Source organism: Cupressus sempervirens, chromosome 9 (genome assembly GCF_028749045.1).
Source record: "Cupressus sempervirens isolate cs-2001-9-10 chromosome 9, ASM2874904v1, whole genome shotgun sequence".
NCBI classification, from domain to species: Eukaryota; Viridiplantae; Streptophyta; class Pinopsida; order Cupressales; family Cupressaceae; genus Cupressus; species Cupressus sempervirens.
The window spans coordinates 330,907,490-331,051,668 of NC_143126.1; the positions used below are offsets into that span (position 1 = coordinate 330,907,490).

At 35.9% G+C, this 144,179-nt stretch overlaps 1 protein-coding gene across 1 annotated transcript; it reads right to left on the reverse strand.

The window, feature by feature from the left end:
- Nucleotides 1–4,287: 4,287 nt before the first annotated feature.
- On the reverse strand, nucleotides 4,288–115,741 carry ERH3 (P-loop containing nucleoside triphosphate hydrolases superfamily protein). The gene is made up of 7 exons (XM_089800027.1): nucleotides 115,471–115,741; nucleotides 99,048–99,570; nucleotides 66,423–66,620; nucleotides 42,218–42,462; nucleotides 41,452–41,610; nucleotides 41,097–41,184; nucleotides 4,288–5,073 (listed from the first exon to the last, which is right to left on the reverse strand). The coding sequence occupies exons 1-7, from the start codon at nucleotides 115,608–115,610 to the stop codon at nucleotides 4,792–4,794; spliced, it is 1,635 nt and encodes a 544-aa protein (XP_089656153.1). The 5' UTR covers nucleotides 115,611–115,741; the 3' UTR covers nucleotides 4,288–4,791.
- Between the last annotated feature and the right edge of the window lie 28,438 nt (nucleotides 115,742–144,179).

Consider the following 144,179-nt stretch of genomic DNA (forward strand, 5'->3'; position numbering starts at 1 on the left):
ACTTATTTACAAAATATGGCCTAAATGGCTCATAAGAGGGGTTTAAAGGTTTGTAGCCTTTGAAAGGTTAAAGGGTGATAATGTTATAATATGTCATTTAAAGTCCATTTTGATATGTTAGTAAGATTTTTAAAAAGTTTGAGGGTCATGTAGAAAAATGGAAAAGTTGTCAATATGTAATAAAATATTGTCCTAAAAAGTTGTCAATATGAAAAGTTAATCTAACAGGGAAGGTGAACGGAGATGGAAGTAGTTAGTAAGTTAGAGAAATTGAAAAGGCTCTAAACTATTATGTATTGGTCATGATTAATAGGGAGGTAAATTTGGAGAAGAATTGAAATTTAAAAACTTGTTTTTGTTGTTTTGTTTTAATTTTTCTGAGTAATTTTTTTTATAAATCTATCAGATGTTTGTATTGGTACAGCATCATACAGAGTGATAAAGATCTGAGACATATATTTCTAGAAGGGTTAATAAATTATATTCTTTTCGTTTGGGTTCAACCAAATTTCATTAAGTTTCGCAAAAGTTATGGTTGCTTTAGTGAAGGCGGATCTAAATCTATTTTGGGGTTAGTCATTTTGGAAAAAAATTGAATAAATTTTGTTTCACTAATTGGATTTGGCTATAAATTTGGAATACTAACTATAATTGATTATTCTTCAATCTCACCAAAGGGATTTGATTTATATAGCATGGATGAAATAAGTGGAATTGAGAAGCCTAAAGAGGGCACTTAAAGAAAATGAAGGAAAGCTAAGGAGACTAAAGGAGAAAATAGAGAGAGAATGAGAAGGGATAATGAACTTTGGGAAGCCCAAAGAGAAGCAAGGATGGAGAGGTTAAGGAGAAGAGTCATAGGATGACATTTGGAGTTAAGTAAGAAGGTGGTATGGCCTATCAAAAGGCTAATAGTAGCAACAAGGTAGAAGGCTTGTGATCAAGCCAAGAGCATAGGGGAGTTGCTGGTGTGCCAAGGACAATGGCAAGGTTGAGGAGTAGTAGTAGATACATATGAAGGACCTAACTTGTCAAATGAGTTTTTAGCAATCATGGGAGAATGGCAAAGGTATGGTTGTAGTGTGGAGGGTCAAGGTGTAGCAGCCTTCAAGGAAGAGAATGAGATTGCAGAGGTAGGCCAAGAGGGGGCTCAATTAGTGATGAATTTTCTCAAAGTATGGAGATAGTACAACATGTAGACATTGAACAGGAGGAAGCAAGGGTTCCTATGGTGAACCAAATTGATGAATTGATCTATGATGAGGTCACATTTATTTTTCCTAGTCCATTTGGTGTAGGTTTGCAAGGGTTCTACTAGGATGCTTATGTGGAAGAGGTTTATGAGGACATGAAAATTGATTACTTGAGTACTTTACAAGGGTGTCACTTGATTGGAACGTGCAAGGATTCACCAAGGCAAGAAAAAATTTTGCTTGCTGGGTACAATCAACAGATACCAAAGAACTCAAAGAGAAGAAAGAGGAAGGACAATCCAGGGGACTTGGATTCTTTTTGCCCCATGAATATGGTGCAAGAGCACAATGGCATGGAGGATTATAAATATACCTAAAAGAGCTTGAAGTTAAATAAAGGTCATGTATGATCATTTGCAATGTAATAAAGTCATTTAAGTAACGGTTGAGTCATTCAATGTAATAGAATGCAAAATTGATGCAAGGTTATAAAAATTGCAATATTTGTAAAATATGGCCTAAATGGTTCATAAGAGGGGTACAAGGGTTTGTAGTCTTTGAAAGGTTAAAGGGTAATAATGTTATAAAATGTCATTTAAAGTCAATTTGGACATGTTAGTAAGGGGTTTAAAATCTTTAAGGATAATTTGTAGAAAAATGCAAAAGTTGTCAATATGTAATAAAATAGTCATAAAAAGTTGTCGGTATGCAAGGTGCATGTAAAAGGGAAGGTGATCGGTCGTGGGGGTAGTTAATAAGTTAGATAATTTGGAAAGGCTTTAAAATGTCTTATATTGGTCATGATTAAGAGGGAGGACAAGTTGGAGAAGTTTGGAGAAGAATTGAAATAAAATAAAATAAAAATATGTTTTGGTAGTTTTGTTTTAATTTTTCCAACTTACATTTCCAAAAATTCACTTTATGCTTGTATTGGTACGACTTCATACAAAATGATAAAGATTTGAAACTTATTTTCTAGAAAGGTTATTGAATAAGATTTTATTTCCTCGTGGTTTGATCCAATTTCATTATTTTTTGCAAAAGTTGTGGTTGTTTTAGTGAAGGCAAGTCTAAATATGTTTTTGGGTTAGCAATTTTGCGAAAATTTTAATAACATTTGTTTCACTGATCGGATTGGTTATAAATTTGGGATAATGACTATAATTAATTATTCCTCAATCTCACCAAAGGGATTTGATTCATGTTTTTATTTCTGAAAATTATGAATGATTGTTTGGAAGCTCTAGTTTCGCTCCAATTATTAATTTGATTTAAGTTTGCCAAAATGTGCAAAATTTCTTTGGAAAGTTTTCAAATATTGTTTATTTGATTTTGTGAATCCCTGTGCCTCTGCATCACTTCAATAATGGAGATTTAAGATTTAGACATGTTTGGGCACTTCATCATTTAGTGACCATATGTCACATCTAAAACATTGTACTTCATATTTTTCCCTCTAGATTAGTGTTTTCCATTTGAGTATGTCTTTCTTCCTTTTGAAATTTCATTATTTACCCTTCTTTTGAGAGTGAGAATTAAGTACTTGAATATCTTCATTAATGGAATTTTGATTAATCCCTCCTATGATCAACCTTGACTCTTCTTGAATACAATCAATTTTTAAATGATCAAACTTAAGAAGTTTGGATCACGCACTTATCTATTGAAAAGTGACTTCCAAGATGTTGGGAGTCCATTCAAAACCAACATGGTTAACTCCTTGTCATCAATTATATGGCCAATGGTGTATAGTTGGTCTCTTAATTATGTTATCCTTATGAAGGATAATGTGATGGATTCACCCTTGTTCATTTTTACATGGTGGAAGAATTGTTTTAAAGAAAGATCCTTGTGTCTTCTTGGTTGTAAGCTCCCAATCCCATAGACTCGTGTTGTGGTCTATTGTTTCTCACTGTCTTTGCTCAATATAGATGTTTCTTCTTCCACAAATTATTATAACTCTTGTTCTTTAGGGAAAGCATTATTCCAAATTTCCAAGATACAAAGTTTGATGCTCCAAGTCAATCTTCAAATCTAACATTGTTCACCATTTTGCAGAGTATATAAAGAAATCTAAAGATAGTTAATGGTAGTTTGGATGATCTCTTATAAATCTAATTTGGATCTTCTATATGCTAGCTCTCATACCATGTAAATGTTTTATCAGATTTATATGTAATGGATTCGAACTGTTATTCTATGATTTATAGGTGCGTGTGTATATTTGAACAATGCTTGTTTACTTTTGTTGATCGCAATATTATAACAATGAGTGATATATCAATATCAGGTCAATTCGATATGTTGCAATGATATCGAACTATTGCTATCTTACCATCAATGTCAAACTTTGAAATATGAAATGGCAATGGTAATTACTTATTAATCATTTTGTGTCTTGATCATACACTTATTGGTTTATGTATATTTCTCAGATATCAATATAAGTTTGGTATTTATAAACATTAGGAGACATCTCTACATGAGTCATGTTTACTAATCTGCCTGATAATGACAACATAGTCAACTTAATAGGATCGATATGAATGCTTTAATTATTATCGATAGCATGATTTATAATTATTTTAATGAACTTGAATTCGCATGGATGCGTGGTTATCAATAAACTAATTATCGATCACACATAAATAAACAGACCAGCAAATAGAAGGATACAGATTAAATGCTCAAGGCCAATAGGCCACTTATGCATTTGATTTCACCAATTAGAATAATCTGACTGAAGCTTCAATTCTTTAATAGTTTCGATAATTGATGTACGATGTCAATATATTCCTCAGTAGGTCTAATGGCAGAGAACTTGTACTCTTGAATGAGAGGTCATGACCTCAAATCCTAAAAGGATCCATTTCCATTACAGTTTTTATTTTAAGAAAACGAGCCATCAGATGCTGACAGTATTGTACTGCTGCAACCTTATACCCTTAAATATAACTAAATACAGCTAAAGTCTAGTACTATGATACAGGTCATGGCTTTTGACTACAAGAATTGCAGATAGATGTTAGTGTAGCTTGTTCGGCCCAAAATATATGGACTACAAGCACATCAAACAATATAAGATAGATGACACTTATAGAACATAATTATGAACCAGCTTCTAAATTTATTTATTTTTAAATCATATTAAAAAGAAAAAGGCATTTTTCTAGGGAATTTCGTATCCAATCAGAAGGCACCCTACTACTCCCATAAATTGTCATTAATTACAATTATACATGTGCCCTGGGTGATCTCCTGTGGAAACGGTCCTTCAATAGCTACACTTCTTCATGGTCCTCCAAAACTCTCACTTAAAAACTTTCAGTCATCACTCTGTGTTAGCCATATTCTGTGTAATCAGATATCAGAAAACTATATGCATGTTTGCAGGGTCACCATTGAGGATTTGATGCTACTATTTCTTCTCTGAAGTTTTTCACCTATTTCTGAGTTGTACCTCAAGCAGAAAAGAAGCATCAAAATCTTCTGCTTCTGACAATGGCTTTGAGCATTTTTAAAAATCAATGGTCGTGACACATTAAGCAAATATATAGTAGATTACAAAAATTTAAAAAACATCACTCTATGCCATGTTCTAGAAGGAACCAAACTCTTGAAACCATTTCTCGTGGCGCTCTATATCAGAAGGAGAAACACTGCGTTGAACTTTGTTGAGTGCTTCTTCAAAATCAGACATGGTGATGGGATCTTTTGCGATGTCCTCCTTTGACATATTTTTTATTTCATCACGAGTCTTTCCTGCAAGCTTCCGCCTCATCCCATTCATGGATGCATCTCGACAAACATTGGTCAAATCATCTCCACTGTAACCATCTGTACGTCGTGCAACTTCATCAATGTTGACATCTTTCGACACCTATACATAAAAAAATCACATCCAATTTTTCAGACCCCATTCAAACTTAGCAAATATGCTGGAAATATCTACCTCAATTCCAAGTTCAAATCTAAGGATATCATCAACTAGACAAAAGCAACTCTCACATTTACAGAAGCTTAAACAATGTCCTCAATAGTAACCAAGTTTCCAGGCATGTTTTAATTTCAGAGAAGCAAATGCACAGACCACATTACTCTCATCAATAAATATATCTCAAAATCAGTAAAACATTTTAAAGGGAAAAAAGACGGATAATATGATTATTGAATTTCTAATGCAGTAAATTTGCATTCATGACCATGGTCATGGAGAAATGGATCTAACACATGGAATATTGATGTGATATATACAGCATCACAAATTACTAAATTTCAAATGTTCTTACCTGTTGGTGTAAGGTCTGTTAAATTTATCTTTGTATTCTACAAGCTAGCCTTTTATTACTTTAATATTATGCTAAGTTACCAAATTCACCCCTCAGCATGCAGATTCGACATTTGATTCGTAGCTAATTCAAAGTCAGTTCCGGCTCTTGTCAAATTTGTCATTTGTCTAATGAATTCCCTACGGATCCTTTTTCGGACCCTGGACGAATTTGGGTGAATGTCAAGCAAAATTTGTAGTTGGCAGAAGAACCCCAGAGGAATTTGGAGTGAATTTGGGCGTGCAACCACAAAAGTTGTACTATTTAATGTTTTTATTGTTTTGATAAGGTGTTTTTTCGGTTTAAATATAATCTGATTTATTATCCAACTGCCCCAACCCTAAAACATGCCTGCACTTCATATAGTGGTGTATGAACTTATTTGCTGCAGCATAATTTTACATACATATAAAAAAAATTAAAATATTAAAAAATCTTGTACGGACGAACCCGAACCCACATCCGAACCAAAATCCGAACCGAAATCCGAACCGGCAACTTAGATGTTATGTATAGTAGATGGCATTGGGCTTTTCAGTCCTGGCTGCATTTTCATGGTCAGGGATATCACAAGTACCTATCTCGTACCAGGGTGCTAATAATTTCAATTATACAAATCTGAACTGCAAAAACATGGGTCTATTTTGACTTATTTCTGGTGATTCACTAACTAAGTTTCAGGGATGAGGATCGGCAGGTCCATGAGGATGTCAGGGCATGGATGGCAAAAAAGTTCCTTAGTATTGGGGATGGCAGAGGTTGGCTATTAAATCCACTTAACCAAATTAAACACAGCTGAAATTTTATAAAAATGAATACACTGATGAATTTGCAATGAGAATTGTCCCCTCCGTAGCCTTTTAAGGTTGGTTAATATTTTTTCTCTCAAAATATAACCCTTTTTATTTTATGCACCACATGGAACAGCTGTCCAGCACTAAGGAAAGTGGACACAGTGACACACCCTAAAGTGTCCAAGGCCCAGGAACATGTCCCAAGTAGATTTTTTAAGAAATTGTTGACTAATAACCACTTATATGCTTATAGATAAGTTCTTCACTATTATTGATACATATTGACTTGCACGTAATAACAATTTTTGGCTTTTCATACGTCATTATAAATGTCTGTTTTCCAAAGCAAAAAGCAACAATTAAATAACTACTAATTGTCAGTGAAGTTTTGCAATACACTTTTGGAATGTAGTCTTTGGAACTTGGATAAAAGGAAAAATGAAAGGCATGAATATGTGCCTGGATTGCCATTCCATTGAGTTATGTGTGTGTGGTCACAGAACGTGTTATAATGTAGCCTTTCCTAATTTAACATTATAAAGAGGTGCATAAATACAGAGGGCATAGGTTTGAGGGCTTAACGGCCATTCCATATACTTGGGTGTAAGATCAGGAAAGCTTAAACTAAATAGTTAAAAACTGTCTTCTTTCTCAGGGCAGAAGGCTGATACACACTTCTATTCAAGGAAAGAGGTTTTTTAACTCTAAGTACTTAGTAAACCATCCAATACATTTGTTTAGCTGAAGTGATAACCAAGCAGTGTAAATACACACAAGTTCAAGATTGTTTTAAACAATTCAAAAGAGTAGGTAAATCAAGAGAGGAATGCCACATCCTCCTACAGGACATAAATCAAGAGAGGAATGCCACATCCTCCTACGGGATGTAAATCAACAGAGGAATGCCACATCCTCCTACAGGACCATCATATGCATGTATACGATCAAAGCAACAATATTGATATCAACATTATAAAACAGAAGCATTTTCAAGTCATAGCATTTATTAATGATTAGACCAAATGATACCACAAAATATTAACAAGGAATGACACAAGCATGGGGAAATGGTCAAAAGGCATGGCATCCATGTCTGTCGAAAACAAAAAGTCTGCAACTTGCATAGAAAAGGGAGAAGAGGGCATAGGAAGGCATGATTGCTGTTGTCCAAGCGTTGAACCTGACTGTTGAACATGGCTTCAATAAATGCAAACGATTGCAAGATATGCACAAAATGAATTTGTTCCAAAGGTTTTAGAAACCTTTGAGCAGGTAGACTTTGTTTGAGAGCGCAAAGAAAGGAAATTGTGGGGAGGAAAACAGAGAGGGTGAGAGAATTGTGTCCTACAAGTCTGATTGAAAGGTATTGATTGTAGAAACAGCATGAAAAAGAAGGATATGGAGTTTGAAAAGGGCATGGAAAGCCATAAGTGCATAGAGGATAAACGAGTTTTGCCAGATATTGTAATTTCCACTGCCGTGGTTGACATTTGTGCACCTGTGGAAGCATAGACAGGGCTGGTGAACTGTTTGACAAAATGTCTAAATGAAATGAGGTCTCATCAAAATCTGTGATGTAGGGCATGACAACATGGATTTGTTGAAAGGCTTTAGAGAGTTTCAAACAAATGCAATTTCCAATTATCAAGCTGTTAGAAAAATAAAGAGGGATCCAAAACATGTGTAGGAAGAGGTACTCAAGTAATGATTGAGACAAAGATGCAAACTGGAAAGTGAAGAAATCAGCAAGCCCTAAAGATGTTTTATATGCCTCTATCTTTTCCTTTTGCACTCCTGTATCCTTTTATAGGTTATTGTAGATTTAAATCTCTTCCATTTGAATGCAATTGGTCAAGAACAACTCTTTCTTCATCATCATTGAATGTCATTGTCATCTCACAAAATCATTTCAGAAACTAGAATTGCACATAAACATTTCCAAATATAGTTGTGTAGCATTAGGGAATTGCATCTCGCAATAACAAATGAATGGGACATTGTATATTTGAGTCAGTAGCCTGCATCGTCTCAGTATTTTAGAACACTTTCACTACTAATACAATCCTCCTCTGAAACCTCACTCCCTAAATGGAATGGACCAAATTATTGTTATGGTAAATCGATGTTGTATTAAACTAAGGAGATGTAAGCTCCTTATATAGATTTGGAAAGATGGTGTTTCTATTATGAAGCAATCGTAAACTAAAGACCAAAATAGAAATTATCACAGTTGCACGGGGACAGGTACTTGGGTACTTTGAGTACGGGTACAGGTATTTTTCAAAATAGGGGACAGAGTTACTTGTGTATATTAATAAATTTTTATAACTTAATATTTTATAAAAAATCTAAAAATGAGTCATGACAATGAGTTTTCAAAACAAGAACAGAGATAACGCTTGCAGATGTACTGTTTATTGTTTTCAGTTTCAGATTTACAATATGTTTGTAATAATAAGATATGCTAAAGTTTTAGATGCCTAGCAGAGAAGGCAAATGTTAGACAAGGACGAGAAGCTCATAAATTATATAACAACGACATATTGCAAATGATAAACTGTTGACTTGAACAGCGGAACAGTTTACTGTTAATAAATATTGTATCAGAGTTTCAAACCGATTACATATTGAATTGTTTGACAAACAGCAAGTTGATATGCAAACGAAAAATTGGAACAAAAACCAGAAATCTTAATCAAGGTCCTTAGCTATGATGCTCTCCACTGAGTATCGGGTACTTGGGTATGCGTATCTAGTACTTGGATACGTGTACCAGTACCTGATAAGCATCTCAAAGGTATGGGTGCGAGTACTTGTGCAACTATGAACATTACATAATAAACTAAAAACTAACTAAGATGACACCTAAAGAAACATTTCAATATTTTAATACTCTTCCTTAATGGTCATCGATTAACTACCCTGCAGAAGACTGTACATGTCTTGTGGTCATTAATTCTTCAGAAAATTTTATTGCTGCTGAGACCCTCAATGGATCTGTAGAATGTCAATGACCAAGAGTAGCCAAAATCCATCCAGAAAAATAGAGAAGGCTGCCCCCTTCTTTAGAATGCTCTACAAGAAGAGACAAGAGCATGCCACTAACTCTACCACTGAGATGAGTCTGCACTAACTCTCCCAGAATCTGCAGAACTTTTAACTAGAAGTCAACACAAAACATCCAATCTAATAATAAAGTTGTCCCTCCCTGTAGCCAAAGAGGCGCCAAAAACAGCTTCCACGATTTTGAGGAAAAATCGGCAAGAACTCCAAAATATATTCCAGTTTTTAGGTACGATGGTGTGATAATTTTTTTACGTAATCAAACCCAAAAAATAGAGTATACATCAATATGGATTGTGGAAACCTGATTGCATTGACACCCTCCAAACTTTTACAATTAAGCACGATGCCCCAAAACAGATTGTAAAAAAATCCCTTTTTTGAGAAAACTTTTGGAAAACCAAATATATAGCTAGCACAAAATCCAAGACACAAATTAGCATACAAAACATCAATTTAAAAATAATCCCAAAATAAATAAAAAATCATGGGGCATAATTACTAAAACCCACTAGAATTTCTTTTTAAGGGAAAAAAAATATGAAAATCCTTCAAAAAAAATTGTGCGGGATAAAAATTATGGAAACCCATCAAAAGTATTTTTAGGGAAAGATTTATGAAAACCTATCCAAAAAAATTGAAGGGAAAAACTTATGAAAACCCATTAGAGAAACCTTCATGTGGTAAAACAAAAGAGTTCATGTGGTAAACAACATACGCAAGCAACCTACAACTCGCAAAAAAGCACATGTAAATACATGCAACAAACATGCAAGTACATGCAACCTTCAAAAATCAAATACTTTTGCTCAAATCAAGAAATAGCATGATCAAAACCCTCGCACAAGTTCACAATTTTTGGCACAAATCTTAGAAAACAAACCGAAAAAAATTCATAAATTACCTCCAACAATTTTAATTTTAAAAAATCAAAAAACAAATTTTTGTAAAAGCTTCCACATTATAAGAGGCAATTAAAGGGAAAAACTTATGAAAACCCGTCAAAGAAACCTTCATGCGGCAAAACACAAGAGTTCATGCGGTAAACAACATATGCAAGCAACATGCAACTCGCAAAAAAGCACATGTAAGTACATGCAACCTTCAAAAATCAAATACTTTTGCTCAAACCAGGAAATTGCGTGATCAAAACCCTTGCACAGGCTCACAATTTTCAACAAAAATCTTGAAAGACAAACCAAAAAAAATTCATAAATTACCTCCAACATTTTTATTTTAAAAAATAAAAAAACAATTGTTTGAAACAACTTCCAAATGATAAGAGGCTTGATTTTTCTTTAAAAATTGTCAAACTCTATGAAATCCTATCGACCCATTCTAATACCAAGTTATGTTAAATCGATGTTGTATTGAGGAGATGAAAGCTGCTTATGTAGATTTACAAAGACGATGTTTCAATTATGAAACAATCATGAACTAAAGACGGAAATCGAAATTACTTAATAGATAGGCTTGCAATTTGAATACCCAGCTTTTTATTGCTTCTCAAAATGCTGATATAAATGTGCTTTATGTGTTGTTTGTTGTTGATGCTAAATAATTCAAATAGGAAACAACACATAACAAATACTAGCATAATAATATAGAGATGATACTCATGCAACATGATGGAAGCAAAATCTGATAACAATACACACCTTCAGATTTTATTCTCAAGTGTTGGGAGATCCTCTAGTTATACTTCAGTTATTCTCCACTTCCACTTGGGAGAATTTAGGTCAATGCAGTCACTTCATAACGTTTGTACACCGGCTTCAAGATGATGTTTGGTTGAGTATAGTGAGTTTGGTTTATAACTTTATTGGTATACTCAAGCTTTTCCTTTTGACTCTTGGAGATTAAGTATTGGCGACATGATTTCGGTTGGCAATAATAGAGATGTTCTATCAAAACCCTGATGGTTCTACCTATGTTTCAACTATCTCTGAAAGATGTTGCTTTTGCAAATTATAGTTCTTTTGTGCTTTTCGAAAGCTTATGCTTTTTTGGGAGGATTTTTTGGACAGTATTCAAATACAATATTACAATGCTTGAATTAACAAACTAGCTAAGCAAAGATACAGCAAACAACCTTTAACTATTAATCATTAAATGGGAGTATTACAATGAACAGTAAATGCATCTAGAATCAACTAAAGCCAGATGCTGTAACCTAGCATCTGAATGCAGGTAATTATGAACAACAAAACTGAATCGCAGCTCACTGGAAAACATTTAAAACTTAACGCCAAGGCTTGAAACGTGTTGCTAAGGCACCCAACATGCAAAACATGACTTCTAGAACGGCAAACATCGCTCCGGCCCTCACATGAACCCTATGAAACCAATCACTGCCTCTATTGCCAAATGCAGGTCTCTAACTAGCTGCATTTTGCAGTTAATTAAAACTCTTTGACATCTGCAAGCAATTCTGAAATAATGTCTAGCTTCTAAACATCAAATTATGTAATCAATTGATTCAATCTTAGCCTTTGACTAAGACCAATGCCTATGCACAATCTCACCGGGTATTTCACCAACTCAAGTGCTGAAAAATCCTGTAGAATTCCCAATTCACAAGCCAAATCTGAAACCCTTGGAAGATCCTTAGAGTCTTCACCAAATACAAACAAAATCAGCAATTCACAATGCGGTTTCATTTCTCTCAAATGCCTTTCTATAATTCCTCACAAAGGTTCAACCAAGTAGCTTTTCCCACAAGACACATTATTGAATTATTATTTTCTTTTCTTGTCATCTCTTTTCACTTAGTCACTTCCTAGGTCTTGGGGCCATAATTTAAAATAAGCATTTAAAGACATTGATGAAGTCTTTGGCCTTGCTTTTAAAATAAACTTCATAATAGCCATTTTATAATTAATTATTAATAAAGTATACTTTATTAATGAGTGGATACTTTATTGATAATTAACACCTTAATCTCGAGCCAATCGGTTTATTCCAATCGGATGTCATGTCCCCTCTTTAGTCTAACTAGCAGAGTTATGTGAATTAGCCTATCATGGGGGTCTCGTAGGCTAGCAGTTGTTGATAGAGACCCATGTAAGATATTCAGTGACTAGGCTTGACTTTACAGGCAATTGGGAGTCAGTTGGGTGCAGTTCCTTGATTTTAGGGGGTATCCCTATATTTTAGGAGGATGTGGCGGTTTCCAAATGTGAGGTTCCACGAGACCATTCCATGGTTTCAGTTTCAAGATGATAGGGCGTGTCCCTAGTTTCTAGGAGTATCCCTAGATTATAGGGAAGGGACTGTCAATTGACCCATCTCGTCTGGTATCAGTCATAGACAAGTGACATGGTCAGTTTCATGTTTATTTGGTTGGCTTTGGCTTTCAGAGGCAAAATGGGGATTATTTTAATATATTTACGTATTTACTAAGTTTGCATTTAAATAATTTATAAGGCTATTTATATAGCCATTTCGGAGCAATAAGAGGAATATGGCTTCGTTTGGACAAATGCGCCCTTGCGTTATAGCTCGTTGAAAAGGTCCTGAATTATATAAATTATTTTCACTATTTGGAGACTTTTTGGCACTTTCAGTTATGACATTTTAATAAAGTAATGTTTTACCTATAGATTGGATAACTTTATTTGGCAAAATGTTATTTTATTATGAAGTGCAAAGTGTAATTCTCATTTAGGGTTTGATTTACACTTGGGAGGAGTTATAAGGAGATGAAGACCTAATTGTGGAGTATCTTTTGACATTTGAAACTTGTGAGATTGGATATTTCTCTAGTGGAGTGATTCAAAGGCTTGGGACGAAAACGCTAAGTCAGGAGTGTTGGGACACAAACCTGAACAAGGATTTGGTGATTCAGTATTGGACTTGGAAGGTACTATTCTCTGTAGCAAGGATCAACATTCTTCATAGCACCATTTATCAAAAGGAAACATCACATTCAGCTAGGCAGCCAGCCTACTCCAACTTGGGCGTTTCTTCCAAAGGTAGCTTGAACTTGTATTGTGGGCACCATTTCTTATTAGCAGCCACGTTTTGTTGTTTGGAGATCATACAGGGGTTTGTGACAGCAACCTCTCCATCTTTTGTGATTGTAAAACCCTCCTACAGCTGGCATCAAGTTCATTATAGACAGCAGCAAATCCATTTGATATATTTATTTCTTTGACTGCAAAAATCTGAATATTATGCTTGATACGATTTGAATCATTTTCAGATTGTTAAGTGTTCTCAATATTTGAATGTTGCTCGTCATTCTTAGTTTGAAGTTGTTTGTTATTTTTCATTTACTTGAATATATCTTCAAAAACACCTAAAAACTTGAAAACAAGAAAAAACCAAAAAGAAATCAGAATTCTATAAAGTCTATTCAGAGGTAAAAAATTATGGCCAAAGTCTCAAATTGTAAAACAAGCATCAATTTCCAAGGTCATCGGGATTGGTGATCTTTCCGTGGTATCAAAGCTTTGATCTTGCCAGCCTATGAATTTTATTGACACTTCTATGCATCCGAGTAGAGCTGAGATAAAGAAATTTCACACACGCAAGAGAGCTCAATTCGAGCAAGGGTTTGGAATTGAACAAGAAACTATTATGGTAGATGAATAGAGAGGTTTTTGACAGAACCAAATGGAGGAAGAAGAGAGGGAGATGATGCGAACTCTCATCACTACACAGCCCAGGATAGTTCAGACCTTGGCAAGGTTACAGGGTACTTTGGAATGGATGGAGTTGGATAGACATGGCGGCAGGCATGGGAGACAGGGGCAAAGCAGATCAATTTCAGTCACAGGAAGTCAGCAGTCATAGATCCCACACATCAGTTGGGAGCTCCCTTCACTCCAACAAACAAGCATGCCCTTATACACCAACTAGGGATAGACCCTTACTTCCACGGTTTGTACCAGGTGAGCAGCCGGCACAGGTAGAGCCACCCGAGGTGAGATCCCAAGATTCAATTATGGCTGCCACGGATGAGTGGAGAACCCTACCTCCGAAGGTTAGGGATGCTTTTTCTCTTCCCCAGTATTGTGCACAACGGAGAGATGCTGTCAAGTTTAGAGGAGAGAGGGGCCATAGGCCACAGCAAAACAATGAGCTTAGTAGAGCTACTGGGAAGATTATATTGGCTACATATGATGGTACTAGCGGTACGGTGCACGAGCTTGGGTGCACAAGTTGGGCATATATCTATCTTTGAGGCCCATGTTTGAACGTGATGCTATTCAATTTGTGGTCTTGCATTTAGACAGGGTTGCCTATGACTGGTGGCACCATAAATTGGTCACCCAAGATCACGCCATATCACTGAGCGTCTCATTACCTGATTTGACTGTAAGGACACAGAACTCTACTATAGGGAGTTGGCACATCTAGATAGATTGGACATTCGGAGGCGTATGTTAATGAGTTCCAGCGTATTGCAATTATGGTACCTAATATGCCTCAGAAGCGTAGCGTGATGTTATTTATTGAGGGACTGCAGGATAGGTTTAAGGGATTGGTACGTGCTTTCAAGTGAGCCACTCTTAAGGATGCCATTGATGCGACATTGAGACTACACACTAACCCTACTTCTTATCAAACAGATAAGAAGCCATTCAGGGATTCTCGGCCTCCACAAAAGGCCAACACATCACCTTGACCTCCCAGGATGGACTAGGAGACAAGGAATGATTTGAGAAGGGGAAAGCTATGCTTCTCCTGTAAGGAGCCATGGGAGCCCAGACACCGTTGCCTTGGTAAAGACAAACTTCATTTGATTGAGGTAACATCCGAGATGAGAGATGAAGAGATTCCTAACACTGATACTGAGGATAGTCCAGAGGAGATTGAGCAGGAGCATCCGCAGTTGGAGTTAGACACTTTCGAACCCTTAGCATCAGTTAAAGTGACTATGGCTACTCTATATAGTTATGCCAGATTTTACACCTTTCATTTGAAAGGAACACTTCAAGGCCAGCAGGTTATGAGCTTGGTAGACATAGGCACCACGCACAATTTTATTGATCAAAAATTAGTGGATAGGCATGGCTTGCAGTATGAGGTGTTTGTTGGTTTTGGGGTGAAGGTTGCAGATGGCACAATTTTGGGTTATACTAGGAGGATTCCTCAACTTAGCATTCAGATGGGGATTATACCTTGAGAGATGATTTCTATGTACTCCTACTAGAGGAATATGATGTGGTTTAGGGCATGCAGTGGTTACAAGGTATTAAACAGTATATTACTGACCATCACCGTATGTAGTTAGAGTTCCTTTCTGGAGGGAAGAAGACTATCTTGAGGGCAGCATCAAATGGTGGACCTAGGTAGGTGTCTTCTCGCAAGATAGAGACTATCATTAGACATGATGACGTGATTTCGGCTACATAATGTTATGTGAAGACCAACGCACCTACACCTCAGGATGGTAGGGCATTTAATGTTGATCTACAGTCAATGATGGATCGGCATGGTCGAGTGTTTGGTGATAAACCCTTGGGTGTACCTCTTGATAGAGGATTTGAGCATGGGATAGAGATGGAGGATGGAGCTAAGTCTGTAATCACCACTCCATATCGTCATCCTAGAGCATAGAAGGATGAGATTGAGAAGACCATTCATGAGTTGTCAGACATGGGGTTCATTCGCCCTAGCTCTTATCCTTTTGCTTCTTCTATGGTATTGGTTAAGAAGAAGGATGGGACTCTGCAGATGTGCATAGATTATAGGGCCTTGAACAAGAAGATGATCAAAAATAGGTATCTTATTCCACGCATTGATGAGGTGTTGGATGAGCTTCATGGAGCTATCTACTTCTCTAAGATTGATCTTCGTTCAAGCTATCATCAGATACATGTGTAGGATGAGGACATACATAAGACTACATTCTGTTGTCACTATGGGCATTATGAGTTCTTGGTGATGCCTTTTGGTCTCACAAATGTACCAGTCACTTTCCAGTCCTGTATGAACCATATCTTCAACAAGCAGTTGAGGAAATCAGTGCTAGTGTTTTTCGATGATATCTTGATTTATAGTTGTACTTGGGAGGATCATCTCAGACACCTAGAGGAGGTACTTAGCATCATGGAGAGTCAGTCTCTATTTACTAAGTTGTCCAAATATGAGTTTCGACTCAATGAGATTTTATATTTGGGCCATGTGATCAGTACTGATGGAGTGAAGGTGCATGAGGAGAAAATCCAGGCAATTTGGGATTGGCCCTATCCCAGGAACATTATTGAGTTACGTGGGTTCCTTGGTTTATGCACATATTCTCGGAGGTTTATGAGGGGATTCTCTCAGTTAGCAACACCCTTGACAAATCTCACAAAGAAGGGAGCCTTCAGATGGACAGAGCAGGAACAAGGAGTCTTTGACAGACTCAAGGAGGTTATGAGCACATGTCTAGTTTTAGCAGTCCCTGATTTCTCGCAGTCTTTTGTACTTGAGTGTGATGCTTCAGGTGAGGGTATAGGGGTTGGCTTGATACAGAACAGACATCCCATTGCCTACGAGAGTGGGAAGCTGATTGATGATGAGAGGTTACATTCTACTTATAATAAGGAAATGTTGGCTATTATGAATGCATTAGTCAAATTCAGATAGTATCTTATTGGCAACCAATTCGTGCTAAGAATTGACTACAATAGTCTGAAATATTTCCTTGATCAAAAAGAGCTCAATGATCGTCAACAAAAGTGGGTACCCGAGATTCAAGCTTGTGACTTTGACATAGAATTTATTAAGGGAAAGAAGAATATTGTTGCTAATGTACTTTCTAGGAAACCATCACTTGCTGCCCTATGTTCACTGAGTGAGATTTCAGCAGATTGGAAGGCTCAATTTTTAGTTGAGTATTCCAAAAATCAGCATGTTTGTGAGATCCTGGATGGATTTGTACAGAATAATAAATATGGGGTGATTGATGATGTCATCTACTACAAAAAAAGAATCTACCTTGTTCTTGAATCACAGTTAAAGAAGCAGATTTTGCATGCCCTCCATGATACTCCTATAGCAAGGCACCTCAGTTATGGTAAGACATATAGAGCGGTACATGAAAGATTCTCTTGGAAGGGTCTCCAAGATGATATCTTACGCCATGTTCATGGATGCATGACTTGCCAGCATAACAAGACAGAGCATACTTTCCCCGTTGGTTCGCTGCAACCATTTCCTATACCAGAACAGAAGTGGACAAGATTCTCTATGGACTTCATTACAGGTCTCCCTCGAGTGTAGTGAAAGGATTGTATTTACGTTATGGTGGACAGGTTGACTAAATATGCCCACTTCTTTCCAATTGCAGTTGATTTCACAGCATCCAAGTAGCTGAGCTATTCTTCAAGGAGGTGTTTAGACTCCATGGTCTCCCTAAGACCATAGTGAGTGACAAGGACAGCAGATTCTTCAGTTCCTTTTGGCAAGAATTTTTCAGCCTCACAGGCACAGAGTTGACACCTAGTACCAACTACCACCCTCAGACAGATGGGCAGACGGAGATAGTTAATAAGTGGATTAATGGGTATCTACGTAACTATGAGTCGGGGTGGCAGAAGGCATGTGTGCATTGATTGTATCTAGGTGAGTATTGTTATAATACTACGCACCACATGTCCATTGATATGTCTCCATTCAGACCTCTTTATGGCTACAATGCATTATCTTTTGTTGCTTTGGCTTTGAGTGACAAAAGAGTTCCTTTGGCATAGGATTGGTTACAAGAGAACCAAGATATGATGAGTTCTCTCAGGGAGAACTTACAACATGCACAGAATTAGCAGAAGATGCACGCTAATCGGCATAGGACCGAGAGGGTATTTTAAGTAGATGACGTGGTTTTCCTATGCTTACAACCTTGCCGACAAAGCACCCTTAAAGGGGGAGAGCTGAGAGAATCAAACCTCGTTTTTACAAACCTTACAGAATTCTCAGGCAAGTTGGAAAGGTTGCTTATGAGGTTGAGTTACCCCCTGATAGTAGGATTCATAATGTGTTCCACTTATCATGCCTGAAGAAGGCACTAGGGCAACATATTATAGCATCACCTGATTTACCTCCATTGGATGAACAAGGTAAGTTGACTTTGGTTCCTGAGGAGATTCTTGAGGTGAAGGAACGACAGTTGAGAAGAAAGGTGATTCGAGAGTATTTGCTACGTTGGAGACGTCTACCCATAGTATATACCACTTGAGAGGGTGAATCCATTTTGCAGCACCCAGCATTGCAGTTGCTTGTGGGCAAGCATCTTCGAGAAGAGAGGACTGTCATGTCCCCTCTTTACTCTGACTAGCAAAGTTATGTGAGTTAGCCTATCATTGGGGTCTTGTAGCCTAGCTGATGCAGGAGCATCTTGCATGAAAAAAAAAATTTAATTTAAAAAAAAAAAAAAAAAAAAAAAAAATTTGGAGGAGAGAGAAAGTGACGAAAATTAGAGGAGAAATAATAAATAAATAAAAAGGGGAAAAGGAGAAAAAGAAAAAAAGAGGAATTTCTATTTTCGAGGTGCATAGGTGGCATAAAATAGAAAAATAGGAAAAATAGTTGTCATTCCATTAATCGAGGTGTATAAGTGGCAATTTAGAAGTTTGTGGAAAGTTCCTTGAATCATGTATTTAATATTTGTTGGGTGCTTAGTTGTATTTGGGGTGGGAATTTAATATTTATTTAAAGATAGTTGTATTTACCTTTTATCCCACATTGGTTGTGTTTGTAATGTCTTGGGTTAGAAGTGCCTATTTAAGCAAGGCTTATTATCATTTGTAATCAAGCTCGAGGAGTAGAAGCTCAAGGAGGAGCTCAAGAAGGAGAAGCTCGAGAAGGAGAAGTTTGAGAAGTAGAAGCTAGAAGGCCTGAAGACTTCAAGGTGTGAAAGCTCTAAAGGTGTAGCTCTTAAAGTAGAAATTCTTGGTGAAGCTCTTGGTGTGAAGACTCTTATTTAGGATTTCTCTTATGTTGAAGAAGTCATATCATCTTGTGGGTGTTGTAAGGATTTTTCAAGTATAATAAAATTATTTGTGAAGCATTTTTTTTGGTCTCTATATTGTTGTATTCTTGTTTGTGAGTTGTTAGAGTGGTGTGGCCCTCTATCACTAGCAATAGTGGATAAAGACTCATACAGGATATTCAATGACCAGGCTTGACTTTATGGGCAATTGGGAGCCGATTGGGTGCAGTTCCTTGATTTTAGGGGGGTATCCCTACATTTTAGGAGGATGTGGCAGTTTCCAAATGTGAGGTTCCACGAGACCATTCCATAGTTTCAATTTTAAGATGATAAGGTGTGTTCCCAAGTTTCTAGGAGCGTCCCTAGATTATAGGGAAGGGATTGCCAGTTGACCCATCTCGTCCAGTATCAATCAAAGACAAGTGACATGTTCAATTTCATGTTTATTTGGTTGGTTTGGGCTTTCAGAGGCAAAATGGGGAATATTTTAATATATTTAAATGTTTCCCAAGTTAGCATTTAAATAATTTATAATAAGGCTATTTATATAGCCATTTCACAGTAACAAGGGGAATATGGCTTCGTTTGGACAAATGTGCCCTTGTGTTATAAACTATTTTCACTATCCGGAGACTTTTTGGTGCTTTGAGTTATGACATTTTAATAAAGTAATGATTTTCCTATAGCCTCGACGCCTTTATTTGGGAAAATGTTATTTTATTATAAAGTGGAAAGTTTAATTCTCATTTAGGGTTCAATTTGCACTTGGGAGGAGTTATAAGGAAATGAAGATCTAATTGTGGAGTAAATTTTGACATTTGAAACTTGTGAGATTGGAAATTCCTCTAGTAGAGTGATTCAGAGGCTTGGGACGAAAACCCTAAGTCTGGAGTGTTGGGACGCAAACCTGAACAAGGATTTGGTGATTCGGTGTTGGAGTTGGAAGGTATCCTCTGTGGCAAGGATCGACATTCTTCATAACACCATTTATCAGAAGGAAACATCACATTCAGCTAGGCGGCCAGCCTATTCCAGCTTGGGTGTTTCTTCCAAAGGCAGCATGGACTTGTATTGTGGGTGCCATTCCTTGTTAGCAGCCATGTCTTGCAGTTTGGAGATCATGCAAGGGTTTGTGACAGCAAACTCTCCATCTTTTGTGATTCTAAAACCCTCCTAAAGCTGGTGTCAGGTTCATTGTAGACAGCAGCAAATCCAATTGACATATTTATTTCTTTGACTGCAAATATCTGAATATTATGCCTAGTACGATTTGAATCATTTTCAGATTGTTAAGTGTTTTCAATATTTAAATGCTGCTCATCATTCTTAGTTCGAAGTTATTTGTTATTTCAATTTGTCATTTACTTGCATATATCTTCTAAAAACCTAAAAACGAGAAAACGAGAAAAAACCAAAAAGAAATCAGAATTTTGTAAAGTCTATTTAGAGGTACAATATTCTGGCCCAATTCTCGAATTTTGAAACAAGCATCAATTTCCAAGGTCACCGAGATTGGGGATCTTTCATCCAACAACCAAAGAACTCTGCTAACACCAAAGCTAGGTGCACTGCCAAACATAGCAACTGGCACAACTAACTTACTATAAATAATAAGTCTCAAAATGAAAGCGCTATCAACATCACTACAACTCCATACTGCAACTGCCTATTTGGGTGCCCTGCTAAAGATAGTAGCCCTGACTTTCTCGAAAAAGACACCATAAATAACAAGTGTACCAATCAGACCCAAACAAAGAGAAAACCCAAAAATCCCTGATTTCTGGAGTGGGAATTGACCTATGCTTCTGCCAACAAAGACCCTCTAACCATTTGATTTAGCCTACAAGGGGAATAGATAGGCTAATCCAATCCACCAACAACGGTGAGCAAAAAGGGGATATTACACAGTTCTTTGGTTGGCAGTTTCAGAGTTGTGACAATGATTGACCTTCCTCATTTTTGGGATGTCATGAGGAGTGATGCTTGGGTTTATCCTTTATGGTGGGTGAGCAAGGTGTTTGTTCTATCACCCCGAATCATGATTCTCATTGGGTTGTTGATGTGATCTTTTCTAAGCTTCCTCGGCTGGTTATATTTCATGGGAATCATTTCAGCTCTCTCAAGAATATCAGTTTTGGTTTTGATGGTGTTCTATCAATGGAGTTACAGGAAAAGAGAGTGCAGCTTGAATATGATGGATTATTAGTTATGATCAGAGTAGCACAGTGTAAGTGTGGCAATTATGTTTCGAGTTTAATTTGGAAACGTGTGATCACTTTAATTAGCCGTTTGACAATTGATAGGGAAGCGATAGCCTATGTTTACATTTTAGAATTCACTCCTATGGGTTTTCAATTTGGTCTTTTTGAAGAGCATTTTCTTAAGGAGATGACTGATTTTATGCAATGTTTGATTGCTCTTCTTGTTGGAGAATGACTAGATGTCTTTGGTTTAGGCACCTTGCAAGATAGTGTTGCAATTTCCCTGGGTTGATTTGGGACCCTAGGATCATTTTTGGCTTCAGTATGGATCTGTCAGATGATTCTGGATTACAATGGCATTTTTTGAGGACGAGCAATCTTTGGAAAGGATAGAGTATAATGTCCCCATTCTAGCACAGGTTGTATGAGTTACAGTTTGCTCACAATTTAAATACCTAACTTTTTATTGGTTCTTAATGAAGGGTGATCCCCTTAATACCACAAACACATAACAGAAATACAGAAACAATAACAATTATTTATGAAGGGTGCTCCCCTTGATACCACACACATAATAGAAATACAAAAACAATAGCAATTTGCGAGAACAAAATCTGGGCTTCTTATTATCTTTGCAAGCATGGAATTACAAAATCCCGAAATACAATATGCAACCCATATGGGTGCCTTCCTTACAATATTCTACAATATATAGCTACTAACCACCCCCATAACTCCCTAGATAACACAACAAGCCTTCCTTATATAGGCATTTTTCCACCGCTCAGGAAAGATCTAGACATTTATCCCTAACCTTTGAGGTAGACTCACCCCCAAATAATTATATTTTCATATTTATTACATAAGGTTGGCTCATAACAAATAAAAATTATACTTTTAGGTAGCCCAACTTCTTGAGGCCATAACTTTCAAATTGTAGCTTCGATTGGCAACTATAAGTACTTTTCATAAATGGCCCTTCTAAGTGCGGAGACGGAATTAGTTGAGGTTTTACCTCGTTTCGAAGCCATTTGAGCCTTCAAATTTGAGCTCAAAGATTTTGTATCCAAAAACCTCAATAACTTCTACAATACATATGGTATGACAACGAAGCTTCACTAGCAAGATGATATAACTAAGATGAACCTACACTTGTGAATTCAAAACATTTTGAGCTCGTATGACAAACTTACGAAAAATAGTAAGTTTCCAGAAATAGTAACTATGCACTGAAATATTACTTATTGAAAAGACAAAAAAACAGAATTATTTTCGGGTGATGCAAGATTGCCCTTACACCCAAGATGCTCTTGCATTAGACGTCTGGATAATTTGAGAAGTGACCTTGTCACGTCTCAAGTGTTCAAAGGAAAACCAAGACAATTAACCTCCTCCTTTGTCAGTCGTGATGAACCTTCTACAAGTCTATCTTTCCATTTGATTAAATATTCTTCATATGTCTTGGGCCTTGTGCTTCTGCCAACACGATTGTCTAGTATATCCTCAATCTCGTTTGTAGCTGAAGTTGTTGCCAAAATACTCCTCTTCACTTCTATGACCTCGTCTTCAACACCTCCTCCATGATACTCTATCAAATCTGAAATGTTAAATACTAGTGAAACATTCAGTTCAGTGGGCAACTCAACATCATAGGCATTTCCTGAATCATGCTTCTTAAGTATCTTGCATGGTCCAAAATTCTTCATTTTCAACTTGTTATATGTACCTACTGGAAATCGCTCCTTCCTCAAATGAATCATGACATCTCCAACCTAAAATTCGTTATGCCTCCCTTTTTCATCTGCCTTAACCTTGTACTGTGCATTCATCTTTGTAATATACATCCTCACCTCCTCATGGACATTATTCAAATGTTCTACAAAATCCTCAGCTTCAGCACTATCTCTCCTTTATCCAACTTCCTCAATTCATAAGCATTTCTAGGACTACTCCCATATATAATCTGGAATGGTGATATATTAGTACTCATGTTGACAAAATTATTGTATGTGAATTTTACCTGTGGTAAAATCGTGTCCCATCATGTTGGCTTATCTCCAACCAAACATCTTAACAAATTCCCAAAACTCCTATTCACTGCCTCTATTTGTCCATCAGTCTATGGATGATGTGATGAGTTGAACTTCAAGTTTGTCTTCAACTTCTCCCACAGTGTGCATCGGAAATACCCAACAAACTTGGTATCTCAATCTAAAACTATGCTGTTTGGTAGACTATGTAGTCTCACCACTTCTCGAAAAAGCAATTTTGCCACATAAACAGCATCACTAGTTTTCTTGGAAGGAATAAAATGTGTTATCTTAGAAAACCTATCAACCACCAAAAAAATCAAATCATGCCCTCGCTGAGTCCTTGGTATCCCAAGAATAAAGTCCATGCCGACATCCTCTAATGACTTCTCTGGTATAGCTAATGGCTGATACAACCCTGTATCTTGCTTCATCCTTTTTGTCATCCGACATACTCTGCAACTATGTACAAACTTCTTAATATCATGTTGCAACTGCAACCAATAATAATTCTCGCTAACCAAAAGTATGTAACAAGTATTGTACAAGCTTTCTAAGCTTCACCAAAATCAAGATCCTCTAGACACAAACTCTTGAGTTCCTTGAACTCAACCACCTAAATCTGCATCTCTGTCAACAAAAGTTGTCTCCTACTAAGAGCATCTGCAAACCCTGTTGGACTTCTCAATCCTGCATTTCATAAAGAATGTGTAACTCTGCAAAAACTCAACCCACTTCAAAAGCCTCTAATTCAACTTTCCTTGAATATTCAAATACTGCAAAGCTTGATGATCAGTAAATAAAACAAATTCCTTCAAAAGAAAATAGTGTCTCCACCTTTTCAATGCATGAACTATAGCATAAAATTCCTGACCATAAACAAATTATTTTCTTTTGGCATAATTCAACTTCTCAATAAAAAAACAAGTCCTCTACTTTCTTGGCTCAAAAAAACTCCTATTGCAGTACCACTAGCATCATAGTCTACTTAAAACGCCTTATTAAAATCTAGAACAGCTAAAACAGGTTGGGTTGTAACATTTTGTTTCAACAAATTAAAACTCTCATGTGCTCTTGTAGTCCATTTAAACTCTTTCCTATCCCCTGTCATTCTTCAATCAAGAGTCCACGAACACTGTTAAAACCTCTAATAAAATTTTTGCAGAAGCTAGCCAAACCATGAAAAGATCTTACGTCAATAGCACTCCTTGGAGTAGGCCATTTAAGGGTAGCTTTCACATTCTCAAGGTCCATTTTTAGACCTTCCGCTAAGACTACAAATCCCAAATACACTAGCTCCTTCACAAAGCTACACTTCTTCTGTAACAACCCCTTTTCCTGCGCCTTAGCTAACAACTAGCGTATCATCAAAAAACAGTTACTACTTCATTTTCATGATAAGGCAATTATAACATTTATTTACATGTTCATATGAAAGAGATTAATGGTTATAACCAATATAACTGAAATATTATAACTATCAACTGAGGGAGTATTCAATCAAAACTAAATTGAGGATGTTAAGTTTGCAATACCCTAAATTCTAAAACCAGAACCCACCTAAGGCAACATCTGCAAAACCATGTTTAGTCCATATATACCACTTAGGGTACAAAAAGTTATACTACTGTATCGTAATAACCAATATCAATTAGGCAACAAAACCACTATAACATCCCCCTTTTTTTCCCATTTCTAATTATGACAATTACTTGTAAATAAAGATATGTTCATATTTATATTCAGATGAAGGAAGGACAGTTATAACTACATCAAGTAAGCCTATCTCATGCATGCAGTTACATTTCATGTTCAATTAAAAAATTAACTAATTTCATTGATTTCCTAATGCATTGAAAAAGAAAATGTATTTCTAAGCATTGAGGGGAATAACCGATTAAACAATATTAACCATCTATTATATTTTCAACTTGAAATTGCAAATTCATAAAGTAAAATACCTGTTACCAGAAGATATTTCAATACAGATCATACCTTTGTCTTGTGCAAACCTTGGCATTTGGTGGAGAGGAGAAGCATTGTCAAGGGCTTAACCTCCCAACCGTAGACCCCTAAGTATCCCCACACAATCTCAACCGAAAAAGGCCCTCCCTACCTAAGCATAGACATGAGACACCCTATCCAGCCACTGAGCATCCTAGTATTAAAGTATCAACCCATCGCTCAACTAGGCAACAAGATCTAATCATTGGGCTACCATGAGCTGATTTAGTTAGATCGATATGGTTATTTTACTAATCTAAATTTACTTTTTTTTTGCAGGGATATTCCCATCATCACCCTTCATCTCGACCCTGCTGGTCCTCATGGATGAATTTCTGGGTGAATCCTTAAGTGAATTTCTGGTTTATAAATATAGACATTGCCATCTCATTATACCCAAATTGGCCTATGACATTACAAAATAAGAAATATAATTCTTTGCAGATTATTTCGACATCGTACCGGTGTCGTACTCATCCCAGAGGGTATATTGACAATACCCCTATAGGAACGAGCAATCTTTGACATTGATTCAAAAAGAATGAACAATCATACTTGATGTGCTTTCATGAACATATTCTTTCAAATTGCATGATGACTCCTTACATCAATATAGGAGAACAAAAGAATTAAATACATAGATTGTGAATCATTCCAAACTCTGAATTACAAAAAGATGTTTATGCCTTCTTTGATAGGCAATCAGATGATTCTAATGTTCGATTTCTAGAAGAAAAACATAAAGAAAAATCAGAGTGGAAATCAGGACTTGTAGAGGTTATAGCTCGACTTGAGCACTATATGCAAACAATCGATACTGAAAATGTCAGCACTCGCATACAAGAATGATTTGTAAGTATTTGTCTTGAATGTGGACGTTGGATGTCTCAGTCAAAGACCAACTCTCTTAGTCGTTGTGATTGCATACACGCTTGGGAAAGAACAGAGCTATGGGTGAAAAAATGAATTATAACAATTCACTGCTATTCTCTTGACATGGGGTTTAGACTTCATTTTCTAATATCCATTAAATGGTTACTCATCCCTCTTATTTTATGTTTTCTTACAACATTATGTTAATGTTGTAGCTTCAATCGGGGATTGAATTGACCTAGAGATAATCATTGTATGGTTATTGGTTTATCATCAACAAACTCTCATATATATATACAAGACTCGAACTCACCTCTGACTCGAAAAGTCAAAATCCGACTCAGTATCGGAATCGGCAAGGACTCGAAAAATTGAAAAACCCATGATATTCAAAGATTTTTAAGGCTTTAAAGATTTTTTCATGCATCATTTAGTCAATTAACATCAAATACACAATAATTGAGATAAATAGAAGCTACTTAACACTCGTACACAATTTTACATAGATCACATAAGTATAACAGCGAATTTCTAAAGGAAAAAAACTGAATAACATAATATAAAGTTAAACATAGTATCACTGTCAAATGTCTACAATATATGAAATCCATGGAATCAAAGGTTGAAAACATATATCAAAATATCAGCTAGAGTGTAGAAGACTAAGGTTCGTAGTAGCCTATGCCCTCCTACGAATATGCCTAAGATAAGTCATGGAAGACTCAGATATAGAGAAATATGTTTGTTACAGCTTATGTGCACATTGTAGACAACAAGGCTCTCAAGTATGTCTATCAATTTCCTTGGTGAAACACAACCTTTAACAGTAAAAGTCTTTTAATAACAATTTTAATAACACTGAAAAAAAACACCTTCCAGAAATCTCTATCTTTAAAAAAATATTTAAAAAATAAAAAATAAAAATTAGGGAGTCTTGGGCTCGGGACTGAGCGAGTCCACGTGAACTCTACCAGGACTCGGCCAAGTCCGAGTCCAAAGGCCATTTGCCTCGAAAAGGCCACCCCTGCCTTGGACTTGCAGAGTCCCGGAACACTAATATATATTGGTATGTTAGAATGGTATCGTTGGTAGAATCCTAATCAAGGTGACATATATTCACTCATCAAGAAAATGCAAGGGCTGCTAAAAGAGAATCTATACTTTATCACAATCCATAATTTCATTGATTAAGGAAGACGCAATGTTGTAAATGAAGCAGCATATAATTGATGGTCTCTATGAAGTGGCATGAATAACCAAGAAAGAAGTAAAATGAAAGGTAAAATGCCAGTCCATTGGGGAAAAGAATGACATTGGTAGTGCTAAGTTCAAGGATATTGCAGAATCTATTATTACATACTATTAAACACTTTAAGATTATAATGGAATGAGTGGGAATTTGACATTATGGGGGGGAATAATAATAACCAATGTTTCATTTCCACTTGCACCATCTTTAGAGGGGAGATGTCAGAGAAGGGACATCATCAGAGTTTCAAATGGAATCATCCTTTGATTTAATGTCTATGGACCCTCATGTGTAGATAAGTATTCTTATCCCCGAGTATTACATTTATCTACTCATTGTAGTCTCTCTCTTATTTGTCAATCTATAAAAACTATGTGTTTGTTTTTTCTTCATAGAAGGCACGAAGACCTATACTTTATTGATTTTGAAGAAAAATTACATCAAAGATTACAAAATACTGCGGCCAAATATGAGGGCAAAAATGGCAAAACTGATTACCCAACCCTCAAACCAAAAATCTGGAGGAGAAACCCATGAGAGCCACGAGTCAAACCAAAAACCAACATCGAGCTCCGCAAGACCAGCACCAGGCACAAAAAACACCAAGCAGCAAGCTAAAAAACCAGCACCGTGCATAAAACCACCAAACACCAAGCCAAAAAGACCAATACTAAGCACACCATCAAATCAATTCAATTGCCTTTAGTGGGAGCATTGCCCCACAAAGAACACTGACATCTTGATCAAACCCTTAAAGGAGTGAGTAGAGCTAAGGTACATTCAATATCATCAACTCCGCTTGGATATAAATCATATCCACAAAAGTGTAAGATCAATGCTCAGGATGCGCATCTAAAAAACCATGTGAACAAGCCAAAAACAATAGATTCATAAAAAGAAACAACTTGGCCATCAAGAATGATGAATGCACCCATACTATAAGAGTTATTTGTCTTGATCTTTTCGTGTATGTTTGAGGATGTTCTTGAAAGAAAAGAAGGTTTGTACTTTACACATGCTACCAAATATTGTGCTGACTCGATCTTATGACAATAGCTCCAAACAAGCTATGCTTTAGAATCCACTAGTCATCTGATGATCAAGCTAGATAAAGTGAGACTCTTGAAGCAAATATCCTTGATAACTGAGATTATGAGTATCCTTCCATATTAAGGAGTCTAACACTTTATCAAAGGCAACCTTGTACGAAGAGGTCAAAAGGTTGATATCAGAAGCAACCTTGGAGGAAAAAGTCAACAAATTGAGAGGGAGAAGTTCGAGGTGAAATTTCTTATAATGCATTCTTCTCTATGAGAGAGAAGTTTGAGGTGAAAGCCCTTGTTCCATCCTCTAAGAGCAGCTATGGTAGATTCATCCTCTAACATGGTTCATAGTGTATATCATGTGAGTTACTACATGATTCTATTGGAAAACATCATTAGAGGTGACAGCTTTCATCAATGTTTGGTTATGGTCGCTATTGTGAGGTGACGATCTTAACAATGGCTTGACCTGTTCTCATGATAGACTACATTAAATTGTTGTCCTAAAGGTCATGACAGCCTCTTAGCTAATCATGATGGACTACATTAAGTTGTTGTCCCGGAGATCATGATAGCTTACTTGTTATTCTGATGGACTACATTCAGTTGTTGTCTCGGAGATCAAATAACACATTCCACCGGGATATGACATGGTGTTCACACCATATGCAGAAAATGCTCTTGATAAGTATCATGGACTTGATGCCAATGCACATACCAGGAAAATATAAGTATGACAAATATCATATGGTTGATATTCCTTGTTGAATCATACTTTTGATGATATCGAAAGATAACATCTGATTTGGTGGGTATGAGTTGATATCCTTAAATATGTCATTCCAAGAATATCATATTGAAATGATATCCCTCTATATGCTTGAGAGCATAATGTGTTCTATAACAATACTCCCCAACAAAGAGGGGGCGTTAATGGTGTAGCTTCAATTGGATTGAAGTGACCAAGAGATAATCATTCTATGGTTATTGGTTAATCATCAACTAGACAAACTCTCATTTATCAACTTTTATATATATATATATGTGTGTGTGTGTAATTGTTTAAATGGTCGTTAACTTACCATAGAGACATGTCTCTTCATGAGACATCTCCTATACTCGTTTTTATACGCATCAGTTGTTTATTAACTTACCACAGAGACATGTCTCACCATATTCTCATATTTATACAATGGCCTAGAAAAGCTTGAAGGCTACTTCCAAAAGTTCCAAGAAGACATGCAGAAAAGAAGAATACCAGTAAATCTAGTAAATGACTATAGAAGCATTTGCTTCTTAGCAAACATAGACAACTACATGGTGCAAGAAATCGAACCAACAACTCATTTGTTAACAGAATTTCCTTATGAGATTGAGGAAGGACCAACCAGAAGCCTCATCTAGGAACTAATTGAGAAACTTGTTGAGAAGGGACAACAAAGGTTTGGAATAGTTGAAGAAACAAGAAAAAAGCTCACTGAACAAGAAGTTGAAGCTTCAAAGTAGATGAAGCCAAAGAAGAAGAAAGGAACAAAGAAAGACATAAAGCACCTTGAGGCAGAAGAAACTCAAGTAAGTGAAGAGAGTCCACAAACCGACTCAGAGAAAAGTTCCACTCCAGAACCAGAGTCAGAAGAGGATGAACCAAGGAGCAAGAGGAAACAGGCAACCTCTAAGCCTCCAACAGTTGAGACTTGCAAAAGGAAAGGTACAACAAAAGGAAAGAAGAAACCTCCTACTTAGCAGGAGGAAGAGGAACAAGAAGAATCAAATCTTGAAAGCTTGAAGTCCACGAAAAAAGAAAAGAAGCTTTCATTGCAAAATGTTATTGAGGATATTGAAAATAATGGTAGCTATAATACCATTATAGATAGACTCTTAAAATTCAATAAATTAAATAGGAATAAGATAGTACATTCGATACTAGTGAATTTGAGAGCATTTAGAGAACACCACAAGATGTATAGTCCTAATTGCCAGAAGAGTTATCTGAAATAATCAAAGTGAAATGGTCTAAGGCCATAGTCGATTGGAAGAATATGTTGGATGAAGCAGTCACTAATATAAGAACCAACCTAAGCAAACAAGATATCATGGATATTGTAGATTCATGTAGACCAAACACCAACCCACTAGAGAATGTGGCATTAATCACCACAGGGTTGAGGAAAGATGCATTTGCAAATGCAAGAAAGTTCTAGTCAGAACTCTATGAACAAGAGAGAGAAACTCTTGAGAAAGGAGGAAATCAAAGCAAGATAGCCAAAGATGCCCACAAAGAACAAAAGCGACCTAATACAAGAGGTCCTAGGAGCACCAAGAAGAAATCAGCAGAAAAGCCTACTGCATTGGGAGAACAGAGAACTCAAATCAGCTAAGATCCAAATCAAGAACTAAAGGAAACCGGAGAAACACAACAAGCCTCTACGACACCTTCAGCTACACAAGAGCAACCCAAAGCTGACACTTAGACAACTAGAGAATGGGAAAACATCACAGATGCGACTAAAGAAGGAAAGAATGAAGAACAAGAAATAACCGGTCACAATGAAACAATTGGACAAGAAAAGAGGACAAAAGAAGCATAGAAGCGGAAATAGGAAATGAAGCAAGTGACACATAGCTACCTGCAATGGAGGTCCAAACCGATGCAGGAGAGCAATAGGAAAGAGGAACAAATACAATGAACAAGCAAGAAGCCTTACAACCCACTCAGTCTCGGGAGACACCAACAGTCAATCTATCCTCGACACTATCCAAAGGACAAAGGAGTGTCAAGAAGCCAGACAAAGGGAAGAGCGACATAGAGGATTTAGGAAGCAAGAAAAGGAGCAAAGGGAAAAAAGAATTCTAGAAATGGGCAGAGTCTGACACATCAAAGGAAGAGGGAGCACTATATGACTCCGATGTAGCCAAAGCTGCAAAAATGCTAGAACTTGGAAAATGAGTAAATGAGTTGAGCAAGAGAACCGATGAAATGAAATCAAAGGAGTTGGGAAAAAATACTAAGCTCGCTGAGAATTACAAGAAGATGAAGCAAAACAGAAAAAGGTACGAGCGTTCAAGCACACTGGCTGACACTCGTAATATTCTGAAGGAACTTGCAGCAAATGCAACATATGATGAGAATTATGATTTGATTACTCAAATCAGAGATGTAACAAGACATCTTCATGGGAAGGCGGTCTAGCTTCCAAGTGTACTAGAAAAGCACATTCCAGTGAGACTACTCGAAGCGGAGAGGAAACTTATCATAGAGAAGAAAGGGGAACTTATGACACTCAGGGATGAGATGTCCAAAGCTTTGAAAGAAATTACCCTAGCATTCCAAAAACAAAGCATGTCACACACCCTAGCAGGTGACCTTGAGCAGTCAGAGGCAAAGGCTCAACAAAAACTTAATGCTACTACCCAAGCATTTGATCCACTATCACGATCAGCAGCAGAGCATATAAACAAGTTGCAGGACACCATGTACCCGTTGCACCAGCTGCGAGTTGAAGAAGAAAAAAGGACTATCAAACTCATGGAGCTTCAATGCTTCTTGACTCCAATGATCGGGTCCATCAGTGCATCAGTGAAAGAAGAAAATGAGCTACTTGGCATGCCACCATCAGAGATCAACGAAGCATTTACAAGGAATACGGAGTGCGGCAATTGTACTCAAAGATATAAAGTAGTCATGTGAGATCCTTCTTAACTCAGCCAAAGACAAGTACAAGGACATCTTTGAAAAGCTATGACGAACATGGCATAAAAGAATCACCATCACAAGGGGAGCATATATCCAGTCTATCTCCACTCTTCCCATTGTCATTGATGACAAAAAGGGGAAGTTATGTAAAGGGAGAAAAGACAAAGGGGGAGGAAAGATATACAAGGGAAGAAGACAAGATAGAAGAGATGCAAAGTATATATATACCTTAGGGGGAGAAAAACAAATGTAACATGAAGAGAGACAATAGAGGAGAACGAGGCAGCAAAACAAACCAAGCATTGAGACAGGTCAAGTGTCAATTCAAGTATCTTGTTAACCTACAATGTAGTATAGAAGATTTTTCCATCAATGCCAAAGGGAGAGATTGTTGGACTAAGCTACTTCAACTTAGCAAACAAAGAGCAACAAACTCAAGAACTGAAGTAGAAGTTTGTGTTGTCATTGATTGGCAACTGGTTAACAAGAAGTCTCAAAGCCACCGGGAAACTGGAGGACTGGTCAAGACAGTAGAATGAAGAGAGAAGCACGAATGCTAAGCGGCCACAGCCCAGTCACCACTAATGTGACAACACGAGAGGAAGGACTGAACACGACAAAGAAATGTAGCAAAGTAGTGCACCGGAATATCGTAAAAGCATGCAAGGTCACAAATCTAAATATAGACATGCAGACAACCAAGTTGGCCTATAAGCATAGGATACCGATAGGCACTCATGGATATCTTATGACTATGCTCACCATGGAGTTCAAAATTTAAATTGTAGTTTGAGTGGAATAACTTTAGGGTTTGCATTCGTGGTCCAATGGATTGATTTAAAAAATAACTTAACACTCGTTGAAAAGAAAGATACATGAAGAAGCTGTTGGCGAGAGCGTGTAAAAGTGAAGAAGTTCATTATGCAAAAGAAATGAGACAAGAATGTAACAAGTCAAATGTGAACAAGAAGCTATAGTAAGTGCTAAGTGCACGAGGAGAACAAGGGAAGAGAGTAGAAGAACACTTACCCAAGCCAAAGCAGAAGAAGAAGATCATAGCATCTTCGAGGTAATTTAACAAAAGATCTATCAAGCAAGGTGTGCCACATATTTAGATCACTACATTAGTTTGCTTTCTAGCCAGAGCATCTACTGTAAGCCTTTAAGAGGGAAGACTTGTAAGAAGTCTTTGAAATCCTCTAACTAGGTATCCCTCAGAAAGAGATCTAAATCCTTTGGCAGGTTGTTGTAATCCTAACAAGTTATTGGCATTCCTAACAAGAAGAGTTCTCAGAGGGAACAGTTGTAAGCCTTTAACAGGGCACCCTTTTTCTTTAAAGGAAAGGCTAGTGGGTACGTTACTCCCACTGTGGTTTTCACCCTCACCCTGGGGGTTTCCACACAAAAATACTTGTATCATTGATGTATTCCTCTGTATGGAATATAATATGGTTTTACTGCATAGCATTTATTATTTCCCTAATAGTTAAAGTAGTAGTGATACAATGTGTAGAAAAGATCAGTAGACAAACTGGGAAATTTTATAGAAGTGTGCATACTGATTCACCCTCTCTCTCACTACCATTTGGGACCAACAAATCATGGCTAGGAGAAATACTTGTACAGTGAAAAGAAAATTCCATATGAACGACTTATGGTACCAATTAATTTCTTCGCTTCTGTTGGGGCCTCTTAACCCTCCAAGTTGAAACAATGTTAATACCTCGTGACCATGGTTTCCCTAGACACGTCGCCTGTTGCCTAGACCAACAGCTTTCTCACCATGGCCACTCCTAGGTAAAACGATATCCTGGTCTACAAAGACGGTGCCAAAAACTACTTGTTTTCCGTTGGGTCAAAGAATTTTGCCTTAGCAGACTGCGACTACTTCCCATCGCAGCCACCAACAACATAGAGCTTGTCAACGATGACCTCACTACGAAAATGAGCCCACGGCAAAAGCATGGGCGGCTGGAATACGAGGACTACGAAACCGGGTCAAAGATGTTGACAGAATCCAACGGGTTGTCTCTCCACCCTCCGCATAAAATTATTTTCCCGCTCGTAACCACAATTTCTTGCCCAGCGGCAGTGGCATTTATCCAACATATAGCAAGCGATATTTTTTCCTGGGCCAGACATCATGTTTTTCGGTCAGAATGTCTCCACATAGCCTATTGGCTAATTAAATGGACGATGCTTGGTTGATTAAGTTAGTGGACATTATTATGAGGACAAAAGTTATATTGTCCAAGAGGCAAATTTTGCAAAAAATGGTATAGAAAGTTACAAACCACTTCATATTGATTTGCAATGCAAAGTCTACAATTAATAGTATATCGAAAAACAACTTTTAAACTTAGACTCGGAGAATACTCAGAAAAAACCAAAAAGAAAATTGACTCGAAGAGTATTTGGCAAAGTTCGGCTACTTAAAAAATACTAAATTTAAAAAATATATATATTTATATAGTTCAACATATTGCAGTGTCTCACCCACATTGTTTCCCCAATTTTCACATATTGCTTGTGACATGATTTGAATGGAAAAAACTAACTAATTTTATGGCAACTCTTAGCAAGTTTTCAGAAACTTTGCACAAGAAACTCGGTGAGTAAACCTTGTCAAAACTTGCAAAGCAAATGATGAGGCAAGTTCTTAGCAAATCAGCAAGCATGTACTCCAGAGTCATTACCATGAAAATAGAGTTCTACAATGTTACAAATGAACAAATAGAACAAACAAATTCAAACGGTTGCCCATATGTTAGAAAATTTGGATAACTAAATTGTGGAGCATGAGCTTTGTGATTTTCAACAATTATATTAAAAAAAATTCAAGACTACTAGATATAGATGATCCATCACAAAAACAAAATTTCCCAACTAAGTTATCTTGTACCCGGATAAGGCATCCTGCACTCGTACTAGGCATGTGCAAGTATAGGTTTGCCTAAGGGTACACCCTCAGTCAAACATGGGAGCTTGGATACACCCAAATATGTACTTGGGCATACCCAAAAGTTTTGAGCACCAAAAGTAACAAAAAAGGGCCTTTTCTTAACTCTTTCTTTCGTGTGTCCAAAAACCCTAAAATGCCCATAAAAATGCCATTTGTTGAATACAAAGATCATTGTTGTTTTCCCACAACCCTTCTATTGTTAGGTTTTACTCACATCTAACACCTTGTGCAGCTTCTCATGGTTGCCCCTCAAACCCATTAGCATCTCCACTCTCGAACTTTCACTAGTTAGTTGGATCACTTGTTTTATTAGAAATTTGACTACAATGAGAGGGTTTGAGAAGAAGACTAGAATCAAGAACTTAGACGACTAAATTTCCTACAATTAAATATTGATTGATAACAAAAACTATTAAATAAATACTAAAGGCATTTAAATTTTTATCTTTATTGCTACCAATTTCACCTTTGGCATTGATCAATAATGAAGCATTATACTATCAAACATATTTAGCTTTACAATTTTGTATATATCTTTAGATTTTTGTAGTCTGTGTGTATCTTCTCATACCCATGCCCATGCATGTGCCCATAATAGCAACTTAGATTTCCAATGTTTGTTGAGGATATATCCCTAAAGCTTTGTCACCCACCGTCTGATATGTTCAAGAAACAACAAAAAAGTACACCAATTTCATCATTTGTTAATTAAAAGGAGGCATTTGTAAGAAGGGAATTGTCCTAGCACTTCCCTCAAATAAGGCTTTTAAACAGATAAAGAAAATCTAAAAGGCTTCCCATGTTTTTGTTGTGACTAAGATCAAGCTTACTCAAGCAAAATAGAGAGGAGACTAAGGAATTCAAGAAGCTTTTAAGATTTAGTGAAGATGAATTGGTAATGCCCACATGCTGAAATGTCTCAAAAATCACATATAAATCTAATCCATTTTTAGTAGAACTGGAAAGAACTAATCCCTTGATAAATTTAGTTCAATTCTAATGGAGGAACTTCACCATAATGAACTAGAAAGAACTAATCCTAGTGCACGAACTTCACCATAATCTGTCTAGATGCATTGAATGTTAGCATGAGAAAATTCAAAAAATGGATAAAAAGAAGAATATTCTCAAGGGTGACTTGGTGTAAATACAAGCAGGATCATCTTATTGGTTCATTAATTGGTGCCTTCTTCAACAACCTTCTACCTAATCTCTCTTCGACCCACAAAATATTGTAATTATTTCATCATAGTCTCCCCCCCCCCCCCCCTTTTTGCCCTCAGTCCTGGAGATAGGAAATGCACCGGGGACATGGGGGCTTCGTTCCCCCATCCCCGTGGCGCCACTAGATCCGCCATCTCTGCCAAGGATGGGGGGACATCCTCATGTTGACTATTTTCTAGTTCAACTATTTATGTTCAATGTTCAATTTTCCAATTCAATGCAATGTTCAAGTATCTACTCTTTTGCATCTTTATATCTTATATTGTAATACATCTTTTCATAAGTAGCATTTTAAGTATCATATGTATAGCATATACCACCCTTGTAGTCCCCCACCACTGTCCCCCCGTCGTCCCCAAATTAAGGCCTCTCTGTGCCCCCGTCCCAGAAACTTGTCCCTCCATTCCGTCATCCCCTCATCTCAGCAGTGTAATTATGTATTTCATTGGCCAATTTATTGAGGCATCTTCTCTAATGCTTCTACCTAACGTAATTTTCTAATTGGCCCCTGAAGTCAGTGTAATTTTCTAGCAAGCCCACATGGTGGTGCTTATTGTAATTGGGTGAGCATTTAGTAATTGTTCGTACAGGCTATAAATCCCTAATTAGAGTTTGTAATGGATTAATCATGTCCCTTGATTTCAAAACTATTTTGGCCCTTCATTGTATTTGAATAATTATAAAAGGCCAAAGCCTCCTCATTTGTGGCATATAAGATTAGTTGATTAGAGTAGAGTCCAAGATTTGTTGAAATTGTTGTCATAATACTATCAAAATAATTATCGATTCATTGTCAATCTTCATAATGGATTACATGTGTTCCTTTGCAATATTGCATGGTTTTTTCAATCCATCACTTGGATTAAATTTCATCTCATGTTAAAAATAAGCAGGTGGATGGAAGATATTGTTGAATAGTGACTAGTTGTAGTCAATGTCCATACCTTTTGCTACTGGTTGATTGTAAGGAAATTGTATGGTCTATGTGGGCCTAAATTGCAAGTGTTTAACTTCTATTGGAAATATTCATATAGAATTTAAATGAGAATAACAATGTGAAAACCATTCCTGCATCCGTAGAAGACAGCACTATCCTATGCCTAGTTGACATGGCAAAGCAACGACTGGTTCTCACCCCGTCATCAACATTATCTTACATTCTTAGACATGGATAAAATTTCTAAACCCTTGTCTCCTTGCAATTGTTTGGTTGGAAGTGTTTGGAGAAGTTAGAGTCAAGTTGGCATCCTTTGCATGAACAACATAAGCCCCTTTGTGATAACCAGCGTATCACATCATTACAACTAAGTGAAAGTCCACAATAAGAAGGAACCTTGTGGCTGTTTCATTTGCTCACACAAACTGTATATATTAGTTAGCATATGAGCATCCTTATTCCAGAGAAAGTTGAAGATTTGGTGCTTTGTTTGGAATACTAATTATTTGATCCTGCATATTGTAGTGGAACAAAACTTGCATTGATAGGACACATCGCCAAAACAGTGTTTTTATATGCTATTCTCTCACTCGTATGGTACAAACTTTTAAACGGAAAGGTTCTCAACTAGACTTCCGATATTACCATTTATTCTTGCTAAGATTTCTTTGTAGTACCGATGGAAGTTGCCATATTTCCTAGATTTCTCTATATTTCTCCTACTCTCTGCTAGTAGTCTTCTTAGATCTTGGCTTAATTGGCCATCTAAGCAAAGATTAACATATCAAGGCCAACCTTTTCATTCATTGTTGTGCAAGCTCTCAAAGAATGCAACTACAAGTTTTGCATCAAACAACATTAAACAAGGTACATAAGCTCCATCCCTTGTTGTGAATACTGTACATTCTTTGTAATAAAGTGTAGTTAGATCCATTTTGAGGATTCGTAGATCTAACTTTATACAACTACCAGAATTTTCAGCCTGACAACTGCTAGAAATAAGATAAATACCTAGATAATCAGCAGTGCAGATTAACATAATGCTTATGATAGATCTAGATAAAATCATAGGGAAGAATATCAAGAGAATAAGCCATGTCATCAATAACAAGAGACGCGATGCATCATAGTTCCTGCCTAACACATAATGATTGTAGAGGTGTAGATGAGTGAGAATAAGGTTGAATAGTTCTAAATTAACATTGTGAATGCATTAATTTTTGCCTAGAAATGCACTTGTGATCTGATAGGATGGCTCATATTTTGTTGTTAAATTCTCGTCCTAGAAATGCACTTGTGATTTGATAGGATGGCTCATATTTTGTTGTTAAGTTCTCGTGTTATATTATTATATCTTTGGGCATTTAAGCCAAAGAATAAGAGGCCAAAGTCCCCAATATAGCACTAAGTACTTAATATCATACTACGATCAATACATATGCTTTAGACAAATTTGCACCTTCTACGTTGACAACTTAAAATATGTGCAATGAGGAAAGATATCCATACCGATATTTGAATTATAGAAATTGAAGAAGTAATGAAGCATTTGGAGTATCACATTATATGTTTACGCATGTTATGCATGCTACTAGAGAACCATAAGTAGTTGGAAAAACTCCCCCAACTATGTGTTATTCTCATCTTGATTATCAAATGGAAATCACACTATTTTTAATCATTAGATAGAGATAAATAGCAGTATAGAACAATAACAACATAAACATATATACAGGGAAAAAAATGATAGCTAATATAGAGGAGGAAGAGGAAGAGAGATAAAATAGTAAGATAGAGTGATACCAACATAAGTTGTGTGTGTGGGAGAGAGAGAGAATTAAATATAATTATTTTTCTTAATAAAACAAATAGTCAAAATGAAATCATGGTTATAATAAAAAATTAAAATATATTATATTTTAATTAATGAAACTAAGAATTTAATTTTTATATTAAAACTCATATTTGTATAAGAAAAAATTAAATGTATTGAAATATAAAAATATTTTATAAGTAAAACTAATTGTTTAATTTTACCCAATTAGAGAAGGTTTACTATTTAATGTTTTGTATTTCTAAATTTTTCATAAAATTAAGTAATTTTTAATTATGAAATAATATCTATATAATTTAATATGTACATTTTCAAATAACAAATAGATATAATACATATAAATTCGATGTTGATGAAAAAAATGATGTAATAAATAAGAAATAGAATATAACTATTTAATTTTAATACATAGGTTATAAAAAACTTAATAATAATTTATATATCTTTTAGAATTGAATTATTTCCTTTTGGTGGTTATTTCATTTAGTATGGTTTTTGATGCAAAATATAATTATTAATTTAATATTAAAATATATATTTTAAGTTCTAAATATATTTAAACTAAATGATAAATTGTTTAAATAAAAACTATTATTAATAATAAATGATATAATTTATAAATTGTAAGACTTATTATTTATACATATTATAAACACTATTATAAAATATAATTAAAAAATAATATTGTTTAATTTATTTTTATAAAAGTAAAATAATAGTAATAATTTAACTATTTTTATTAAAAAATCAAAGTTTTAGAAAAATTAGAAATTCAAATACAAAGATATAACATATTGAAATTATATTGCTATTGAGAATTAATATTGATTAGACATGTTGTGTGAGGTGGAAGATAAAATGATTGAAAAAAAAAAATCTTATCAAGTTGTCACAAATGTGGAAAAGATAAAGTTGTAATTAATGCATTCATTAATGCATTGTTAAAAAATATTTGTATTTTTTGTTGAAGAAAAATAATTTTCTCCCCCACAAAAAATAGTATGAACCAATAGAATGAATGAAAAATGTGATTTATAAAATAATGAAAAATGTGAAAAAAATATAAACATTTAAAGTTTCATATAATCTTTTAAATTCTTTGATTTGATTGGCCAGTGTTAATGTCATATTACCACTTGAATGAATGCATAAGTATTCCTGCCATAGGCAGGAACTAATAAAAACTGTCTAATGAAAAAAACTTGCATCAAAAGTCAAATAAACAAAAGGAAGTAACAGATAATTGGAAAGAACATTTGAGAGAGGATGTACCAAGCACATAACAGGATTCAACTATCATGGCTTATCGACAAAATCCAGCTATGTCAATGAACTTAATTGACTTTACTTGTAAGACGTTTCTCAGGATATCCAGCATAAAGGCAGCATGGTATTCCAATATTAGATGGCAATCCACATCTTGGCTCGATATTTTGTTGATGCTTGAGGTGCCTGTATCATAATGTTCTCAATCTACGTTTTGGCAATCAAGCACAAAGCTTTTATGTTGTTTTCAGCTGCTCAAATCGTCATCATGATGACAATTACAGCAGCTTCCAATGTAAAATGCGCAATAGAGCATCTATCATAATAGAAAAACACAAAAGTGGAAAACCCACAAGTGAATGTTGAACAAACAATTCATGAAGAGAAATTGTGTCAACGAGTAAATGAAGTGCCGTACAGATTTATGGACAGCAGAAAGACTGACTTCTAATGGATTTTCACAACTTTTGGCATCATACCTCAACACTCCTCAAGTTAATTTTGATAAGCTCCTTGCGTGAATCAAAATCCGGAAGAGGTATATAAATCCTTTTCTCTAGCCTCCTCCTGCATAGCAACAAATGCTTGACTTCAATCTCATTAAAAAATAATAATTCGAAGATTTTTTTCAAAACTAAACTCATTATCCAATCCGTGTTTAGCTTCCAACCATGAAATTGTTAGATATAATTCTTTCATAGATAGATAAGATCCTAAACAACATAAACAAGCTAATTCATAATAAAAAACTTCTTAAGCATTGAATTTAAGCATTTCTGGACAACAATAGAATATGTATCCTACTGTGATAGATAAACAAACACACAACCATACCTCAGAGCCTCATCAATATCCCATGGAAAGTTTGTTGCTGCCAGCACCATTACCATTTTTTTCTGACTATCTTCACTGGTAGCACTATTACTCACTCCATCTACTTGGACAAGAAGTTCTGATTTTACTCGCCTTGATGACTCATGCTCTCCCGATGCCCTGGAAATAATAAAAGTCAGAGAATAAAAATTAGCACTAATAAAGAACTTGGTTTAAAATCAAATAACAACATAAACCACATTTTTTCTCATTTCAGTTTAGGTGTTAGTATAAATCACATTTAAGGAAATTTTCTTGAAAAATGTAGCTTCTCGCAGCCATCTGGTTAGACTGATTTTCTGCTTCCTTCAATCATTGTATCCTAGCTATCACTATTTGTTTCCATTCTAGAGAGAAAAGCTAAAACTAAATTATATCATTCATTATGTAGGCCTTCTTGCATGGCTTAGAGCTACATGCTAGCTTGTCTTCAACCGGGGAATGGTCAGGACATTATACTGATCATAATTACAGAATGAAATTTTCTGTTATTTACTGAAACCAGTAAATCATACTATATTTGCTAAATGCAAATTGAAAGAGGGCATAAATTTTTTAGATGGTCAATGAATTGATGCTCACGAGTCAAAGCAAACCAAAGATTCTAAGCGTAATGATTAACAAAGGGAAGAAAAACTATTATTTATAAGTAAAATATCCACTTAAGCAACAAAATGTTCTAGTTGTCTCATAAATATAAAATTCTAACTTAAATCAATTTACGCACCCACGTGAATTGCAAAGTGAATCAATTTCATCAATAAAAATGGTACTCGGAGCATGAGCCCTTGCAAGCTCAAACAAGCAGCGAACCATGCGCTCACTCTCACCCCTCCATTTTGAAGCTAATGTTGCAGATGAAACATTAAAAAAGGTTGTCCCGCATTCTGTGGCTACTGCTTTAGCCAAAAGTGTCTTCCCAGTCCCTGGTGGGCCAAACATGAGAACTCCTTTCCATGGTCGACGAAGTCCCTGCACTCAAACAAAGGCCATTTTAAGATCATAATGTACATTCTACAAGGAAAAGGAAACACCAGAAATACATTCTAATAACAATTGCTCCATAAGCATGCAAATATTATTTGCCACTTCAGATTGGACACCAAATCATTATATCTGTTATATAATCAACTTTTGCCAAGCAAACACAATAAAACATTGTACAGTATGTTGAACAATGATCTGCACTGCACAACCCGGGATTCTGGCACAGATTATAACACAATTAACTAGTATTATATATGTTATAATGAACATGCAACAAAATATAATGCACAAACCATAACATATACATGAAGACAATAGTATAGAGGAATAATGCTAATCATCCGATATGAAGAAGGATAATACATGTACCAATAAAGAACCAAACAAGGAACTATAATTCCTGCTTAAGATCAGATGGCTAAAGTGTTGGATTTTCATTCCAAAAACCAAAATTCAAATCCCCAAAGTGACATGTAAGATAGAATTGTAAATGAGGAATCTAGGTCTTCTACTGTTTGGTGTAATGGCCCCTTTGGTATTGCCCTAGATTTTTCCCTAGAATGAGTTCAATTAAACAAGAAGTGTAATGTAGTCAGAATTATAACTTTACCTATAAACCTTGGATAAGGTCTTGCAACCATGTGAATAACATCTATAACATAATTCTACCATATATTTCTGTAAGGGTTAGAGTGACATATAGACTACATTCCAAGGCATTTCTGGGTGGGGACAGGGTGGCAGAATACAAATAGAGAGAGGGAGAGAGGGGTCCAAGACTGATAACAACGATAGCAATATGTAAAGAAATCATGAGAACAATTGCATAACAGCATAATAAATTTCAATAAAGCATTATAACAGCAGTGTCAAACATCAGAAACCATGGTCTATCAATATCCAAAAGCCTCAAACATGTATCTAGATGTCTCAAACATCAAAATATAACACTCTATGAAATCCAAGCCTCATTTGGCCTATCACATCAAAGATTAGGAACCATATGAGTCAATATCAACCTTTCGCAAAAGTGGATTTGTCCAATAGTAGCCACTATGATCAGTGCCAAATGGTAAACATCTTTTAGAGAAAACAAAATACAATCATACAAAGAAATAAAATAGTGCATTTTTAATATCGAAACTGAAGAATGAAATTTTGTCAAGCATTGTTTTGAGACTCTAAGTTGGCATGACAAAAAAATTTAAAACTATAAATTTAAATGTGCATTTCATTGATTATATTTGATTCTCATACATTTGAAACTAGATAAGCTATTTTGAATCTTATATATTTGAAATTTGAATATATTGTTTTGATTATCATATTGAGGTATAAAAGGAAACAATTTTTTTAAAAACTTTACTTTTTTGTTTTTCAGCACTTGGGGGTGTTCCCATCCTCAATGACAACTAGTCATCCACAAAATGTCCCTCGGTCATCTCCAAATGGTAGTGGGCGTTTCTTTGCATTTTTTAGGGTTAAGCAAGTATTGGGACAAGGAGGACGGCACCCTCTCAATGTCTCACAATCCTTGAAATGACTAGGGGACAAGGACACCAAATTTTGGGCACAGGATGCATCGCCATGTTTCATATATATAAATTACTAATCATCTCAATCTATTTAAATAAATCATTCCAAAGCACAACATTCAATAGTTCCATTCCGATAATCAACCATAATAGCGGATGGAGAAGAAGCATGTTAAGGTGCCTTAACTTCACCGTGACAAAGCCCAAGAGTGCAAAGTATCCAAACTCGACCTCTCAGCCCCAAGTGGTAAGAACCTTTGTCCATAAAGCATGAGGTGGGCTACTTAGCAATGTAAGACACACCCACTCTCCTAATTATGACTCCTCAATAAGATGCCCTAACTTCACCACAACTAAGCCCAAGAGCACAGAGTATCCAAACTTTTCCTCTTGGCCCCAAGTGGTAGGAACTCTTGTCCATCTAGCACGAGGGGGGCTACTTAGAAAGGGAAAATGCACCTGCTGACCTTATTGAGGTCCTCCCTAATACTTACATTGTGGTTCGTAGGAAATTTCAATAAATAAATGATTACTTACTATAATAAAGGAGATCTATATTCAATTACAAAATATTGATAGATTATCTATTAATCATTATCTTGCATACCACAAATATATAAGATTACTAAGGTCTGCAATATATTGTAGTTTTTTATCTGATCAATCTATACACTTGATTTTTGCTGAATTATAAATTGATCTTTTGTTTATGAATACCAATTTGCTTTATTGATTAATATAGATCTATGTTACCTGGGGACACATGCCTAGGTTTTCTTTAAGTTCTCCTAGTCCAGGAAACGTCTTGGGGAGAAGGGATGCCTAGGAAACTTTTGCTACAAAATCTAGTGGCAATTACACTGACTCAAATAACACATATTTGGCATAAGAATTCTGATACTTCTTATGATTTCAGGTTCTATAATGTATAAGCACATCCTTTATCCAAGTTTTCATCTAAGTCTTTTAAATTTCCCTACAAATTTTAGTTTTCACTATTTTTATATAGTCGTCCCCTAGTTGTCCCCAAAATTGGCAAAGAAAAATTGTCATCCCAAAAACTTGTCCCCTTTTGTGTCCATCCAAAGAACTTGAGGTAACCTTGATATAGACTGGTTGAATAAATGCAATAATTGATTGCTGGTCTTTTTACTTAATTCCCAAATGATGTTTGATGGATGACTAAATGAATTCCTTTCATTTGATGAATTCATATGTTAATGAATGATAATTGAATGAAACTAGAATTTACAGAGTGATGAGTGATGATAGAGTGAGTGCCAATTTGATGCATTGGTGAGTGATGACAAATCAGTAATCCTTGAATGCTTGGAATTATTTCTCCTTCATACTTTATTGGTGAAAGGGTCACCGCCTTACATAAGAATTGAGTCACCACTTGTCATTGTTGGCTTTGAGAAAAATATATTATTCCCAAGATTTATCTCCCTTGGATCCTCCTCAAATGGGAGCTTCTCCCCTTTATATCTTCCAATGTGATGGTGAAGTCACACCTCTTCAACATGTTTGTCCTTTGTAAGTAAATCCTTTGCAATAAACCTTCTCCCCATAATATCTTCTTGTTTCATCTCTTTCGAATGTTCTCCTTTTTATAGCTTCCAAGGGTAAGAAGTCATGCCCCCGAAGGACACTACTCTTCAAACTAATTGCGGTGTGCTTTAAAGAAGGCATTTTTTGTTATTCTGCAAAATATGAATAACTGCTTTAGCTTCTGAATGCAGTTATATTTTCGGCACTCTCTTGTCCAATTGATCCTCTTTTCCTCGATGATTCTCCAAGTTGAAGGAGAGTGAGTCACAACTTTTCATTTCGTACCTTTTGGCCATTCATTAATCTTAACTAAATTTTGATTATGTTATATCTTAACTTTAATTTCTATATTTTAATTATATTATTATTGTTTCTTACTAAATCCTATTTCAAAAAGGGACCATTACATTTTGCTTCTTGTATTAACTTATAAGCTGATTTACTTAAGGAGATTGGTATTGTGTAGCTCTTGTGCAGCTAAGTGTTTCTATCAATTGGCTCATTGCTCATTGGAGCAATATTTGAAAACTACAACTATCACAAAATATTCTAATATAAAAATTTAATACAATGATTAAAAACTAGCGAAAATGTGTACCAATTGATTTGTATAACAAGAAAAATGTGCATGTGATCTTGCCCCTGATGCCTTTTCAAGGACCAAATACAATAACGTTAAGAATGGCTGCAAAACAAATGGGTTTCAAAAAAAACCAGTATTATGCATTACTGTGGGTCTGACAAATATTCTTATAAATAGATGTTGCGTGTAAATATATAAAATCATGGTGCACCCCTTGGAAGAACAGCTTGACATGGCATAATGTGCTGCAAAGATCCTATCAGATACATGAATCATGCAAAGATGGTTTATACGAGCCAACTATAGCTAATACAAATGCATTTAATGCAAATGCAGTGTTCTGCCACACTCTGCCAAGTTTCAAGTGTGATGACACTAAGTTAAGGCATAAAAATGCCATAACCTAATCTAACTTGTGGTAGTCAGCCCACACCTTGCAGGGGTACCACTCCATCAAGTACGGAAGCTGCAATTATATCCAGACTTGCCAATTGCATGTATAGACAGAATGATTTATGTTAATATATGTGATACAAACTTAGCTTTTTATTTCAATTATCAGCTAAAGCAATCTATCCAATGATTATTACAATTCAACCCAATATTTTATCAACTGTATCGTTTGAATAGCAAACTCAAGGAAGATATGCTGCTTTATACATCATCTTCCTTGAACTGCTTTGTAACCAGGCACTAAATCTGAATCAAGTATCATTTTTTATATTCTTGTGCATCCATTCTTGGCATGAATTGTTATTATTACCTTATATTACAAATGTATGTATTGGTATAGTTTAACCAGTTGATAGGCATAATTACTGAAAGTATATTTAAATGGGCCAATAAGAAAAAGAACAAAACTAATAATCATTTAAGTTGAACTAAAATTATGAACTAATAATGATAATGTTTAATAAAATTTCCAAGACACAGACAACAAGAGTCGGAAGGATGCATTTAAATGATAGTAGTCCAAAGGGCCATTTTTTAGGCAAATGAAAACCGACAGCAATAAATATAGATACATATGTAAGGAAACTCGGTGTTTACAAAATTAATAATGTGTATCAAGTTTCAAGTTAAGACAATCATATAATGCATCAAAATTATGATTTAATGTCCAATAGCATAGCACCAAAATGAATGCTTAAGATCTTTGAAAAAAGAAAATTGAAAACAACTGAAAAAAACTTGATGTAATTCAGCCATGATGAATATAGCTTACTGGCGATGAATGATTGCACACTCAACAATGACAAATGTTGATAATGGTCCTTCCAACCTCTTCACATATTCATGTGCAACAGTGAATGTGGTAATTGCGGCTAGCAATGATAAGAAGTGAATTAATTACATATTAGTCGAGAACTTTGTAAGGTGTAAGGCACAATTTACAAGGTATGAATAGAGTTGAAAAGGAGCTCAAGCTAGTGGCCCCCTATAATTCAAAAGGGATGCCTAGTTGTCCCATCCATCCACAAAATCATCAACTAGTGTTTCAAGGACACATCTTGTAAATCCTTGAGAACAAGCAATGACTAGGAGACTGTTGAACAGGCCGAATAACTAAGACGGGGAGGATAAGTCAGTTATTCACAAACACTTTTAAAAAAATTCTATGTCAATAAATTCACAAAGTATTCAAATGATTCAGACAAATATATCTATATCAACTTGCATTCTACTGATAACCACATCAAACGTTTACAACAGATGTAAACAAGAAAGCAGAAAATCACCAACATAGAGAACACCAGAATTTACATGGAAACCCAAACTGGGATAACCCACAAAGAAGCTAATTCTAATGAAATGAACACCGATTAGGGTAATTTTTACAGATGGCTCACTGTCAATTTGCTTACTGTTGCTTGGCTCATCGCAAGTTGGCTCATTGTCGATCGAGCTAACAGCTCTCATACAATAGATATATAACAATACAGATGTCTTATAGACAAAACATGAACTAATAAGATTACATCTAAATATACATGAATCAGTTGTACTATTTAGCTCAGTTATCACATGCAACAATAGATTTGATTGTTGATCTTCTCACTATATGCCATTGTCCGACCCACTAAAACAACTGTATGCAAAGCCCTTCTTGATTTGTTCACAATCTTTCGTACTTAGCTTCAGCTCACATCATCAGCATGTACTTACTCCACAAACTCGCACTATAGCTCTCTCATACCAATCCAACTCTCTTGTCATACCTTGGATACAAAAGGTCTATTTTAACATAGATATTAGGCCATAGATATGTTGACCACACCAAAAGAGTGCATTGGCCCTACTTCAAAAATATATTACAATTGTATTTAATGCATTACCATCAATCCTAAATCTAGGACATACTTAAGACTTCTTTACAACACACTACCAACAGACCTAAATATAGGTTGCACTTAAGATGTTTACAATGCATATTACATTTACCGACATTGTTGGAACATCACAACCAAGTCCATGACTTGATTAGAACAATGTCTGAACCCACTAATAGATGAAACTTGGTAGTATCTATCAAGAACATGATCAACCAATATATCAAAAACATCTGATGAACTACATGATTGGCTAGATATCAGGAGCACATGGAAGAGCACTACAAATATAGAAATCAACATTAATTGATAGAAAACTTCATGCAACTTTGATTACAAAAGCATACAAGTGTACAAAACATTTGATCCATAAAAAGGTACACTTGCCATAGATCACCAAAACTATATATACAAAACCTATTTTGCATATAACCAAAACCTCTAATACTTTACCAACAACCAACACGAAGACAACCAAAACTGCCAACCACCAACCAATACTGCAAAGGGTTGGTATGAATGTATTGAGATCAATGACAATAATGCCAGCAACATCTCAATATGTCTAACAGAGACATCCCACGCTACTATGCTTAACCTATAGTATGTGTGGATATATGCATAGCAAACTTGTGACTACAATAACCCTTAATTAATTCATATAATCGTTTATATAGTCCTATAGACATAGTTATGTCCACCCAAGTGGCACCCATGCTATCAGTACAGTACATGAAGAAGACATTTATTAGCTTATTATCATTATATTGTGTATATCTTTCTTATTCTATGGGTGATCGCACCTTAAAATGACTAATTACAACTAGCTATTTTTAGCATTTCTTTATTATTTTATTTGCAATATATATCAATTTAGGAGGCCAAATTGTGACATATTTCTTTTTTGATTTGGCATTTTTTTCTAGAATTTTAATGATTGATCCAAGTACATATTGAAGCTGCTACACTCTAAGTTTGAGACTAAATTAAGAAAATCTGTGGTTATTGTTTAGGATTTTCACCAAAATCACTCCCAAGACTAATTTATGGGAGACTATTTTAGAAATGTGAGTTATGGGTAGAGGTAAGTAAAAAATAGAAATTTGAATGTATTTCAGTTTGTTTTGAGTAAGTTATTATGAAATTTATGTTTGCATCATCTTAGTGGAGAATTCCACAGGAGGCAAAGAAGACTTCTAACAAGAATGATCCAATGTTTGAGAGAATGGATCCCACAGCCATTGAAGATATAAGAGAAGCGACTACAGTGATTACGAAGGAAATCTTGTTAAAAATTACAAATGACAATTGATCCAATGTTCAAAAAATTAGCTACTATCCTAAGTTATAGAGACTTCCAATATGCAGATTCACCCCACAAGACCCGGCATGCATTTGTTTAATATGGGTCATCAAAAATGTCATCATCCCCCTCCATATTCTTTGATAAACTAGAAGAACCACAAATAGTGCCACTAACAGTGGCACTAGCACTAGAATTGGCACTAGCACTCTCATGCTCACTAAATGGCTCATAGTCATCATCAACTCCAAGTGCAAAATGCAATGTCCCCTGTTAGGTTAGACATAATCATTACGTATTTAATTCGAACTCTTACATTGTATGTCCTAAGATACAATATTTTCAATCTCAGTTATTCATAAACAGTATTAGTTTAATCAGGACAAATTATCTATTAATTCCAACATATCCAATCATATTACCATTCAGCATAATGATGAGAGGTGCAGGTGTCATCCAAGTTGTCTAGATAACAACTTTGCAATGGATTCCCTCAAAGTTTACAGGTCCAAGTCCATATCCCATCTTAAGTCTTCCCCTCAAGGCTTCCGGAACACTGAACTCTACCCTATCTTGGGACAAAGATCCATTGCTTGGATTTATATAAGCCCCTCCTTGGTAACATCACAGACTTCTCTTCTGTAATCAAATAGTTATAGGATTGGAACATAATTTCTGTATACAATTATAAATGTTTTGATTTATATATCTTGAATATAAATATATACATCAATTATGCTTGTTCATTTATTAACAGGAGTTTCAGGTCTACACATACCTGATTATAATCACAATGATCTCTGTTCTGGTTTATACACTGATATGGGAATATATATATATATATATATATTTGCTGAATTTATATTTGCTGTTCTGTGACTCACGATTCTCTTTATAGTTCTTCCTCCCTGATAAGTGAGTTTTGTCCTTCCTTTAATAAGCAATAAGGAGGTGGCAACTCTTCAATACTATAACAAGCCTTCCCTCTTCAATTAATGGTCAGTATAATCCTCGTTGATCCCTGTCAATTACTCCTGCAGTAGTAAGTCAATGCCTCCGTTTTATGTATTGCAATTTTTGTTAAGTCCTTCTTCAATAAACGGCATGCTTCAATATTGATTTTTTACTTGATGGTCTGCATTACTTCCACAATCCTTTCGTCGATTGTTTAAAAGATAGCATCATGTTTCCTTAAAGTCCCAATTATTGTATTGATCATTCCTTTATTATTCTAATACCAAGAGTCGGTGTGACTTTCGTATCCCTTCTTGATTGACCCCTATCGTAAGCGTTGATCACCTCATGATTTTATATCAAGTCTGTCGATAATTTCTGAGGCAGTTACTATGGTTCTACCAGACAATTAAATTCATAATCATTGATGCCTATCATCTTCTCAATGTTTAGTCGACCCTCACCCTCTATTTAGTCATTATTTATTATCTTCATAGTAAGAATCCATACTATGACTATAGACGGTTCTCAGAGGTCTAAATCCATGATTATAATATTGTACCTTATTGTTGGTGTAATGCGTGGGCTAACAAGGACGCCAACCACTTAAGAGTACTAATGAGAACCATTGAGAAAACAATATTATCATTTAGACTAACCTGCTTGTATAAAGATATGTCATCACTCCATTTCATACATAATTCTTAACTGTAAACTCTTTTTCAACGAATTAGTTCTTATGTATCTTTAAAATGTAATTAGTATTCTTCATCAATAATGGAAAATTTATCGTCACTCCCTCAATGGTTATCTATATGGAGATAATCGATAGATCTCAATTGCTACCATCATATTCCAGTCATTGTTGAAGGGCCAATGATGTTCGTTATTAAGATTGTCGATTTTTATATTTGTTTTGACTTTTTGACTTATCCTTTAACCCCTCATATTACCATTCGGTATTATTTATTAGATATCAATCTATTACAAACATGATCAATCAAATAGGTCCACTGACCTTATTCTTCATGCCGAGTGCAGCAATACAACGTGACCCGACCTATAGTGCATGTTTCGAAATGACATTCCTGTAAAAATGCAATCAAGCAAACATTGGAAATATAATCAACAACCCACACATTACAGCACTATACCTACATCAGCAATTTACAATCTTTCATGAATAAGTAATAGAAAATCTCCTTAATGCAAAAGATTATTGGCACAAATATGAGTGGCAACATAGAGCCACTGCACATATACATGGATTTGTATGGCTTCAAAAAGCAGCAGATATGGACAAAATTGACTGGAGTAATGATGTATAGCTTGACAGGGCAAGAAAACTCTTTGACTTGTATGTATGCGCGTGGAACCCACGTAGTGCAGCTCATAGAGGCAACATAGTGTTTAGATCTCCATCGGATGATCCATGTTTGCTAACCATAGCTGAGATATTTGCTACAGATACTACAGATGACTACGAAGAAATTGCTAACCGTGTGCAAAGGCACACACAATGTTGAGAGGGCACCTGCCTACGAAAGAAAGGGAAAAAAATAGAATATCAATACAAAGCTTTGTGGAAAGAGCAAAATGTCTCTACCCTTTCATGCGACAATGATGGAATAAAAAAATGTGAACCTACAAGAAATGATGATAGGTTGAACATACACAATCGAGACATGTTGTCAATATGGAGAGCTAGCATATACTGCTAGCCTGTAATCTCAAGAGCACTTGTTCTAAAGTGCATTGCAAAGTATGCCTCAAAGGCAAAGAACAGTTCAAAGAGTTGTACTGATATGATAGCAAGAATATTAGCAGGCCAACAAGACAATAATCTAGCCCTTGCATCATATCAAAATTTATGACACAAATTGTTGCAAAACGTGATATAAGGGCACAAGAGACATGTCACACGCTTCAAAAACTACCCCTTGTCATCTACAGATGTCATTTTTACAACTTGTGTAGGTCGCAAAGTGTTCCAACGAATAACCGAAGTAACGGGTGAAGATGCAGGCTACCTACTTACAAACATTCATCGAACACTCGGTAGAGCTCGAGGCGATAACACTACTCGAATCTGTTAGATCGTACACATATTCTAGACAGCGTAAACAATGCAAATGGAAAGAGAGCCAGGTAAGAGACATCTTCAATGTCTATCCAAAATTTTACACCATCCCTGACAAGGACTTGAACCAATTTGAGTTGTCCTATTGGACCGAATTACTTATGTACAGGCAATTTCATAATATAGAGATTGAAATTGGACTTAGAAGGGATTCAATAATTGCAAACTGGAAGCAGATGGTGGCAAGTGGATATGAAGTATGGCACATTAGTCATGTCACCACGAAGGAAGGAAGCTCAGAAGACGAGAGCAAGGATGATATGTGCACAACAAAAATAGTGGAGCTAAATGAATGGCAGTTGTTTTCACAAATGGGGATCTCAAGTAGTATTAGCTTAGATGAACTTGAAATGCTCGGCACGCGTAAGATTGGCAAGACCAAAAGATGGAATTGAAATGCAATACCTGAGCATCTACATGCCACTACAACCCAATTTATAGATTTGAAAATAATTAAATGAGAGCGATAAAAACATCTTACCTGCCCTTGACACTCTACATATACAATGTCCCTAGAACAATAGGATGCACTCACAAAAATCATAGCCCATAATAAGAGTTCCTTTACTCAACCACTATACATGATCATCCAAGGGACAACAGGTACGAAAAAGTCTTACTTGATAGCACGGCTAAGAAATGCACTCAATAATGAGATGGTAAGGGGGAAATGCAGATCCTGACATTGGCCCCTACAGGTGTTTTTGCATTCAATATACAAGCAAAAACTATATATTCAATACTCAAAAATTTTGTTAAAGAAATGCAAGCATTACAAGGTCAATCATTGCCAACATTTCAAAAAGAATTAAAGGACATATGATACATTCTAATATATGAACTGAGCTTCATTGGGCCAAAACTATTGTTACAAATTGATAGCACATTGAAGCAAGCCTTCCCTCATAATCAACATATGTACTTTCGAGGAATGTCCAGAATCTTTGTCAGTGACTTCGCACAATTACCACCTGCACTAGACAAGCCCATTTACACATCATAGTCAATCGCAAGAATATTATGGGAACAATTCAAGACAGTAGTCACCTTAAAAACAACATATCGACAAAAAGGTAAAAGTGTAGAACAAGTACAATTCCAGCAATTGCTAAAGAATATATGAGAAGGTGAAACAAAACAAGAGGATTGGGAACCTCTTAATAAAGCGCACAAACACGCAAATGACATTAAGTAAAGAAGATAATTTGGCAAATCAATGCACTTATTTGCTACTAATGATTTGGCCAGGCAACATAATAGGCAAATATCGAAATTGCTAAATTGTCCAATTGTAGTAAGTGTTGCAACAAGCATCAAAAGCATACTGGAAAATGGCGTCATTGATGAACAAACATGTTCTACAATAATTTTGAATGAACTCTTCATAAATCCAAAAATAACTTTTCATTTACCATATGATTTAATCCAACCTATTCAATCAAAGTCAAGTTCAATATATATTTAACTTTGATATAAAATATTTTATATTTAGATTAGTTAAAGAATAGTAATTCAATTCACAAAAATAATAATCTACTCCCTTTTTAAGGCAAGAGCCTACAACACAATGGTAAATTGTGAGCCACTCATTTGGGAGGTCTTGGGTTCGAGTCTACTCGAACTTAACATAATAATAATTAATCTCAACAAATAATAAAATAACAAATACTCTAGGCTTCAGCCCTTTACCTATCAAAAATGATAATAATAATAATAATCTACTCCCTTTTATATTTATAGTTCAATTCTTTTGGCTCACCAATTCTCACTCTTTGTTTCACCTATTATATGATTATGATCATCATTCTATATTATAAATATATTTTATTTTATTACGTATTAAATTTAAAGATAATATTTTATACATTTTACATATAATATATATTGTAATGCTTATAAACAACAAATTTATTTTTGAAAATCAAATATAATATATGATACTTATTAAATATTTTTGAATTACAATAATACATTTATTTATTTTCTAACAAATAGATTCAAAAAATTAGAACGACTAAAATAATTAAATTACTCATTATTTCTTTCTTAAATATCACAAAAATTATATCCTTAAATATGGTGAGGTTAATTGCAAGCATTCAATTTTAAAAATCTATTTTATTTCAAGCTCATCCTTCTATGTTTTGCCTATCCATTGTGACCTGATCTGAAAATATTCTGACAAATTACACTCATGACCAATACAACAATTCCTCTTCTTATGAATGTTTGTAGAATTAATGTAACCTCCTAATTTTTATTTTACTCTAACTACACTGATTTCTCTTAAATATGTTCACAGATAAGGTGAGAGAAATTTAACTCAATGGAAAAACTTGCATAGGTCAACAAATTTGACTCAAAAACCACACATTTTAAATCCTAATAGCAATATCACACCATGGTTCGTTATTTTCATTTTCGCTAAAAATGTAGTAAACATTATATATTCATATTATATCGTAATAATAGCAATCTAATAAAAATTTCTATGAATAATTAATATTTTTTTAACTAAAATAAAGCTTGTCAAATATTAAAATCAATCTATTTTATGGACATATTTTGTGTAGAATATTATTTCTATATATTTTAAGTAACAAATAATTAGATGAAATTATTGATAACATCAACTTTAATTTTAAAAAAGGTTGTGAACATATAATTTTAAATATCTCTAATAAATATATTTAAATTCCTCCAAAACTCCAAAAATAATTAAAACTAATGAATAATTTACCATGTTTAAATCACCATTTAAATTTCCCTTAATTGGCATATTATAAAATTCCAAGTATTTAGGAAAGGAAAAAAATATTTTATTATCATTGCTTTTTATATCATAATATAAAGTTTACCTTTCTATTTAGATTTTGAACTCCATCCAATTTATTTTAAAGCTTGTTTGATAGTTCCTCACAGGACATGTGGAATATAAATGGTCAAAAATATTGTTAAAATGATCCATCTACATCTATGACCAATTGCATGTGATTATAGCGAGCAAACATTATGAGGAGAATCGTCCTTGTCTTCATTGAAAAGATAACTACTTGATCACCATACACAAGTTGCTTAGCTGTCTCCTTTGAATAGAGAAAAGCCCCTTTACAATTAATGTAAAAGTTTTTGGACGATGTCTTTTCCAAACTGTCATAGTGCAAGACAATTAACACATTTTTCAGCAACCATAAAGCCTAATTCTCCATTGTTTAAATGCCATCACATTTTTCCTTAGTTGTCGATTCGGAGTTCAGGGTTGGATTCAAGTTTGAGAATCCAATTTGTGGATTTGTGATTTTTTATTTTTCCCATAATGATTCGTGAGTATATATATATATATATATATATATAATGCACATATATATATAATATATAATATATAATATATATAATATATAATGCATATATATGTTTATATATAATGCACATATATATATATATAAACGTATATATGCATTATATATACTTATCCCAAATTTGGCATGTGGATCCTTGGGGATTCATGACGGATTCATATGAATTTGCATTAATATATATGTGTGTGTGTGTGTGTGTGTGTGTGTGTGTGTGTGCGCGCATTATATATAAACATATATATGCATTATATATATTTATCCCAAGTTTGGCATGGATCCTTGGGGATTCGTGATGGATTCATATGGATTTGTGATGAATTCGTAAGGGTTTGCAAGGATTCAAGACAAATTCGTGTAGAGCCCGGATTTGACATTGTGGATTCGTCCGGATTCATGGTTCGAGAATCCGGACGAATCCACAAGGTCAAATCCAAACCCTGTGCGAATCCAACACGATCTAATTCGCAAATCCGGACCTGAATCGAGTTCGAGGCCCGAATGCGCAAATCCAGTAACTATGCCATTTTCTATGCAAATTTTTGCACATTATAGCCTATCAAGTAAATAATTATTAATCTATTATATAATAATCATAGTCTATTAATCTTGCACTTATGTGACAATAATATTACATTGTATTATTTATTTATTTATTTTTAAATATCATTTTTTTCATATAATTCTATTATTTTAAAATGTTATATCAGAATAGGGCATCACACAAAATGTGGGACATTGAAGCATCCAACTCATAATGTTCTAGCTCAATATCCCACTTTTGTATCTCCCCTTTTTTGTAGGCATTTTCTTTGAATGCGAAATAGAATGCACAAACACAAGTCCTTCGCCTTTTTGGAGTGTAGTATATTGTGTGCTATTGGGGGGATGGAGGATGTGCTCCAATTCCTCTTAGATGAAGATGAACTATAAACATATCAAGAAAAAATTTGAGAGTCAATAGCTATAAATTAATCAAATTTTGTTTTATAAATATAACTTAGAAGGTTTCGTTTTATATCAATCAAATTTTTGTGGCAAGAGGTTGTAGGTACAAGCATGATTCTTGATGGAAGCACCACCAACAATGATCGCACTCCTTCTCACTTCCATAATAATATAGGGTTAGATCCCTTCTTAAATAGATAATCGTGGAAGGTTCTAGATAATAATCAACGATCCAGAATGCATTCTTTTGTTGTTTAACCATTCTGATTTTCTGATTGGTTAATCTGTCTTTCTTGGGATTAATGCCCTCTAATAAAATGCATAATTAGCTCCTTAGCTATCTCTACAATCTATAAATATCATATAGAAGTCAGCCAAAATGTACTTGTCTTGTAGGGAATCAAACTCACAGTAAATTGTGCTTGCAAAACTCATGAACTCAACCTCATTGCATGTCGTATCTCACATTTACCGAAGAGTCTACTAAGTGTTGTCTTGTACCTGTGAGCAATTTCAAAATCTCTATATGGAGCAACTCTTGTGCCCTTGCCAACAATCAAGAGAAAAGAACTATGATATTTGGGACTCAAAGTAAAGGCAAGAAGATGCAACGGAATAGTCATTTTGTTTCATCTATCTACCATGTTTTATTGTAGTTCTATGAAGAATTTTTCTTCAGGATCTTGCTCTTTTGCATTTATGATAACTTTCATCTTCTCAATCATTGAAGTCCATACCTATGTCAACATAATAAATAAATCACATAGTTGGAAAACTCTCATTCGACAACAACTCCCCAAGCCCCGAAAAAAAATCTCAGAAAAATAGGCCAATTTTTCAAAAAAAACTTAGGAACCTAAAAAACAACTTAAATTTAATTAAACTTACATTTTTTTTGCAAAATTAAATGAAAACATGCATGTAATGAGTTAAAAAAAAGAGAACACAAATGAAACAAACAGAGTTTAGATATATAAATGCATAGTGGGTACAAAATCACATTCTCATGCGGAATGTTGATGGTGGGAAGCAAAATAGTAAATAGTTTATGTTAAACTAAAAGTAAATACAACATTACAATCACGTCTTCCTCTTCCCAGCTCTACTAGCATATAAGGAAGAGGGTCTAATCCTAGAAGAGGAACCCTATATTGGATGTGATTATGAAGTCTGTGGTTTTGCCTCCTCACTCGGTATCCCTACTGACTAGCTCTCTACCCTGGATGTATCTCCTCCTGCCTATGGCACTGGTAATGACTCCTCGTCTAACTCCTCAATGTCATCCAATCTGAAGTCCAATCTAGCCCCCTCCTCCATGGTCTGCCTCTCCCTTTCAGTGATATTATCCTCTGAAAAAAATAGACCTGGCTTCAATAGCTTGCAATCACCTAACAAAAGCTTGGAAGCCTTTACTTCTCGACTACTCCAAGTCCACAAAGCAACAAAATCGAACTCATAAAAAAAGTCATTTCTTGCCTTTATATGCAGCTATGCAAATGCGGGTGAATTTTTGGCAAAAACTCGGTGATTACTCAATGAGTTGTTGGCAAGAAATTGGCGATTTTTCTAGGGGTCGTGTCATGAGTCTTTCCCAGAAAAACTCATCAAGCAAACTAAAAAAAAAATCGAGTTTTTAAAACCCGTCGAGTAATCGGTGAGTTTTCCAACTATGATAGATCACGCTCGATATAGGCTCAATGAAATTGAAGAGATAACACAAACCACCAAATCTCATCTAGAATCATTTTATCAATGTTTGTTGCCCTTGTAGTGCTAGATTGCCTCCATATGGTCCAATTAGGGTTGATTAGCATGTTTGATGGTGCCTTATGAACCTTCAAAAGTCATCTCAAAACAAATGATTTTGGGATGAAACTAGTTTCAGCAACCTATGTCAAAATAAAACTAATAAAAAACTAAAATTAAAATATAACTAAGAAGTTTATTGAAGAGTAATAGTTATTATTTAATTTATCTTCAAAGTGCCAATCTTGAGAATTGTCTAAATATGCCTTGTGACATATGGCGGTTGGCGATGAACATTTGGATGTCTTCAGCACCAACAATACACCTTGTGGAGGGAGAGGACAGTACAAGATGTCCATAAAGTATGTGCTAACACGCCCAACCAATAACTTAGCAACCCTACATTTTTTAGCATTGTTTTATACAACTTGCACAACATTTTGAAGGCCCACTTCCTCAATGGCTTGGCAAAGAATGTCACGAATATACAGTGTTACAGCAACGCAGAGGTGCAGCAGTGCAAGGGGATGTTGAGACGAGTTTCATGTGCAGGAAAAAAAGGGCCTCAATTTGGGGACGGCAGGGGTGCGGAGGTGGGGAAGGTTGCACAGTATACATATATGACTAAAAATACTAATTATGAAATGATACTTCAATATAGCATACCAAATATAGTTGAATATAGAAAATTGAAATGCGATTCACAAACCATAAGTTCCAACTTGAAACTTGAAACTTCATAACCATTACCAATGACCACTGAACTTAGTAAAATTATAAATACTAAACACTTTTTAACAGCAAAAACTTCTTTTTTTTTCACTTTTCCAACTAAATGTCAGCCGCACCCTGGGCTTACCCCACGCGCACCCCCACACCCGCATCCTGCCTGGGTGTGCCAACCGAAGCGGCCGCATTTTGGCAGCATCTGGGGCACTTGGGTGCACAACGTACACTTACCTAGGACATACATGCACCCTATGCAAGGGGTTTTAGGGCGGGTGCGCGCACCCGGGTTACACTACAAATAAATGCATTGTCCATCTATCATTCACAACCATTGCTCTCAAAAACATTGCCCCTTTAGGGAACATTGCAATAACATTGATCAATGGATGATTAATCAAATACGATGGACACCCCTATTTGGACCATGAATCTCTAATGGGTTTCAAGGAGTCTTCTACATGTTTCACCTCTATGTCCAATCCTCATTAATTGATTCACCATTTCCTGCCAATAAGTTGAGCAAACAAAATTTAATACCAATCTACTAGCATAGACACATCTAGTTATGTCTTGATCCTAAGATACCGGTGCGTTCAAGAATTCCTCGAATGCTAGTGCGAGTGCTTAAGGATGCGCAGATGTGTTTAGGTGTTGCACCAATGTGCACAGGAAGCTCTTCCAGCACCTATGGATGTACATGGGATGCATTTGAGAGCATCCGGAGAGAACCCAGACAACATCCAAGCACATATGGAGAGCATCTATATAACAAAATCTATAATGTTTCTTTCGATTGATGGCAGATTATTCATAAAAAAATAGCTATGTCTAAGAATTCTGAAGCAACTTTCATCTATTTAATAGATGACTACAGTACTGATTCGCAGAGCTAAACACAGAGATAAATCTGCAATTAAGTGTTTGACCTTAACGAGCAGCAAACTAACAATTTTGGGTGCTTGATAAAGACAATACCTTATATATTGAACAGCCCATATGTTCTAGGCAATACCTTATATATTGAACAGCCTATATATACATATGTGTGTGTGTGTGTGTGTGTGTGTGTGTGTGGAGGCACCCAGACGCATCCAAAATCCCCTAAAAAAACAATTCGCGCATCAGCACCCTGCACCCACATCAGCATCAGAACCAGCATCAGCAACTTAGTCTTGATCAGTTATCTTTCTACACCTATTGTGACATGTTGTTTCCAATGCTCCCTTTGATCTCTTATGTGCTAAGTTACTGATGCTGGTTCTGATGCTGATGCAGGTGAGGGGGGCTGATGCGTAGATGCGTAGATTTTTTTTGGGGGGGAATTTTGGATGTGTTTGGGTGCGTCCATATATATATATACTACAATAATATAATTTATGCATGCAAAGAAATGCAAGAAATATACAAAATGAAAAATAAACCATTCCATAGCAATTAACATATGCAAAATGTCAAAATGGAGACCAAATGAGAAGAGAGCCCAGCTGCAAACAAAATGAGAGGAATGAGCAATGAATGGCCTATATTAGGGCCGTTTTAGGGTTTTGGAGCAAAAAGGAGACAATATATAATTAAAAAATTAACACATGTTTTATTGTGTCACTTAAGTGACTTGGCACCTAATGCTTTCCCAAGCATCCCGCAAGCACCCAGGCAGAAGCCACGCTTCCCGCTCACCTCCGTGACGCTTCCAAAAGCATCAACACATCCCCGCACATCCGCACCCACACCTTGGCCAAACTGCCAAGCATCGTTATCTTAGCTTATGTGCAATGGATTGTTCTTTAGCTAACAGAAAAATGGATGGCCCTCTATAGGTTGCAGAATGGAAGGTGATGGAGAGGCCTTTGATCTTTTATTAGTCTTTGGCAAAGGATGAGCACCTCTACCTAGTCCCCTTGCTGATTGATCTTCTTTGATCACCTCTTCTTGTGCAATAGCAAGCAAAATAATAGGTTCAGCAATGAAGCAAAATGGTTTTTTTTTCATTCACAATAGCATAAAAGAGACAGGTTTTGCCTTTTTGTTGTTTTCAATTACCAAAATCAGGATGGAAAGGTCAGATTGCACTTCAATTTTTATTTTTATTATAAGTCAAATTTGGCCTGGTTAAAACCGCATGCAAATTTTTGGGTGCAGTTATGTCCCAGCTTGCTTGGATTTAGTAAGGCCAGACTCACATGTTGGATTTGATAAGCCCGCAACCACAAACCGAGTCGGAACTGGACCAAGATCCACGGGGTGCAGGGGAAGGACCTAGCAAACAAATTTGCGTAAAGAGTGCACGAAAATTATTGTAGGCATGCCAAACAAAGAGGATAACTTTAGAGATTATCAAAAGGAGAAAGATGAAGAAAGAAACCTATAATTGGCCCCTAACAGATTAAGACTACAAAAAATAAGTTAACCAAATACTAGTGACAAGGAAATGTGAAATTAGCAGCAGATGGGCACAGGTTGTGTGAGGTTGAAAAATACATGATAAACTAAATTAGTACTAATTAGCATATTCATAGAACATATTTCCGATATATTCAAAGAGACTTTTTTTCTGCATAAAATCATTTTTGATAAACCCTATGCTTGCTTCAATGGTACTTAACATAATTTAATCAATTGCTAACTACAGATCCTAGCTACCATGATTTGTCCATGCATTCAACAATTCCTTTGGTTTGAGTGGGAGTATTTCAAGAATTTTCAAATAACCCACAGTCCCCTTCTGATAATCTTTGATTAAAAATAAAAATTAAACAAAGCTTTTCAAAAGCGATGGGAGGAAAGAATGGAAGAGGAGAACAAAATGGAGAAGATGATGCTTGTGAGAAAACTTTTCAAGGGTTAAGAAACCCAATTGGCTCCTCCTACTAGGCATCAGGATATGGAAATTACCAAAGCCAAACAATAATTAGCAGCTAAAATTATAGGAAGGGAGAAAACAAGGATTGCAGGCATCATTACTTGAGTCAAATTCAATAATTAATTGGTTTAACGTGTTCACTATTTAAATAAGGAAGACATAATCAGCTTTTTCTTTAACTTTCCTCTTATCTGATTTCGTTTACTGAGTGTATTTTGTCTATGGGTAAGGTAAGGTGATATTAAATGTCATGTCCTATCGAGTACACCTCCTGCACATATGAGACACATAGTGCTAATAAGAAGTATTTTGCATCTTTATACAATTTCAAATTTTTACCCCTTGATTGTGACTTCATGACCAAGCTTGGCAGTAAACAATGCTTGCCGATCCATCTGCATCAAAGGTACTGAAATCATAATATCTTCAAGTTATCTCTTTTTCCTGCAGCTTCCCAAACCCTTCTCCTATGGAATGCTGATTCTGAAAAAAGAAACTAATATAAACTCGAATCCTTCAAAATCCAATTAATATTTTATATAACAAAAAGGATTATTGAGAATTCCTTATGTTTCATCTGATTCATGTCAGCAAACTCCACATTGTGATCATCTGATCTTTCTTCCCTGTCAGTCTTTCCATCCAGTTGCATAAAATTTCAAGGAACTCCTGCAGAAGACCTTCAGCACTACAATTGCAGTAAATTCCAAGTATCTGAAGCCAGATTTTGATACTGATATTGTCAGGCACAAGTTTTTGACTAATAGCTCAAGCATATTTTCCCTTTATACGGGACAAATCTACATCTAAGAAACTTGTGCACAGCAGTATCTTGTAAATGTGAGCATGTCCACATGACAAAGATGGGCATCAGATAATATTTTAGAGGAACTAAGCATTAGGCATTGAAAATCACCAAGATTCTTTCGTAATTTAGACGGCCATCTTTCCTAGATTAGAGTTGCTGGCAGGAAAATATGAGTGGCTTAATGGTTGAAGAGCTCTGTCTGTTCCTTCATGGCAGAAGCAACCGCATATTCAAAAAAATAACTGCATGGCTGGCACAGCTGGAATATCTTCTAATCACCCATATGGTCAGTAGTCAGCTCACTTAAGGCTAGAAAAATGATCCACGCAGTGGTCATTAGGTGAATTTGTCTCACGTGGAGATTCTAAAAATTGCTTCTCTTGCTTTTAAGAATAGCAAGCAGACATCCTCATGGGCAATCATGATCATGCTGTCTATGGCAACCCCTAACTGATATGACAATCTTGAAATCAGCAAGGTTGGCATTTTAACTCGATAAAACAGGCCAACTTTATGATTAAATGCAACTTTAAAATTTGAAGATTTCTTTGGCCAAGAAAACCAAAAGAAAATAAATGTTGTCTAAAATTTACAATATACCACAAATTTTCAATCTATAACAGCTCTATGAGATGAAACATCCGTATTAGTGATTATGTAGAAAAAAATGTGTCAAACCACAGATCCAAAAGAATGACTGGATGACTTATGGAGATGGAACATCTTCTAATCACTCACCCATATGGTCAGTAGTCAGCTCACTGGACTAAAAAATAAGCATGAAGTGAATGTGCAGATTCTGAAAATTGCTTCTGCTCCTTTCAAGAATAGCAAGTAGACATGCTTATATCATGGTCATGTTGTATATGACAAGTACAAGCTCTAAGTGATATGACTATCTTGCAAGCACTAATGATGGCATTTTGACTAAATCAAATAGACCATCTTTATGATTGAATGTTACTTTCAAAGTTGAAGATTCCTTTAGCCCAGAAAATCAAATTTTCAAAAGAAAATAAATCTGTCTAACACTTAAATTATACCACATATTCTCAATGTAATATGTAACGTCCCCATTAATAAATAATTCAATAAAATGGCTAAAGAGGTGTGTGACCCAGCAAGTCACTTTGTTTATAAGAAGTGAATTGGAAAAAATGAGGAAAAAGTAATAAAAAATATAAATTAATTTTACTTTCCGTCATATGGAGCAGCCAGCTTATGGCAGTAAAAAATTATTTATAATAGTCGATGCTTCCTTTTTCTCTAGAAACTTCAACAAGGTCTTTATGAGGACTTGTACCTTCATTTTGGAGGCATCATTGACTTTATTTCTTCCTGTAAAAAAATTCTTTTGGCTACAACTTAGTTTCAGCTTCATTTCAAGAACGAAAACCCCCGTGAATTCGTTAACTTGGCTAATCCATTGGAGGTTCCATGAAAGGGACACACCTGTGCTTCATTGTTGATTGATTGGTGAAACACTGAAAAGAGAAAAAAATTCTACATCAGATTCAAAGATCAGATATTCGGGCTTCTTCATTTGGGGAGTTGGGCTATTATTTACCTAGGGTTTCACCCTAGCTATGGAGCACCAAAATGTAGGGAAGATGGGGGGGCAGCTTGCCATAGAGGACAAATTGGGTGATTTTGTTGGGCCTAGGGTTTGATTTCATCTTCAGGTGCGGGGCAGACCTGTTCACCAATCTTGGAGCAGAGATTTTGATGCCGGTTATCATCATTTTGTAAAGGCACTGCCCTAAGATTGTAGTGTGATTGTTTGAAACTTGAAGAGATATGTGAGTTGTTGGAAGACATTTTTAGCTAGCCGATTTTATAGCTGACCTGAGCAACTCAGTTTGGTGCTGCGTTTCAGCACCTTTGTAATTAATTGCACTAGGATTTGAAACCTTCATTTTGGGCCATCATAACTTGGCCATCATTCAAGGACGACTTTGCATGTTTGATACGTGTAAACCCTATATTTATGTTTTTTGTACAGCAGACTTCTGGGCAAGTTGAGTATCAAAATCTGCATATCTATCTTTATTTTATCTCAGAAAATAGTAAGGGAGGTTGTATTTCAAGATTAAAATTTCCTGGGCAGATATTAAGATTATTGTACGTTTCTAAACTCAGAATATAATCTAAAAAACTGTCTTTAGTTGATAAATTCAGATCTGATTCTGACATAATATCTGAGTTGTAATTGAGGTATTTGCATGCAATTAAATTTTCAGAATGCTTGTGCCCTAGTTTATAATATTTGTTATCTTTTCCTAGCATCCCTATTTGAAGATATTGCACTATAACAGCTTCAAGAGGTGAAACTTTAGTATAAACTATTTAGCTAATCATGAATAACAGCTAGGTAAAGTAGAGAGTGAAATATTTTCTCTATTGCACCCCTGGGAAAACAAAAAAAATATTGCATATTAATAGTGAAATTTTCTGGGCAGATATTAAGATTATTGTATGTTTCTAAACTTGTATTATTGTATGTTTCTAAAATATTTAGCTAATCATGAATAACAGCTAGGTAAAGTAGAGTGTGATCTAATATTTTCTCTATTGCACCCCCAGGGAAAACAATAAAAAAATTGCATATCAATAGTGAAATTTTCTGGGCAGATATTAAGATTACTGTATGTTTCTAAACTCAGAAAATAATCTTTAAAACTCTTTCTTTAGTTGATAAATTCAGATCTGATTCTAACATAATATCTGGGCTGTAATTGACGTTATTGCATGCAAATAAATTTTCAGAATGTTTGTGCCCTAGTTTATAATATTTGTTATCTTTTCCTAGCATCCCTATTTGAAGATATTTCACTATAACAGCTTCAAAAGATGAAACTTTAGTATAAAATATTTAGCTAATCATGAATAACAGCTAGGTAAAGTAGAGTGTGACCTAATATTTTCTCTATTGCACCCCTGGGGAAAACAATAAAAAAATTGCATATTCCCATCCTGCTAGGTAACCCCAATTTCTAATGGTATCGCTTTTCCAATCAAAGAATTGATTCCCAATTATCCAAATTTAAATCAAACTAGATACTTTCAAAATATAACCACATCAAATTAAGAACAAAACCATACTTGGTAGAAGTCAGGAAACAATAAAGGATAAACAACAGCCTCATCTAAAAGTCTCTTGGCTTCATTTAAGCCAGCCACATCTTCCCATCGTATTCCAGGGCTGGTCTCTACAACATCCCTTTCCAGCATTGCTGCCAATTCAACATCTGGCCCTTCATATTGGCCCTTCCTCCCTCTATTGTCTTCGTTATCTCCACTCTGCATGCATATTTTGAGAAACCTCAGTCCATGTGCTTACTTGAAATCATTACACATTTAAAGCTTGCAAGAATAATAATGTTTCAGGAATTGTAGGGAAGGTGTCCTACATTTAGGGAACCGAAAGTTTAAAATATAATTAAAAAGTGAAAGAAGAAGAATTGTAAGCTTGATGACTTTTTGTATATTTAATTGTCAACTAGATTCTGGAAGGCTATCGTCTTTTGAACTCTAAATAAATTTCAAAAGAAAAAAAGATGTACAATAGATGGTTGCATGGAAAGCATCCAACTTGCACATATTTCCAGAGATCATAATTCAGGCATTTATGATCATTTTTTATATGAGTGATATTTCTTGTTTAACAACTCACTTGCATGTTAACAGAAATTTTATCTATGCTGAATCTTGATTAGAATGACAACAATTATTTATCGCATGAAAAATTGTGAACTGACTGTACACCTTCTGCTTTGTGTTTTCTGCACCACACAGATGGTATCATTTCTGTAAGTTATAAGCAATGTAAAAGTCAGTTTTCTGTCATATTTATTCCAATTTCTCTAGGCAATTTTATGTCATTATAGCAGATTTGAAAAACCAAAAACTTGCCTAGATAGAAACAAAATGTCTGTTCTCTTAGCTGAATAATAGAAACAATTTTTCACTTTTTAAGGCATCTTCAGAGTTTAACTTATTTCTTTCAAGGAAAATTTATAGAAATTTGTTTGCAAGTAAATATTGTAGGCTCACAGAGATATTAGTATCCTTCAAAAGAAAGTTCAATCATATCCATCCAATCACATCTATTTATGAGTTGCTCTTGAAGATCCAAAGAAAACATACAAGGCCCATACAATTGTTTAGATTGGTTAAGATTATTGAACTGATGTTCCCCTGGGACAGACAGACTCCCTTTTTCTTGGTTCCCAAAGGAGGTGTGAATTGAGGAAATCTATAAGTCTACTTCTACATAGGCACAACATTTTGTCGCTGGTCTGGGAATTTCTGTTCCAATCCCACACCACCGAACAACAGGAATGCCAATTTGACTCTATCAGAGCCAGCAAGGCATAAACATATCTCAGTTCTAAAATATTTCAAAAAAAAGGTATTCAAATAGTCAGCATATAAGCAAATGGTAAATAAATTGCATTTATGGACTATCATAGAAAACAGGACAACCACATTCCAAATAAAGACAGTACATAGACAAGTTTCACCATTAGAATAGCACAAAAAAAACTTCATAATAGAGAATTGACAGATCAAAAACATCTTGTTCATAATGTGGGAAAGGTCAAAAAATTAAGATCGCTAGGAAAGTTTACTCTCTGAAGAAAAGAATCAGGAACTAAGGCAGATAGCAAAGAAAAAGAAGACAAATTTGAGTGCGCTAAAATCACAAGTCAATATAAACTAGAGGCATTGAATTATAGCCAGCATATAAATCAGTTAACTTCAAAGAGCTTAAAGAGGACAGATTGTAAAGACTCTTGAACCAAAAGAGCCTATCCACTTAATTGAGTTTGGAATGTGCAAGAGTTACCTGGTGAAAGAAAATCAACTATCTGATAGCTTGAAAAGCATATCCTTTAGTCTGTCCAATACATGATAACCCGAGCAGAAAGTTCAGGGGTGATAAATCTGGCATGCAAAGATTACAAGGTGAAGCCCAAAGAACTATTGGTCTGAGAGGTCAAAAAAAGATTGAAATATGTTGCCAATACAAGTTTGGGTTTTAGTTTAGTTTCACTGGTATGGCAATTTCTTTCTGTAGTTTTGGTATAGCTAGATTCAGTCATACTATATTGTCAAATCCAAAATTGCCTCATTTAAAATTTTCATCTTACATTTCTACACTCATTTTGGTGTCCATTCCTTCAACATGTTTTATGTGTCATTTTGCCAATTTTTAGGCCTAAAAACTCATCTCTAGAGTGCCATAGAAACCAAACCAAACTACCCATGCCTGTAACCAACCCAATCCCAACAGCTAGTATCCTCATTCCTCAAGGACAACATCTAGAAACTGGAACCCCTGCATGCTTTTGTCCAAGTTTAAAATTTACATTTTCCCACCCAAACCTGCCAAATCATCAATTATGGCCCTGGTAAGTTCACCAACAAACACGTGACCTAGAAGATTTTATTTGAACACTTGAAAATATTAATTTGACAGCCCATACTCTTTGGCTCATTTATTTCTTCTTTCCTTACTAAGTTTCCTCTCTAAGATATCAATTCTGAAAGTCTGAAAATCTGGAAGCTCCCCATTGAGGAAACCCATATTTGATCTCCCTCTCTCATTCATCCTGAAATCCATAGGTAATTCCAAATCCTCCCTTATACTCACTACGATTTTCCATTTCAAGATCTACCATAGAAGTTCTCCATTGTTGTAAGATTTCCTTTCACAGAAATCCACCGTTGTTGCAGTGTAATTAACAGTCACTTAATCAGCCCCTTGGCACTCCATATATAGGCTCACATCACTTTCACTAAACATCCTAACAAGGATATTTGGTAGGTGCAAAGCCTTGCTCACACCACAAACACCAACAGTTTGGGATAACAAACATCCCAGTTTTGATGTGCTGCTGCAGAGTCTGAAAAATGCCAAATAGGAGACTAATGTTGTTTCCCTAAAAAAACTAAACATATTTTTTTTCACCAATCAGATTGAGTCAGATTTTTTCTCAATGCAAAAAGGGCACATTAACATTCTAAAAGGCAGATGTTTTTATCAAAAACATTGTTAAGGCACATGGAGCTCAAAAAATAGGCAAGCAACTCTTGAGAAATGCTGATTATTTGAAGCAAAGAATCAACGCAGTCAAATTTGCCATGAAATTTTTAGGAACCAATTTCAAACCTCCTGTAGTCTGTTTCCAATGTTTGAGATTTATATATCAATCATAAATTATGTTACCAATGATAGTGATTTAGTATATTCTGTAGAAATCTGGAAATTGTAAATTTACCATGTATTCATGTAATTCTGATTTGTTTAAAGGTACTTTGAAAGATTAATTTATGCCTTAGAAGTTAGATACATGAAAATGTATCATAAATAAATAAATTGAAGTATATTAATATAAACAGATTATTAAATACGTGACAATTAATTAAATACATTAATATAAAATGAGTGGTTCATAATTTTATAAATTATATATATATAGTTTATCTGTTTCATTTTATATATTATATGTTAGACAAATAACAGTGTTATTTGAATATTAAAAATAAATAATTACTAATAGATGGCAAAAGAAGAGGAAAATAAAGGGGAAGGCAATAATGAGAGCACAAAAAACCAAAGTAACAAAACTCCCCGCGAGTCGGACGAGTCTCCCAGGTCAGCGAATCAGGCATGGCTTGCTGGGTCAAAATGACTCGTGACACGGGCTCAGCGGGTCAGGGAGGGTGACTCGCCTGACTAGCGTGACTTGCAGGGCCAAGGCGTGACTTGCAAGTCATGACTAGCTTGACCCAGCCGCGGCAGTCAAAATCCAGGTAACTAAACAATAAAAAATGCATTATTTTTTAATATATTTTTTGGTTCTTTTTTATCCTTAAGACCCTAAAACAGTTTTCGTAACAATCTATTGTGAGAAAAAGAGAGAGAAAGAGGAAGAAGAGAAATAGAGTGCCATTGTTTTGCAACCAGCTGAACGGAAGAGGAGAAAAGGTTGCATTTGTGACACTGGAGCAACTACACATTTGCATTTAGATCATCAAGGAGTTTATAGGAGCTCTTCTCAACACTTCTCAACTCATTTCAAAGAGGTAAGAGTTGATTTTTTGGATTTTGATGGTTTTTTTCTCTATGCTTATGAGTTTTTTGGATAAAAAATTTTGGTATGTTTATGGGTTTTGTTTTACATTAGATCTTCATAAAATACAATGCTTAAATGGTAATATTTGGTCTAAAGTGTCTAATTACAGCAACCTTGACATTTTTCCTTATTCATAATGGCTCCTCCAGCTAAAAAACCCAAGCTCTCTAAAGGCAATAAAAAAGATGAGTGTTGGAAGTACACCATAGAATTTCCAGGTAGAGGTAGAACTCAAACAAAATGCCAATTTTGTAAGGTTATTAATAGTGGGGGGATAAATAGATTGAAATACCATATTGGTGGCATTCGTGGTCATGATGCTGAGCCTTGTAAAAGTGCTGCAATTCCTAAGGCTAAACGTTTTTGTTATGTTGCCTTAGAAAAATATGAAAAAAAAAATGAATTAAAACAAAAACAATTAGCAGAGTTAGCTCAAATTGGTATCTAGTTTTACACCCCTAGGTTCAATAGGTTGTGTTGGAGAAGGTGCTTTCCTTCCCCCCTATCGTCCTAGTGTTTCTACTAATTGTACTTCTTCTACATCTATTCCTTGCACTGCCCCTGCTACTAGTGTTGGCATTAACTTTAGTCCTAGAGCAAAAAATCTAGGCTGGTCAATTTTTTTGTACCACGTTCCACTCCTAGTACACAACCCTCACTTAAGCACTTGGTCTGGAATAGGGAGATCTGTGAAGCTGGAAGAAGAGCAATTTGCAAGTTTTGGTATTTCTGCAACATTCCATTTATAGTAGCTAAGTACTTCAAAGTTCAACTTCATTTATATTCGATTGTTTTACGTTTTAAGTTTTAAATTCAATTTTTAAAATAAAATTTTATAATTTTAACTTAATGTTGAAATATGTTAATTAAAATGTTTTTATAAATGTAACAGGACTCCTTATTGGCAGGGGATGATTGATACAATTTTCATATGTGGTGTGGGGTTTAAAGCCCCCATTGAAGATGAGTTGAGCAGCCCCCTCCTACTAGAAAAGGTTGAGGAGATGAAACTTGAGTTGGAGGACCATAGAAAGATTTGGAGCCAAAGGGAGTGTACCATTATGACGGATGGATGAACAGATAGGAGGAATAGGACTCTCCTCAATTTTCTTGTTTCTAGTGGAAGTAATTCATCATCCTCTACTTCTCGAAGTCTAAAATTTAATGTATGATTAAATAACTAAAATTTTGTTTTATTGACTATTCAATGATAATTATTTTGTTTAATTTTCACTTTCAAGATCCACCATGTTTTTAAAGTCTATAGATGCTTCCTCACATGTTAAAAATGCAAAATTCTTATGTGAGGCTATTGAGGAGGTCATGAGGGAGGTGGGAGAAGAGAATGTTGTCCAAATGGTGACTAATAATGCAGCTAATTATGTTGCTGCAAGTAAACTTTTAACTTCTACGTTCTAAAAAAAATATTTTAGTTTTTCATTTTATTTTGAAAATTAAAAAAAAATTAACATGTCTAAATTTTTAATTGTTTACTAACTAATTTAAAATTGCTGCAAGAAAACTTTTGATGGAAAGACATCCAAGAATCTTTTGGACTCCATATGCGACCCATTGCCTCGACCTCATGTTAGAGGATATTGGCAAGCTTGAATGGGTGAAATCATGTGTTGCTAAGGCCAAAAATCTTTGCAAGTTCATCTATAACCATGCCTTGGTCCTCAAGATTATGAGGGAATGCACGAAGGGAAAGTTGTTGGCTCGTCCCAGTATCACAAGATTTGTCTTTAATTTTATCACACGAAAATCCTTACTGAGTTCAAGGCTAGCTTTAAGGGGCATGTTTGTTGGTCCTCAATGGAGTTCCTCCTCCTTTGCCACCACCCCTGTAGGGATAGATGCAAAAAAATGCATTTATGATGAAGAAGGTTTTTGGGAGCCATGTAAGGAGATTGTGCAAGTAATTTAAATCTTAAAAGCTTAAGTCTTAAAATTTTATAAATTAATTTATCTCATACATATTTTTCTTTTATTTTCATTGTCACTTTGCAAAGTTTCATCATTCGCTAAATTGTTTTTTTGTTTAATTGTTATGTAGATTACTGAGCCCCTCGTAGCCCTCCTACGAGTTGCTGATGAGGAGAAGCCCGCTATGGACTACATATATGAGGGTATGGATAGGACCAAGGAGGCTATTAAGGCCAAATATATAGGAGTTGAGGCCAAGTATGGCCCTATTTGGGACATAATTGATAGGAGATGGCAAAATCAGCTTCATAAACCCATCCACGCAGCAGCCTATTACCTCAATCTGGCACCATTTCCGTGAAGATTTCAAGGCAGATGAGGAGGTTCTTAGTGGCCTATACACTGTGATATCGAAGATGGCCACTAATGCTACAAATATATTGCTTGATATGGATGCCTATAATAATGCAACAGGGCCCATTTTTTCAAGTCAAATTTGCAAAGGTCGTACAAAATTGCAGCCAAGTAAAAATTGCAGCTTCCCTTATACAATCTAGTTTTTGAATTTCTAGCTTAAAGTTCAAATTTTGATATGAGACTAATATTTTTTTCTTTTCCTTTTTTCAAAATTCAGAGAGATGGTGGCAAATGTTTGGGCCTTCAACCAAAAACCTTCAACAAATCACCATCCACATAATGAGCCAGCCAGGTAGAGATTTTGGATGTGAGCACAACTGGAGCATGTTCGAACACATCCACTCGAAGAGGCATAATAGGTTCTCTGTGGAGAAAATGAATAAGCTAGTCTTTGTGCATTGCAACCTACACATTAGGACCACGAAAATTTTGGATACTGACACAACTCTGATTACTCTAGAGGACATTGATCCAAAGTCTAAGTGGATCACTGAGGCTATTGATCCTGTCTTTGATGATGATGACCTAGAGTGGGTTGACGAGGCAGACAGAGAGGCTGAGGCCGTAGCTATGGCAGCAGAGGACCAAAGAGCTACAGTTGTTCTCAGTGGCACCTCATAAGCACTAGCAGAGACTACAATTGATCCTAGAGGCACCTCACAAGCTGATGCTATGGCTAATCAGTCATCCAAGACCTACCTTAGACGCCTTACTAAGAGGCATTATATAGATTATACTGAGCCTGAGGTTGAGATTGGGATGAGGATGAGGATGACAATAAGGACTCGGAGCCATAGCTATAGTCTTGTTTTAACTTTTTGTTTAAACTAACATATGATCGGAATTTGGAACATTTGATGATGACTATTGATGTGTTGGATTTCATGGATTTGATATACATTTTGATGGGTTTCATGGATTTATCATTTTCTATATCTATGATTCTATGTTTTACTTTTCTATTTCGATCAGCTACTACTTAAATTTTAGTATTTAGCAATTTACCTTTGTACTTATGTAATCGATGTATGTTTAGCTTTTAAGTATGTGTATTGTGATCAAATTACCTTCTATTTCATGATGTTATTGTGTATTTAAGCTTTATTCAATAGTGGAAGCATGGAATGTTCTTTAAATACTAAAAAATCTCAAATTTTTGAGGTTTTTTCACTTTGCCAAGTCACTGGCGTGTCCAAGCCGGGTCACGAGTCAAGTTACCCTTACTGAGTCCGAGTCACATTACCTTGCGAAAAACCCAGATATCGATGCAAAGGATACTTTTAAATCTGCAATGCATGGAAAAACTACCCAATATAGGGGTTTTTAGGGCCTCCCATCACATAATCTTTCAAATGTGAATTTAGGGCAAAGTAATGAGATATATTTTAAGCATAGGTTTCATTCAATAGTGCCATGTCTAACCGTTGTCCTAGAGGAAAATGAGCTGAAGTCTTGAGAAATTTAATAGGGATGTAAGAATGCCACCAAACCATGTCATATCTGCAAAGCCTTTTGTAAATCCACTCGACTATAGGAGGATGCTTCTTGTGTTCATACATTTGCCACATTCTACCTATTAATCTGTCTCATCCTACTTCAGCATGCATAAGGCAAGAGAGTGATCCCTTTTCACAAGATCACATATTTGCAAACGCTCATAAGAGTCTAGAATTGACCTAGAAGTCCATGGACTGTCTCCGTGGAGGCTATCCCTCTGATTCCCAATTTCACTCTACCCCTCCTCCAAAACTCTCTACCTTTCAGAGAACCAAATCAACCCAAGGGTTTAAAAATTTAGAAAGCTATTGAATCATTAGCAGTGTTATGGGCAGAAGATTGTCCTTGTTGCAATTTTACAAATGGGTTGAGGAAACTTGGCCTTTCAATATTTGCACCCCCATTGGCCTCTTTAAAATCACAATTATGTCTACTACTAACCAAGAATTTTTTGTCCAACAAATCGTGGTCTCTAGGAAGTGCAAGGTCTTTTTGCACCCATGGCATCCCTTTTTAAATCCTACAGAGGTGGTTTCTCTCAACTCATCGTTTAAATCAGATTTTACATTCTTCCCTAGTTATGTGAAAGAAGTATCTTTTAACATTCTTGTAGAAGATACTCAAGATTTCATAAGGATTGATCCATCCTCAATAGATCTAAAAAGTCATTCCCAGTGTGTGGGGTGGATGATCGTTCCAAGTGCCTTCCAAACACCATGTGCATAAGATCAGCATACACCTTTGGATCCAATATATAAATTATGAAGGTTTGTATTTCCTTACTTCAAGTGTCATCGGATGGGGCACTTCATGGAGAACTGCAGCACCCCCACAGCTTCTCCAAATATTGTTAAAACTTTAAAGGTAGAATTTGAAATTGGTTAAGCGAGACCCATATTTCATTTGGAAAAATCAAGATCAATTTTTGTTGAGTGTATCTAAGGCTTTCTTCCTCAAAGCATGATTAAAGGTAAACTCAAATGGGATTCCTCAAATCAATGTGAATGTCAGTGAGAATCTTCCCTTGAGTGGGGAAGAAGAGGAGGCTACAGAAAGATTCTATAGACTACAATTATTTTGTAGATGTGTTCCTGATGGGTGTTTTCCTTTCTATAGTTCAGCCAGATAGTCTCAAAACAAAAGCAAGCCGTGGCTCAGGAGGTAAGCAAGGGTGAAAACCAACAACTAAGAAAAAAGGGCATGAAACATATCTATTAATCAAGCTTCTATGGACAGGTCTCTCCACCAAACAAATTTTAATGGTGTCTAAAATCAAAGGATTGAAAAAGCGGGAAATCCTGCTTGAAATTAATGACAAAAAATTTGCTCACAAAAGTTGTCAAAGCTATTGCTTCCTTTCTTCCATCTTCTAATACAATCACAAAGACGAGAGGGGATTAAAAGATAGTTGACCAACTGTTTGAAAGCTAAGGATTCCGTTGGTCTGGGCTCTCAATGAACAATCGAAGCTCTCCTAGAGAAGAAGCAAGCTTTGACCTAATACTAAGTTATTGTCCTAGATGATTTGAATTTGAATCTTCTGGAAGAGTGTTTTATATTTTGCTACTGTATTTAGTACTCTTAAGACATCGATTGCAATTTCTCATTTCTTGGCTTCCCTTAGATTTTGAACCTAGGTGTCTATGTAAGTAGAATGTTTCCTTTCTACTCACTCAATTAGGCAATCGTATATATATAGATATATTCTTGCCTACAAGCTTGGGTTCTGTTGTTAAGTTTTCACATCATCGCCCCAAAATTTTTGGGGACCCCCTTTTTTTATTGCCTTGGCAATAATTTTTGAGGTTGTCCGAAAATTTCTGATCTTAGAAAAAATTTCGTCTTGGACACCTTCAAGCCCGGAGGGAGAAAGGCTTAGGTTTATTTTTCACCTGGTTTTAAGCTTGATTTTCCGAAACGACTAATTTTATCCTTAGGCCAAACAAGTTTCAAAGAACAACACTTGGTGGGATAAAATTACAAAATTTTGGGGACTTGGACAATTTTTTTTGAAAGTTTGGATATAATTGTATAAACTTGAGTAATTTTCAAAAAGTAAAATTTTTGTTAGATTTGGGTTTTTTGGAAAATCTTGAATTTTTTCGGTGAAAAAATTAATTTTGTGATGGTGAAATCTAATTGAAAAATCAATTTTAGATTCTAGAGAAATGATTTATTTCTGTTAAAACCAAGGTTGCACGGGTACGTGGGTACGGGAACGGGGACGGGTACGGGTACGGGTACGCATATTTTTCAAAATAGGGGACGGGGGTACGTGTATGCCTATTTTTTCTATATTATTAATATTTTATAGAAAATATAAAAATCAAAATATATGTCATGAGTCATGACATTGAGCATTCAAAACAAGAAATTTGAAATATATATATATGCTATTGCTGAATGTTTAATGTTTAAAGTATTTTTCATAATAGGGGACGGAGGTACTTGGGTATGTCAAACTTACTTAAAAATTATACCTTTATATTTATAAAAAATCTGAAATTATGAGTCATGACAATGGTTTTTCAAAACAAGAACAGTGATAAAGTTTGCAAATGTAATGTATTGTTTTCAGTTTCAGATTTGCTATATGTTTGAAATAATAATACATGATAAATGCTTAGATGCATAACAAAGAAGGCAGACTTTAAACATGAACAAGAGGATCCTAAATCATATAACAGTGACATATTGCAAATGATAAACTTATGACTTGAACAGTGATAAAGTTTATTGTTAATGAGTACCAAATTTTCAAACTGATTTGGTATTGAATTAAGTTTGATAAACAAGCTAATACAAAAATAAAAAACCAAAATCAGAATCTTAATCAAGGTCCTTAGCTATGATGCTCTCCACCGAGTACCCGGTACGTGGGATACGTGTACCCGGTACTTGGGTACGTGGGTACTCGGTGGGTACGAGTACCAGGGGTGTGGGTACGAGTACCCATGCAACCTTGGTTAAAACAAAAATTTAAAAAAGCAAGGCAAAATCAATTTTGGTTTAAATTGCAAAAAAAAAAAAAAAAATTGGCATTAAATGGATTAAATTTGCCTTGAAGATTTTAAAGTCTTTAAAGAAATTAGTAATTTAAAATTGAAAAAATCAATTTTGGCTTGCCAAATCCAATTTTTAATGATATATTAATTACTAAATTGTCATTAAATGGCAACATTTAACATCTCCAAGGCTTTATTTATTTTATTTTTGCAATTTTGGCCTAACCGGCAATTTAAAAACGCAAATTTCATTGTGGCAAAATTAATTTCTAGCTTATCATTTTATTTAGGCCAGAATTGTGCATTAATTAATGTTTTTTTTCCCTCCTAGGTGCAAGTCGGCCAGCTAGGGAAGGAGTTTCCCCTTTCTTTCTTCTCTCATTCCATCAAGCAACTTCTTCCACTCTTGGCGATTTTGGCAAAGGGCAATCTTCTCTTGTCTTTGGCAAATTATATCTTGGAGTAGCTCTTTCCTTGCTTGCCGATTTTTCAGAGCTGCCTCCGATCTAGCGATTTTGAAGCAGATTTGTGTGTTTGAATTTTGATTTTTTTAATGCTTGGGCGAATTTTGAGGAAGGCAGCGATTTTTGTTTAGGCGATTTTTTTTTTCCAGATTTTGGCATTCTTGCAAAGGTGGATTTCCATTGTTGGCAATCTGATTTTTTTTCCATGAAGGCTGCATTTCTACCCTAGGCAACTTCTTGTGGCAAATAAAAATTTCTTGCCCGAAGGCGATTTTTGTGGAGCAGAATTTTGTGGAAGACAAAATTCTGATTTTGTAGAGGGGCTACGATTTTCTCCTAGAGATTGGACGATTTTGTTGGTGAAGAAAACAAGTGATAAAGTCTGATTTTTTGGGCACATGCATGGGCAATTTCAAGTAGACAGAATTCTGATTTCTTCAGCTAAGGCATCAATATTTGCAAGGGGCTTGAAATTCTTAGGTCTGATCCGAAATTCAAAAGAAGACTCGGCCATTGGTTAAGGTAAATTCAATTCATTTAGAGTTGAAAGTGGTCCTCAAGCGAATTTCACTCTTTTGTTCTTGTCTAGTTTTGCTTCTCTTGATTCTTCTTGCATTCATCATCCTATCCTAGGTTGAAGATTGGAGATTGATAAGTGTAGAATTCATGATAGAGCATTTGGCAAGGCAAAAATAAGCTAGACCACCCTAGGTTGAAGTTGGGAAATATTAATCCATCCTAAGGTAACGAAAGGGCAAAAATAAGTGGTAGTCCCACCCCTAAGTTAAAGACTGGAGATTGATAAGTGTAGTGATAGGACTTGGCAAGGCAGAAATAAGTTAAAATCCATCGATAGAAAGAAGGTTGGAGATCGATAAGGGTGATCCACATCACTTAGAACAAAGGGGCAGAAATAAGTGTTTAGGATGGTAGATGTTAGTGCAAGCAAAAACCCTAAGGGAACAAACACTAAGAAAGACAAAGAGGATGTGATGCCCAAAACAACTTTCTTCTCGAAAATGAGGCGAATAACCAATACCAATATCGGTACAGTAAATATGATACAAGTAAAGGACAGACCAAAGGAAGGACAATTCCCCATGGCAAAGATCTACAAAAGCAGGATTAGCTACACGTAGGAAAGAAAGGAATCACCAGATCATCGAGGCTCACAGTGGCAAACTTCAAATCAGAATATGGTGATCTCGTGGTGTTTCTCAGCCGGATCATAGGCCTAGCTCAAGGTATGCAATCCAAAAACTAGATTTACTTCTTTATTGATGAAATTGCAAATTGAAGGGGAAAATTTGATTGGGCTCGAATTATAAGTGAAAATCTAGAATTACAACTTAGGGCAGTGCAAAACTAGAAGCAATTCCACATGGGGTCTTAGCCCTTCTATTTGATTGCAAGCTAGCAAAGGTTGAAGTGTGAGCTTCGGTGAAGAATGAAATCGGGTGAAGAGCAAATTTGATTGAAGATTGAGATTCAAGAAGCCCCGCAATTTCAAGAAAGAGCAGATTAGCAGAAGAGATTTGAAAATATTTGAGGCTAGGCAAGGTTTGGCTATTCTTCCAAGCTAGCTTGGTTGAATTCAAATGGGAAGGTTGGAAGACCAGAAAGGCAAGGATAATGGGGGAGATTAAGTTCGATTTCAAGGTAGTGGCCAAGAGCAAGGGTCTCAAGTTGCAAAGAAGTTCGCATCCAAGGAAGCCACCCAGGCCAAGACAAGATTACCCCAAGTGCATGAAGACCTCATCCTTTCAAAGTCAAGACATCAAGTACAAGCAAGTTCAAGTGGTGATGAGAAATTTTCTAAGGACAAGATCAAGCATCCAAGGCTTCACCTTATCTCAAGGATTGAATAGACTTATAAGATAAGGTTGATGAGGTGGCACTTTCATGTGCATGCAATCAAATCATGCCAAGTGTCCTATGTTCTCATTAGTTGACAAATTATTGTAATCTTCTCGTTGGCCCACAAAGTTGGTGCCCTCATGTAATTGGTTGAATAATGGTAACCCTAATTAGGGTTTGTAAGATATAATCTTGGCCCTTGATTTTGCCTCTTAATCTTGGCCATTCATTGTAATTTGGAGCCTCTATATAAGGCAATTTTGCTCTCATTTGTGAAAGAGTTATGTTGGAGAATTGTTGCCAAAATACTATCAAAATTGTTCTCTATACAATGTTGTGGCTTGCATGGTGGATATACATAATCATTTTGGTGTATTGCATGGTTTTTCTCATCTCTCAAATTAAAAGTAGGATTTCATTTCATGTTGCTAGAGTAGAAGTAGATGGCTAATTGTATGGTGATATTAGTAGATGTTTGATAGGGATCCATAGCTAGGCCACTAGCATCCTAGTGGCTTGTTGGAAAGCCTTGTGTAGTAAACTAGTTCTTTTTCCTTTGAATCATTGCATCTATGAGGGTGGAGCCGCTAGTAAACTTTCATTAGATTCAATCCCCATCCATTCGCTAATCTTTCCATTCATAGGAGTAGAAGTAGAATAGCGAGTAATTGATTAGTCGAGGTTTTGAAGAAAGTTAAGAAATCATAAGCCATTCGAACACTCACCCTCCATCACCATCAACATCATCTAGCACTCGTACCAAATCACCATTACCATCATCACAAAATCCAAGTTGTCCTTGAAGGAATAACATAAGCCCGCCTATGTGATTACCAGCAAATCACATCGATATACTGAGTTAGTATCCATAGGTGTAAGGAACATTGGAGTTATTCTCATGTCCCATGAGTATTAACTTTTCAAGAGAGGAATTGTGTGTTTGATACTCCGTATCAGATATTCAATTGCTAATATGTTATGTGGTATAAAAACTAACATCAATAGGTTCCAAGCTTGGTTGACCCCAAGTACTAGTCTAATCCTAGTACATTTCTAGGTTCACCCAAGTGCATAGGTTCTCTATGAGTTTGGCAATCTCAAGCAGCACTCTTTTTACAAAAAGGCCTTGAAATGTCAATTTGGGTTGACTGAAATTTTATTTGGGGGGTAAAAACTAGTGCTCAAGGATTAGTGTGGATGATGGGAAGATCAAGGCAATTCGGGCTTTGCCTAGACCAAGGAAATTGACAAACTTGAGAGGATTTGTGGGACTTTCAAGCTATTAGAAGAGATAAGTAAAAGGCTTCTCACGACTTGTAGCTCCTTTAACAAATTTGACGAAAAAGGGGTAATTCTTGTTAAGGTTTAGGCCAGAAATAAAGATAAACAGAAAGAAACAAAAGATAAATAAAAAAGGCACATATAGACAACAATTTCTCTTGAGAAAATCCTCCAAATTGAGGGAAAAACCCAGCCACACCCGAAAAATATATCTTTTATTAATATGATAAAATGTCCAAGTAAAATGCTTTCAACTTGATACAGTGCATATCACACAAAGCAATCAAATATAAATATTGAATTGGGTGACTCTTCATATCATAACCGAAGGTCTCTTCAATTTCCAAATGCTAGACTCTTCATATTTCCAAACATGTCTCTTCGCATGACCCATCTTTCACATAATAAAATGTAATGTATTTTGGGTGAGACACTTAGCACACATTGGATGCCACATTGTGCTCGATTATACAAATGCATATGATGGAAACATCATCATTAGTCTCTTCTCTAGTTGTTGATACAATTCAAATGCATTATCTCAATTTTAACATATAGCAATGTCAAAGGTAAAGATCTCTATCACAGTTATAGTCTACAACAATCCCTCTTAGCAAGAGAGAGACCTTTAGCATGGCAGGCACACATAGCTGCAGCCAAAAACGTCAATAACAAATTCTCATCACAAATTTTCTCAATAAAACATTCTTATCTCAGCATGACAGTATTCACCATGGCTACATCTAGAGGGTGAGCCATAAAAGCGTAAGATTGAAGTCGTGGAGTCACACACAACTTCCACCATGCCAACTCGTAGAGGGTGGATCCACCATACCTACTCGCAAAGGGTGGAATAAGGGCTTTCACCTCAAATTTCTCCTAGATAAGAATGCAATTCCCCCATGCCTACTCGCAAAGGTGGAACGATGGCTTTCACTTCAGACTTCTCTCAGAGAAGAATGTATTTCCACCATGCCACTCACAGAAGGTGAACGCAAGCTTTCACCTCAGACTTCTACCAAAGAAGAATGCATTTCCACCATGCCTACTCACAAAGAGTGGATACACCATGCTTACTTGCAGAGGGTGGAACGAGGGCTTTCAGCTCAAACTTCTCCTACAGAAGAATACGTTGCCAATAATAATAAGAGTTGCTGAGATTTTCTCTTAACAAAGACTCTCACTCAGCAAGAGCAACATTCTAACTGCTTTAATTACTACAATAAGAGATCTCATTCCAAGTGGACCAAACAAGGAGCTTTGGCAGTCACACTGCCTCATAAACTTGCAAAGAATTAGACATCTCCCTCTGTCACGCAACCTCCCTATAAATATTATATCCTGTATATGATTTTTCTCTTTTAATGAAGATATGCATTATCAATTCAATCCCTTGACTGCAGGCAGCCTCTCCATACAGTCTACATGACTTTGCACATAATCTCTCATCATCCCATTGATCTGTACCGCAACCAAGAGAGATTAATAAAGACTCATAAATCAACCTATCATTATGAGAAATATAGAGATCAATTCTAAAAGCATACATTATTCCTAGTAATCTAAAAAAAATTCATGATCTATACTCAAAGTTATAATCATACAATACTTATCTCTTTGTAATCCAATTTTCCTTGGCATGCATGCAAAAATGTTGAAAAAATCAACAACTCGATGCCATACTTGAACTTACTGAAGCAACACGCATGCAATATGCTACACAATTGTTCTAGAAAAATATAACATGATAAATAAAGAAATACTAAAGTCTATCTCCTTATTGATTTCTTCAGCCTGAGAATTAATAAGCTCACAAGTATCGCTTAGTACAAAATTAATATTGAAGCCTGATAAAAACAATACTAGTTACAGATCAAACACAAAGATAATATCAGCTTATTGCAAGTAATGACAATATCTGCATTTGACGATAATTACATACAATATTCAAAATAAAGTTTTCTGAAACTTTTACAGCTTCGAATATATACCATGAACAACCACCTTTTACGATAGCTTCTCTAGAAACCCTGACGCATGATGCACCCAGATTTCAATCACTACAATGAGCCATACTCCCGTAAGAAAGAAAAACATTGGCAATGACATAACTCCCAACATCCCAAGAGTGAGCTGGAGAATAATGGTAAAGCACTTGTTACAATTATCGCCACCAATGAATAAAGATAGTTAAGAGAGAACGAAAGCAATGGATGGTAAACAGTGACACTTCGAATATACACAGGCTCAACCAAATAATAATAATCCACATACAAACTGGGAACACAGTGAATAGAAAGAAGGTGTCCAGTCACCAAAACTGATACACAGAGCAAGGTTGAGTCGGCACCATCATAAATGCAGCCAAATGCATAAGAGAGAAGGTATAATGCCGATACAATATATACTTTGCCAAGATATTTGCAGAATAAGCAGTGAAAGATGAGAACAAAAATCAAACAAACTGAGGTAGACAACAGAGATAAAATAACTAGAGAACACGACCAGAGTATGAGGAGATATAATATCCACAAATTGAGATCAGAAGCTTGTGAGGTACGAACAAAATTTGCATAAGTTGAATGAGCAGGTATGTGATGAAAGAAGATATATATTGCTGCTACAATAATACTTAAAAATTGCCTAAAATACTTATGCAAACCTCAAAACCTCATCAATTGCACGAGCTAGTGAAAAGAAACTTCCTTGATTGTTGTTACCTAACCTGGCTCTGATACCATGTTATTGTTTAGCCCAGAAATAAAGATAAACAGCAAAAAACAAAAGATGAATAAAAAATGCACATAAAGACAGAACAATATCTTGGGAAAACCCTCCAACTTTGCCACACCAGAAAACAATCTATTTTACGAAGATAATAAAATGTCCAAGTACAACGCTTTCAACTTGATACAATGCATATCACTCAGACCAATCACACACACACACATATTGAATTGAGAGACTCTTCATATCATGACTTCTCTTCAATTTCCAAATGCTAGACTCTTCATATTTCCAAGCACATCTCTTTGCATGATGCATGTCTCTGTGGGTGAGAAACTTAGCACATGTTGGATGTCATACTGTGCTCACTTGATTATACAAATGTATATGATGGAAACATCATCATAAGTCTCTTCTCTAATTGCTGATGCAATGCAGAGGCGTTATCACAATTTTAACATATAGCAATGCCTGAGGTAAAGATCTCTATCGCAGCCATAATCATCAACAAGTCTCTTGGAGTCCGACAGCCCAACGAATTTTCGATAAACTCAAGAAGGTAATGAGTTCACATCTTGTTTTGGCAACTCCAGATTTCTCACTATTCTTTTGATTTTAGAATGTGATTTTCTAGGAGAAGACATTAGGGCAACATGCAAAATAAACACCCCAAAGCATTTGAGAGTAGGAAGCTCATGTAGACAAAATTTATCTATTTATGACAAGGAGATGTTGGCAATCACACATACTCTAGCGAAAATTTTGACAATAGTTAGTTTGTGGGAATCTTGTGGTCAAAACAGATCATAATATTCTGAAATTCTTTCTCCATCAAAGGGATTTGAATCATAGGTGGTAAAATGTGTAAGCAAACTTCAAGTCTATGATTTTAACATTTGGTATGTAATGGGTAATAATAACGTGGTGTCTATTGCACTCTATATGAAACCTCACTTTTGTTCCATAACTGATATATATGTTGATTAAAAGGCTTCTATAATGGTTGAGTATGTTAAGAATCCAGTTTTTTATTCTATTTTGGAGGGGAAATTGTAAGATGATAAATTTAAGGTTGTTGATGAGCTCATCCTATATACAGATTGGGTGTATCTCATACTTGAATAGAAGATGGAGACAATTTTTGAGGGCATGTCATGACACACCACTCTAGTCATCTAAGCTTCGACAAGAAATAGTGCTCATGGAAGTATTACCATAATAGATAAGCTTCTATTATTAGTTAATGATTATTTGTTCGTAATCTATTGTAAATATTAGAATAGTGCTCATGGAAGTATTACCATAATACATAAGCTTCTATTATTAGTTAATGATTATCTGTTTGTAATCTATTGTAAATATTAGAATGTTTCTAATATTTAGTTAGCTGTAGTTATATGTTAGTTTTCTGAAATATCCCTAACTGGATATTTACTAAATTTCTTTTCAAAATAGCATTTAGGTAGTAAAAATATAAATCGTATCATAGGTAAACCGGCAATGTAAACCATAGGAAATAATCGAACTAATAGTTATCTAATTGCTTCCTCAAACTAATATTCAAAACTTAAACCAAAGGTATACAAATTACGAATAGCAATAGAAAACCAATTGATTCTCCAATAAAAATAAACTCACTCTTATTAGATTAATATTTAGGATTTCAAGCATATAAAAATGCATTACAGACCCACAATGATAAACCAGAAAACTCTCATACAACACTGTAAACACGTTATTGTATTATATAACAGCAATACAATAACCAGTACAAAAACCCAATCTTAAATACAGATTAACAGTCAGATTGGAATATTAGGATAAGAACCTGTAACACCTGAATTGATGTCTCCCAGACAATGGGTTTGTGTCCACTGTCTGTCAGCACAAGGAGCTACGTCCTCAAACTAGTTGAAAGCTGAAGCTTTCTAAAAACTCTCACAAGAGAGAAAAATTGAACTGAATCATAAATCAAGCATACCTAGGAATGAGCCTCTTCCCTTTTTATACACAAACTGAGACTCTTCGACTCCCCTCTAGCTTTCGTCTTATTCCTCGTGATTCTTCAACTTCCATCTAGCTTTTCATTTTATCTCTCCTTGCCCTCTTTAGCCCACTATGAATATTAAATTGACCTTTTATAATTAAAGTCCATGCTTTCATAGTCAACTTTAATATCATATAGATCAAGATGTATCCTTTAATATTTCTAATGTCCCAAAAAGGAGACATTGCACTTTCTTTAGCTTTCTTTTAGCTAGAATAGAATATTTTTATTATTTACGATCATTTCCTAAGGAAACATCGCTTTGTTCTTTTATATATATAGACCTCTCGATCTCTGTTAATAACAAGCAAGTATTTTACCAATTACTTCGTAATAGGGTATCAGAGCCAATTCTTTGAATTTTTACAGAAAATATTATAATTTCTTGTTCAAAATTATCAAAGCAATATTTTTTCGAAATTATTTTCCATGATATCTACTTCTTATGGCCATTTTTCTACAGCAGTCATCTGTTTTTTTTGCACATTTCCTACATTTTTTGTGGTTTTTTCCCAGCAAGGTTGTTTTTGTTCAAAACCCTAATTTTATGTACCGAATAAAAAAACATTTAAAAATTCTTGGTGGGTTTTTTGAGAGCTCAACTAGGTTTTTGTCAAATTTTTCTGGGTGCCTTGATTTTCAAGCCAATGGCTCAAGAAACCGACAACATTTTTTTTCTCGGTTTTTCGAGCTCTCTTCTAGGTCAACCTTCAAACTTTTTGGATGTTTCATTTTTTTGCCTCAGAAGAACTTACCTTCCCAAATACTCACTCCTTTTCATTGGAAAATGCACTATGGCATCTTTGACAAATATTCTGCTCAAGAGCAACTCAAAATTCAATAGTCGAAATTATGGTATTTGGAAGCAGCAGATAATAGCAATTTTTGAACATCGGAATACCGATTAGATTGTTCTGGGTGTTACACAACGTCCGACTACCCCTAGTACTGATCAAGATACATGGGATTTGAATAATCGAGAGGTGGTGATGCTTCTCAAATTATCCGTAGCTGATGATCAGCTCTCTCAAATTCCATCCAGCAAGATAGCTACCGAGATATGGACACATCTCAAATATTGTCATGAGTCTCTAACAAAAGCAAAGCTTTCTTCTTGAAAAACACTTTGTTTTCTATTATCGTGGATGAGTGAATATTGCTCCAAGCTCAACTGAATAGGATTCAAGAAATCCGTGATCAATTGCTTGTCATTGGTTGCAAGATGGAGGAAGAGGACATTATGGTTATCACTTTCTAGAGTTTACTGAAGTCCTACAAGCATTTTATCGAGACTTTCAATATCACGTCTTATGGTGTTGATCTGAAGTTCACCGATCTCTACACACTTTTGCTTCAACAAGATCAATGGAAACAATAGTTCAGTAGCAGTTCCAACTCCACCTCCACAAAGCAAGCCTTTGCTGCTAAATCCTTTCAAAAGGATAAAGGCAAGTTTCAGATGAAGATCTCACGAAGTCTCAGGTTTCAGAGCTCAAACATGCTCGTGGTATTGTAGCAAAGGTGAGGCGGGCTAGTAAATGGGCAATTATCAAAAATCTCAAAGCAGATATTCGAGATTCTCCCCTAGTGATTGGGAAGCGACACAGGTCCCCAAGGCTAAATGACAGTCTTGCTAGCAATCAGACAAGGGAGAGACCTCCACTTGCTCCCTTCTTGTTAACTGTTGGAATGGTAATGGCTCGTTATGGTCACTACCCGATCTTTTACGCAATGCGGTGGGGTCCGTAGATATACTTGTTATTACCGAGACTCGTGAGAGCCCTATGCGTCCTCTTTCAGGAGTTACAAGTTATCAGTGGCTATCTTCATGTGGAGAGGAGGTTCGTGCTTCTGGTGGGGTCCATGGGTCTGGTGACGTGCCTTGTCTGATTAGGGATGATATTTTCCACTGCACATCTATTGTCCACTCTGATACGTTTGCCAAATTTTTGTGGGTCCGCATTTATTGTAAGTCACTATTAAAGAGATTTCTTTATGGTTGTTTGCTATTTCCCACCAGCTTCCTCCCATTATGCTATCCATGGTTCCGAGGACGACAACCCTTTTGTTGACCTTATCGAGACTATCTCTCATTTTGCTGCTTTAGGGGACATCATTATTCTCAGTGATTTCAATGCGAGCACCAGAGAACTCCAGACTTCACTTAATGACCGTAGTTTTGATTCTATCTGCTCCATTGAGATTGATCTAAATACTTTGGGGCTTCAACACTCTTCTGATGATGCTCTTAGACCGCTTTCTTGCTATGGTCGCCACTTGCTGTAGCTTTGTGAGTCTTCTAGCCTTGTGATCTTGAATGGTTTTTCCTACTTTCCTGGGTCTGAGCTCTTCACTTGTTGGCCTCATTGTGGTGGTGCTAGCATTGTTGATTATGTCCTCACCTATCCCTCTTTCATCTTCTTCATCCACAGCTTCACCATCTTACGCCTTCCTCTTGAGGACCATGCTCTCCTCAGTATTCATACTTGCATTTCTCCTCTTTTATCACCTTCCCTTCAGTCACCTCATCTCTCTTCTATCGTTGCTCGTTCACCCATTCGCTTTTGCTTCCTCAATGGTCACTGTAATCTCTTTTCCTCTCATCTTTCGAGACTCGTCAATCCAGCGTATTTTTCTGACTCAAGTGAAGTTGCTTCCATGTTTGACTTACTTGCAACGGTCGTTCAGAAGTCCGCCATCCTTTCCATCCCTCATCATCCTTCGCTTCCCCTCCGCAACAAACGTCGTAATACTTGTCCCATGAATCAGTGATTCAATGTTGATTGTAAAGCTTTTCATCACTCTGTGCGTTTTGCTTTCGAGGCTCGCTCCCCCAACTTTGCTCCCTTCGTTTATCTTATTTTCATTTTTTTCATAGTAAGAAACAATCCTTTACCACTTCCCAGTGCAAATCCCTCTACTCCATGCTGATCCACAACCCCCAGCTTTTTTGGCGCACTCTTTTCCCCCGTTGTTCCCCTTCGCCCTCCACCCTTGACTTCCGCTCCCTTACCTCTCACACCACAGCCCTTTATGACATCCTTGGGCAACCTTCTATTCACCCTACTCCGCCTTCCTTTTACCACTTATTCACCCCTTCTTGCATTTATGAGGCCATCAGATCCATGAGATGTAGCAAAGCAGCAGATGAGGAGGGATTCCAGGCTGAGCTCTTTAAGTTTGGTGCCTCAATTCTGGGCCCCTACCTCACCATTTTTTTCAATAGAATGATTTGCACTGGGTTCCCGATTTCTTCATCCATGTATCTAATTTATACTATTCACAAGACCAATCCTATCTCTGATCTAGGGAATTACTAAACCATCATGATTGGGCACACGTTTGCCAAACTTTATGCGACAGCCCTTAATGCTATGTTATCTAGTGAACTTAACAGGAAAGGTTATAGGGCTAGAGGGTTGGTTGGCTTCCGGACCAACTATCAGACCATGGATCACATCTTCACTTTATGAGCTATTATTGAGGAGGCTAGACATAGGTCGGTGAAAGTTTACTACTGCTTTGTTGATTTTTGCAAGGCTTTTGATATTTTTCCTAGGATGGCTCTTTTTGAGAGACTTCAGGAGATTGGGATTTCAAAGATGTCACTTACCGCTATTATGAGATTGTATGAGACTGTGATTGGCAGATTCAGGACACCTAACGGTTTTCCAAATCCAATCTACAGCACCATTGGGATCAAAAAAGGATGTTCTCTCTCTCCTACTTTGTTCAATTTATATATTGATGAGCTTGAGGACTTCCTTTCAAAGTCTTCACTCCCAGGTGATGGTTGCTACTTACATCAAGCTATGATCTCCATTCTTCTTTTTGTGGATGATGTTGTACTTCTTGCTTCCTCTCCGGAGAGTTTACAGAGGCTTCTTGATGGCTTGGCTTCTTTTTGTGACCAGAGACAACTGGTGGTTAATCTAGGTAAGACTCAGGTCATGATCTTTAATTGCTTAAAGACTTCTAATCTTCACTTCTTTTTTCAGGGACAGGAGATTGAGATGACTTCATCTTATATGTATCTGGGGGTTAAGTTTTCTGGTCCTCAGTTCAATATGAGACCAGCGATTCAACCCAGAGTCAACAACGGTATGGGCTCTCTTGCTATGCTTCAAAAGTAGTGCTTTAGACATCACTTTCAAGGTACCTCATCCAAGTTATCCCTCTTGGACTCCCTTGTGCGGCCGACTGTTCTTTATGGATCTGTTGTTTAAGGCCCGTCTCTCCTTGGTTCTGATTGGACATCGGTCGAGCAGGTTCAAACTTTGCTCTTGTATCACATCATTAGATGTCATAGGTTTACTCCTCATAGTATCATTCTTGTAGAGTTCGGTGCTCATCCCTTCATTCTCGCGGCCATATTTGATCTGATTTGGTTCCTCCACCGTGTGCATGGTTTTGCAGATTTGGTTGGTGAACGTGATTGATACTCCTACTTGGCATGTTGTTCTTCTATCACTACTACAAGTTCTGATTCATGTTCTCGTGCTCGCTGTTGGTATGCACAAGCCTCTTCTCGTTGGGATCGATTGGGATAGATATTGACTGTCTCCCTCCTTACTAGTTCTCGCTGAATGCCCCTACTCATCTCCTGGCAACGTCTATACAGCCACGAAAATGCACTTCCATACGAAGGAGAGGACTTAGTTAATTTTTTAAAAAGTTAGAAAAAGCAATGTAAGGGAAGTGCATTTTCGTGGTTGTATAGCCACGGACCTCATCTCCTCCCCTCTCAATAGGAGTTGAATGAGCGTGTCAAACTTGACATTTATAGACAATACATTACCACTACCTGGATTAACCCACCTGGTGGTCTTTGTCCAAGGATGTCCTTCTATGCGGAGCACTTTTTGGAGATCTCAGATGGGATTATTGTTCGTCCTAGTTACCTTTCTCAGCGGTGGTCTCACACCCTACGTATCTCTTTGGGGTCCTTCAGAGTTGGTTCTCACCGTCTTCGAGCTCAAACTGACCATCATATTGACAGCGAGGAACAAATCTGTAAGCTATGTACTTTAGATGAAATTGAGATAGAGACTCACTTTATTTTCCGTTGCCCTATCTATTATGAGATCAAAGGGAGGTTTTTCTGTCTATTCCGGGATTGTTTCTCTCTTTCTAGTTTTTTCAGCGACTATGACCAGCGGTGCCTTGCACTTTATCTTCAAGAGGCCACTATACTCCGTGACAGTACGTTACAGTCACTACTTCCTCACCGGCATACATCTACTCAGCTCATTGCTGCCTTTTTCACACCCTTATCCCCTTTGCGTGGTGTGAAAAGATTGCCTAGTTCTACCAGTTCTTCTGGTCACTCCAGGTCTGTCAGACCCCATACCATCCTCTTGCATCAGCGACACTCATCTATGAGTTCATAGAGACATAGCAGAGCTTCTATCCATCAGCAGGCGTATCCTTCTGTGACTGATTTCTTTCTACCTAGAAAGAACTCTTAGTCTTTGTCTTGGCCTCTCTCTGTTCCTTTTCTTCTTCTTTATTGCTGTATGCTTTTCTTTCGAACACCGTTTGGTGTGTCTGTTGTTGTCAGCTTTATTGTTGTAATCCTCCAATCCCATAGACCTCTTTGTGGTTTCTTGTTGGACATTAATATCATTATCTTATCTTATCTTATCTCAGCAAAAGTCATCTACTCCAGCTTCATAAGGCTCCCGAAATAAGAACATTCAATGCAACATTGCCACAAGTTTGGTCACATGAAGGTTGAATGTTGAAATCGCTTAGCTGCCCAATCTAAGCAATCAGGATCGTAGCCCAAAGAGCACACTGAGCAGACAAAATCTATCTTTTACACCTTAATGGCTAAAAGACCTACAGATCATGTGAAGTTTTCTACTTGGTACATTGATTCGGTGCTTCTCGTCATTTCACCCACTACAGAGACCAGTTTACTAACTACCAACCTTACTCAGATTCTATTATTTTTGGTGTCGGAGAAGGGTACACCATCGTTGATAAAGGCAACATTCAGATTCAGTCCGCCAGGAGAAATCTCATATTCCTTGATGTGTACTATGTTCCAAGGATGGAACTAACTCTACTCCAATCAATCAGTTACTGCGACATTCTCCATAGTTGGATGTCACCTTTAGTTCACATCAGTGTACCATCACTGATAGGGCGACTCGGTCAACTGTTGTAGTGGGTCTTGAGGATCATGGTCCTTTCCACCTTACTAATTTTAGTGATTCTCAAGACTTAGCTATGGTTGTTCGACGGTCTTTTATTAACACACTTTGGCATCAGTGATATGGGCACTTAAATGTGCATTATCTCTATCAACTTGTTCGAGATGAGCTTGTCCTTGGTTTGCCAAAGATTCAGACCCAGCAGCTTGGAGTTTGTGATGCGTGCCAAGCTAGGAAGCAACATGACACACCTTTCCCTAGTGGCGATTCATGGCGAGCTTCTTAGGTACTTCAGAATGTTCATGTCGATATTTGTGGCCCTATGGCCACTCCTTTTGTTCTTGGGTGCAAGTATTTTATGTTGTTTGTTGATGATTTCAGTAGAAAAATATGGGTATATTTTCTTTAAAAGAAATCAAATGCATTTCCTGTATTTCAGAAGTTCAAACCTTCTGTTGAAAGAGTCTGGGAAATCTATTATTACTCTTAGGTCAGACAATGGGAAGGGCATTTTGTTCTAATGAATTCTCTAGCTTCTTGGATACTCATGGCATCAAACGCCGGTTAACCACACCCCACACACCACAATAGAATAGTGTTGTTGAATGTCGGAACAGAACAATCATTGAGATGGCTCGATTCATGCTCGAAAACAGACATGTTCTAAAGAAGTTATGGGCAGAAGTAGTTAACACTATAGTTTATCTTTTGAACCGATCACCCACCGTGGCGGTCAAAGGTAAAACTCCGGAAGAGGCCTGGTCAAGTCACAAGTCCAGAATCAGTCACCTAAAGGTTTTTGGCTCTCTTCCTTTTGTTTGGATCCCTGATGCGTCACGCACCAAGTTGGATGCCAAGAGTCCGAAACTAATGCTTGTTGGATACAGTAATCTTCACAAAGCCACCACTCTATCGACATTGAGACATCTCGTCTCCTGTACAGTCGTGATGTAGTCTTTGATGATCAACGAGGACCATTCATGCATGTTTCTCCTATTCCTAATCCAACAGACCAGCCTATGAAGGCTCGTGATTTGGGAGTTAGGCTTCAATTAGGTCCACCTGATGGGAGGGCTTCACTAGCTCTTGCAGCTCCAGTTATACCTGTAATCCCTATACAGACACCTCCAACTTTTCCTGTTGGATCACCTCGATTTGTAGATGCTTCACATGAGATTGATCCAGATTCTTCTGATGAGGAACCTAATCACCAATCATCTCGTGATACTAATGTTGGTCGCTCTCCTCTCCAGCCTAAGTGGTGGGTTAAGACACTTGCTAATCTTTGTGATGATGAGCTCATTGATAGGAGAACTGCTTGAAAAAATAGGAAACCTACAAAGTTTGTTAACTTTGCTCTCATGGCCAACATTCACAGTGTGTTTGAACCTCAAACATATTCCGAGACTAAAGGAATTCTAGAGTAGGAACAACCCATGACATTTGAACACCAGAGCCTATTGAATAATAACACCTGGGTCCTTTCTGATCTTCCACCAGGGAAGAAACCCATTGGCAACAAATGAGAAAACAAAATCAAATACAAATCTGATGGTACTTTGAATAAGTACAAAGCTCGTTTAGTTGCAAAGGGCTTTTCTCAATGTCAGGGCATTGATTATGAGGAGACCTTTGTTCCTACTGCAAAAATGAGCACAATTAGATTAGTCCTAGCCATAGCAGCACAGTTTGGCTGGAAGGTCCATTAGATGGACGTCAAGAGTGCTTTCCTGAATGGTGATCTCCACGAAGAGGTCTACATGAAACAACTTCCTGGTTTCAAGGTTGTCAGTAAAGAACATCAGGTTCTCAAATTAGTGAAAGCTCTCTATGGCTTGAAGCAAGCCCCTAGGGCATGGTACATAAAAATTGATAAGTACCTCAGTGATCAAGGCTTCCAAAGGAGTTCTTCAAACACAAATTTGTACATCAAGACTATTGATAGTGACATCATCCTTCTAGTTATTTATGTGGATGATTTGATAATCACTAGCAGTTCGGCATCTTTGCTTCGGGGAATCAAACAAAATTTATGCCAATCTTTTGATATGATTTGACCTTGGGCTCATGCATTATTCGCTAGGTATTGAGGTTTGGCAAGTCTTCTGGTATATTCATCTCTCAATCCAAATATGTCAGGGTTTTGTTAGACAAATTCCGGATGTAGGATTCCAAGCCTTCATCTACACCCATGGAGAAAGGTCTCAAGTTATCGGCCAAGTCTGATTCTCCTCCTGTTGATGATATTACATACAAGCAACTAGTAGACAACCTTATCTACCTCTCTGCTACTAGGCCTGATCTCAGCTTCGCAGTCAGCTACATCTCACGCTTTATGACAACTCCCAAAGTTGATCATTGGATGGCAGCAAAGCGTGTGCTTCGTTATGTGAAGAGCACTTCAAATTATGAACTTCTTTACTCTCAAAGTTCTAATCCTAGACTCAGTGGGTTCACAGATTCAAATTGGGCAATTGTCGATGATAAAAAGTCAACTTCTAGATATGTGTTCAGTTTGGGATCCGATGCCGTCACATGGCCCAGTAAGAAGCAGCAGGCAATTTCTCTCTCCTCTACAAAGGCCGAATACAGAGGGTCAGTCAAGGCAAGTTGCAAAGCTGTTTGGTTTCGTCAAATGCTTGGGGATATGCAGATGTCACCAGTAAGACTGACCACTTTGTTTGTTGATAACAAAGGCGTTATCAAGTTAGCACAAAATCCAATCTTCCATGAACAAACCAAGCATGTGGATGTTCATTGTCACTACATACGACAATTGGTTGAAGACGAGACAATAGACTTGCAGTATGTTCCTACCACGGATCAGACTACAAATATTCTCACCAAGCCTCTTGATCTTGATAAGTTTGTCAAATTCAAAGGACAGGATGGTGTTGTAGATAGATTAACCATTAAGGGAGGGTATTTACAATAATAGATAAGCTTTTATTATTAGTTGATGGTTATCTGTTTGTAATCTATTGTAAATATTAGAATGTTTCTAATATTTAGTTATCTGTTAACTTTCTTTTATAATAGAATATTTATATTCTTTACGATCGTTTCCTAAGGAAACATTGTTTTATTCTTTTGTATATATAGATCTCTCGGTCTCTGTTAATAACAAGCAAGTATTTTACCAATTACTTCAAAATAGGAAGAGCATAAGAAAGATTCATTACTACATGTTATGAATTGTGTAGAATGCCAAATAAACAAAACAAAGCATGAGATCTATTAGATTTCCACAATCCATACTAATGCTTTTCGATTTCTGGATTTGATTGTGTATAGGCTTTTTACATCAATGTTTTGGATTAGACTACATGATCCATCATCAGGATGCTAGAGAGAAAAGAACATGATTTTATCTCTAGCATCCTAATGATGGATCATGTAGTATGATCTGAAATGTTGATGTAAAAAAACTATACACAATCAAATCCAGAAATCTATAAGCAAAACAAAGCATGTTTTTCCAGCTGTAGTTTATTGCAGCCCCTACCCATTCCAAATCAGAAATTGGAGAGCATTTCCATAGATTTCATTACAGGTTTGCCAAAAGTAAAAGGTATGGATAGTATATCTATGGCTGTTGAAAGGATTATTAAATATGCTCACTTTCATGCAATCCCTTCAAAATCTAAACCACTACAAGTGGCAAATCTTTTATTTAAAGAGATATTTAGGCTCCATGGCTTGCCAAAGAACATTGTAAGTGATAAAGGACAGCAGATTTCTCAGCTTGTGTTGGCAAGAACTCTTTCAATCGACAGGCATACAGTTAACACCAAGCAGTAGCTATAATCAACAAACTAATGGGCAAACCCAGATTCTGAACAAATAAATAGAGGACCACCTACATAACTATGTTACAGGGTAACAAACAACTTGGATCAAGTAGTTGTATGTAATGTCCCCTTTTTGGATTGCCCTAATTTTTCCCTAGAATCACAAGTTTCATTAAAATAAGAACTGTAAGATTTTAGAGATATAACTTTACCACTTAAAATGCCTTTTAACAAGGTAAATCCTGATTTAAGTCCTACAATCACCAAATAAGGAAAAACTAAAAGCAAACTGACTATATTGTTAGTGTAATATAATCTGTCTACATGATTATGGATTCTCACAATAATTCTTCCATGTGGACTATCCTTCTCAAATAGTGCCTTTGTATGATGTAACCCATGCCCATTCCCAGGCAGGGCTTATTCCCTTGCCTTGGTATGATGTAGCTCATGACCATTCTGCTGCAAGACTCTTCTCTTTGTATGATATAGCATGGCCCCATTCCACTTCAAGTCTTATTCCCTTGCCTTTTTATCATGTAGATCATGCCCATTCCACCGTATGACTCTTCCCTTTGTATGATGTAGCATGGCCCATTCCACCGTGAGACTTACCTATCTAGCGAGGTATTAATATTACTTTTCATTGTTGCATTTCAGAATAATACATTAATCTGCTAGTTGTGCTCCCTTTTATTGTTTATTCTTCAAAAGGAACCTTCTCCCTAATATCTCCTTTGAGTGTAGGGAGTCGCACACTTTCATTTGTTAATGCCCTTATGAAAGGGCAACACCCTTTGGTTATGAAAAGACACATCTGTTTGACAACAACTATTGCCCCTCTCTCTTTATTTAATCATCACCAACCTCTCAGTAATCAAAATTGTCTTCACTACTTTTGAAATCTGCACATATCCCATATCTTCTTCTTTTTCTTTCCTTTTTAAATCTTATTTCAGATCCCTCCTTATACTTCTGCTCTAAATCTGCTTTAGATCTCCTCGACTCCTTTTTTCCCCATTTCATTTGATACCACTCTTTTATATCTTCCCATGTGAGGGTGAGGTCACACCTCTTCATCATGTATGCCTTCTAGCAAGAGTCGTGACCATTCATAGTTGACTCCCTTTCAGAGAGTCACAAGCCTTCATAATCATAACCTTCTTGAAGAGTGTCAACCTTTACAATTACAACCCTTCACCTTTCAAAAGTCACTTCCTTGTCTTCCTTTCCTTTCCCTAAAAAACCTTGTTAATTCTTCTGTTCCACTCTTCCTTCCTCTTTCCATCTTCTTTTTTTTCTCAATTGAATTTCACATCTCTCCCTTTGATACCTCTCATTTGAGGGAGACGCAACTTTTCACAACTTTTCCATTCGTGCCTTTTGATCTTTCATTTAACTAGACTAATATTTAATTATTTTTAATATTGTTCTTTATATTTTTAATTTAATTATCATCATTTATTATTTAATCTTATTTCAAGAAGGGGACATGACATTGCATGTAGGGGAAATATAGTTACAACACATCTCGTGTCTACAAGTATGGCTCCCTTTAAGGCACTTTATGGATATGATGCTACTTCATTTGTGGATATGATCCTTGTGGATAGTAGAGTTCCAAGAGGCAAGGATGTGGTACAGAAAAGTAGGGATATCTTGAAATCTTTCAAAGTGAACTTGCAGAAGACCCAAAACCAGCAAAAAGTAAATTCTGATAAGCACTGAATGAAGAGAGCTTTTGCAGTAGGTGAAAGGGTATACTTAAAGTTGCAACCCTATAGAATAGAAGGGAGTGGAGCTAAGTAGCTAAAGCCACAGTTTTATGGAGCCAACAAGGTGTTGAGGAAGATTGGCGAGGTGGCTTATGAGTTGGAACTTCCATCTAACAGCAGGACTCATAATATTTTCCACACCTCGTGTCTCAAAAAAGCTCTTGGACAACAGATTGAGCTAAAATTAAAATTTCAGCTTGTCATGTAAATAGAATGCTACTATGGCTCAAAATAAAATCATAGCCCAATACCATCAGTAAAAGATTGAGCTTTTTGGGACTTTTAATCTATATCACCCAATCAACCTGAGAAAAATACCTCTCATTTTCTTCTCAAATCTCTAACTACTATCAAAATTTGAGCTTCGATACTGCCAAAAATAGAAAGGAGTTGGGTTTGGTGGGAGAACATATTAAACCTTGTTAAATCCTATAGCTTAAAAGAGGCTTTGGACATGGATCAAGGATAATTTAGTCACCAATCCTAGCTCTGGCCCTTTGATACAATTGGAGAGCTCATTAAGCCATTGTCTTGAAAGACAAGGAGTACCATTTGCATAGATTCTATGCTTAGCTAGAGGTGAGTATTTTTAAAATGGTGACATCAAAATGTTAGTCCAACAAGGATGGGAAGAAAAAGGAATATTAAGCTTTTGTCCTCCATTTCCACCTTAATAAAAAGCTCTATGTAAAGAAGTGAATTAAAGCCTCAATTAGATACCAACCAAGTTGTTGAACAAATTCAATAGACATTCTAAACGAAACCTCTGACTGGCAAGCAATGGAGATGCTCTATGTGATGAGTGTGGCAATTCAAATGGCCCCAACAATGTCACAGACTATTGTATTGATATGGACACAAATTTAGTTATGATAGCCAGCATCAAAATGAATTAACTAATCATGCCTGCATATTATCTCACAACAAAAACGTTAGAATTGATGTTTACAGTTTGCCTTTTTAATTCACTTATTTCATTAAGCATATCCATAACAATTGTACAGCTATTGATTGATCTCTATATTTTATGTTTTCTACACTGCATTCTCATTAACATATAATTTCTATGTTTTCCAAAAATCCATGCTATCCACAAAAATGCCTCCTTGTACCCAAATTTTAAGCTAACATAGATAGTTCATAATAGCATATTGAGGAAAATTGTAAAACTGAGTAACTGATGATCAAAAACATTGTTTAACTTTTCTACCCAAATCAATGTTTGATAAACAAAAGAATGAACTAAAGCAATTGACACAAGTACTAAAGCTTAAAGAAATGGGAATCAACACATTTTTAATAGCCATTGCACAGAAATTCTGAAACTCAAAACTATGTGCTTTTCAACAAATCAAACAAAAGAAGGTAAGATGACTAAGCTAGGATTATTCTCTCAGTACAATTAATGTTTTGCAAGTTAATTCAATGAATTTCGTTAGATGTAAAACAAAAGGCGAAGCATTTTGTTCAGTTCACTTAGGATCATTGTTTCATAAAGAGGTTTTTGTTAGAAAAGAGGAATGCTAACGCAAAATCTTGAAGAACAGAATAAGAAAGTTTTCTTTATACAAAGAGACAGGAAGATAATGGAGTTCATTGACAAAGAAAATTGAACAATATAAAGCAAATAAAACAATCACCAGAGAATCCCTTTTGTTCGGAGTAGACCGATTAGCAGCAACACCCTTTTTGCCCTGCTGCCCTGAGTTTCCTATCCCTCGACCTCCTGCACCAGTTTTTCCTGAAGTGCCTGCAGCATTACCTTTAGCCCCACGGTTAAGCCCTGCTCCAACACCCTTTGCATCTCCTCCTCTAGTTGACCCTCGGGCCCAGGAAGCATCTTTTCTGGACTGGGCAGCAGACATCTGACCTGCCCTTGTTGGTCTTCTACTACCATATTGTTGTTGAGGATCTCGACTAGGTGGTCTCCAAACGTCAGGGTCATCAAAACTGCTCGGAAAGGAGGAATACTCTTCTACTGGTTGGAACATATATGGTTTTGAGGGAAGCCTGGGCGAAGAGGGCTTCATGGTTCCTGTAGCTTCCTTGAAGGCTTCTCTTTCGGAATCCAACTGCTTTATAATCTCTAATTCCTCTGAAAGATCTTTCCTGAATTTTATCCATTTGTTGTGAACTAAAGGATCGTCAAGGATGCTCAAATGTCTGAAAAAGTCAGGTACGTGTCAGAATCAATAAAGTCATCTCCAGCAACACAGAAACTAAATTTTATGTACTAATATGAAAGTGAAACACAGATTTAATGTACTGTGCACTAACAGAGAGCATAAATTACCCATGCTATATGCACTTGCAAGTACTTAGGACCCCAACAACCACTCAAATTATTTCAAGAAATAGCAGACTCATTTTGGCCTGAACAAAAAAGCAGATATGCAATTCATCTTATGCTTAAAATCACTCACAGGATTGAAACTTATTGTTGTAAAGGAAATCATAAAGCAAGATGGTTCAGGAAATGCATGAAAATGTTTTCATGTCCACATGTATAATTATTCACACATAAATTAACAATGCCATTTAATTGCTAAGTCTAATGCTCATCTTAATGATATTCTAACAGTAACTCCTATCCTTTAATCTTATTAAGAGAACTGCAATATTTGATGCCACTCCTACAGCAGAAAATCCTGCCTTCTAGAAACACTAGCTTACAAATTCACTTCCAAGCTGTGTTCCATCAAAGTCCCCCTTTCATTGGCAACAGGGAAACAAGGAAATTCAATATGAAGATGCCTAGACACACTCTCAGAAACCTAAAAACAATATTTGAATGTGAAAATGGCACAGGGATATGGTTGTGGACCAAGGGCAGGGAGGTGTTCCAGTGCAACACAGTTTTCCATTAATATAAAAAACTAGGTTTCTATTTTGATGCAGCAATTGTCCTTTCATGTACAAAATCTCCCTTTTAAAAATTGTCCAATATGTAATTCCTATAACAATTTATTACTTTTAAATCGTACTCCTAAGCTTGATATCCTGAAATAAAAGCAATCCAAGTAAGGTTTTACTTCTCAACTCCAGGTAGGGTTATACTTCTTAACTGCCCTATAATCCCAATAGTAAACACATTTTCCTAAAATATGTCTAAATAATTATAGATGCCAAACTAACAGGACAACTCCAAAAATGTCAGTCTCAACCAGAGTTTTAAAACTTGGAAAGTATTGTCAATTAATTCAATCGAAGGGAATACTTGCAAAGTCTAACCAAGTCTGATAAGAAAACAGAAAAAATATTAAAACTGGGAGATAAAACACCAATAGCAATAGTCAGAATTTCCTGGCTTTAATATAATTAGATTAGTTTCATGAAATCTATTTTACCATTTGATGCATCACACAATTTCTTAGTAACATGACCAATAGCAAAATGTGAAATACTTTTCCTATCATGAGTTTTGACCAAGCAAGAGTCCAAGTCAAAAGACAAACTACCAATGACTCACCAAGTCCAAGGCTTGGGACTATGGTTTCAACAGCAAAAACACTACAGAAATCATGCTTTCAAACTTCATTTTGTCAACCATATCAAAAGATTTTCCTGGGAAAAATTGGTAAACTTACCTAACCACACTAATAAGTAAAGTTCCATGGCAATGCAACCGGATGTGTGGATGCGGAATGGCATTGTTTTGAGTCCCTCAATGGTTTAAGTGGAAATATATGTAAATAAAATATGAAATCGTCAAAAATAAATATACTAATTATAAGGTTCAACTGTAGCGATAACATTTAGAATGAAGATAAGCTTCTTCTTTTTTCTGTTTTATGTGGTCAGTAAGGTGGAGAGGCAGGACAAAAAGTGGGTTAGGTTAGATAGATCATTTTACATCCCTCTTCCATCAAATTTTTATATAATTGTTTAAATTGCATAATTAGAGATGTGACGTTGTTATTTGGAATATTTAAACATTTGTTGATGGATTAATGGAATTAAAGATGTAATTGTAGCAACTAATATTTTGTTATGTAAATGCCTAGTATAGTAAGAGGATTATATATAACTAAATTTTGTGTCTAAGCGGATGCAGGAGGTTTGATCACCCTCGAAATCAGAAGGGAGAGTATCATCAAGGCGTAGGGCACAAACACAAGGAAAGGTCAAAGTTGTCATCTTTGTCAAGAGCCAAAAGATAAGTTAACCCTTAGGTTCTTTGGTTACCATAGAGTCATGGGGTCAAGTTAGTGGTCATAAGCTTTCAGTCATCCAATTGGTTGGTTAAGGTAACACTTCTCTTGTTTAATCCTATTATTTGAAAATCTAATCAAACTTTTGACAAGAGAACTTACAAAGTTGTTTGTGCATGCAAGAATTGGGATATATAATTCTAATCTTTCAAACAAAATAACTCAATTACTCAACCAATTATATAATGATAATTTCAAGGCTATATAAATGTATATATAGACATTTATAAAAACAAGGAGCATAAAATATATATGTACATATATACATATATATAAACATATGCATTCATAAAGTAATACAATCAATGCATATATATGCACACACACATATAAGTATATAGAGTATATGACCCAATGATATACATACATACCAATGGCCCAATTGTGTGCGTATATATATATATATATATTCTGCCCACTAGAATGAATGATAATTGGCCCCGTGGGGCCATAGACTTGATAGGCCACCATCTCCTATAGTTAGAATTTAGAATCGGCAATTATATATATATATATATATATATATATCAAAGAACCAAAACTCGGAATCGGCAAGGCCTACTCAAATCATGAATCGCCTATGAATTGGCAAAGTGAAAAAACCCTTGAAATTTAAAGATTTTAACGATTTTAAACATATTTCATGCACCCTTTACTGAATATGATTTAAACACACTATAACATCATCAAATAGAAGCTAAAGCCTAACATACATAAATAATAAATCCATCACATACGTAAAAAAAAATGGTGATTTTTACCAACTTGACGATTTTTGGGGCCAATTTTTGCCTATTTTTGACAAAGTCACTGAGTTTGGCAATTTCTGGCAATTAATCACCGAGACGAGTTACGAAGTTAGAAAAAATTCCCTAAGCTTGCTCAAATCGCCGAATCGCCAAAATCGTTTGAATCGCCGCAATTTTTGGTTCTATGATATACATACATATATATATATACACACATATACATACACATACTATATACATACATACATATATATATATATATATATATATATATATATATATATATATATATATATATATATATATATATATATATATATATATTCTCATTAATTGATTTTATAGTAATGCCATATTTTAACTTCCTCTACAACAAAATCTTTTCTAATGTCAAAAGGATCAGCTGCATATACCACTGCTATACTTGGAACTACTGGTGCAAAGTGTACTGCTAAATCTGCGGGCATTGGGTCAACTACGATAAGGTGTTGGTACTAGTGAATCATCCATCAAATGAGAATTTGAGTTCATTGAACAATGCCTTCAAGTCAGGTTGGCACTTCGTACTTGCATGGAGGGAGACCACAAGTTGTGGCGTGCCACCACCCACCCTCACTACAGGTGAGGAGTTGCAAAGATTGTAACTCTCATTGCAGTCACACCTTGTCTTTCAAGATTAGGAATTACATAAAGTTATCAATGGTAATATTAATACTCCACATCATGGACCTGTTGTGAGGTTTTCACACCATCATGGTCTTAGTTGGCCTTGGTAGCTATTTCAAAGTCTCCAACATAGTGAGATGACTTTGGAAAACTTCCACCCGCTTAGGGTCGAGTGAGTTGAGAAAATGAGAGTGGAGTTGTGAGAAGCTCAGCACTTAGGCAAGTCCTAGGAAGACTGAACTAGAGGTCCAAGGCTTAATTAGCTAGCCCAAAATGGAGCCTTAAGTTTCCCTCAACAAGAGTGGATGGAATTCCAATTGTAAGGTTTAGAGTTGAAATGGAGAAAAGCAAGACAAGAAAAGAACACTCGGTGGAATGAGATGAAGAAAGATGAATCAAGGTGATTGCCAAAGGAGATATCAACTTGGAAGATGCAAATATGAGATGAGTTTGGATAAGAAAAAACATTAAGTTTTGGAGGTTGAAATGAAAAAGAACCTAAGGACAAAAAAAGGAAGAAAATATGTAAAAAGAAGGAAAATCCACCAAAATTGCTTAAAAATCATGAACTTTATTCATGCGAGAAACTCAAGGTTGGACATGGAGGGGTCGGATTTCACTCCCTTCATGTCCACATGTGAACAAAAATCCTAAAATCTCTTGCATCAATGACAGAAAATCTCAATTTCATGGACTTGGTTGTATCAAATGGTGTGGAATTTAGGTTGTAAATCAGTTTTCCTCATTAGTTAAGACAGATTTGGAGGGACAAAGAGACTAATTCCCAAACCAAAATATGTAAATCAGATCTTTGATGTGGAAACTTTGTAATTAAAATGTGCAAATCAGACTGAAATCATTGACCAAGGGAAAGAATTTGAATTAAAACTGTGGAAATCAGATGGAAAGTTAAAATGAAATGGCAAGTAAAGATGAAACTTCAGGTCCAAACCATGAAGAAGAAGAGTGGACATGAAGGGGTCAGAATCCGACCCCCTCATCTCCAAGACTGGACATGGAAGAGTCGGATTCCAACCCCCTCATGTCCACACGTGGATGAGGGATCCCAAATTTCCACCACCCATTCTGAGTTAAGTAATTCAGCCTTACTCATTAGAATTTGCCTCTGCTATCAACGAAAGAAGGGCGCCTAAGTCAGATGCAAGGAGAACTAATTATTTCATGGGAATGAGATTAGGAATTTATGAGGTGGTGCCATGAATGTAAAGCAGGTCTGGGCATGAATCGGATGTTAAAAGGGTAGCCTATTCATGATCAAACTTCTGATTTTGAACTAAGAATGAACCCAGACATCATGTTACATGTAAAGAAGCAGATCTTAAGTTTGATTGAAGATGATGTTTGAAGGGGGTTGGGACTTGGAGATGTCGGAATCCAACCCCTCCATGTCCCACGTGGGACTTCATGGCCCTGATTTCAGGCCCCTTGATTTGGGGAAATTTCTTCACCATGGGGGCAGCATTCATGTATATAGTTTTTTCTGATCGCCTCCACAGCTTTATAACATGAAAGTCAGATATAAAAGGATGAAAATCAACCTCCTTTTCATACATCTGGAAAGCTTGGGTTAAAGCTTAAGATTCCAAAAAACTGATGGTTAAAATTGAGTTTCAGATCTGAAGATGCCAAGGAGAAAGAGGAGCAACGAGTTCGTTTGAGTGAAGAAAGCAAGAAAGAAAGAACTAATGGTGAGTGAATTAGGACTCGGAGAGGTCAGAATCTAACCACTCCATGTCCCACTTGGGACTTTGTGCCCCTGATATCTACCAGCTTGTAAAGTGGCAATTCAAACGTGATATAATGCTGCCCCCTTTCAAACTTGGACTTTCCAGCAATTACATGTCAAAATAGTTTTAAATTGGGTTAAAAGAATAAGAGTTTTCAAGTCAATCTCAGCTACCTAATCTCATAATTTGAAGGTGAAAATGCTATATTAAAAAAAAAAATTGTATCTATTTCACGAATTTAATCCATTTCTTCTTTTTGTTTTGCATGGTAATTATGAATGAAGGAGATGGCTTACAGAACAAGGAACTATGGCAAGTATCAAGCTCAAGATTTCAAGTAAGAGGATGATGCTCAAAATTGCAGATCAATGTGGAAATGCAAAACTCCATGCAACATGAAAATAGAGATCAACAAACCAAGAGAAAGATCGAGGCTACAAATGGAAAAAGATTATCACCAACTTGAATTCCCTTTGGAAATCCAAGTCCAATTGGATCAAGAGAATCCAAGTACATGAAGTAGTTTATCACTTCAAGAAGATCATGGCCAAGAAAATCAAGATTTCAAAAGAACAAACAAGTGCAATGAGAAGATTTCCCATAGATGTAGCAAATTGAAAATGAAGCTTTGAGGAAATATAAGCCATCACAATTGAAGACTTGATAATGTTGAGAATCAAAAAATATTTCTTCATCTGCAAAGAATTGATCAAGTTCATAGGTTAAGCATGTTGAGGTGGCGCCCACCAATCTTCAACCAATCACAAGGCTCTAGTTGCACCTATCCAATCACATTCAATCAAATCATGCAAGTGTACATGTGTTGTCAACTTGATGCTTCTATTTGAACTATGTTCTTATTGTCTCCTAAAGGCTATGTTATTTTCTCATTGGTCCACAATATGGTACTTTATTGTAATTATATAAGCATTTAATGCTTGTAACAATTAGTTGGATTAGTGGGAAATGAATGTAAAAAGCAGATTGAGCTATATAAAAAAATGGCTCTACCAAAACTCGATGTCGTCGAAACCGCTGGGGTGTCTTCCATTCAGATCAACGTGTCTGCTATGATCTATCCAGATCTGGAAGCCCTCAAACGCAATGTGATCATCGAAAGAGTCTTTGGCAAAAACTTACCTCACGACAAAATTCGCAGTTGGGCTATGGAGATCTGGGGTTGTGTTGTACCATTTTTTGCCAGTGCAGTTTTTCGTGGTCAACTTCGGTGCTCGAGACCTCAAAGATAGGGTGCTTAGTTAAAAAGCTAGATGATCAATTCGCAACATGTTTTTGTTTAGGCTTGGCAGCCTCTTTTCAATCCTCTAGTAGTCAATCCATATAGCGGTTCAATCTAGGTTAAACTCTAGAATTTACCTCTTGAATTCTGGTTTGTTAGGGTTTTGGAATCGATAGGTTCCTCCCTCGGTCGAATTCTAGTTGTTGATATGGGATCCGATGACTCTGCTCAAGCTATCAGAATCTGTGTTCTAGCCATTTATCAAATACCTAAATCCATATGCTTGGCATCACCCAATGGAGATTGGATTCAAAGTCTAGAAGTTACAAATTTTGTCTTCAGTGTTGAAGTCGCAAACATTGGGAAATAGCTTGTTCTGTTCCCTTGGCCAAACGGTGGACTCCAAAAAAGAAGTCAGGGGTTAATGCTAATCTCCCCTCCCATGCCCCTACTAATATCGTCGCCCTATCCAAGCACATTAAATCAAATCACTCAAGTGTACATGTGCAGTCAACTTGACGCTTCTATTTGAACTATTTTCTTATTGTCTCCTAAAAGTTATGTTATTTTCTCATTGGACCAAAATATGGTACTTTATTGTAATTATACAAGCATTTAATGCTTGTAACAATTAGTTGGATTAGTGGAAATGCATGTAAAAAGCCGATTGAGTTATATGAAAAATGGCTCTGTCAAAACTCAATGTCGTCTGTTCGGATCGATGTGTCTGATATGATCTATTGAGATGTGGAAGCCCTCAAAGGCAATGCGATCATTGGAAGAGTCTTTGGCAAAAACCTACCTCACGACAAAATTCGCAGTTGGGCTATGGAGATGAGGGGTTGTGTTGCACTCAATATCCATTTTCTACCAATGTAGTTTTTTGTGGTTAACTCCGGTGCTTGGGACCTCAAAGATAGGGAGTCAAAAAAGCTAGATGATCATTCGCAACATGTTTTTGTTTAGGCTTGGGAGCCTCTTTTCAATCCTTTGGCAATCAATACATAGAGTGATTCAATCTAGATTAACCTCTAGAATTTACCTCTTGAATTTTGGTTTGTTAGGGTTTTGGAATCAATTGGTTCCTCCCTCAATCGGACTCTCAAAGTTAATATAAGATCCGATGACTCTGCTCAAGCCACCAGAATCTATGTTCTAGCCATTTATCAAATTCCTAAATCCATATGCTTGGCATCGCCCAATGGAGATTGGATTCAACGTCTGGAAGTTGAAAATAACCGCAAATTTTGTCTTTGGTGTCAAAGTTGTAAACATTGGGAAACAGCTTGTCCAATTCCCTTGGCCAAACGGTGGCCTCCAAAAAAGAAGTTGAGGATCGACGCTAATCTCACCTCACATGCCCCTACTAATTATTATCGCCCTTCCATTTGCCTGATGTACCCAAGTCAATCACACTGTGCGTGGTCCAGGATGTTAAACTCTCTCTCCACGTCGAATCTTTTGATGCACATGCTGATTATTAATGCCCATTGAACATGAATGAACATCTTAACCTTCAAGCTGATTTATCTAATGCACATGTTGAACCAAGCGAAATGCACTCCTCCTGGATGTGGCTCCTAAGGAGTTGAGTTTTCCTAAGGATGAGATCAATGAAAACAACTTCATGGATGAACTGGACATTGTGGCACCGAGGTCAATTTTCCAATCGGCAACAAAATTGTTGAAGATTGACCCCATTCACAAACGTTCGGGTAGGAAAACGAACAAACAAAAGCGAGAGGAGGTTGCCCAAGCTTCCGACCAAGCATCAATTAAATCTTATCTCACGCATTCTAAGTGGGTGACGCTCCTCGTGGATTGCGTTGAGATTGTTCACCTAGAACACTGGGGCTCAATGCCCCGAATTGGAGGTGCATGTTTAGGGGTCATCTGGACCACCTAAATGGAAACCTCCTTTTGTACTGACTTGAGGCCAAGTTCTTGCGGTCTTTGCAAGGATGATTTGGTTCTTTCAGCTACGCTATTGATGCTCCTAATGGTTTGGGGATCTTTTGGTAGGAAAGCTAAGTGGATGTTCTCACCAAATTATGAATCTCAGGTGTGGTGTCTTGCCATAAGGCATGTCGGATCTGAGGTTTCATTGCTTCTTGGCAATCCATTGTCGAGATGTATGTCTGCTACTGGTTTGTCTATTACTGTACTTATTACTTGTTTCTATGTGTATCTATTGTTGGGGTTATGTGCATTTTTCCCTCGTGGTGAGGTGATCCCCTTGCGGTTTTCTGGTCTATAAGACCTTATGTAACATTTTTCTGATATCAATATATGGGTGATACCCCCTTGGTAGCAATTTGCCCATAAAAAAAATAGTTGGATTAGTGTATTGTTGACTTAATCTTGGCCATTGATCTTGAATTGATTAGAGCCCTTCATTGTAGTTCAATTATAAAAAGATTAGGCCTTCCCATTTGTAACTCATTAGAGATATAGTAGGGGAAGATTTGGAGAAATTATTGCTATGATAATGTCAAATTGTTCTCAATTCATGGTGGGTCTTCATGGTGGATTACTTGTAATATTTTGGAGTATTACATGGTTTCTACAAGCCCTCACTAGAGTAGATTTTATTTCACGTTGAGTAGAACTAGAAGTTGGATGAAAGTAATTGTGGATGCACCTTTGTTGAGCTCATTTAGACCATACTACTAGCTGCTTGTTTATTGTAAGTTTGTACTTGCATGGTCAACTAGCATATTTATGAGCTTTATTTCAATAATTTCTTGCATATTGATATGCATCCATTGATGATGTCAATGGAATGGTAATAGTTTGAACATCCTATATTTACCTTAGGAGATCATACTAGCTTGGTTGATGTTGATGACCAGACAAAGTCTAGTAAAGGCACAACGACATTCACAATCTCTTGCATTCTACAAGTAGAATAACTTTCTAAATTGTTTCCTTGTGCAATTTTTTGGTTTGAAATAGTTGAAGTTGCTAATATCCATTGAGTAAATAGTGGAAGTCCCTTTTTGATACCCAACATAACACATCATTACAAATGAGCGAAAGTCATAACTATAGGACCTAAGGTTGTCTCATTTGATCACACAATCCATATACATTTTTTAGCATATTGGCATACTTACTCAAGAGAGGATTTGATATTTGGCGTTTTGTCCTAGATTACTGTATTTTCATCCTACATGTTGTAGTGGCATAAAATAACATCAACATGACTAAGAAACTCTTCTTCATGCTATACACTTAGTTCATGAATATATATGTTTGCATAATTCTACCATACAGCTTCTACATATCATATGGTGATCAATTAATACCACAGTAATAAGATTTTATTGGAAGACCGCATTTGAGAAAGGCTATCTTCTTGTTATCACTCTCATCGGTCATTCAGGCATGTCAATTCTCTTGCAATCATTCATTCATAATTTGAATCTTAAAATGGGATGCCAATCATCATATTGTGTTTGATTTAGAGTCGAACAATCATAATCATTATTAACTATCACTTTGGCATTCTTGTTAAATCAAAAAAGTAATTAATCAAGCATCAATTTGCATTGCTTGATTGTTGTTGAATCAAAGGAGTATATCATAATGAAGTATCAAACTATCTAAGGCTATTTGCTAAAAAGAAATCGATATAGAATGTGTTTTCATATTTGCAATATTTTAAATATATACAACTATTAGTATAGACAATTTATTTCAGATTCTTTAAGTTACCTTGCATTTCATATAAAATTAGATTTCTAGTTAATCAATTAGTCTTCTTGATCATCCTAGCTCACCAAAGTGCTAGTTCGATAAGGTGGCACTAAGGTTGATTCATTCCTTGAGACTTTATCAATCGCAAGGGTGGAAAATTTCCTTCTCCACATTTTAGTAAGCCTAACAAAAAGCTCAGTTTTCTACATCATTTTCTTCCATTGAGTGATGGCACATTTGTCAACATGGTGACCATCGCTCCCATCTTGCCACCCAATCAAAGGATGCGTAACACAAAGCTACCATTTACCCCTCTAGATGCCACATGTAGTATAGAGCCTTCTCCCTTGTATCCCAACACAAATCAATGGAAGGACTACGAGAGGCATAACAGTTGATACGTGTAGAGAGGATGTTATCAAGGAGGAGGTACTCTTCATGAATGTACTACACCACGTGTGATATGAGGAGCATCAAGCAACCATTAGGACTCATAATGGTCGATCACTTCCCCCTTTGAAGTCAACTACCTTGATGGTCCCTATGGGAGCTAAGGCAATTTCTACAACTTTTGTCATTATCCCTTAGTTGAAACTTTTCACACTAAAGTTAGCCATCCCCTAGATGACCTTTACCGGGATGGTCCCCTCAATGGTCCATAAGTGCCTATATTCTCCTACGAGGGTACTGTGCATATGATTCAGGACATTGGATATCGGCCCCTAGTATCCCTTAGGGCTTCTTATTGGATCATTTTCGATAGAATTTATCATTCTTAGCATATGACAAGTACAAAGTTGAGAAACTTTCTTATAAATTTGTAGCACCTATTACCTCTCCCATTTTTATTCTTGTCTTAACCCACCCCTAAGGTTCAACATGCTTTGTCCTTTGTTCTCTCTTCATCAGGGGCCCAAGGCAAGCATGTATCTCAAGGGAAGCCCCTGTGCCCATCGAGGACTTCACAACCTCTAATAGTGTCTTTTGATCCTGCATCTACACCTAGCATAGAAAAAGGAATGGCATCAATGATGCCTAAGCCTACGGCTCAACTTCCATTTGTGCTTTTGAACTTGACAAACATATCATGTCCTATTGTCTACAATAAGGGTAAGAGGTCACCACAAGCTTCCACATCTCCTCTAGCAACTACTCCCCAAGTTCTAAGGGCACTTATTGTCCCTTCTACCGCTAGCAAAGCAAAAAGAGCAAGAGCAACCATGGTTGAGCTAGCACTTGCCCTACAACAACACCTCCTACTTCATTGGTAGGGCCCTCTTCTGTGCCAATCACTATAACAACAAACACCCTCATAGACTAGGATCTACTCAGCCTCTAGAGCTTCCTCATCCTAGTCTACACACTCAATGGAACCAACTTGTGCATGAGCATTAGTATCACCAACAAGCTAGGGCCCTAGAACATGATGTTGTCACAAACGGCAAGGATCAAATCCTTAATTTCAATGTTTGTATCACTTGCTCTTTCTCCTATATCAACTCCTACTGCATCTATCCCTCATATAACCACATCCTTTGTTTTCCTTCATGGTGCTCTAGGAGTGACTCTTGGGCGTAATGCTAAGTAAGTCCAAGTCTTTATCTCTCCTTCCCAGGAGCCTCTGTTGATCACTTCGCTCCCTGATATCCCATCATTCCCTAAACATATAAACATGATACATACACAAGCAGTGTCAAGTGCGATCATGTCTACCCAGCCTAGCCACTTGCTAATTGTCATCCCATCTTTCTTGGGGTTCTTCGGCTAGCTATAGTAGATCAATTAATATCCTCTCCATCCTTTTAGAGAAAGTCCAAGAAAGGCCTTTGTTTGAGTTTCCCCCTTGAATCTGCTCTAGTAAACTCTCTTTGTTTTCGTGCTTGCAATAGAGAAGGCTCTAACTTCTCTTGAATTTGTCAATGGCCCTTTTGCTAAGATCAACAATGTGGCTCCTTTAACTTTGCCTCAAGTTGAGTTGCTCACATCCTATGAGGCATGTATGTTCGACTCACTTGAAGAAGTTATGGCATTGATGATGATCTTTCAACGATCCTTCACACTTGCCTCGGTTGAGCTTTTGCATGAGAATGCTAAAGTAGCCTCATCCTTAACTTCAAGTATTGGTAAGGCATCTAGGGCTGCTATAGCAATCGTCCCACTATAGTCTTGGCCTCCCTCCCATATGATCAAGATTGGAAGGACAATGACCTGGTGGTGGACGATCTATGAGGCAATTCGTACTTTTACATATGTAGATTAAAGTGTGCATGTTTGTATTCCCCCATACTTGTCTTTAAATGTTGTGCCCTTCTTTAGAACCCAAGTTACTTTGTTGGTACTTGAAGACAGAGTGTGATATATTGTAATATTCCTCTATTTTTATCTTGTTCTTCTATCTCTTGTGCATTGAATTTCAATATTTAGGGACAATAAAAAGAGGTGGGGACATTTAGGCCTTCTTCGATGTTGATCCAAATTTTTATTTTTCTTTTTCTTCATGTGCTCTTCGTCAAATTTGAAGACCTCAGCCCTAATGAAATACCCATATCGAATCATATATCATAAATCTTTTTACTCTTATAAGTTGTGACATAGAATAATTGGATACTTTCTCCAATTGTTTGTTTTAAAGTGGTGGATACATGTCTCACTTGCTATAGGATGACATTCCATACTCACAGAGACATCTTGTTATGTTGACATGCCAAAATGTCTCTTTTCTCTTTAGAATGTACCTGATACCCTCTAAGCAACATGTCCTATCATATCTTATTGTCTATATCACAAGTTTTTTGAAAATTTTGTCTACTTGTCTACCTCCATGGGATCCAATCCGCCTATCACATATTTTGCCCTATCATAGGGCCATCTAGCTTTGCTACCCTACTGGTGTTGTCAAAATCTCTCACCCTATTGTATGACTACCTAGTCATTGCTAGTCGTATTGTCACATTCAAAGTCACCCTATCAGATAACTATCCAACTTTTGCTACTCATATCAACACAGTCAAAATCACCCTATTCTATGGCTATCTAGCATAACACAACTTATTACCCATGCCAATGTACCATTGATGATCACTTTCTTCTCATTATCTCTCTTTCATGTAACGTGCTTATCTGCATATTGTGTGCTGTGAGGCAATCTCACAACATTTCAAGGCTTTTCCTTGGGGGCAATTCCATGTGGACAAAAGACTGTCAAGTGAACAGACTTACCACAGATTGAATTTATTACAGGATGATTTGTAAATCTAGCACCTCAGATTGAATTCAATGGAAGCAGAATGAAGGCCTTTCAGGGAAGCCACATGGTGACCAATCTTGGAAATATTCTTACAAAATGCACAAACTTATTTAAATTTAAGCTGGTTGGAAACAGAGACAACACAATGAAGCTATAAAAATTTATGCAATTTTCTAGCAGAGAATGTGCAAGTAAAATGTTTGGTGGCACTGAGTCAATGAATAACTACTAGTCTCCACTGTCTGGTTGCCAGGATGTTCAGTATCCAGAATGATATTCCAGTGAAACGACACTAACTGTCAAATTCAAAGATAAAACAGAAAACTGGCAATGGTGGTATAATCCAAATGTGGAATAACAGTTCCAAAGTCACGCAAGAGGTGTAAGAATATGGCAGCTACAGTGGGTAACCCATCAAGATATAGACTTCCAAAAAGAAAATGCAATTCAGTATGGTGACTAAAAATGTGCCTAAAGCTGTAAATTTTCAACACTCCGATTGTACAGCTTGCTGTCAAAATGTCCAAGAGGATCTGGTGATCGTGGGCACTGAGATTTTCAATTTGTGACACTATTGCAAACACTATTATTATAAGCTTATCGGAAACTTCCATTGGCAAGATCCAAGTAAAAACTAAAAGTTATAGCCTAGTGGTTGGAGATAAAAGTGTTGGGTTCGAGTCCCTTCATCTTTTCAATGTTGTGCTAAGAAAATTGGAACAAATAATCCTCAGAAATCACCATAGTACAGTTCTAGGGGCAATGACTTTGAAGTAGAAAGATGCTAAGATCTAAAGATTCATCTAGCCAGAAAAATTATGACTTGTGAGATTCTATTAAGTTAACATCCTTCTTTGATACCTAATAATTAACTCCAATGCTTACATGTTTAGATGCCCTAATAAATCAAAGGGTTTCTAAATGTTGCCAGAGTACAAAATTTGCTGTTTTATGGATTTTCCAGTGTTGGAAACTTTCAAATTTTAAATTTCTGGACTGATAATAGCCTTCATAGTGACATAGGTCTTTCCAACACCTGGTATGATTCCACCTTGGTAGACAATTCAATAGGCATTTGATACAGTGCCTTCAGAATCTCCTGCAGGTGGGAACTAATCAATGTTGCAAAAAAAATTAATTTGTGAATAAATAGTTGACATAGTTTCATTTTTCATAGATTATGTTTGGGCGTAAAAACATGTAGCAGATCATGATTATCATGGGCATAGGTTCTTTTCCCCAAGATTTTAATGTTCAAGTAGCAGACGAGTTTAAAATGGTACTAGTTGATTTTTTGAAAACCCTACCAAAAAGACAGTCTGTATTTTGAAGCATCAACGGGAACCTAAAAATTGTAATCACAAATTTATAAGGTCTTTCCTCTTTAATTTTATTGCTGCAGATGGTAATTTGTTTCTTTTACAAGATTATGGCAATACAAGATCGCAATTACAAAACATGTTTTGCCAGTTGTTAACAAGTGTACAAGAATTACTGTAATCAAATAAGGGACAAAGATGATCGCCGAAAGGAAGCGCTTATAAAATGAAAGATACCAGACAAGATGCAGCTGACAGAGTAACAGGACACAAAAGTACTTAATATAGATAATATAAACTTTAGAAACAAGAGAACCTAACATTATACATTGAAATAAAAACACTGTTCAACAATGGTTTAGAGAGAAGGCGGATTGTTTCCAAGAAGATGATTCAAGTTCAAGATCCGGAAGACGTCTTTTGAGCATTAATACGGCATGATTTTGCCAGCCAAAATGGAACGGGTGAATACTAGTCCCAGATAAACTTCGGTGGATAGAAGCCCTTCAAACGTGGCTTACGCAGCTTCTAAGACAAACAAAAAAATTTATAAATAACCATGTGTAAATAGAGATATTTTCTGAAGCTCTTCTGGACAAAAACTTCTACGAGGAAGAGATTCATTTTCTTAACAAAAATAGAAAAGGGTTTGACACCAATATTACCTCGAGCAAATAAAATTGAGAAAAAACATATACGAAAACTACTGGCCAAACCAAAATCTTTACGTCAATTTCACATTTAAATTTCATAGGTTTCAAATACTATTTGAAGGATGCTGGATTAAGTCAGCCAGCAGATGCATCGTTTACTTAGTATTGCTATTTAGAGTCGTCTTGAGTGGTTTTATACCCTCGTCTTTTACGTAATGCATACGCAGTGACTGTTTGTTAAATTGAAAATTACATTCGTAATCTATTTCTGAACTAATAGACATGTAATGTTCTATTCCAATGCAGAAACTATATTGCAAGAAAATATGGATTCGATAAAAGCAAACAGCAGTGACGCGGAAACAGGATCTGTATACAAAAACGGAAATGGGGATTCTGGGAGAACAGAAACTTCAATGGTGTCCAAGATCATAGTTCAAAAGGGAAGCACGAATATGATTTCAAATTAGCATGTACAAAATCCAAGCGATCTAAGAGCACAATAAAGAGAGATAAAAATACAGCAGTTACTTGTCGATTTGAGAAATGGCGGCATCAAAAAAGATAATGGAAGTGTCATAGAGGCCTTCCAGAGCATACTGACGAGCTAATTTCAGTTGTTCCCTCAGTCCTGGTACTCCTCCCATTGTAGAATTCAAATTCACCCTCATTCCTAATTTTTATATATAGGTTGTATCTCTAAAATGACTATGGAAAATATTATACGGTACAGAGAGAACTCCATATGTAAATTCGCCCATGGACGAGCTCTTTTAAAATTATTTCGAAAAGCTGACCCCGTTTCTCAAACATTTTGAATAGATATTTGAACCTCCCGTAAAATTATACGTAATGAATGAGACATTGAATTAATGAATTTAAGTGATAGTTGGGATGAATCTAGAAAAGAAGAAATGAAACTATTCACCTAATTTTGGTGGCTAATAGATAGGTGTCTATTGTTTTGACTGCAACTTTTAAACCTTATTTTTTATTTATTTAGAATTGTCATTTTTATGTTTTATATAATATAATAAAATTATGAATTAGATTTGATAAGTAGGAGATAATTTCTACAGCAGTCCAAATTGTGATATTGCTATCAGGATTTAGCTATGTAGTTTTTGGGTCAAACTCATTGACCCATATTTCATGAGTAGTGATTCAACGTGAATCCATCTCTCATGAGAATAAATGAAACACTTAGCACTCATTGGATCTAGGTGATGCTCATAGAGGTGAAGCACCGAGACTTCTCGGGAGGTCACCCATCCCAGTACTACTCCAACTTGAGCGCGCTTAACTATGGAGTTTCCTCCATGGTTAAACTCACTCTGCTTGCAACCTCATTTGCAAAACCTTCACCAAGTGTTGTGCCTTATGAACCATTTATTAGAAAGCCCCTTAAGCTCTTCAATTCATAAGCAGGAGATAAGTTCCACAACAAGTCAAATTGTGATATTGCTATTAGGATTTAATTGTGTATTTTTTGGGTCAAACTCATTGACTCATATTTCATGAGTAGTGATTCAACACAAGTCCATCTCTCATGAGAATAAATGGATCACTTAGCACTCATTGGATCTAGGTGATGCTCACAAAGGTGAAGCATCGAGACTTCTCGAGAGGTCACCCATCCCAATACTACTCCAGCTTGAGCGCGCTTAACTACGAAGTTTCCTCCATGGTTAAACCCACTTTGCTTGCAACTCCATTTGCAAAACTTTCACCAAGTGTTGTGCCATATGAACCATTTATTAGAAAGCCCTTTAACCTCATCAATTGATAAGTAGGAGATAATTTGCATAGCAAGTCAAATTGTGATATTGCTCTCAGGATTTAACTGTGTAGTTTTTTGGTCAAACTCATTGACCCATATTTCATGAGTAGTGATTCAACATGAATCCATCTATCACGAGAATAAATGAAACACTTAGCACTCATTGAATCTAGGTGATGTTATTGATGCTAAGTGTTCCAATGTGTGCTAAGTGTTCCATTTATTCTCGTGAGAGATGGATTTGTATTGAATCACTACTCATGAAATATGGGTGACCCAAAAAGTACATAGTTAAATCCCGATAGCAACATCACAATTTGACTTCTTGTGGAAATTATCTCCTACTTATCAATTGATGAGCTTAAGGGGTTTTCTAATAAATGGTTCATAAGGCACAACACTTGGTGAAGGTTTCACAAATGGGGTTGCAAGCAGAGTGGGTTTAACCATGGAGGAAACTCCATAGTTAAGCATGCTCAAGCTGGAGTAGTACTGGGATGGGTGACCTCTCGGGAAGTCTTGGTGCTTCACCTTTGTGAGCATCACCTAGATCCAATGAGTGCCAAGTGTTCCATTAATTCTCACGAGAGATGGATTCATGTTGAATCACTACTCATGAAATATGGGCCAATGAGTTTGACCCAAAAACTACAGAGTTAAATCCTAATAGTGATATCACAATTTGACTTGTTGTGGAAATTATCTCCTACTTATCAATTGATGAGCTTAAGAGGCTTTCTAATAAATGGTTCATAAGGCACAACACTTGGTGAAGGTTTTTCAAATGGGGTTGCAAGCAGAGTGGGTTTAACCATGGAGGAAACTATGTAGTTAAGTGCATTCAAGCTAGAGTAGTACTAGGATGGGTGACCTCCCAGGAAGTCTTGGTGCTTCACCTTTGTGAGCATCACCTAGATCCAATGAGTGCTAATTGTTCCATTTATTCTCATGAGAGATGGATTCGTGTTGTATCACTACTCATGCAATATGGGTCAATGAGTCTGACCCAAAAATTACACAATTAAATCTTGATAGAAATATCACAATATGGATTTGATTTTTTAATGTTATAAACTTTTTTAAAAATTGTAGATTGATATGTGCGTATATTTTTTTGTTAAATATATTATAATCATATTATAAAGAATAATATTATTGTTTGGTTATGAGTTTATCATTTGAGAATAATTAAAAAGATGACATCATATAAAATACATTTGATGTATCTTAACCACTAACTAATTTACACAAAATAAATATGAGTTCGTGGAAATTATACATAGTTTGCAAACGAAGAAATAAATATCATATAAAATAAAGTTTTGCAAGATGCATTATCTATATCAAACTTTCCACTTGTCCACCCTTGGGGTCTTCCATCCACCAAAGCTCTGAATGGGATTTAGGTAGGGTGTGCATGATTTGCCACTAGAATCTAGGTAGCATGCTCTTATGCCTCTTTCACTTTTTGTTCATTAAGCTTTCTGATGAAATTCATTAAACCGATGTTAAACAATGATCTCTAATTTGTCCATCTTGTCCATGTCAAGGAATATCTCCCATGTGAACACTCTTAATTGTTTCATTCTATAGAAATCTCTCAAACTTCCTCTTTACTAGTCTCATGGCCATTGTAACCTACCAGTTAACACCATGGATTACTAGTCTCCTTGTAGACTCAATAAGTAACCTATCTTTTCCACTTAACATGTCATCGTTCCTAAATTTTCAAATTGGCCATTGTATTCCAATAAATTAAAAATAAACCAATAAAATATTGACATATTTCTTGAGGCTTGACATAAAACCAACTATTGTCTCACAAATATTAATACTATGATTGACAGATAGACCAATGATATTCTAGATTTCATTTGCAAATAGACACTCAAAAAAGATATGATATAGAATATGCATTTTAAGGATTTTCCTAAGGTAATAAATGAAAGTGTCAAGATCTAGAAGGTCAATTTTAAGCACAAGAGAGATTTACAAAATGATGATTAATTGAATAATTCATAATGACCAAAATACATGAATAAAATGTATATTCAGGTATTAAAATGTGTATAATGTAGACATGCATGAATATATAGGTAATACATGATAACTAGGAGTGATGCAAGAGATAACCTATCAACTAGCCATGACATAATCACATATCAATCATCTCATCCATTATACAACAAAGTATGTGCAACAATGAGAGGATGATAATGTGATAGAGAAATACATGGATCTCACACACAAAGAGGTATGAGATGACAACTAACTCCACCTCAACTGGATTTCTCTGATAAACATGTAAATGCATTATCCTATGTAAACTTAAGTAATATGTAATTAGTAATATTTATAACACAAGCACCCCCACCTAAGTGCAACTTAGGTGAATGCGCTTAAGCTCGCAAGGCTAGATGAGAATGCATGATGGGTTGTGGCTACTACACCATGTTAGGTACCCATGTATAATGTACAAAAATAATGCAATCTCTCAAAGTGAATAAAGAGGGAAAACCTCATGGGAAAAACCCTCCCCAAAAAGAGAGATAAAAATACAAACAAGATGCATGGATAAAATATACATTCAGGTATTTAAATGTGTATAATGTAGACATGAATGAATATATAGGTAATACATGATAACTAGGAGTGATGCAAGAGATAACCTATCAACTAGTCATGACGTAATCACATATCTATCAAAGGTGGGTTCTCCTCCATTATACAACAAAGTATGTGGAACAATGAGAGGATGATCATGTGATGGAGAAATATGTGGATCTCACACACAAAGAGGTATGAGATGACAACCAACTCCACCTCAAGTGGATTTCTCCAATAGACATGTAAATGCATTATCCTAAGTAAACTCGAGTAATGTGTAATTATTAATATTTAATAACACAAACACCCCCCACCTAAGTGTAACTTAGGTGAATGCACTTAAGCTCACAACGCTAGATGAAAATGCATGATGGGTTGCGGCTACTAGGCCATGTTAGTACCCATGTATAATGTAGAAAAATAATGCAATCTCTCAAAGAGGATAAAGAGGGAAAACCTCATGGGAAAAACCCTCCCCAAAAAGAGAGATGAAAATACAAATAAGATGCATGGATAGATGAAGTAATCAAGACCCTCCTCTCTCCCCCCCCCCCAAATTATGACATACATCATGCATATATAATAAAGAATCCCCATGTAGAAGAGAGACCAAGTAGGCCCTCCGAAATGTAGAATGTACACTTGTCGAAGATGTTCCAGGTTTGATGTAAAAATTGTTGCATGAGTGTAGAACAATGTTCCTCCCCTTAGGAAGAAACAAAACCAAGGGTGCATCAATTAAGCCTCTCATTCTATAGAAAGAAACCTCAAATGTATGAAATCTCTAACACTTTTCCAAGCATCTCCATGTCCATAGTGAAAATTGCCTCCTCTAAATCATGTGTACTAGGCCACTCTATTGAAAAAGACAAGTCAACATCAACTAAGGATGAATGTATAACATTTCAAAGACTAAATTGTTCCTCTAAGGATAAAGTCACCTCCTCTAATATTTGTATCAAAGTACCCACTATCATGTCAACCCCACAAGAATAGTCAAGTAAAGAATGAAGATGAGGGTCATTGTGTTTTATCACAAAAACTATAGAAGGATCATCTTCATCAGAGATATGATGGATTTCATCAATGATGTATTTCAAATCCTCAATGTAGGATGCCACAAAAAAACCTTCAATGTCTATCAAGTAGTCATCCCACAAATTAAAAGATAAGGAATATATTGTTGCACTAAATTACTTGAATCCATGCTTGTGTGAATGCAAGTATCATCAGGAATAATAGTATAAATTATATCAATATGAGGAGAAGAAATGGATAGCTCAAGAACTTGATCACATGTGAGAATACTTGAGCTCAAGTGGCAAAAATCCTCCTCAAAGTCTAAATCAACACTAGAAGTGTGATAAAAATCTATTGAAGAATCACATTTATCATCATGAGCAAAATCTTAAAAAGTAGTATAAATGAGATGCATGATCAACCACCCATGTAGCTATGAACTTTGTAGCCTCCGAGTCTATGAAAACAACTAAATCATGTGTAAATTAAGCAGTCCTCCTTGTTTCCCCATAAGTTAGTTGATATATAGAAAGAAGATTATGACTTAACACAACACATCTTTTAAGGTTCCCCAAACCTTGTCAATAGTTTATTTCCTAGTCAAATTTATGTAAGTATGATTGCCCATTAAAATAGGTGGTGCATTAAAAGGCTTAAATGAAGAATACATAAACTTTGAAGATGTCATATGATGAGAAGCCCCTAAATCTAGAAATCATCTCCCCAAATCATGACTTGGAGTAGCAATGAAATATTGACATTTGCCCTTATCCTTTTTGTTGTCCTTTCCTTTATCAAAATAAAAATTTGAAGAAGAGGATGGAGTAGTCAATCTAGAAGGTATACATGTTTGATTCTATTGAAATCTGATTGAAAAGATCATTGTTGAAGAGAGATAATTGAAAGAGGGAGATTGTTGAAGAAGACTATGTGTTTCAATCATTGTTTTGTCACTAATGTCAAACTTGTTACTTGCTGGTAAGACAACTACTTATAAGATTCAAGTACTATCACTTAGTTGATTGATGAAGAGGATTTGATAAATAAGATTTAACAAAAGCACCTAGAGGAAAGGTTGAGGTATGATTATATAATGAAGTACAAGGATTAGTTAATACAGTAATGACATGATGTATTGATAATCTACTTAAGGTTACAAATGTTGGCTACACTTAAAAAGTTTAGAAGAACAAGTTACATAGAGTTTGTTTGTCAAGCTTGATTGAGTGAATAGTAGGTGCCGAGAGAAAAGTCTGTGCAAGCCGAGCAAAAAGTCAGTTGGAGCCGAGTAAAAGAAAATTCTAGTGGATGCCTAGCAAGATAGTTGATGCTGAGTAGAGTTTAGTTGATGTCAAGCATCAATAAACTTTAGTTGATGCCGAGTGATTTTATAGTTGATGTCGAGCAACGTAGTATGTGTCGAGCATCAGAAGGTTGATAATGCCAAGCAGCTGCATTATTTTAAAGATCGAAGATTTACTGAATCTAAGTCGACAAGTTTGTTTTCTTGAAACTTGTGAACTAGGTGGAAGATAAGGTTGATGAATTGGTGATACAAAATTTGAGGTAAACCATTTTTAGGTGAACTTAAATGGATTCTAGAAGAATTTTCTAGAAGAGATATGAGATATGGGGTAGATACATTGTATCCTACCTAATCCATTTGAACCCTAATTTGGATGAAGGAGAATGAGCGGGAAAATATCCTAATTTTCTATTTGTAGGAATGTTTGGTCATGAAGAAAAGTTGTCACGTGTGAGAACCTAAGGAAGAAAAGGAGTTAAGGGTTTTGCTTCATCAAGTGACCTAAGTGAAGAATTTGCGATGCCATGTTAAGCAAGAAGGTTTAAGGAGATGAATGCTTGAAGGATGAACAAGCTACTAGAGCTGCAAAGTATGAAGGCTAAGTGGAATGGAGGACTGAACTAAGATCTATAATTTGCAAGAGAAGTTGTAAGTTGTATCAAATCAAAGATCTATTGTCACTCTCTAACAATTGTATCAGTATAGAGTAAATTCTTCGGATTAAGGTTGACCTAACAGTCATTTGTAAATCCTTTAACCAAGTGGCATTCCAAGTGAATAGCCTAAAGTCCTCTAACAAGGCTCACTTCTAACAGGGTGATTGAAATCCCTTAACTGGGGCACATTTAACTTTGTGCATTGTAACCTTTAATAAGGTTGGCCTTTTACATGGCATCACTTCAAAAGAGTGAAAAAGGAGTAGCATGTTACTAGTGGTTTTTCCCAAATTGGGTTTCTACATAAATCATTATGTCAAGTGTGTTGATGAATTTGTTATGTTTCGTGCTTTACATTTCTACAGATTGATTTGACAGTAACATACAAGTTTTCGTGATTGCATAATCCAGTAGGATACAAGCATGGGTATGAATGTTTTATGGGTTCACTAAGCTGTGAAAAGTTTTATTTATACATCTGGACCTTGGATAATTGATTCACCCCCCCCCCCAGTTATTCTAAAGTATTCCAACAATTGGTATCAAAGTCATCTGCTTAAGAGGACTAGTTTGAAGGTACTAGAAGCACAAAGATTGAGATGTCTAAAAGAGAAGTGCCCAAGCTCAATAGAGATAACTTTCCTACATAGCAAAGTTTGATGAAGCTACACCTTGGAGGACTTGGAGATCATGCACAATCTACCATTTCAGTGGACAAATGTTGATCTAGTTGGAGCCCAAACTATTGAAGATATGAAGAAGAAGAAAGAACACAATTAAGCAATGTTGGTGATTGCCTCTGTCGTAAGCTATGTTGAATTTAATGATATCAAAGGTCTTAATAGTGCAAAGAAAATGTGGCATGCCCTAGCCACCATCTATGGAGGAGACAAAAATGTTCAAAGAGCCAAATATGATAGTCTTAGAGGTAAGTGTGATGATATGAGAATGGAAGAAGGTGAAAATATTTCTCAATATGTTGCTAGGATAAAAGAAGTTGTCAGTGCAATAAAGAAGCCACTGGTCAAATAGTTGATGGTATTGTGCTAAGTAAAGTCTTGAGAATAGTACTGCCTATTTATGCTATCAATTTGTCTGCAAGTCAAGAACTAAGATGTATTCTAGGAAATGATCTGACCCTTGAAGGTCTGGTAGGTAGACTTGTTGCTTTGAGCTATCTAGCTTTGATAATTACAAACTTGAGAGTCTTGAATTTGCTTTCAAAGCTAAGCTATTATTGAAAGATTCTGATGAGAAGAAGTAGAAGAAGAAGAGAAAGATAAAATATGTATCTAGTGACAGTGATACAAATGAGGAAGATGTTGAACAACTGGAAGCACTACTGGAAAAAAGATTTCACAGAGGTAAAGGCAAGTTCAAAGGTAAGTTGCCCATCATTTCTTTCAATTGTACTGAGGCTAGTCATATTGAAGCAAGATGTACACAGAAGAAGAACTATAGAGGTGGTGACAAGTACAAGATCTGAAGAGAAGATGACAACAAAGATTACAAAGATAAAGGCAAGAAGTCATGCTACATTGCTAAAGAAGAAACAAGGGATGATTCTAATGAACATGATGATGAAGTAGTGTATGTTGCAATGAAGGACAATTCTGATGAAGATGGGACAATTGCACTAGTGACTTGTGTGAACAAGAATGATAGATGGATCATTGATAGTGGATGGTCACATCATATGACTGGAGACAAAAGTAAGTTCATTACTTTAAATTGTTTTGATCGAAATAGTGTAATATTTGGTAATGATGCACCATGTTTGATAAAGGGAAAAGGTTCTATCAAACTCATAGATAAGATTTCATGTGACAATGCTTACTATGTTGAAGGGCTAATTTATAGCTTGTTGAGTGTGTCACAATTGAACAATTTGGGATGCAAGGTTGAATTTGAAAACAAGATTGCTAAGATATATGATACAAATGGGAAAGTGATTGGAGAAGGTGATCAAACTAGAAGTAATCTATTCTATCTTGATATAGAGGATGCTACTTGCCTTGTTGTAAAATTTGATGATGTATGGCTTTGGCACAAAAGTTATGTCATGTTAATTTTGATACCTTGGTTAGTATCAATAACACGAAGAAAGTTAGAGGTCTACCTAAGTTGAAGAAACCTGACAATGCAATGTGCAAACAATGTTAGTTAGGCAAAATGACAAAGTCAAGCTTTAAGAGTAAAGCTTATACCTCTACAGAAATACCAGAGATTGTTCATATTGACTTGTGTGGACCAATTGAAGTACAAAGCTACAAGGGAGATAAGCACAGAATTTTGGTTGTTGATGATTATTCTAGGATGATGTTATGTTTCTAAAATAGAAATCTAATGCTTTTCAAATGTTTAAGTGGTACTTGGCAAGAATTGAGAAAGAAACAAGTAAGAGTCTAAAATGTTTGAGATCAGAAAGAGGAGGAGAATTCACATCAAATGAGTTTGAAATGTCCTATAATGATAGAGGAATCAAAAGACATACATCTACCCTTAGGACCCCTCCACAAAATGGGATTGCTGAAAGGAGAAACATGTCTATAATGGACTGTGCTAGAACACTCATGATAGAGAATAATGTGGCTTTGAAATACTAGAGAGAAGCTGTAAGTACTATTGTATATACCTTAAACTGTCTGCAAATCAAGAAAGGTACTCATTCTACACCTTTTAAAGTATGGTATGGATATCCACCCAATGTAAAATATTTTACGATATTTGGAAGCAAATGTTACATTCTTAAAGATGTTAGGAATGGTAAACTTGATGCAAAAAGTGAAGAAGGTATATTCCTAGAATACTCCACAAGAAGTAAAGCTTATAATTGTTTGAATACTAACACTAACAAAATTGTGGAAAGTGGAAATGTGAGCTTTCATGAATATACAAAAGTATATGAGGCTGAACCTATGAAAGAACTAGAAGAATACAAATCATGTGTATACTTTTATGAAGGAATGCTTGCTGAAAAAGATGTTGCAAATCAAGTTATAAATCAACAGCAAGTTTCAGTGACTGCCAAGTCACACCCTGTGAATATCGAGTTGCATTCAGGAATCGAGCTACATTCAGATGTTAAGTTACAGAATGAAGTGGATGCACATTCTGATTTTGAGATTAGTACACATGAAAGAGATGTTGAGATACCTGATAGAGATATACATAGTGATTATGAAGATGAAAGACAAAATGAAGAAACAAGAGCTGAGCCAAGATTATCTAAGTATGTCAAAAGACATCATCCTGTTGATCAAATCATTTGAGATAAAGATGCTAGGCCAATGACAAGAAATAAGCTGAGAAGTGAATCATGTTTTCTGAGCAAGAAGGAGCCCAAATCAATAAGAGATGCGCTAGAAGATATTGACTGGTATAAAGCCATGGAAGAGGAAATTGAACAAATAAAAAAGAACAAAACACGGAATCTGGTTCCTAGACCAGAAGACAAGAATGTGATTGGTACCAAGTGGGTATTTAGAAACAAGCTAGATGAAAATGGTGAAGTCACAAGGAACAAAGAAAGATTAGTTTTCAAGGGATATGCACAAGAAGAAGGAATTCACTATGGGGAGACATTTGCCCCTGTTGCTAGAACGGAAGGAGTAAGAACTCTGCTTGCTTATGCTGCATACAAATGTTTCAAAGTTTATCAGCTGGATGTTAAATCTACATTTCTAAATGGCATATTAGAGGAAGAAGTTTACATAGAACAACTATAAGGTTTTGTTGATGTTAACAATAAGAACATGGTATGTAAATTGTACAAAGCTCTATATGGTTTGAAACAAGCACCTAGAGCATGGTATGAAAGACTTCATAATTATCTTATGAAAATTGGATTTGAAAGGATTGATGATAACAACAATCTATACATAAAGACAGAGAAAGGCAAAGGTATTTTGCTATCTAAAATATTTGTTGATGATATCATATTTGGATGACAAGATTCTTTATGTAAAGATTTTGAAAATTAGACGAAGTAAGAATTTGAAATGTCTATGTTCAAAGAGATCAATTTTTTTGTGGGTTTGCAAGTATATCAGATGAAGTATGGTATATACATCACTTCGTCAAAGTATGTTAAGGATATATTGAAGACTTTTGGATTAGAGGATTCCAAACCAATAAGTACACCTATGGTGATAGGACATAAGTTGTCAAAGAATGATGATTCAGCTAAGGTGAATCAAACATTATATAGGTTTATGATTGGCAAATTGTAATATGTAGTACATAACAGACCTGACATTGTGTTATTTGTAGGGATAGTTGCAAGATTCTCTGTTAATCTCAGGGAGAATCACTTAATGGCTGTGAAGAGAATAATGAGATATCTGAAAGGAATAGAAGAGTTTGGTCTATACTACAAGAATAATGAAAAGTTTCAATTGAGAACCTACACTAATGCTGACTGGGCTAAAAAAATTGATGACAGAAAGAGCACCAGTGGAGGAGCATTTTTCTTAGGTAAGAGAATAGTTACATGGACTAGCAAGAAACAAAGTTGTACTTCATAATCTACCGTTGAAGTTAAATATGTTGTTGCTACTGTAAATTACACAAACATTGTATAGATCAAACAACTACTCAAAGGAATGAAGGAAGTGTTGGAAATGATTGAAATGATCATTAAAAAAGTTGTTGGAATGATATATGGAACTGGTAAAGAATGTTCTCAATCATTTTTTTGTCATTGATGTCAAACTTGCTACTTGCAGGAATGACAATTGCTTTAGTGATCTAAATACTATCAATTAGTTGCTTGTCAAGGAGGAGGCAATCAATAAGATGAAACTAGAACACCTAGAGAAAGGTTGAAGTTATGATGTTGTAATAAAGTACAAGGATCAACTAAGCCATTGATGAAAAAGTGTATTTGATGACATACTATAAGATACAGAGAATGGGCACACTGAAACATATCAAAGATGTAAGGTTTTTTTAAGACATTTGTAAAGCTCAACTAAATTCATTAGAGAGAAGGAGCCGAGCAAGCTAGTATGTGCCGAGCAAATTCCTAATAAGTGCCAAGTAAACTTCAAGTGCCGAGCAAGTTCAAGTGCCGAGTAAACTTCAAGTGCCAAGCAAGTTCAAGTGCCGAGTAAACTTCAAGTGCCGAGCAAGTTCAAGTGCCGAGTAAACTTCAAGTGCCGAGCAAGTTCAAGTGCTGAGTGAAGAGATAGGTGCCGAGTAAGACAGAGATGCCGAGCACCAGTAAAACCAATAGTGCTGAGTAACACAGAGATGCCTGGCACCAGTAAATCAATAATGTCGAGTTGCTGCATTATTTTGAAAATCGAAGATTCGCCAGATCTAAGCTGACAAGGTTATTATCTAGAAGTTTGTGAATTAAAATGGAAGATAAGAATGATGAGCTGGTGGCACGAAACACCATGTAAAACGTTTTAAGGATACAATTGACAAAGTTTGAAGATAAGAACAAGATATGAGGTAGATACATTGTATCTTACCTAATCCATTCGAAACCCTAAAATTGGAGAGGGAGAAATGAGCGGCAAAGGCAAATCAGATTTCTATTTAAGGAGTCATAAGTTAATGAAAAAAGAGAGAGAGGCGGTCAAGCATGAAAGCATGAAATGCTGAAGGAGGTGCTAAGGAGATAAGAGAGCATAGTGACTCTGTTTCAGTAAGAAGACCCCTGATATGGATGCATTGGTACAATGAGTTAGAAGACTCAAGGAGATGAAGCTTGAGAAGAAGTCAAGCAGTCAGAGCTGAAGTGGTTGAAGCCAAGCATCAGGATTGAACTGAAAGTGTGATCTAAAATCTGCAAAGTATGTTGTAAGTTATATCAGATCAAAAGACCATTATCGTTACTTTCTAGCAATTGTAACAGTAAAGTTTAAATCCTATGGACTTAGGTTGGTTTAATAGCCATGACATAAATCCTTTAACAGGGTGACATTCCAAGTGAATGTTTTAAAGTCCTTTAACTAGGCCCATTCCTAACAGTTTGGTGAAATCCTCTAACAAGGTCACATTTAACAGTGTGTTGTAAGCCTTTAACAGGGCATCACTTCAGAAGCGTGAGAATCAAGTAGTATGTTACTGGTGGTTTTTCCCAAATTGGGTTTCCACGTAAATTATTGTGTTATGTGTTGATCTTGCATGTTTTATCTTTGCATGTTGATTTACTGTAACTTGCTAATATGGTTGATTTAAAGTTTGGATGGATGAAAAGTGAATGGATTCATTAAAAGTAGTGAAAAAGTATTAATAGGGCATTTGGACCTTGGATAACTGATTCACCCCCCCCCCCCCCCCTCTCAGTTATTCTAAAGAATTCTAACAATTGGTATCAGAGCCTTACTACTAACTCAGTTTAAAGGAACTATAAGCAGAAAATATCAAAATGCCTAAGAGAGAAGTTCCCAAGCTCAATAAAGACAACTTTGTTGCATGGCAAAGCTTGATGAAGCTACATCTTGGATGCATAGGAGATTATGCCCAAAATTCAATTGTCACTGAACATGTAGATCCAACAGGTGCTCCTACTGCAGAAGATATGAAAAACAAGCAAGAACACAATCAGACAATGTTGGAAATTGCCTCTGCACTCAGCTATGCTGAATTTGATGATATCAAAGGATGTGATACTGCATTCAAAATGTGGAAAGCCCTATTAGACATCTATGGAGGAGATCAGAATGTACAAAGAGTAAAAAGAGAAAGTCTTAGAGGAAAGTTTGATGACATGAAAATGGAGGAAAATGAGAACACTGCTCAGTATGGTGCAAGAATAAAGGAAGTGGTAAGTGCAATAAGATGCTTGAGTGGTCAATTGGATGAAGATATTGTTAATAGTAAGTTCTTAAGAACCTTGCTTCCTATCTATGTTATTAGAGTATCAACAATACAAGAGCTAAGATGTATACCAGGAAACAATCTAAGTTTTGAAGGTATAATAGGTAGACTTACTGCATTTGAGTTATCTAATTTTGACAATTACAGACCAGAGAATGTTGAATCTACCTTTAAGGCCAAGTTATCACTGAAAGATGTTGAACAGGTGAAATCAAAGAAAGGAAGAAAAATGAAGTATGTATCCAGTGACAGTAGCACTGATGAGGAAGATATGGAACAATTGGAAGCATTGCTTGCTAGAAGATTTCACAAAGGTAAAGGAAAATTCAAAGGTAAGATGCCTATCATTTGTTTCAATTGCAATGAAGTAGGTCATATTGCTGCCAGGTGTACACAGAAAAAGGATTACAAGGAAGGCAACAAAAACAAATTTAGAAGAGATGATGACAAAAGAGATTACAAAGAAAAAAGTAAGAAGTGTTACATTGTTGAAGAAAATTCTGATGAAAATGATGATGAAGTTGTTTATGTAGCCATGAAGGATCAATCTGATGAAGAAGAACTCACATCACTGGTAACATATATGAACAAGAATGACAGGTGGATCATAGACAATGGATGCTCACATCACATGACAAGAGATAAAAGTAAGTTTGTTAACTTTACTTAGTATGATGGAAATAGTGTTAGATTTGGTAATGATGCTCCATGTCAAATCAAAGGAAAAAGTTCCATTAAGCTCACAAAACAAATTTCATGTGATAATGCATACTATGTTGAAAGATTAAACTACAATTTACTAAGTGTCTCACAGTTAGGCAATATAGGATGCAAAGTGAAATTTGGAAACAAAACTGCAAAAATCGATGATACTGATGGTAAACTGATAGGAAAAGGAGATCAAACAAAGAGTAATCTGTTTTACCTTGATATGGATGATGTTTCTTGTTTTATTGCAAAATTTGATGATGAATGGTTATGGCATAGAAGATTATGTCATGTCAACTTTGACAATCTAGTCAACATCAGTAAAATGAAGAAAGTCAGAGGTTTACCAAAATTGAAGAAGCCTAATAATATCATGTGCAAACAATGTCAGCTAGGAAAGATGACTAAGTCAAGTTTCAAGAGCAAAAACTATACATCTAAAGAAGTACTTGAATTAGTTCATACTGACTTATGTGGTCCAATGGAAGTACAAAGCTATAGAGGAGATAAATACATAATGTTGTTTGTTGATGACTATTCCAGGATGATGATTGTTATGTTCTTAAAACAAAAATTTGATGCTTTTCAAATGTTTAAGTGGTATGTGGCTAGAGTTGAAAAGGAAATAGGAAAAAGTTTGAAATGCCTAAGATCAGACAAAGGTGGTGAATTCACATCAAATGAATTTGAGATATTCTGTAATGATAAAGGAATCAAAAGACAAATGTCAGCTTCTAGAACTCCCCCATAGAATGGAAATCTGTGATTGACTGTGCCAAAACACTAATGATGGAAAAGACTGTTGCTCTAAAATATTGGAGAGAAGCTGTAAGTGTAGTTGTTCATACACTGAACCGAGTACAAGTCAAGAAAGGTACATATACAACACCTTTTGAATTATGGTATGGTCACTCACCCATTGTAAAACATTTCAAAGTGTTTGGTTGCAAATGCTTTATCCTTAAAGATGCTAGAAATGGAAAATTTGATGCAAAAAGTGGTGAAGGTATATTTCTTGGTTACTCCATTAGAAGTAAGGCATATAAGTGTTTGAATATTAACACTAACAAAATTGTGGAAAGTGCAAATGTAAATTTTGATGAGCACATAGAAGTCCAAGCTGAAGTACCAAAGAAAATGGAAGAGTATAGAACCTTTGTGTATTCTTACGAAGGAATGACTATTGATGAGGATGATGTCAATCAAATTGAAAATCAATAACAAGTATCAATTTCAGCCGAGTCACAACCAGTGAATGCCGAGTTGCATTCAGAAGTCGAGTTGCAGAATGAAGAAAATGCACAATCTGATTTTGAAGACAGTACACATGATGAAGAACAACTTGACAACAAAGTGCATAGTGATCCTGAATCTGAAAGATCAAACATGGAAACAAGGACAGAGCCAAGATTATCCAAATATGTAAAAAGACATCACCCTGCTGAACAGATAATTGGTGAGATTACCAAAAACAAAGCTAGACTAGTATGCAAGGGTTATGCTCAAGAAGAAGGAATAGACTATGGGGAAACATTTGCCCCTATTGCTAGAATGGAAGGAGTAAGAACTTTACTTGCATATGCTGCCTGCAAAGATTTTAAAGTCTATCAGATGGATGTAAAATCTGCTTTCTTAAATGGTATACTAGAAGAAGAAGTCTACATTGAACAACCAGAAGGATTTATTGATGAAAACAACAGGGATATGGTGTGTAAGCTACATAAAGCACTCTATGGTTTGAAACAAGCACCTAGAGCATGGTATGAGAGACTTCACAAGTATCTAGTGCAAATTGGATTTGAAAGAACTGATGATAACAACAACATGTACATCAAAGCAGAAGAAGATAAAGACATTATTGTATCTAAAATCTTTGTGGATGACATAGTGTTTGGTGGAAAGGAAGTGCTTTGCAAAGGCTTCGCTGACAAAATGAAACATGAATTTGAGATGTCTATGTTTGGAGAAATCAAATTCTTTGTTGGATTGCAAGTACATCAACTCAAACATGGTATATTTGTGACATAATCAAAGTACATCAAAGAGATTCTTAAAACGTTTGGATTGGAGGAATCCAAACCAGTCAACACACCAATGGCAACAAGAAATAAGCTATCCAAAAATGATGAATCAACTGAAGTCAATCAAACAATGTACAGATCCATGATTGGAAAACTACAATATGTTGTACATAGTAGACCAGACATAGCATTAGCAGTTGGAATAGTAGCCAAATTCTCTGCTAATCTCAAAGAAAATCATCTCATAGCAGTAAAAAGAATAATGAGATATCTTAAAGGAACTGATAACTTTGATCTATGCTACAAAAAGAATAAAAAATTAGAGCTCAATGCATATACAGATGCAGATTGGGGAGGCAACATTGATGATAGAAAAAGTACAAGTGGAGGTGCATTATTTTTAGGCAAAAGGCTAGTTACCTGGACTAGCAAGAAATAAACATGTACATCCCTGTCCATTGTAGAGTCAGAATATGTAGCAGCTGCAGTTAATTGCACAAACATTGTATGGCTCACACATCTATTGAAAGGAATGAAAAAAGAGGTAACAAAACCTGTGATATTATATTGTGATAATACAATTGCTATAAACATATCCAAAAATCCAGTGATGCATGCAAAAACCAAGCATATCGCAATCAAGTGTCATTATGTTAGAGAATTGGTAGAAGACAAACAAGTGAAGTTGGAATACATTCACACAAAGGAAAAAATTGCAGATATCTTCACCAAACCATTGCCCAAGGATGCTTATGAATATCTTAGAGGCAAGTTGGGGGTAATACCCCTAAATCAAGCAGTTTAAACCAACAAGGATGCTGCCCTGCATCAACAGAAACAAATCATTGAAATATCAGAAGAGTGATGCAGAGGATGACATCAGGAGCAGAAACTCCAAATTAGTCACAAGCATGGTGACAAAGGGAGAAAACAACAAGAAGCCAAAGCTCATATTTAGCATGATAAAGATGCTACATCTTTGGAATTTATGTCAAAGAGGGAGAAATGTGCAGAAACCTGATCAATATATAAGAAAGAGGGAGATATATGAGATCAGTAGTAAATGATGTAGTAGCAAAGAAATATAGCAGACAACATATACAATCTTAGTGGTAACTAAGTTGATCAATTGATCAGTTTGGTTTGCCATCAATGCCAAAGAGGGAGATTGTTGGAAATGATTGAAATGATCATAAGAAAAGTTGTTGGAATGATATATGAAACTGGTAAAGAATGTTCTCAATCATTGTTTTGTCATTGATGTCAAACTTGCTACTTGCAGGAATGACAATTGCTTTAGTGATTCAAATACTATCAATTAGTTGATTGTCAAGGAGGAGGCAATCAATAAGATGTAACTAGAACACCTAGAGAAAGGTTGAAGTTATGATGTTGTAATGAAGTGCAAGGATCAACTAAGCCATTGATGAAAAAGTGTATTTGATGACATACTATAAGATACAGAGAATGGGCACACTGAAACATATCAAAGATGTAAGGTTTTAGCTAAGACATTTGTAAATCTCAACTAAGTTCATTAGAGAGAAGGAGCCGAGCAAGCTAGTATGTGCCGAGTAAATTTCTAGTAAGTGTCGAGTAAACTTCAAGTGCCGAGCAAGTTCAAGTGCCGAGTAAACTTCAAGTGCCGAGCAAGTTCAAGTGTCGAGAAAACTTCAAGTGCCGAGCAAGTTCAAGTGCTGAGTGATATTGAGTGCCGAGCAGAGATAGGTGCTGAGTACCACAGAGATGCCGAGCACCAGTAAAACCAATAGTGCTGAGTAACACAGAGATGCCGAGCACAAGTAAATCAATAATGCCGAGTTGCTGCATTATTTTGAAAATCGAAGATTCGCCAGATCTAAGCCGACAAGGTTGTTATCTAGAAGTTTGTGAATTAAAATGGAAGATAAGAATGATGAGCTGGTGGCACAAAACACCATGTAAAATGTTTTAAGGATACAACTGACGAAGTTTAAAGATAAGAACAAGATATGAGGTAGATACATTGTATCCTACCTAATCCATTCAAAACCCTAAAATTGGAGAGGGAGAAATGAGCGGCAAAGGCAAATCAAATTTCTATTTAAGGAGTCACAAGTTAATGAAAAAAGAGAGAGAGGCGGTCAAGCATGAAAGCATGAAATGCTGAAGGAGGTGCTAAGGAGATAAGAGAGCATAGTGACTCTATTTCAATAAGAAGACCCCTGATATGGATGCATTGGTACAATGAGTTAGAAGACTCAAGGAGACGAAGCTTGAGAAGAAGTCAAGTAGTCAGAGCTGAAGTGATTGAAGCCAAGCATTAGGATTGAACTGAAAGTGTGATCTAAAATCTGCAAAGTATGTTGTAAGTTATATTAGATCAAAAGACCATTATCGTTACTTTCTAGCAATTGTAACAGTAAAGTTTAAATCCTATGGACTTAGGTTAGTTTAATAGCCATGAGATAAATCCTTTAACAGGGTGACATTCCAAGTGAATGTTCTAAAGTCCTTTAACCAGGCCCATTCCTAACAGTTTGGTGAAATCCTTTAACAAGGTCACATTTAACAGTGTGTTGTAAGCCTTTAACAGGGCAGACTTTTAACAGGGCATCACTTCAGAAGAGTGAGAATCAAGTAGCATGTTACTGGTGGTTTTTCCCAAATTGGGTTTCCACGTAAATCATTGTGTTATGTGTTGATCTTGCATGTTTTATCTTTGCATGTTGATTTACTGTAACTTGCTAATATGGTTGATTTAAAGTTTGGATGGATGAAAAGTGAATAGATTCATTAAAAGTAGTGAAAAAGTATTAATAGGGCATTTGGACCTTGGATAACTGATTCACCCCCCCCCTCTCAGTTATTCTAAAGAATTCTAACAGGAAGAGATCACAAAGCTAGTAACTAGTAATACTTTATTGTGATAATACAAATGCTATCAATATATCAAAGAATCCAGTGATGCACACAAAGACAAAACACATTGCAATCAAGTATCATTACTTGAGAGAGTTAGTTCAAGATAAAGAGGTGAAGATGGAACATGTCAACACACATGAGAAAATTGATGATATCTTTACAAAATAATTACCTAAGGATGCTCATGAGTATCTAAGAGGTAAACTAGAGGTGATACCCCTTTCAAAGGCTATCTAAGTAACAAAAGAAGTGCCCCACATTAAACAAGCTGATGTTCATATGTTACAAATTGATGCAGAGGATCTTACTTTAGGAGCTACCTAAAGTAATCATAGAGCTAAAACTTCAAATCAATCACAAGCAAGGTGACAGAGGGAGAAATTGAAGAAACTTCAAAAGCCTATATCTACATGTTTTAAAGGTGACAAGTTTTTGGCATTGTTGTCAAAGAGGGAGATATTCTACAAATCAAGAGTTGGAACAGATAGGGAGATATTGATCAAGAGTTGTTAGAATAGAGAGATTTACTAATCAAAAGGGAGATAGATCAAAGCCAAAATGTATAATCATAGAGGGAGATATTTTGTTGATCAATCTAGTATAAATGCAAAGGGAGAAATCCTAATCTACCTAGTAAGAGGGAGATACAAGAAGGAACTCAGAGGGAGTTATAAGAAAGAATTTTGTAATCTAATTAGAAGATGGAAGTTGCTAATGGATAGAGAAATTTTGATACAAGTTTTTTTTTTTGTATTGTCTTACTATTTTAACCTAGTCAGTTTGGTTGAACAAGATGTTCATCATTTGATTGACTTGGTTGATCAATTTGGTTTGCCATAAATGACAAAGAGGGAGATTATTGAAATCTGATTGAAAAGATCATTGTTGAAGAGAGATTATTGAAAGAGGGAGATTGTTGAAGAAGACTATGTGTTTCAATCATTGTTTTGTCATTGATGTCAAACCTACTACTTACTAGTAAGACAATTGCTTATAAGATTCAAGTACTATCACTTAGTTGATTGATGAAGAGGATTTGATCAATAAGATGTAACAAAATCACCAAGAGGAAAGGTTGAGTTATGATTATGTAATGAAGTACAAGGATCAATTAAGACAGTGATGACATGATGTATTTATAATCTACTTAAGGTTACAAATGTTGGCTACACTTAAAAAATTTAGAAGAACAAGTTACACAAAGTTTGTCGGCCAAGCTTGATCGAGTGGATAGTAGGTGCTGAGCAAAGTTAGTGCAAGCTGAGTAGAAAGTCAATTGGAGTTTAGTAAAAGCAAATTCTAGTGGATGCCTAGCAAGACAGTTGATGCCAAGTAAAGTTTAGTTGATATTGAGCATCAATAAATTTTAGTTGATGCCGAGCAAAGTAGTATGTCTCGAGTATTAGAAGGTTGATAATGCTAAGCTACTACATTATTTTAAAGATTGAAGATTCACTGAATTTGAGTTGACAAGTTTATTTTCTTGAAACTTGTGAACCAGGTGGAAGATAAGGTTGATGAACTAGTAGCACAGAATTTGAGGTAAACTATTTTTAGGAAAATTAAAATGGATTCTAGGAGAAGTTTCTAGAAGAGATATGAGATATGAGGTGGGTACATTATATCCTACCTAATCCATCTAAACCCTAATTTGGATGATGGAGAATGAGCAGAAAAATATCCTAATTTCCTATTTATAGGAATGTCTGGTCATGAAGCAAAGTTGTCATGTAGGAGAACCTAAGCAAGAAAAGGAGTTAAAGGTTTTGCTTCATCAAGTGACCTAAGAGAAGAGTCTACAATGGCATGTTAAGAAAAAAGGCTTAAGGAGATGAATACTTGAAGGGTGAACAAGCTATCAGAGCTAAAAAGTATGAAGGCCAAGCAAAATAGAGGATTGAACTGAGATTTGTAATCTGTAAGAGAAGTTGTAAGTTGTATCAGATCAAAGCTCTATTGTTACTCTTTAACAATTGTATCAATCTAGGGTAAATCCTTTGAATTAAGGTTGATCTAATAGTCATTTGTAAATCCTTTAACTGGGTGGCATTCCAAGTGAATGTTCTAAAGTCCTATAACAAGGCTCACTTCTAATAGGGTGATTGAAATCCCTTAACCGGGTCACATTTAATAGTATGTATTGTAACCTTTAACAGGGTTGGCCTTTCACAGGGCATCACTTCAAATGAGTGAAAAAGGAGTAGCATGTTATTGGTGGTTTTTCCCAAATTGGGTTTCCACATAAATCATTATGTCAAGGGCGTTGATGTATTTGTTATGTTTCATGCTTTACATTTTTGCAAGTTGATTTGATAGTAACATACAAGTTTTAGTGATTGCATAATCCAGTAGGATGCAAGCATGGGTATGAATGTTTTATGGGTTCACTAAGCTATGAAAGTTTTATTTATACATCTGGACCTTGGATAACTGATTCACCCCCCTGACTTAGTTATTCTAAAGTATTCCAATAGATTCTTTGTAAGAATATACTTGAGTTCATCAATATCCTTCCTATAACAGTGATGTTCTTCATGTCCATTGTTCTTGAAATATGTAGAAGTGAGAAACTCCTTCTTGTACAGTTTCACCTTATTGTTGAAGTTGTCTTATGGTGAGGAGGTTGAATGTTATTTCTCTTATTGTATATTTTGGTGTCCTAGTTTTTTTTCTTGTTAGATCCTTTCTTTGATTCCCTTTATTAGCTACCAATGCTTTAGGCCTAAAGACTTGAGATCCCCTTGTTCATCAATTTTGTTTGTTCTACCATCAACATCTCCATGAAGGCATGGTGTATGAAGGACCCAAAGTCAACTTCTTAGTATGGAAGAAGATTCAACACAGTTTAAATCAAGTTTTCATTTAATTTGTCTATGCCACAATCCTTAAGTTTGGATCAAAGTTTTACAGATTTGGCTACCTAGTCTTGCATTGTATCAAAGTATTGGGGATCAAAAAGGATTAGATCTATATCAAGTTAAAAAACCCTAGATTTGTTAACTTGACCATACAAATTGCTAAGTTTTTCCCAATCTTCTTTGACTATGTTAAAACCATCAATATAAAAGACAAGATCCTTGTGATGCATTGCCTAAAAATGCCAACAACCTTTTTATTTTTAGTTTTACATACTTTGAGATCAACAAGATTAGATGGTGCATCAATAGTTTCATCACTAGAATCAATATAACATTTTTCCACTAGCTTACTCCATGCATCAAATTTTCAATTAGTATAATAATGAGTAGTTAAAAGACAAAATTTAGAAGAACCTATAATGAAAAATGAAAGAACCAAAAAGAAAAAGGGAAGTAGTAGAACTGAATGACCCCCCCCCCCCCCAACCCCCCCCCCCCCCCCCCCCCAAAAAAAAAAAAAAAGAATAGAAAATAATAGAAAAAGAAATATAAAACCTCAATTAACCTCCTTAAAATAAATGATATTGACACTTTATACTTAGTGCTTGTACAATTACCACTCGCCAATTTTGACTAGAGTGGACTTCTAAATTTGATGAAATTACAATAAAAAGATATAAAGTTGTAAAAGAATCAACAAAATAAGTCAAAAGATCACTCAAGGATCTAATCAATTACAAGTGCTAAAATAGGCCAAATGTTAAAAGTATTATGTCTTCCTTTAATTTCTCCAAATTGATACCATATCTAGAAAGAAAAAAATCTGGCATTTTAAAAATTTTCACCTAAAAATATGTTTGTATGAGCCAAAACAAAGCCTTGGAAGTTGTAAAATCAAGGTTTGTATTGGGACTCAAAATTGAAGCACTGATTTTGAGTACCATTGAAAAAATCAAGCCTTATAAGCACTTTTTGATGCATGCATACCTGGTTGTCCATTCAAGGTCTAAGAGGTGTTTTATGTTTCTAACACCTTGCATTTAGTACATCTATGTGTTCCATGAAGATGAATTTCCATTCCGAGCCATTCTGTGAAGTCTAGTTTTGAGCAATTTCCAAATTTGCATTTTTTCCGAAGTGTCAAACGGTGACAGGAGGTAGTGTTTGCAATTGAATATCTCATACCTAGTAATGTTTCATGAATCACTGCTTTGAGAATGTTTAGTGTCCATACCAAAGAGCCTATCTTTTAGATTTCAAGTCATTTTGAGTCTGTTTGACTAGGTTTTGAATCTCTCAAAGTTGGTCTTTTATTGTTGTCATGCTGATGTGAATTGTTCAGAATTTTGGGAGGCCCTGTTTAACTTTTTATAATTTTGACCCAATTGACCAAAAATGAGAAAATTCCTTTTGTGTTCCATTTTAGAAGTTAGAGACTTGTTATGTTTCAATTTTGAGCTTGTGATGAATCCGTTTGATTAGTTTTCAAATGCAATTCTGAATGCAATTTGTAACTTTTTACTTATGTCAATAAATGCAGATTAGTTGGTACCCTTGTTTGTGATGTCATATCTCTGAATTTGTGATAGATGAGATCAAATGGATTATACCACTATGTTCTACTCTAAAAATACTTCAAGTGTGCCAATTTTCAAATCTTGACGAATCCTTCTGCACACTTTTCCAGGTCCATTCCATTTGAGAAAATCACCTATTTGTCATTTTTTTCCAGTCCTACAAATCTGAGTAGCCCACTTTGACCACTCAAAAAATGCACCTAGTTATTTCTCATGAGCCCTAATCACAAATTTATATTGTGCTCATGATAGTAAACCAATTCCTTAGTTTCTGTGCCCCCAAGTGTTAGTATGCCTAGTTTTCGAAGCCAAATTCGAGCGTGTTTTATGGTTTTCTGACTTGTTTTTCCTGTAGGTAGTTCTAAAAGGGCAACTTCGATAGTCAATATATTTTGATTGAGAATTCATCATGAGATGAGATTTGATAGGGTGTAAGTATGTAAAATAAAGAATCAGTATTGTTGATTTTAGAGCCTAGTTATTTGTTTGGATTAGTTTTTAAAGCCAACCGATAGGCCCTGTTAGCAGAAAATCACATGTTACAGAAAGAGGTGGAAATCAGTTTTAAAATATTCTGAATGAGTGATGCAGATTGATTTTAGTCAAAGTTAGATGTTCTATGGATCAGTTTGGATTTTTAGTCATTCAAAAACAAAACAAAATTTGGCCGGACCCACTTTGGGGCCTAACTAAATTCATCAGACTATTGAAGGGGATGAAGTCTTCTCAATCAAGGGGGTAATTTTTTAACGTGCATTTATCATCATCATTAATCCTTAATTGAATATCTTTATGTATAGTCCAACACTAGGATTGACATATATCTATAATATTGTGAACTTTAATCAGTAGGGTGCAAAAGGGTGATATATTAATGTATTGAAAAATACATATTGAAGAAGAAAAATTAAATGAATCTACCCCAAAAAGAATGCCTCTTACCTATTCCCTTGCCCACACTAGGAAGTGCCCATTATTTTTGGTCTCATATGCTATTCATCATGTTTGAGCTCATGAGTGAGAGACTAAGAAGTTTGTCACGATTGTTGTGAAAGTCAACAAGCAAGCAAGGAAACTGATGGATTTCATCGACTATCTAGATGATGTAGGCTTTAATTCATGGCCAATGTGGAAGCATTTGAGATGAAATCTCTCTAGAAATGGGATAAGAAGAAGAGAATTGTGGATTTTCTTTCCAAATAGAATGAGAAAGAAGGCGCAGAGAAGGAACAACAAGGTGACATTAATGTTGAGGATGTTCTTTCTTACATCCACAAGTTGTGAGAAGCAGGGGCAGGGGTGGCTAATACTTGGAGGCACCACAAGTCAAAGACCACTGTGGCAGTGTGAAAGGAAAGGAGCCCAGTCAAAAGTAGACTTGACAAACATAAGAAGCTGCTAGCAAGGAGAAAGAAAAAATAGAGAGCATCCACATAGCTTGCAAGGCGGTTGACAGTGGAAGCTAAAACAAAACATGGCAGAGAAAAAAGACAAAAACAATGAAGAACCATTAATCCCACATTGGGAACATGGGTGGATTTTCAAACAATTAAAACTCCCAATGATAGTATGTTAGATGTCTTTAAGACAGTCCCTTTTGGGAAGCTGTGGTCTATGGTAGAGCCTGCAAATGGCCAGCACGAAGAAGAAGTCAACTAATTTTGAATAAAGTGCCATGTGTCACAGTGGACATGTGGCAACAAGGCGCATTCCCACATTGCAAAAATGCGTGGAGTTTAAGCAATGTGGGAATGCACCTGAGCACCATGTGGTAGTGGGCCTAGGCCATTGGTGAGGTGGCATACTTGGTCAACTGATGATGTGGTGGTATAGGCAAATAAAAAATGGACACGTGGTGATGAGGTGTTGAGGTTAGACCAATAATATGGTGCCACGTGGCACACATGTGGCTCCCAGTTGAGTTAAGAGAAGAGTTAAAAATTAATAAAATATTTTTGTTTTAATATTTTATTATTTAAGTGAGTTGAGCATGCATATATAACAATCAAAGTTAAAAGTTTTAAAAACCTATAATTTATGCTATAGTGGTTTTTAAAATTTTCAAACATTTAGCAATTTTATGTGAAAGGTCATTGTTGGAGCCTGATTTCAAATGCCTACCAGAAGCCCAATTTTTACTTGAAATATGGACTCCAATATATCATTGGAATCAACAAGAGACAAGCTATCCATTTCTGAAGCTAGTTTTTACACAGGTGGTCATTGGTGCATGTTACAGGGGTTTTGTATTTTCAATGGGATTTTCAATTATAGGTAATGATTTCATCATTGCAGTTGTAGAATTTAATTAAGATGCACTTGATAGGCTTAGTTGGCTTAGTTTGTTCAAAATTTGATACATAATGATGTATTTTATTTAAATGTGAATCATGAAACCAAATGATTTTTCTAATTTGCATCTCAATTGATGACCAATGCCTTATCTATTATTATATAGAGTCATACTAGTCAATCTTGATCTATTTAGTAGACTTGCAATTAAATTTACCAGCTGTTAACCCTAAATCCCATTCTTATGATATCCCTCCCATATACTTGGAAACCTTGTCAATTCATAGAAGCATTTACTTAATTACTTGAATTAAAAGCAATAATGAATTGACATACAACCTATTCAAGCTGCCTTAAATTGCAATAAACTTTGCTCACTCAATCTCAAAGTGACAAATATATGAAAATGGAGATAGAACTTAAAGACACAGATATTCATAACTTCCTTTTGTATTAATTCTTGATAAAAATACACATATCTAATATAAAACTTAGAATATAACTTAGTCGAGAAATTTGTCATTCAATATCCATTATATTCTTTGAGATACATATTTGAAAAAAACACACAATTGACACAAAATCTTGGCCCGACTGTAAATAGCATAAGCACTAAAAGAAAATATTGGAAATCCTTTTATAGACAAGGATCACAACAAGCTTCAAATGAGAGGAAACTTGTCAAATTTTGATTTAAAAAAATACAAACACAATTAAGATATTTTCTCTTTACAAAAATTCTTTGTACTTGGACAAAAGATAGGAAGTAGTTCCAAAACTACCAGTGGTGACTTTTCTTCAGGTGTCTCCAAGATGATCATGTGTGCACTTTAACAACCTGTCAGAATTGCTTTCTTTTCTCTATTTTGTCCCTTCTACCCTTAGTTATGATTTCAATTACTTAATCATTGTCTTTAGATGATAAGGCCTTTATGCCAGCTATGACCTCTCAAATAGCAATATCAATTTCAACATTTGGCCAAGTGGCATCTCTAATTGTGTTCAATTCCTTGAGGCACTTATTCCATTTTGCATTTGTGATGGCCTTGACCTCTGCAGTTCCCTTTCCCATCTTTGACTCCAACTTATACAAAACATCAATTATATCATACACTACCATAACATTTGCTTCATTGTTACCAATATGCAATAAATCTAACATGTTTTAATATGTCATCAAAGGAAGATGACCATTCCTTCCAGTCTTGTATATTTCTACTTTCATTAGCAATATTGGACACAAAATTAGGAGTCCCTATGGTAATTACTTTCATTTTATTTTGGATCAATTGTAATTTCCCTAAAAAGAAACTGTTTAATTCCTTAACTTTGTGAATCATATAATTACCCCCTTGGGCAACTATTTCTTCTATGTCAACATGGGTACAAGATTTTTGAAAAACTGTGTGTTAAGCCCCATGTTGTGAATAAGGGAGATAATAATGAAATTGCCTTAGAACACTGGTATTCAGCTTCCTGCAAGACAATGTAGCTACTGTGTATAATTTGCAAAGAGTTTTTTAAAGAATTTATCTTATGAATCAACAAATTCTTCATAGTTATAATTTCTATTTATTTGCTTGATTCTAATTCTTCCTCATCAGTAACTATAGACTAGCCTATCACATCCCTTGTATCTAGTGCATAATCATATGCTTGCATACCCTTGTCTTCAACTTTAGTAGCAGGCCTAGCAGTATTTTTAATGTTCCTATTTCATTTTCCAATAGGAGATTCCTCTTCTATAAGACATGTATCTTTTTCATTTCCTCTTGCATCCACATACCTCTCATAGGATGCATTTAATTGTTCCTCTAGCACATTAATTCTATTCTTTCCTAGTAATGATGCTAAAGTCATCAACCCATAAATTTGACTGCTTGATGTGGAATGAACATTCCAAAGATTACATTCCCACTAGGAGAATATTTGATTTCCACGAGGGTTGGCTTTTCATTTTCTAGAGCCAAGCTCCATATTGCCATTTTTTGAGCATCAATGTTGTAACCAGACCCTCTTAATTCTCCTTGTTGATTCACACCTTCAAAAAAAATAGTTTTTTCTTGTATCCTCATTTGGTCCAACAAGAATGAAGAACTAATTTCCCATCTTGGAAAGATAACCATACCACTTATTTTTATCAGTTCTCTTACCTCATCAACAGTTAACTTCTCATTGTCAGGGTCATACTCTTGTAGCCTTTTGACAATCTCTGTTATCTTTTCATTGGAGTCACCCACTTTTAATTGTAATTCATTTTGTTTTATTTTATACAAGAAGCTTGTAAAAGCTTCTTTTTTTATGAAGTTTTCATCCTTCATAAAGTCTCTAGCCTCTATGATCATATCATCTATCATTCTAGTATTCAACTCTAAATTCTTTGCTTTCTTCTCATATTTAGTTGCCTATGCCATCAAGAAACTTCATCTTGCATCATTAAAGTACTGGCTACTCTTTGGCATAATTTGTAAGGCTTTCTCTCTTTCCTTTTGAGGAATCTCAACTATTTTTTGTTTCTTTCTGCTCTACTAAGCTCGGGTTGAGCTTTCAAGTTGTTCTTAAACATCACTTCCAATATAATATCAGGTTTAGGAGATTCAAGATTGACTCTATTTCTTATCTCCTCTAGAGCTTGGGCTATAATCTCATCAAAAAATTTAATGCACTAATCAAACCT

Bases quoted from the DNA above. Each gene is read 5' to 3' on its own strand.
- ERH3 (XM_089800027.1), bottom strand. From the start codon at position 115,610: ATGAGGGTGAATTTGAATTCTACAATGGGAGGAGTACCAGGACTGAGG. The intron at 41,185-41,451 runs GTATGGTTGTGT...GTTGCTATGCAG, and splicing joins GATATTGATGAGGCTCTGAG to GAGGAGGCTAGAGAAAAGGA. The intron at 5,074-41,096 runs GTATGATGCCAA...TTTTATGTATAG, and splicing joins TTAACTTGAGGAGTGTTGAG to GTGTCGAAAGATGTCAACAT.